Here is a 122,128-nt window from a genome sequence, read left to right on the forward strand (position 1 = left end):
GGCAAACCTCTCAGGAATTTAAAACGGCCAGGAAAGATTGTACCCTCTAGATAGCATGTAAAAATATATAGTAAAGTAATCCATGTACCCCCCTGAAATTTTGCAGAGCATGTATCACTGAGACCTGGTAGCACATTTTAAAACAGGGTCAGTAATAGTATTCAGCAGTGCTGCTAACACAGTCTGAAATATAATTATCCAGAGCTTTCAAACTTTTCCCTAACATTAGCTTCCTAATAGTTACAAAGCTATGTCAGGTATGGGAGCTAGAAAGCAGACTTAGCCCTCCTCCAGTTCCTTTGCATGTGTGCTCATATGGAAAAGATAAGGGATTTCCACATAAGCCCAGGTTCTGACACCAAGCCTGTTTGCCACTGCTCCATCATCTGTGGCTCTGTGGGTGGTGTTTTTGTGTAAGGCCTGGACTGTCAGCCCCCAAACATTAGACCTGAGGTCCATCTCTAGCTGAACTACTGCTCCTTGGGCTAGATGGGTGCACTGGAATGCACACATCATGCCAGGCCAAGATGACTGCATTGCTCTATGGTGGGCATGCATAGGCTTCCACTCCAGCTAGCGGCTGTGTATGTTGCAATGTACTTGACACAACATACACAAGGACAAGTGTAAGTTAAAGGATTTTAATGGTTACTGTGGAGATCCCCTCCCATGTACACCACAACATGAATAGGGGTGAAGGGATGAATTCAATTATACTTGTCATGGTTCTTTCATAAAACCCATACTTTGAATTCTAATTTGTCCCCTGAATTTTAATTTCTGGATGCTGCCTTATGTCAGGTCAGGCAATTGGTTCATCCAGATCATTGTTGGCTATATTGAGTAGGGGTCCAGAAGCATTCTGGGGGAAGGAAAGCAAAGTTGTTGGTGGATAGAGGAAAGCACCCGGCCACCCAAGGTAATCATAGAATCATAGAGTAGTAGAGTTGAAAGGGGCCTATAAAGCCATCGGAGTGCAGGAATCCAAATTAAAGCATACCCAACAGGTGGCTGTCCAGCTGCCTCCTGAATGCCTCCAGTGTTGGAGAACTCACCACTTCCTTAGATAATTGGTCCTATAATCGTACTGCTCTAACAGTTAGGAAGCTTCTCCTGATATTCAGTAGAAATCTGGCTTCCTGTAAGTTGAGCCCATTATTCAGTTTTCTGTACTCTGGGATGACTGAGAAGAGATCCTTACCCTCCTCTGTGTGGCAACCTTTCAAGTGCTGTCATATCTCCCCTCAGTCTTCTCTTCTCAAGGCTAAACATTCCCAATTCTTTCAGTCTCTGCTCATAGGGCTTTCTTTCTAGTCCCCCGATCATCCTTCTTGCCCTCCTGTGAACCTCTTCCAGTTTGTCTGCATCCTTCTTAAAGTTTAGTGTCGAGAACTGGATGCAGTACTCAAGATGAGGCCTAACCAGTGCCGAATAGAGAACTAGGACTTCACAAGATTTGGAAACTATACTTCTATTGATGCACCCTAAAATAGCATTTACCTTTTTTACAGGCGCATCATCATGTTGTCTCATATTCAGCTTGTGGTCAACAACAATCCCAAGATCCTTCTCACATGTGGCATTGCTGGACCAGATATCCTCCATCTTATAACTGTGCATTTGGTTTCTTTCTTCTAGGTGTAGAACTTTGCACTTATCCCTGTTAAATTTCATTCTGTTGTTTTCAGCCCAGTGATCCAGCCTATCAAGATCCCTTTGAATTTTGTTTCTGTCCTTCAGGGTATTAGCTATCTCTCCCAATTTTGTATCATCTGAAAATTTGATAAGCATTCCCTGCGCCTCCTCATCCAAGTCATTAATAAAAATGTTGAAGAGCACTGGGTCCAGGACCGAGCCCTGCAGTACGCTTCTTGTTACCTCCCCCCAGTCTGAGAACAAACCATTGATAAGCACTCTTTGAGTATGATTCTGTAGCCAACTGTGGATCCACCTGATAGTTGTTCCATGCAGCCCATATTTAGCTAGTTTGCTAATCAGAATATCATGGGGCACTTTGTAAACACTTTGCTGAAATCAAGATATATTATGTCCACAGCATTCCCACAGTCTACCAGGGAGGTTACCTGATGAAAAAATGAGATAAGATTAGTCTGGGAGGATTTGTTCTTGATAAAACCATGTTGGCTTCCCAGGTTCCTCTTTTTTGCCCTTTTTGAGGAAAGGGCAACGTTAGCCCTCCTCCAGTCATCTGGCACTTCACCCATCCTCCATGATTTTGCAAAGATAATAGACAATGGTTCAGAGAGTTCTTCAGCCAGTTCCTTCAATACTCTAGGATGCAGTTCATCAGGCCCTGCAGATCTGAACTCTGATCTGAAGTGATTAGGTATTCCTTAACCATGTGTTTATTAGCCTCAAGCTGCAATCCTGCCCCTTCAACTTCATGTTTGTCAGAAGGGTCATAGACCATCTTTTGGGAGAAGACTGAGCCAAAGTAGGAAATGAACACTTCTGCCTTTTCTTTGTCATGTGTTATCATTTTGCCATCCTCACTGAATAGCTGTACCACCATTTTTCTCTGATGTTTACTATGGATGCACCTGAAGAAATCTTTTTTGTTGCTTTTAGCATCTCTTGCTAACCTCAGCTCATTCTTAGTTTTAGCCTTCCTGATGCCATCCCTGCAATTCCGTGCTACCTGTCTGTACTCTTCCTTTCTGGCCTAACCTTCCTTCCACTTCCTGTATGTGTCCTTTTGTTGTTGTTGTTTTCAGGTAATCTCTAAGCTTTCTTGTGAAGCTGCATTAGTTTCTTCTGCTGTCTTCCCCCTTTTTTCATTGTTGGAATTGTTTGCCATTGTGTCTTTAGAATTTCTTTTTTTAGAAACTCCCACCCATCTTGGACTCCTTCTCTCATTAGGGTCACTTCCCATGGGACCTTACTTATCATTCTTCTGAGTTCATTAAAATGAACTTATTAATCGTTTTAATATAATTCTAAGACATTGGGAAGAGTGGGTGGCCTCATCAGGCACCAAGGGAGGTGTCTAAGGGTACAGTGGCACCCAAAGGTGCCATATTATTATTATTTATTAAATGTATATCCTGACCTTCCTCCCCAAAGGAGCCCAGGTCAGCAAACAACAAGTGATAAAACAACAAAAACTTAAAAGTAAAAGATATTTGGGGTCCCCAGGTCCATTATGTCCACCAATGCTTTCTGGGGTCTCAGACAGAGGTCTTTCATATCACCTACAAGCAGGGCCAGCTCCAGGCATGCAGGAGCCCTTAGGCATCAGCTTGCCCTGGCCCCCCGGTGTGTGGGTGGGTGGGTGTGCACGCGCTCCCTTGCACCCTCCCACGGCCCCCCTACCTGTCTAGTCTTTACCATTGCCCTTAATGAAGATGGCAGCCACAGTTTCCCTAAAGCAAAGCACGCACATCTCTGCCATCAACTAAGATGGTGGCAGTGGCTTCAGTACCTTAGGGAAGCTGCGGCCACCATCTTCATTAAGGGCAATGCTAAAAAGCCAGCTGACAGGTAAATGGGGGGCATGGGGGCACGGATCGCAGAAGGGGAGTGGAGGGCCCCTCAGTGCCCAATCTGGCCACCCTTTAGAACCGGCCCTGCCTACAAGTAAATCAAATAAGTAAATAATAACTACTACTTGATCACTTTTTAACTGGAAATGTCAGGATTTGAATTTGGGACCTTCTGCATGCAAAGCAGGAACAAGTTAGATAGGATCCTCATTGTCACCATTTCCATTACAACCATGAGCAGTACCTAGAGCCTTTAAAAAAAAAGTCTCCATGTTCACACATGGCTTGGAGGAGCGGAATCAGTCATCAAAATATATTGATGACTATTACTTTAAAATGCTTCTATTTTTTTAAGGTGATCATCTCTATGTGTTGCAAGAGAGAAGACAGTGTAGCATGTGGATCAGAACAGTGCAATCCCTTAGACTATGGCTGAGTATTTAACCCTAATGTCCTTTAATCTGAGATTAAGGCTGTTATCCAAAGAAACCCTTTGGTTGCGTGGCTGCATTTATGTTTTCCTAAACTTTTTCTCCAAGCTGCAGGTCATTGTGTGGTTTTAGAGTCCATTTCTCATGAGTTTTCGTTATGGGTTGTCTGGGAGCAAGAAGCCCCAAAAGATTTGAGAAGAATTTACCACATTGTTGTTTAGATTTGGAATAATCATGTTTTACTTTTGCAAATCAAACTGATATAAACAGAACAATTGCCTAGCTTGCATCCAGGAATTTATTTTGAGCTATTCCAGTTTTTTTTTCCTTCTTCTTCTAAAGCACAAAATGGTTTCATTCTAGCCACCAAGCAATTAGTATGTTCTACTAAACAAATCATTGCTAAAGAACCAAATTAACACCCTTCAAAAGTGATACATCAGTGCCTGATTTCACAAAATGTTTTATGACCCTTCAACCTATACTAATGGATAGATTTCAAACATAAAAGCCCCAACATGGCTTGAATTTGAATTCTTGGATTCTGTGTAAGTGTATGCTAAGCCTTTTTAAAGCAAATTGCTGTCTCCCCCCCCCCATAAATATTGTGTCTACCTTTTACAAAAGCTATTAGAATTTGGATTGTTAAACCATTTTTCAGTTTTTTTGGCCATTTCATTACAATCGTCCAGCCTCTCAAGGAATTATTTCAGGCGTTTAATGGCATCAGTTAGCATCACAAGTATTTCCTAAAACAACCACCACCAAAAAAAACCCTAACATAACCAGTGTTTGTTAAAACACTGCAAAAAAAGCAAGGACGTCCATAAAAACTAACCATTGTTTCTTATTTTATCATATAAACAACTTGAGAAATATACAACTGGGCTCAATTAAACCATGTAAAAGAAAGTTAAAGAATAGTGTGATGTAGTAGCTGAGAGTGTTTGAACTGAGATGTAGGAAAATGCAAGTTCAAATCATTTCTCAGCTTTGATGCTCACTGGGTAACATCAGGTAAGTCTCAGCCTTAACTACTATTGCTGGGAGAATAAAATAAGCTAAACATCTTTTATGCCAGTGTGAATACTGTGGAGGAAGAATAGGATATAAATGTGACAAGCCAAATAAGTTAAAGAAATCCAAATGAAGCCCTTTATAAAACAAATGCAGACTGTTCAATAGGAACCCAAATAAAAGCTGTATGGTTCATAATCTTCAGAATACTTTCAGAGTCTGTAGCAGCTGCAACATGTTAAGTTAAGCACATGGCATTTACAGTTACATGGCAAACTTAACCAGATGATGCATGTTTCAAATTTAGCAAGAGGTGATAAAAACTGTGGCAGCCACGGATTTAGGGGATCATTTGTAAATAGTCTCTCAGTCTAACCTGCTGAATGACGCTTCAGGTGTTTCAGTTCCAAGCGTCCTTACTGCAGGATTGTTCCGTCTCCCTAAGCCCAGATTGCTTCCTCATAATATCCTACAGGCCATCGGGATCACTTTATTATAGCTTAGCAAATGACCTGGCAGCAGAATGAAATTTATCCAGAACTGAACTCTGGAGTCAAATCATAACTGTCTCACAGCTTTGTGAAGAGGAAATGGATGTGGCCTAGTCAACATGACAGGATCAGCATGGCAATTTCCTCTACTCAATAAGCCATCTCCTTCTCAATTCAGATGAAAGTGCTGCCTTTCCACTTCTAGAGTGTTACAAGTGAATACGGGGAGGTGTCATTCTGGAGTTTGTGTCCATGATGTATTTTGCAGTCAGTATGAGTCAGCTTTTGCACCCCTGTTCCTACTAATCTGATGGAAAACAAAGAATATGACAGAATTTGCTACCACCCATATTAGGGGTAGATGAGAATTTCGATTCAGTTCGCATTTCAAGCCAAATTTATCAAATTTGCACATTCTGAAACAATATGAGAACCACAACACACGTATCCTCCAAAATTGCAGTTATTCAAATTTTGCCATGTAGTTCGCCAAACAAAGCTTACCAAAATGCATATATAGTAGGGGAAAGCATGCATAAAAATGAATATATGAGTGAAAACAGCATACAAACATGCAATGTATTAGGAGAAATTGCTTGCTAAAATGTGTGCCTTAGTCAAAACTGCATTAAAATGTGTTTATTATAATAAATTCACACTAAAATACTGGAGAATTTTCATGAAGATTTTTTATTTTAAAAAATGTGCAAATGGCTACAGACATGTGAAGAATGAATTTCAGATTGGAAAAATGAGGAACTGAGAGAAATGAAATTGATAGATCTTTCCATCCCTAATCCACATAGACAACAGAGATGTAAATCCAGAAACGATCAGACATACTGAGGGCAGTTGTCCTTTACCTATACATCTGTCCTGGTCTGAGAATTGCACATTCCAAAACATCCTGGTAAAATTTGTTATTTTTAAACAGCACAATTCCAGGAGGTCTTCCCGTTCATTTGAAATTCGAATCCCCTAAACTAGGAAAGAGGACAGACAAAAAATATTACAAATTCCATCAGGATCTTTGGTGTTGTATCATTTTAATTTGAAGAGTAAGAAAAATCTTGACAGTTTCTTTCCACACTACTAGATTTTTCTGCAACCTTGAGCTTAATGTCCATCTCATTCCTGCTGTCTTCCTTTTTCTGACCATGTGGATTTTCAATTTCCCCAAATCTCCCATGCTGAGAGACTGATGGATGAGAAAGTTGAGACAAAAATGTTCCACCAGTTCACCATCAACTTACTTATGTACACTCATTCTGTCAATGAACTTCAGCAGCTGTCACTGAGTATGTCTAGATGATTTGAGCATACTCACAAACAAAAGGTTTCAAAATCCATCATGAAGACACACAGCCTGAAGCTACACTAGTCTCCTACTTTTTCTTGACCTGTATCTACCTTTTCCTATCTGAATACCATGTGCTGCTGATCACAAGTAAAATGCTTTGCTCTGATGTCCTGCTTCCTATAGGCATCTGGTTGGTCACCGTAAGAAAAGAATGCTGGACTGGATATTGTATGCCTATAGTGTGATCCAGCATGGCTCTTCTTCTTATGTAATTATTTCCAGGAATCTTTTCAGTATCTCCTTTGACATAACACAGCAATCCCAGCACTCAGTTTTCTTTATGCATCACAGTCTTCCACAACAACCCATGAAAGAAACGGAACTTTTTCAGAGACCAGCTGTAACTTGTAATTTATACAGCAGTACTACATTAATAAATCTATTACCAATGTCATTTTACACTTTATAAGAGTTTCACAACCAGGGGGAAAATATCTAGATCACAACATTTTGTCACTCATAGGAAATGTGGAGATGAATGAGCACGATGTGATACAAATCTTTTCTAAGTCAAGATTTATATGGGGAGAAATTACTTTGTTAGCCAACTATGACTTGTTTTATTAGCATCATTTACTTCTAAGTAGACTGAAAAATGAAAAAAGAATGGGTTTTCAGTTTTAACATTTCCTTCCTCACTTAGTATCCATCATGAATGGGAATGATCAGTCACACTCGCACAACAACACACTATCTCTTCTTCAAAAGCCAGGGCACGTTTCTGAAATATGTCTCTTTTTTAGTGAAGGTTGTGATTCTAAACATGCTTGGCATTGTTTCCTAATATAACATTGGCATATGGCAATTATGCGCTTAGTCTTGTTGTTTTGTTTGTGTGTTTTTGTCGCTTATCTTCAGTCTTTTCTGTAGGCAATTACTGTCAAATGCATTTAATTTGTTCTGTTATGTATTATCGGGTTGCTAACATGCTTGTCTTTACATTACATGGAGCCTTTGTTCTCAGACTGGAGAAGTCTTACCAAGTTGTGTATTGCACAGACACATCCCTTTCGCATTCAAATAGGCTTCCATATCTCAAATTAATTGGGTCAACCATTAGGTAAGGATCCAAAAACTGAGTTGTTTTTCCTTCCCAAGTCTATAAAGCTATTTTGTTGCTTTTGTCCTTTATTCTGAATGTTTGCCTGTGATTCATTCTGTCACAACACTATCTAATGCATTTCTACTCAGAAGTAAGTCCCACTGAGTGAAACAGTAATTCCCAGGCATCCCCCTAGCCCAGCCTTTCCCAACTAGTGGGCCACCAGATGTTGTTGGACCACAATTCCCATCTTTCCTGACCATTGGCAATGCTGGCTGAGGCTGATGGGAGTTGTGGTCCAACAACATCTGGTGGCCCACTAGTTGGGAAAGGCTGCCCTAGGCAAAGCGAGTACAGGATGGAACCCTAAGAGCAGTAGAAAGTATGCACAAAACAATCCATTCCCTTAATCCTCATCCCAACTGTAATGAGGTCTAGATACATATAACTGCATTTGCTCACAATTACCCTTTACTATCCTTGTCTCTCCTTCCCGTTGTCTTCCCCGCTTTCCACATTTGCATTTGAAGCTCCTTGGGGGCAGGGACCTATCTTTATTGCTTACAAAACTCTGTAAATGGTGTTTTTACACGGATGACAGTAAATAAAACAGAGCAATCCACCATAAGCTTACACCAGTTTTAAGGTGAACATTTTCACCTTAATATTGAACAAATACCCAAAAGCTGTGTCGTGTAAAACATACGTGGCTAATCTTCTGTCTATAGTACAAAATCAAATTATCAGACATTTTGTGCCCAATTCTTAAACATTTACACCAAAGAATCTGACTGCAGTTGTCACCATTAACGTTATGCTTCACGGCATTGCATTGATAGATTAGTCGCATCACAAGCACTGATTTGGCACAAGAAGTACTACCACCTTCATCAGATAAATGTATAACAAACAAATAAACAAGCCTAGAGACCAGCGACAACCTGAGGAAAAATAATAGTATGAAGGGACAAAATGCATCCTAGGGGGAGCTTTGTTCTACACATTACATTTCTAAAAGAAAAACAACTGTGTATTTCATGTTACTGTTCCCATCTTACAAATATTTTCTCTGCACCTAGGAGCATAGGGGGCTGCCCTATACCAAGTCAGATCACTGGTCCATCTAGCTCTGTACTGTCAACACTGACTGGCAGCAGTTCTCCAGGGTTTTAGGCAGGAGCCTTTCCCTACCTAGAGACACCAGGTACTCCGATACACTTTCAAACAAAGGGACAGCCAACCAGCCATGGCTTACAGCAGAAACAAAACAACAGTTCAGTAGCATTTTAAAAGCTGGCAAATGTATTATTGCATAAGCTTTCATGAATTACCAAGAATGATGCATCTGATGAAGTGGACTCTAGCCCAAAACAGCTTATGTCATAATAAATTTATTAGTCTTGAAGCTGATAGTACTGTTGTTGTTGTTTGTTAAAATTGCAGTATAATCTACTTTAGAGGGTTGTATAATCTTCTTTAGAGGGTTGTTGTGAGGATAACAAGACTATAAAACAGTCGGGCAAACTCAAAGTACTACTACAAAAAGTAGGATAGGAAAGAGGATGGTTCAGATGAGAGTATGTAGAGCCTACATATAGTTCAGGAAGATGGATTGCACCTCCCCTGCCCACCCAATCAAGCCTGTCCCAGAAGACAGCCATTCACTGGATTTGCCAATGATCTACATGTAAAGTCTAATGTTTGTAGGCTTGAATATCCTTGTTGCATCTCAGGTTATTTCTTCTTTCATTTTAGGTTGGGATTTTTTTCTGATTCCAAACCTGGCCATACACACACAAACACATCTCCTCCAAATCAAAATCAGGGACAGGTGGGCTGGAGATAGATTTTTATTTTTATTATTCCTTATTTATCAGTATATCCATTTTGCCTTTCTTCCAAAGAGCTCAAGGTGGCATTCACGTGCTTCCTTTTCTTCATGTCACCCGCCTAACAATCACATGAGGTAGGTTAGGCTGAGACACAGTGATTGGCTCAAGGTCACACAGTTGCTTGTCTACCCATTCTGGCTCTCTCCCTGTCCTCCTCTTTTGCAAAGAAACAGTGGACACTTAAACACTGCAGTTTTATTAATACTTAGCACCTAAGTGTCTTACCTTGGTTCTGAAGGGGTGCCATGCCCTTGTGGTCATGCCCCCATGACCTCCTTGACCATACCTCCATGACTTCTGAGGAGCCCCACCAAGTCCAGTGAGCACCAGCCATTACTGGTCACAGGTTCCCCATTTATTAGATTCTTACCTGCCCTTCACCATGAGATCCCAGGGCAATTTGTCGTTGTTATATGCCTTCAAATTGATTATGACTTATGGCAACCCTATGTATCAGCGACCTCCAAGAGCATCTGTCATGAACCACCACCCTGTTCAGATCTTGTAAGTTCAGGTCTGTGGCTTCCTTTATGGAATGAATCCATCTCTTGTTTGGCCTTCCTCTTTTTCTACTTCCTTCTGTTTTTCCAAGCATTATTGTCTTTTTAAGCAAATCATGTCTTCTTGTTATGTGCAAAGTATGATAACCTCAGTTATCATCATTTTAGCTTCTAGTGATAGTTCTGGCTTAATTTATCAAATTCTTCCAAGCTACACAGGAAGTGGATTAGACTGTGGGATTTAATCCTGTACAATGATGCTGAGGATAGGTGAGACTGACCTGGGGGAGGGGCAGGGAGGGGAGGGGCAGGGAGGGGAGGAGGAGGGCAGGAAGGGGGAGGGGGAGGAGAGGAGATTGGGTGGGTGGGCACTGGGCAGAGGGGAGGCCCCTTTCCTTTCGAATGAAAACATTATGAACAGTATCATTTTTTTTTAGCGTTTCCCCCCCACCTTTTTATTCTACAGCAGGCACATATAGTCTCTCACCCAAATTTAAACCAAAACTGTCCCTGGCCACATCCACACCAGACCTTTATTTCACTTTAGACATGGCTTCTCCCAAAGAATCCTGGGAAGTGTAGCTAGTGAAGGGTGCTGAGAGTTGCTTGGAGATGCTCTATTCCCCTCACAAAGATACAATCAGAGCGGCTGCCTGTTAAATCACTCTGGCCACTGGAACTCTGTCAGGGGAATAGGAGTCTCCTCTCAGCACCCTTCACAAACTACACTTCCCAGGATTCTTTGGGGAAGCTATGACTATCTCAAGTGAAATCAAAGTCTGGTGTGGGTGTGGCCCCCGGATTAGCCAAGACAAGCAGCTGAGAGCCTGGCTTTTGGAACACTGACAGTTGGTCCTTACTAAGCATGCCCGACATTATCATTGAATTCAATGCAAAATTTCTTAAATTAATTAAAAATCAGCCAGGCATTTTTTTAACTTTTAAACTGCAGAAGATGAAGGTCAGAGTATGGGGCAAGGTCAGTAACAGGATTACAGGTACTCTGTGAACATGGCTAATTTTTAATTAATTTCAACAGATTATGAGCTGTGACAGAAAAAAGTACAAATGGGGTCTGTTTCCCCCCCTCTCTTTCTACACTTTGAACTCTCGATTCTCTTTGGCTGTTTTGTGTATCGCCATGAAAATTTAGAGGGTTGTTAAGCACACTGTCAATTCTACACCATTTATTCAACCAGCACATTTTATATATTATTCTACATTGACTACTATAAAATAAAATCTACTGCAATAAAATCAAAGTATTTTTAAACAAGATCCTATCACTCTTCCCCATCTCCCAATTTAGGAATTTGAGAAGGTTGCCTAGAGTCTAACATCGCAGTCTTCAGTTGAATGTCCTGATAATTGGGGTAGAAAGTGGAAAGACAAACCAGGTGTTAGGAGTGGAGAACATGGATTTTGGAGGAGTTGATACATGGAATCAGGAGGATAGTATGGCAAGGCAAAATTTGGCATAAGAGGAAGAACGCTTTGGGGATGTAGAAAAGGAGAACACATGGCAAACTCATCAAGCAGGCTGGATGGGATCTTGGTCTGCTATAATAGAGAAGAGTGGATGAAGACCAGAGGCCTTGGTGATGGCCTTGCAACTGTCGCTTAAGTTTCATCCTGCAATCCTGAAACCAAGTTTTAACCTGCTCTTCTGTGAGGTTCAGAGCAGCAGCCAAATGACCCCTTTCCCACTGCTCCAGATAGTTTTGCCCTCTGAGGCTTCTCTCCAACTTGCTCAGCTCGAGTTGTTAAGCAAGCGTTTCTGAGTTCAGGACTGTAAGTTTTATAAGGTTTTATTTTGAAATGAGCTTATGGGAAGCATCAGAATGGCATGGTGGTATTTTTGATTTAACATTGTGGAATGCAAAAATCCATGCTTACTATAGTATACAGCCACTCTCATGGCTGTATAATTAAATATAGGCAGAACAGGTACTTGCTCTCTCCCTCTGTCACCTCTCAAGGAAAACAGCTGGCATGCAGGGAAATCAAGCAGTTAGTTAGCCCAATTAGTATAATGATGCTCAGTCTTAAAAGGTGTTCGGTTTCTTTTTGTAAGACAACAGTGTCAGTTTGTTTTAAGCTTTTCTCTATAGTCCCCAAAAAATAGGTGGGGGAGAACATATTATTAATGCGACCAAAGTTCAAATATAATTTTTTTAAAAAATCTTACCCAGCAAAATAGAAATATCTTACCCAATAAAATATTGTTGTTGTTACTATCATCACCCCCTTGCCCTTCCTCTAAAAGAAGCCCAGGGCAGCTAGCAATGATCAAACAAATAAAAACAATATAAAACAGTGGTTAAAACCACTATACATAACAACAATACAGAAACAAAATACAAAACATCAGGCAGCCAGTGGCTGGACTGTAAAACTCCCCTCCAGTCTTGAGCATTGGATTAGTCTCAATATTGAGCATTGGTTAGGGCAATTCCCTGCAACAAGGTCTACAGGCTGGGATCCAAAACACAACAGCACCATTTAGGAACAAGGGGAATCTGAAAAGCAGAGCCTAGGTGAAGCCATGGTCAAAATGCAATAAAGCAGTCCAGAATCAGCCAATCAGCATAGAAGGGTAGCATGTTAGCCACTGAGAAGAATCTTCTCATTTGTCTAACAACATGTTTCCTTATCCTTTCATGCTGATTGGAGCCAGTCAGAGTAAAAGAAGGTGAGTCAATCACTGAGAAGACTCTTCTCAGTAGCTAACACACACCTCCCCTTTCATGCTGCCTAGTGAGACGTGAAATGGCAAAGTACCTTGGTCTCCCAAATCCCAAGCCTTAAAATCAAAAGGTTTCTGGCAATATTAACCCTCAAAGAGAGAGTTTAGGGGTGGGGAGCCTATGCACACAAGAGTTCAATTCTGCTTCTATACTTCTATAGCTGCAGAAGAGACAGTAAATCCTAGCAATATGGATGTCAGGGGACATGGTGTGACTACCATGAAGGGACTTTGCACTTCTGAATTTGCCACTGCACTCTGAGAGCTGAAAGGTGTGCATGTATACTTAGCTGGGAAACAAAAACATAAAAAGAGGACTAGGAAGAAAACCTACTGGGTGTGTTAAGAAAATATGAGCTTTAAATAATAAAGAGTCAAAAAGCATGTTGTGCACCTCATGAAAATGAACTGAGCCACTTCCTAAGCACCAGCTTGTTGGGGCACGTCCAGTTCAGCTTAGGAAAATCTTCTCTCCTCCACCCTTTTTTCAGATGCAGGCAATTTGTAAAGTGATTTTCAGATGATCATTTCAGGCAGCCCCTTTGTAAGAGCAATCAGACTAAAATAGTCCTGAAAATGGAAAAGACTGGTGAATTTCCTACAGTTTATTAGGCTGCATGTTAAAGTACAGCCAGTGCTGATGAGATCTCTGGTAAGGTCATGCTTCTCTAAAGCCGAGCCAATGGATAAAATTATCCCTGGAATCATATAGCCCCCCTCCTAAAGTGCAGAAAATGACCGAGTAGCTTGTGTGTGACCGCAAGAGACATGTCAAATCCAGTAGAGCGAGTCCAGGAGAGTTGTCCAGAGTAGGGATGTCAGGTCAGAAGCATCCCAAACCCTGAGATTTCAGGGGCGGGCCCTAGTGATGTCATTAAGCATGATACATTAAGCATCAACCACAGTTAATTGGAACACACCACTCAAACAAACAAAAACATTCTCTGACTGGAAAATAGGATAGTAGCTAAGTGAGCATGTTCCCAGGGCCAGCTGAAGTGATGGGATCGTTCCTTCTTACCTGCATAGGGAGCTTGGGTAGGGAAAATTTAATCTAGCCTACTTGCTTCTGGCAAGAAGGGTTTAAGTGTCCTCAGGCCAGGCCAGTCACCAGATGGCCATTGTAGGAAGAAGGCAGCCTAATGTTGCAGAGATGTTAGATGGGAGCACTCAGGAGTAAAGACTGCAATTCTAAACACACATACTGAGGGACTAGGCCCCATAGAACTCAACAGGACTTACTTCTGAGTAGATATGGTTAGGATTGTACTGTTGGTAAGGCTTGACTAGGGATGCTCTGCAAAGATATCCATATCAAAGCAGGGTTGGCAACCTTTTAGAGGCCGGGCCTGGCAACCAAGAGGTCTTCTGTATCTTTAAAAGTTGTACGGGGGAGGGAGAATTCCACCTTGTGGTTTTTCCCATTACTGTGTTGCAACACCTGCACTTGGCTGACTTTCTCTTCTCCTAAAGAAACAGAATCAGTCTCAGGCCCTGAACTGGCAACCCTAACACACACACACGCACATGCACACATTGTCATCTTTCACCTCCACAGTTCTTTATCTCCAATCTGCTGCTGCGTCCTTCTCCTCCTTTATCCAGGTTCGTGCCCTCCAGCTCCTTTTCCCCTCCACTCCATTCTTCACCACCACCATCCATTTTTTTAAACAATTGTTTTCTCCTGTCCACCTCCTCCCTCGTCGCCTCCTACCTACCCACCCACAGAGCAGGAGGGAAGAGCACAGAACTCCAGTTTGAGGTACATGATTTTCATCCACAAATCAGAGGAGCAGAAGACTTCCCCTGCTTCCCCCCACCCAAGTAATGCCCAAAAGTAATGCTGGAAACATTATAATTACTCCACAAAAGTAATAAAATTACTCCTAGTTTTATTACAATCAAAATGTAAGGGAATTACCCACTTGTTCCTCAAAAAAGTAATGAATTACAAGTAATCCGTTACTTGTAACGAATTACTTCCAAGCTCTGAGTATATAAATGTATATATATAAAATACATAAATAAATTTCAGTCACTGTGCCCCTTGGGTCACTTTCCTCATTTAGAAACAAAGGAATTTGCCTAATACTGACTCAGGCCATTTGGTACTATCTAGCTCAGTACTAATGATATGGACTAGAATTGGCTCTCCAGGATTCCAGGAAATAGTCTTTTCCAGAGATTGAATTTTGGACCTTTGCATGCAAAGCATATGCCCTACCACTGAGTTACAGCCCTTCCCCCTTTTTAAAAAAGTATACTTTAAAATTGTTCTTTTATTTATTTATTATTTGATTTATATCCCACCCTTGCTCCCAGTAGGAGCCCAGTGCAGCAATTCACTAATGAATGTACAGCATACCTAGGGCAGACCCACACCATGCATTTAAACCACATTCAACATACATTTGAAGCACATGAATCCCACCACAGAATCATGGGAACTGTAGTTAATTAAGGGCAGTTGGAACTGTAACTGTGAGGGGGAAACTACACTTACCGGAATTCTTTGGGGAAAGTCATGCTCTTTAAATATGAGTTGGATGTAAATGTATAGTGTGGATCTGCATTACTTCATAAACTTTGCTTGCATATAAATCATTTCAATTATTTTTTTAATGGAAATAAGCTACAAAGTTTAATTAGTGACCATGGGCTGCTCACAATCTTTCAGCCTAATCTGCCACTCGGTGAAAACAACAGAGGGGGACCATGATCACCCCAAGGAAGAAGGGTAGAGGAAATAATAATATACAACCATAGTGTGAAATCAGATACATATTGAGACATACTATGAAGAAATATTTATGTAAGCATGAATGTGAAAGATGTTTATTATTTACTCAACCTGTAAAGATATTTATAGTGCAATCCTATGCATCTTTACTCAGAAACAAGTCCCAATGTGTTCAGTGGGGCTTACTCAAACAGGGGAGCGTGCACAGGACTACAACCTCAAATGATAAGGAACTGCACTCACCCAATGCAAAATTTAGAATCATGACACTTTAAGCTATTTTGCAACTTTTTTCTTGTTTTATGGTTATTGGATTTTTAATGGATTTATTTCTTGTTGTGAGCTGCCTTGGTTTCCAACCCGACCTCACAGGGTTGTTGGAAAGATTCCATATACACACATGCTAGAGATATAAATATACATACACCCCATTTAATAGTTCTTGTCAAAACCAGTTGGTCATTGAAGAACTTTTTTAAAAAAATCAGTATTGTTTCCTATTAAATAAAACCAATGACACCTACGTAAGCCCTACCTAATTGCTTAAAAAAAGGATTGGAGGGGGAGAGAAAGATTTACAACATAATCCTTTGCTATGTTCACTCAAAAGTCGCATTGATTTACAGCACGATCCTAACCAGTCTACTCAAAAGTAAGTCCTATTGAATTCAATGGGGTTAACTCCCAGGTATATAGGATTAGCATTGCAGCTTTACTCCCAGAAAGGTTATAGGATTAAAGCTTCATATTGGGAAGGTTTTTAAAACAGCCTATGGTAAGACAAATAAACTGCTCTCTTCAATAGCCCAGGGAAATTTAAACTTGTTTGACTCTTTATAATTAGAAAAGTATAACACATTGTAATGGCATCATAAGCTGCAGCATGTACACTTTTCAAAATTTATGTTCAAAAATTATTTGAAAGATTAAACTTAAACTCGACAATGAGGACATTGAACTTGACAAGATTATCAATACCTCATTAACTAACATGGAGACAATAGTCAAGAAATGAGAAGAAGGCTAAGACTGGGAAGGGCAGCTATGAGAGAACTAGAAAAGGTCCTCAGATACAAAAATGCATTACTGAACACCAAAGTCAGGATCATTCAGACCATGGTATTCCTGATCTCTATGTATGGATGTGAAAGTTGGACAGTGAAAAAAGTGGATAAGAGAAAAATCAACTCATTTCAAATGTGGCGTTGGAGGAAAGCTTTGCGGATACCATGGACTGCGAAAAAGACAAATAATTGGGTGTTAGAACAATGAAACCAGAACTATCACTGGAAGCTAAAATGATGAAACTGAGGTTATCATACTTTGGACACATAATGAGAAGACATGATTCATTAGAAAAGATAATAATGCTGGGAAAAACAGAAGGGAGTAGAAAAAGAGGAAAGCCAAACAAGAGATGGATTGATTCCATAAAGGAAGCCACAGACTTGAACTTACAAGATCTGAACAGGATGGTTTATAACAAATATTATTAGAGGGTTGCCGTAAGGCATAATCGACTTGAAGGCACATAACACACACACACATGCTATTTTTGCAAGTAATTTAGAAAGCCTGTGTGTTCACTTTTATTATAATCACAACTGAAATTGTTTACTGTGCATGCCTACCAAGATCTTGCTGTGATATTCTGGTCTAGTGCAATCCTATGCATGTTTACTCAGAAGCAAGTCCCAATGTATTCAGATCTCCTGCATAGAGAAAAGTATTCTTGATGGTGCCGAAAGCTATAAATTTATTGAATTCCTGATGTGCAGACAAGCAGGAAAAGGAAACTGTTTTTAGAACTTGCAATAGGTTTTAGCTATTGCCTGGAGGTCAACAAATCCCTTGTCAATCACAACCCCAACTTCACTTATTGGCTAAAAACCTGGAAGGGCAGGGATTAGAGCAGCCGGTACTAACAGAAGATTGGGGTGGCTGACATTTGGGGGTATATCTCTTGAACCATTTTAAGAAATGGAACCATTTTAAGAATGGTTGGCCTGGCAACCAAGAGGTCTTCTGTATCTTTAAAAGTTGTGAAGGGGGAAGGGAGAATTTCACCTTGTGGTTTTTCCCATTACAATGTTGCAAGAAAACCTGCACTTGGCTGAGTTTTCTCTTCTCTTAAAGATACAGAATCATTCTCTGGCCCTGAGCCTGGCAACCCTACAAGGGAGGCTTCTGTTTAATACCATGGGAGCTTTCCTGTGGTGTCCCACAAAGTTCCATCTTGTCCCCCATGCTATTTCACATCTATATGAAGCTGCTGGGAGTGGTCATCAGGAGTTTTGGACTGAAGTGTCACCAGTATGCAGGTGACATTCAGTTCTACTCCTCTGTGCCATCTGAATCAGGAGAGGCAGCTGAGGGGCTAGACAGGGGTCTGAAGGCAGTGATGGGCTGGATGTAGACAACAAGCTGAAGATGAATCCTGAAAAGACAGACGTATTATGTGTTCCAACTTCTCATGTCCAGGAGATGGGAAGATGGCCTGGATGGGGTTACACTCCCCTGGAAAGAGCAGGTTTGTAGCTTGGGAGTACTTCTTGATCCAGCATTGTCACTGGAGGCTCAAGTGGCTATGAGTGCCTATTTCCAGCTCTGGTTGGTTCGCCAGCTATGGCGTCTTTGGGGCAGAGATGACTTGGCAACAGTACTCCACGCTCTGGTAACTTCCAGACTGGACTATTGTAATGTGGTCTATGTGGGGCTGCCCTTGAAGAAGACTTGGAAACTCCAGCTGGTGTAAAATGCAGCAGCCGGATTACTGGCTGGGTTTCCTTTTAGAACCCATATAACCCCTATTCTAAAACAGCTTCATTGGTTGCCAGTTCATTTCTGGGCCCCATTTAGGGTGCTCATGCTAGTGTTTAAAGCCCGAAACGACTTAGGCCCCAAATATTTATTTTCCCTACAGACCCTCTCGGGTGTTAAGATTAGCAGAGGGGGCGTTCTTGGTAGGTCACCACCCTCAGAAGTCGGGAGGATGGTGTCCCGGAAGACAGCTTTCTCTGTAGCAGCCCCTAAGTTGTGGAATTCCTTCCCTACAGAGGTGCATCTGGACTCTTCACTGTATAGTTTTCAGTGAATGTTAAAGACATACCTCTTTACCTTGGCCTTCTGCTCCTGAGATGTATGTTTTCAGAACCTACCCTATTCTTGTGATTGAAATGTGTTTTAATTCTTTTTAATATTGTATTTTAGATGTTGTAGCCTACTCTGAGACCTATCGGTGATGGGTGAGCAAATAATAATAATAAAATTAGTAGTAGTATTAGTAGATAATAATAATAATAAATTTCAGAAAATGGGACATTCTCACTTTCATCAAAGGTAATGACAAATGCAGGTTGTTGGGGGTTTGGGGTTGTAATCCAATTTCATTCATTCCCTTTTCAAAGTAATCAATGCAGAAGTTTGCACAGGATGCAAGACTTCTAAAGTTGAATCACACCATCAGTTTTGAACTGATGAGACATCAGATGGATTTCCTATTATATATCCAAAGGGTGAACATCTGTCTTACCAGAAAACTTGCTAAGCCTCAGCCAAAAGCTCTCATAGGCAGAGAGGGACACGTCATCATTTGAGGCTACTGAACTGAAGCTACGCAGAAGAAGAGACGTGCCACGAGGGAATACTTTAACACAGCAGAGATTTGTTTTACATAGAAAGGACACAGAGGGGCCAAGCCCCCTTTTAGCTACATTTCTGGTTTCCCATTATTATCTTTCTCTGCTTTTCAGGGACAAAAGTAGGGCACTTCCATTTTATTGTTTTATGTAAAGAGTTTTTTTAATCTGCTCTTCAGCTGAAGAAGGCTCCCAGAGTAGCTTGCAATGATAGTCTCTGCCCTCTTTTACAACCTAAAAGACACAACTGGAAAGGAAAACGGACCAGGAGGAAGGAGGAAAAAAGAAAATCCAGGCACTGTATCTTAGTTGCAAACTTCTAATAAGTGTTTCCTCTAGCAGGAACAGGCTAAGAAAGCCCCCTGCAGCAGATATCTCTGTGGCTGGTAGATGGGGCCAGGTTGGGCTTGATGTTCCTCCTGGGAATCCTAAAAATCTTTTATTTTATTCGAGTGTTGTTGTTTTTACGTTATAGTCCTTAACTAAAGATAGATTGAAAACAGGACTGTGATCTTTAACTGATTAATCAGTAAATTAATTACTCAGGGAAAGAGGGAGCTTTGGATCCTTTGATCCACCCTCAGCATACCCCTTTCTTCTCCTTAACGCCATTGCAGCACTAACAGGAGAGAGCAGAGCTTTCTGCAGCCACGATAAGGAGGCCTTCAACTGCAGATATCCCTCTCTACAGAAGGAGGGAAAGATCCTCTCTGTCCTTTGGCTCCTACATTGCCCTCTCAAGGGTTCTGCTTTTAATTGATTAATGAGTTAAAACTAATTTGATTAATTGACTTTTTTTTCTTTATTGTGGTGACAGCTCTAATTTGAAAGTGTATGAGCGATGCTTAACGGAAGGCATCTGGGAAAGGAGCTTTTGGGAGGATTCTGTATGATGTATTTGCATAATGTATACAGGTTGCAGAATTTGGTTTTTCTGACCACAGAATTTTGCTGTTTATTTGTTACAGCCTTGCCTCCCCTGTTGTGCACTATTGGCTCTGAGGGTAGGTAACTGTTTTAAAATGTTTTTAGATGTTCTTGTTTTTAAATGTTTTGATTTCATTTTTAATGGTATTATTTGGCTGCTTTGTTGTTTGCCAGTCTTGGGAAGAAGGGCAGAATAGAAACATATTTCAATAATAATAGTGCCTGCCCCTTATGCCTAAAACATGCCTCAGCATGCCCACCATCTCCTACTTTTACATGCCTCATTTCTCCCTTGATGTAGGGACCAGAGAGACAAAGCCTATCATTGTTGGGTTTATCTAGAATGTTCATGGCCTACCTGTCAAGGTCACTGTATTACTGAGATATAGATGGGAAAGCACTTTGCATGCACACACAAAAAAGGTATTGTAGATGTGAAATATACACAGGGAGAACTTGCATTTGCAAATGTGATTTGCAAATCACATCACATGGAAATTCACTAATGCATTGGGCATGCATTGGGATTCGTGATCATCAAAAGATGAAAAGGGTTAACTACTCGCCTGTGTAGGTTGGGTGCCATGAGTTCAGCTATGCTGAATAGATTTATCAATAGAGTTAGCTCTCTAAATTATGTAATGTGTTTTGCCTAATAAGGTTGCTCTTGCTGTAATTGCTGTTCGAGGATTAGGTGGTTAATCTTTTAAGTGAAGCCACTGAACTCACCTTCTGAGAGATGATCTAGAAGCACTCCAATAAATCATTCATGGTTTCATGCCCCTCATCGTGCACTTAAATCTATGTCAGCGGTTTCCAGAATCAAAGAATTCAGCCCCATGTTCCACTGTGATCAATTAGGCCTCATGGTTAGAGATCAGAGACTTCTGCTCAGTTGGATAAATGTATCTCTCTTTTTTTATTTCATGGGAGGTAGAATGGCAGATGGAATTCGCCTCTTTTATTCAAAGACTTTGTTTACAAGACTCATTTGGTTGAAGGAACATTCCTTCTGGGATTTTTTCCTCTTCTTCAAGGGAGGGAGTACTGCATTTTCCTAGAAAATTCATGCCAGAAAGTTCTTGTCTTCGTAGCATGTCCCAGTTCTCAAAACTGTTAGCTCAGGGTAGTCTGTCTTATTTCAAAAACAAAAAAGCCTTCTCCAACAATGGTATCAATATGGCTAGGATGAAACAAGTGGGAGAGTCACACAGCTTTAGCGAAGCAATAAATGGGGTGGCCACATGTCCTGTTTTACAGAGTAATCCATCTGAAGTGCTGTCCAGTCCAAGCCTGGTTTAAAGATATAGGTTATTACATGTTATTATCCCATCTTTCCTCCAGGGAGCTCAAGGTGGCATACAAACATAGTTCTCCCCCTCCCAATGTTATCCTCACAACAACTCTGTGAGGTAGGTTAGGCTGAGAGACAGTGACCGGCCCAACATCACCCAGTGACCTTCATGGTCTCCCAGGCCCTAGTCCAACCCCCTAAACCACGACACTACATTGGCTTTCTTATGATAAAAAAATAAGAGGGAAAGACAGGGGAGTGGAAGCTGTCCATTAACAGCACCTGGACATCATCGTCATCATCATCATCATTCATTCATTTGGAGAAGGGCTAGACCAATGTGGAAGAACACCGCAGTGCGTTACAGCCCTTCTAAAAGTATGTTCCTAAATCCTACAGCTTGTAATACATTTTATATGTACCAAAGTCAGTCAGTGAATGCATTTCATATATACAAGAATAAATGTGGCTCCATCACATAAAACATCAGAAAGCAGCAAAAAAAGTGAATAGCAGCCCTCTGTAAGGGCCCTCTCACATGCCCTGTCATGAAATAAAAACATCATTATGCTCTCTGAACATAAGACCTCATGAAAGTCAATGCCAGTGTCAGTAATTTCCTATTCAAGGTCTGACATATCAAATTCCTTCCTTTGCAGTGATAAAATAAACAAATCTTGTATTAAAGATCACTTTGCTCTTATTACAATGGCTCACTCTGTAGCGATGGCAATGTATTAGCCTGCCCATGTACATTTCACTTTTATAATGAAGACCAAAATGTCCAATTCCCCAACTATTTGTAGAACCAACCAATTCTGCTGAAAGCTGCAGTGTTTAGTCAATTCATGGGTGAGAATGAATTAAAAAATTGACCCAGTCAATCAGACATCAGTTGTTGGTTTTTAAATGGGAACTATTTTTAATTCAAGTACTTGCAAAATGCATCATCTTAGGAGAAATGTTCTCTCCACCCACCCTTCTTTTACAGGCACCGTCTTAGAGGTAACATTAACGTTTGGTCTGTGGTGTTACCTGTGATTATTCCTTCACAGAAGCATTTTAGAATCATAGAATAGTAGAGTTGGAAGGGGCCTCTAAGGCCATCAAGTCCAACCCCCTGCTCAATGCAGGAATCCAAATCAAAGCACTCCCGACAGATGGCTGTCCAGCCGCCTCTTGAATGCCTCCAGTGTCGGAGAGCCCACTACCTCTCTAGGTAATTGGTTCCATTGTCGTATGGCTCTAACAGTTAGGAAGTTTTTCCTGATGTCCAGTCGAAATCTGGCTTCCTGCAACTTGAGCCCATTATTCCGTGTCAAAACCTTTCTTGTAATGACCAGCAGAGCCATGACTGCATTCCATTCTTTACTCATAGTTGTATTTATACTTATTTCGATGATTTTTAAATATAAAAGTGGTTCTTTTGGCCTAACAGCAGTGGCTGCAAACCCCACTTTTTGCAATGATGTTCCTCTGCAGCCTGGCTAGAACACTTAGAGAGTGTGCTTCGAGTTCTTTCCTTTGAAGTTGGGTAACCTGATGTCATCATGGTGATGTAAGGAGTTTGACTGATGGGAGGCCCTGTCCACCTGTCAAAGTGGCCTGTGGGGGTGGGATAGCTCAGGAACTGGCTGACACTTCCCAACCGTTATGCAGCATAATTCTGTGCATCTTTACTTGCACCAACTGCAGTCCTCTACACACTTATGCAGGAGCAAGCCAAGGGATGCTCAAGGAATTTATTCAGTCCACGTTTTTAAGCAAATCAGCCTGATTCACACTTCCCAGACTAGAATGCGGAGCAGTTATCCTTCAGTTGTCACACTTTTCCAAATGTTGTGATACATTTGTGAAATGTTGTGATACATTCAGTTCAAAAATGTATTAAAAAGTAGATAAAAGTGGGTACCTTAAAATGCGTACAAAAATGTTTATTTTGTGAAAATGTTAAAAACACAAAGGTCTTGTACAGGTTTTTGTTTTAACCAAAGAATAATACAGGAACAGAAACAGGTCTTATGAATGAGCAAACACAAGTAAAACTAACATGGACCAGAAACAGACTGATTTCTGCATTCCTACCTAGGCTCCATTGAACTTACTTCAATGTAAACATGTATAGGATTGTACTATAAATCATGTTTTTCCAGGTTCAGTTCTTCTCTAGGCAGGGCTAGGGGAAAACTCCAGTCTGAAACCATGAAAGCTGCTGTACTCGGTGCAGACACTACAGAACTAGATGTACCACAGGTGGCTTCCTATGTTCCAAGCGAAGTTCTGCTTACACCACCGGATTTTCCTGTCTCCTCCTTCCTGGTGCAGTCCCTGCATTGCCCCAATGGCCACGGCACAAGGGGCTCCTTAAGTAGAGAATTGGGGGATTTGGGGGATTACCTGCATGAGTGGTTTTTCTGCTTACTCGTCACACCAAGGATAGCCAACGTGGTGTCCTCCAGACATTGTTGGATTACAACTCTCAGCATCCCTCACCATTGGTTATGTTGGCTGGGGCTGATGGGAGCTTTAGTTGTAGCCCAACAACATCTGGATAGTACCTCATTGGCTAACTCTGTTTTACACCATTGGATCCAAGCCATTCATGAAAGTAACTTTTCAGAAGTTTTCTCTGAACAGCAGGTCCCTCCCAATGCTAAAATAACAAACTACTTTTGAAAGATCTCTCTGTTTCAGAAGCAATGTCCTATGTGGCATGAGAGGCTGCTGTCTGAGAAACACAAGCCTAAAACCCTATTAGGCACATGGAACTAGTTGAAGAGATGAATAAAGGAAATTAAATATTCTGCAGATCAAATATTTCTTTTTCAGGCAAGGCTCATCAAGACAAGTATCATTAAATATTTACTAATCGCCCACTAGCATATTAATAATTTTCTCACCCACTACAGTTCATAATATAGAGCGTAGGAAGGAATGCATTGGGCTGTATTTTACTAGCAACATTCCATGAGCAAAGCTCATGAACAAAAACGTTGTTACTCATCTTTATTAGGAGCAGCTGAATATGCCCAAAATCAACTGGCTTCCTGAAAGAGCTACTCTTCTGCTTTTTGTTTTTCCAGGATTAAACATTTATATAGAGTCAGGATTGGTTTATAATTCACAAAATAAAGTTTGCAATGGACAAAATGTTTGCCTCAGCATGGGTGGGGAACTTTCTCATCATCTCTTTCCTGACAATTTAAATAGAAGTGCCAAGGATTAAACACGGAACCTTGTGCATGCAAAGCATGCGCTTTACCTCTGAGCAATGCTTCCTCCAACCATAACAGTGTAAGAAGGGCCTGTTGGATTAGACCAATGGCCCATCTAGTCCAGCATCCTGTTCTCACAGTGGCCAACCAGATGCCTATGGGAAGCCTGCGAGCAGGACCTGGCCACAAAAGCACTCTCCCCTCCTGAGGTTTTCAGCAACTGGTTTTCAGAAGCATCCTGCCTCTAACCATGGAGTGCAGAGCACAGTCCCAAAATTGGGGCATTCCCATGGGATGTCTTGATTGATTGATTGATTGATTGATTGACTGATTGATTGATTGATTGATTCATACCACATAGCTAGATAGGCCTTAAACGTTTTGAAATTTTTTATTCAGCTTAGTATACTGTTAGCCCAACATTCAAACTGGGTGATCAATTGCAGAAACATCTATCTATGTTTTTAGAGAGTGGAGCTTGGAGTTTAAAAAATCTTACACAGGCTGTTGCCATGTTCAAATAACTGTATACACACACTCTGTATATACACACACTCCACTGCTAGGAAACAGATTATTTATTCCTAAGGATCTTATATGGTCTTTGTTACCACAGGTATCATTTCCATGAAGGAAAACAAATATATAATAACCACACATGGTGAATATTTTGTCAAGCTTCAACCACTACAGATTGCACAGGCTGCCTGCACAGGTTCTTGCATATACTTGCATAGGATGCATACTTTTTCTTAAAAGTAGTGTAGGAAATCACCATGTGTGATGCTAGGGCATTGTGTAGCAAACATAAGAAAAAATGTCTGACTGCAAGCCCCCTTTCCTTTCCCCTTTGGCTGGGAATGGTTGTAACTCAATCTAGCCAAGGAGAGAAAATCTGCTAGTGAATTATGCCCGTTCATCCCAAAGGAATGAAAACAGGAAGTATATTACATTGCTAAATGATAGCATGATCCAAGAGGGATTTTTGTATTACAAACGTAGACCTATTGTTTTTGCTAATACCAATGTAGAGAAACAATATGATTTATTGTTGTTTTAAAAAAAGTGCTGTCCATTGGTAAAATTATGTTTTTAAGAGAAATTAATATATATGTCTCTGAAAAACAGACACAGCAAAAATGTGTAGAAGCAATTTTGAAGGATGCTGCCACCAGTTTATTTTGTATCTAAGGCATCTTCCTAGTCAATGAACCTCTGTGAAAGATTAATGTAGTTTGAACTTTTATTGAGGAATATCATTTGTGCACTGTCACATTTAGCACAAATGGTGCTTCAGTCACAGTTCAGTAATATTCCAGCATATTATTTCCAAGGCATTTGAGAGTTTAGAGAATTATTGAAGGGCATGCTGTACTCATTTGGTAATAAGGCAGAGTGCAGCTGCAGTCTCCATATGATTTCAACAAATGGAATCTCTCTTAATTCCGTTGCACATAGAGGATGGTTATGTGATAATCACCCAGGTGAAATAAACCTTGCCAGAGAATATAGATGGAATTGGGCATTTTACAAGGTCTTTACAAAGGCTTTTTAAAAAGGAAGGAAGAAACTTAACTCAGAGTAGTCAAAGGCTACTTGTAACAAGAGGTATTCTCCCTAAGGCTAAGAATGGCTAAGGGTATTTTGTCAACTGATGTGAGGTAAAATACCCTCCCCATCCCCACTGTTAATAGAGTGGACAGCATAACATTGATTTCCATCTGAGGTGGAGACTAGGAATGGGGGAGGAATTCAATTCATTTTGCATTTAAAGGCAAACTTATCAAACTCACACTTTCTGAAACAATATGCGAATCAAAACATAGGTATCCTTCAAAATTTGAACTTTTCCAAATTTTGCAGTGGGGTTCTCCAGCCAAGTAATTTTTACAAAAATAAATATATTAGGGTAAAGTCTGGATACAAATGCCTATATTAGTGAAAATAACATACATGCATCATATTAGGGAATACTGCTTTGAAATAATGTGTATATTAGGCAAAATTGCATACAGTGTGTATATTAGGAGAAATTCACACCAAAATGCTGAACTTTGAAGTAAATAAACCACAAACTGATGTGGAGAACTGAACTTAAGACTGGAAAAATAATTAACTGAAAGAAACCAAAATTGACATATTCACCCATCCCTATTCAAGCAAAATTGGTGCATCCATGGCACAAGACACACCATATAGAAAAGCTGTACTTAAGAATTGCCCACTGTGAGGCTTCCTTCCCTGGCTCTCCCTGTCAGGTTCCTACCTGCTCGTGGTTACTGCCTGTCTCTAGGCACCACCAGGGACTCCACCAGTCCGGACCGCACTCTCTTATGGTTTACCTATCCGCTCTAGCACAGATCTCAACAGATCCCCCTGCTAGGCAACCACCAGTAACGTCCCAATACTAGTATTCCCAGAGACTCTGAATACTGGTATTGTTATTCTCTTCACCGCTGCCACCATTTGTTACAGTTCCCCTTCACCCTTGGTCATTACCTTACCCTCCCTTCTGGTCTGTGAAACCCCAGCCAAGGATCAGGCCTTTGGTAAACCAAATTAAGTATTTATTAAAGATAACAAAGCTAACAAGATTAACAAGATTTCTTCTTAAGGCACATAAGCATATGGTTTTACTCAATACTAATCCGAACTCCACCTCCCTCCTTCTCCACTCTCTCCTGGCAAACAACTCTCTCAAACCCCACCAAGCAATCCACTCTTTCTTTTCTCCCCCCCGATTCCACTCTCACTCTTCCTTTTATACATTCAGCCATTTTAAACACTCAGCCAATCATCTCGCATTCTACTGCCCATTCACTCCCCCTCCTCTTTCACTCCACTTACCATGTATCTTCTAAAACAACAACACTTACCATATATACATTAATATAGGAACATCACACCCACAAACATTCAATGAATGCAGGATGGATCTGTGCCTACCAGTCCTTCCACTGACACAAATATATTCATTGGCTGTGCCTATTTGTCTGTTACGGGTCCTACATCTTTATACAATTGTATACAACTCTTCCTTGTGATTGAGACCCCTAACTGTGAGAAAGAACTGTGTGGCTGTAGGGCCCTTTCAGAGTACTTACTTATTGCAATCATATATGTCCCACCTTTCAAGATATTAATCCTAACTAACACTAGTGCACATTAAAACACACATACACTCCAAAATAAGCACATTAAACACACATACACACAAAAATAAGCAATCTTAACATATAGCTTTAGCAATTCATATGGATCCTTTCCACAGTGCAGTCCCTGTGGGGGGCAGTCCAACTAGGACAGGAGTAGGCCTCTGCTATCTTCTTCACCTGCCCTCCTCACTTTTCTGGGATCCTCCTCACAGGCCAGTTGCTAGCAGATGGCCTGAGGCAGGGGAGTAGGGGAAAAGTCCAGCTGGAGCAAGTGCTGGTGACTTCTTCTGCCCTTCTCACTCACCTTCCCTCAAGGCAGTTGGTGGTAGTTGACCCTTGAGAGCTACAGCAGGCTTGCCCTTCTTACTCCTAAATAGAGATGGAAGGATCTGTAAATTTAAATTCTCTCAGTTTCTCATTTTTCCAAACTTAATTTCAGTTCTCCACACACTTGCAACAATCTGCAATTAAAAAAAAAACCTTATGGAAATTCTTCAGCATTTTAATGAGAATTTCTCCTAACAAACACATGTTTTTGTATACAGTTTTGACTAATGTACACATTTTTGCAAGCAATTTCTTCTAACACAATTCATTTTATGTTATTTTTACTAATATATTCATTTTTAAGCCCCCATTGTTACCAGCTCCACACCAATCTGGTGTAATGGCTAGAATGTTGGATTAAGATTAGAAAGACCTGGATCAAATCCCCACTCAGCCATGAAGCCCATTGAGTGACCTTCGGCCAGCCACTCTTCCTCAGCCTAACCCACCTCCCAGGGTTGTTACAAGGATACAACGGGGTGGGAGAGAACCTTATACACCAGCTTGAGATCCTTGAGTATAATTTGTTGTAAGTCCATGGAAACAAAAGCAGTGACCATTCAAGAAGGACATGAATCACCAAGCATTTTTAGAGAGTACTAAGGGTGTCGCCGATTTTGTGAACTTTGAAAAAATCTTATTTTATTTATTTTTACAAGTTTAAACAATTCCTGTGAAGTGGAAAGCTCCCTGCAGAGACTCCTGCAACCATATTTAAAATAAAAGATTTTTAAGCTTTTTTTTTTAAAAAAATATGTTTTAAAAGATGTTTTGTTTTAATAAGTTTTAAGGATGTTTTGTAATATATTTTAAAGTCTGTTTTTATGATGTTTTACAGTGTTTTTAGTGCTTTTGTTTGCCACCCTGGGCTCCTGTTGGGATGAAGGGCGGGATATAAATCAAATAAATAAATAAAAATAAAAGACGAGGAGGAGACTGGCTATCTGAGAGACTACTCCCCTAGCCAGGACCAATCCTACTATTAGACAGTGTGAGGCAGCCACCTCAAGCAGCAAATGCAGAGGTATGGGGAGTGGACAGAGCTGTGTGCACCATATGTGACCTGTCCTGCACCTCCTAAGCTAGTCTACTGCCCCCAGCTGCAGTAGAGGATGCTGAACCATTGGCAGGGTCAAAATCAGATTCAATTGCCAGATGGTAAGTGTTAGTATATGGAATAGCGGGGAGTACCATTATGTCCTTGGTCGCAGACAGCAAGTGTCTTTGGCTGGCTCTTCCTGTAGCAGTATCTCACAAATTTCTGACCTCTCTCCTTCCTCCACCTTTAGGTTTTTACTTTGTTTTAATCTTGTGCAGTTTAGCTCTTTAGCACATCTCTCCCATTTTAATGCTTTTTGGTACAGGTTCTTTCTCCTCTTCCATTACATGGGACAGCATATCCTGCTGCTAAGCACTGGATCAAGAAGAGCTTGGTGTTTTGTTTTGTTTTTTAGCACTAATGAAGAACTTAAATTATCGAGGGAGGAGTTGTTGGCTTTGTTTGTCATCTGGAAAGACTCTAATATGTCTATTTAGCAGGTGTGCGTATGACTTTAATTTTCTCTCGAAGCAAACGGTACAGGCAATTTGAAACAGTTTTTCGTCTTCATCCAAGACCCAGATGGAAAACTGTGAAAGCTTAATTTTTGAGGGCATTCAGGCTGACAGCTCCTCAAACAGGAGGCTTAATCCAACTTGTGTGAAGATAGCATTTGTGCAGAGCCTTTTACTAAGAATCCCAAACCGCTTCCATCCATCTACGAGGCTCATTTCAACCTCTAAAAATAAAGAACATGACAGCCATTTAACAAGAGGCAGGGCAGGATGCTGTTGTCTCTTTGAAACTACAAAGGAAGCCTTACGGCATACAAGAATCAAGTCACCCAAACTGGATTGTTAACCAGGACATAAACACAAGTTATAGCTTTTCTTGTAAAAACGTACAGTGGGCATAGAGATTATGTGAAGAGCCACAGGTGCCTGGATGGTGGCTGCTCAGCGCTGCACCACCACTTTGGTGATGGGAGATAAGGAAGTTCCGAGGGAGAAGGCCAAGAAAGGTAGTAAGATGCTTGGAGGGGTCTTTGCAAATGACAGCCCTCTATGTGAAGTCCAAATCTGGTTTAAAGATAAAAAACCTTAGAAAGGGAAAGCAGAGGTGTTGAAACTGGCCATCAAGAGTTAGTATCTGGACAGCAGATTAATCAAGCATACAGGTTACCTAGTCATCCTTTCCCACTACTGTGAGACGTAGTGTCTTTCTATTTAAAGTACAGTGACTATGTTGAAATTTGCCGCTATAAATATAAATCAATATATGCAAATTTCATGCAAATCTGTGTCATGTGCCTGCCTGCCTGCGTGCATGTATGGGGTGTTGCATTCCTCTTTTTTGGCAATGTGTAAGTGGCTGCCCTTCAGGAGGGTGAGCCCAAGGGTGAGGAAACACGTAAGGAGACAGTGACTCCAGTCCAAGTAGCCAATAATGAGGGAAGTTCCTCTACCTGAAAAAAAGATCAGCTGCAGGGCAGAGGAAATCTCAGGTTGCTCTGATATCTAATGCCAAAGACCTAGGTGGTGTCTTTTGAGGCCTCTCTTGAAAACCTGCAGCACTGGCCCTGCTAGTAGTAGGAAGGGGTTTGGCCTGACCTATGAGAATTGTGATTAGCACATCTCTTTAATAATTTAAAAACATGTCCCACTCTACCATTTTGATCCTATTCAAGTTAAAACATAAAATAGGATTATTAGAAAACATCCAATAAGAAATGCAAGAAATATATTTTGAACAACAGTGAAAGAACGTATAAATATTGGTGTGAGATGGCAGATATACCACCAAAAACTTGAATGAACAGAAGAGATTCACCCTGCCACCAAAAAGATAATGACAGTGAAGCAACTATGCTTGGGGAAGGAGTTCCATAACTAGAGCATGACCACAGAAAAGGCCTGATCCCCAGTGGCTTCCCACCTACCCAAGTATGTGGAGTTCACCAAGAATGCATCAAAGCTCCAGCTTCACTGCAGTTACTGGATCACCTGGAAGTAAACACTATTCCAATACATGGAATACTGCCAAACAAATATGTTTTACAGTCAGTGAGTAAATCCATTAAGTGTGTGTGATGAAAAACTGTGCCACTATTTGCCTTGTAAAATCTGAACAAATCAGCTCTTGGACATATGACAGTCTGGTGGTGTATTTTGGGGTCACAAGGGAGAAAGTAATTGAAAGCAAGTCACTTTAGGCACAGTCTGCAGGGAAGGATTTCAAGAAATCATCATAACTTAGCAAATGATCAACGCAGAACAAACAATTTAAAGATCACAGAGACGGTTATTTTGCTAGGCAAAAAACAACAACAATGCAATGAGTTTTCAGAATTGATGGACAAAGGCTGATGGTTCAATTGCCCTAATGTTTTGCCCATCGGTCCTTTGCATATGTTACGGTAACATGCAGTCAAAAGCTGTATGCTAAAACAATTATTTAAGTCAGGGAAAAAGTGTGATAACCACACACACAAAAATCCTAGAATCCAGGTTTCTGGTGATATGGTGAGATTCTAAAAAGATGCAGTTCTGCTCAATGATAACATCTTAGAAGACCTCACAGCCTGTGTATTCAGATTTAACAAGACCTGTTCAAATTGTCAAACAATTTGCAGTAAATACTGGCAAAGCACTGCAGTGGAAGAGGAAGGCAGAGAAACAAAGGAGAATTCCTATTAGGGATGGAGGAGAAATTCAATTCAGTTTGCATTTAAAGCCGAATCTATCAAATTCGCAGTTTCCAAAACAATATGAGAACCAAAACACACCTATCCTTTGAAATTACCCACTTACCCAGGTTTTGTGATGCAGTTCTCCAACCAATGTTTACAAAAAGGCATATATATTAGAGGAAAGTGTGTATAAAAATGGATATATTAGTGAAAATACAAAAATGCATGATAAATGAAATGTGCAGAAATGTGTACAGGATACAAATGTGTGTTTATTAGAAGAAAGTCACTCTAAAAAGCTGAAGGATTTTCATGGGGATTTTTAAAACAATAATTCACAAATCACTGCAGAAATGTGGAGAACTGAATGTAAGACTGGAAAAATGAGAAACGGAGAAACCCAAAACTGACAGATGTTTCCATCCCTACTTCTGATGCTTTTCTGCCTTGTGAAGCATTCTCGTCCCACCCCAAATATTTCCCAAGGAGGAATCAGCCAGAAATAACAGCCTTGGTTTTCTCTTCTGCCCTGGCTCTTATTCTCCTCTCTCTTAATAAGTGAGGCAGAGGAAGGAAATGTTATTTGGAGGTAGCATGATGTTGGGAAAAGAAGCCTCCATCCCTGATCTGAAGCTAAATCCAATCCATCGGCATATCAGCACTGGGCAAAACACTGCTTTTCAAAGAACACTGATCAAACTTTCCCATGTCCTTTTTACTAACTGCACAATATTGAAAAGCACTGGCAAAATTGGGAATTGGTTTCTTACATTTCCTGCAAGAGCAAGGGACCTCTGTCATTGGTAAAAAAAATCTTTCTCTGTCCTGTCTAACCACAACGATAACATACTTCACCCAGTTTCCTTGTTATGAACTCAGATATAGGATATAGATTCAAAACCTCTTGTTGAGTCATCTCAAAGTGCAGATACTTTTAGTGCGGATAACCTGCTCACCGCTTGTCACACACTATAGCCTGGATCACAGTTGTCATTTGTAAGCTAAAAGCATGGACAATATAGGTAGGGTCTGGGTCAAGAAAGCTCTGCGAAAGTGGGCTCAGAGTGGTATAAAAGCTAGTTTCAGTCTCAAGATAGGACCAGGACCAGGACTGATACAAAGGATTAGGAAAATATTTAGAGTCAATGGACAATGAAGCAGATAACACTAATCTCTCAGAAGTTACCTAAGGATTGCACCTTCTGGAAAAGTTATACACAGCAGTCAGAAAGTCTTCATACAAATTGTTGTTGTTGTTATGTGCCTTCAAGTCGATTACGACTTATGGTGACCCTATGAATCAGCGACCTCCAAGAGCATATCTCATGAACCACCCTGTTCAGATCTTGTAAGTTCAGGTCTGTGGCTTCCTTTAAGGAATCAATCCGTCTCTTGTTTGGCCTTCCTCTTTTTCTACTCCCTGCTGTTTTTCCCAGCATTTTTGTCTTTTCTAGTGAATCATGTCTTCTCATGATGTGTCCAAAGTGTGATAACCACAGTTTCATCATTTTAGCTTCTAGTGACAGTTCTGGTTTAATTTGTTCTAACACCCAATTATTTGACTTTTTCGCAGTCCATGGTATGTGCAAAGCTCTCCTCCAGCACCACATTTCAAATGAGTTGATTTTTCTCGTATCCGCCTTTTTCACTGTCCAACTTTCACATCTATACATAGAGATCGGGAATACCATGGTCTGAATGATCCTGACTTTGGTGTTCAGTGATACATCATTGCATTTGAGGACCTTTTCTAGTTCTCTCACAGCTACCCTACCCAGTCCTATCCTTCTTCTGGTTTCTTGACTATTGTCTCCATTTTGGTTAATGACTGTGCCAAGGTATTGATAATCCTTGACAAGTTCAATGTCCTCATTGTCAACTGTAAAGTTACATAAATCTTCTGTTGTCATTACTTTAGTCTTCTTGACGTTCAGCTGTAGTCCTGCTTTTGTGCTTTCCTCTTTAACTTTCATCAGCATTTGTTTCAAATCATTACTGGTTTCTGCTAAGAGTATGGTATCGTCTGCATATCTTAAATTATTGATGTTTCTCCCTTCAATTTTCACACCACCTTCATCTTGGTCCAAACCCGCTTTCTGTATGATATGTTCTGCATATAGATTAAACAAATAGGGTGATAAAATGCACCCCTGTCTCACATGCTTTCCGATGGGGAACCAATTGGTTTCTCCATATTCTGTCCTTACATGTCATGGCCCCGTCAGAGGACTCATCAGACGAGGATGACTCGGGAGTAACAGCAGCAGACCCAGAAGGAGAAATGGAGGAAACTCCTGAGAACCCAGCTCCTTCTCCTCCTCAGCTGCAGAGCACCCCAGACACAGCTGAAGCCCTTCAGCCAGACGCAAACAGTGAACAGGATACTCCCCCCTCACCTGCAGAACGTAGACAGCAGAAGGTCAGGCAGAAGAGGGGCAGGCCTGTCCACTTAAGGCCAAAATGCTGAGGGCTCACACCTGCTGACAAACCTGCTCCTTAAAAGTCAAACCTTGGCTTCAGCTTGTTGCTGACTACAACGTCAGGCATGGCTTCGTGTGTTTCTAGTTTCCCTGAATCTTATCTTGGACTGATCCCTTGGCAATTGAACCCGGACCTCTACTGACCTCGCTTCTGGACTTCTGGCTTGGCACGTAAGCTTAGGACGGGCCTTGCCCTTATCATGCTTCATCCTCGTTAGCCTGGCAGATTTATGACCAGACTGCCAGCTAAGGAATTTCCCGCCCTGGTAAATACCCAGGAATTTCCAGCCCCCACCAGCACTGCTGTCTCAGTGCAGAGCTGACATTACAGTAGCCTCTTGTCCAGAGTATAGGTTGCACATCAGGACAATCAGATGCTGTGGCACCCCCATTTCATTTAAAGCGTTCCATAGTTTTTCATGATCTACACAATCAAAGGCCTTCATACAAGAGACCCATTCTATTACTTCAGAGATGGGGATACCTGTGGCTCTCCAGATGTTGCTGAGCTATAAATCCCCATCAGCCTTGACCACTGGCCACAGTGCCAGGGGCTGATGGGAGTTGGAGTCTAAAAACATCTGGAGGGCCATAGGTTCCCCATCCTGATATATTATGGGGAACAGGGCAAGATAGTAGGAGATCTCTTTAGAATATTTTTGTTTTAATCACTCATTCCTACTCCTCCACATGCAAGACATAAGCCATTACCATCTACATAAAATGCAGTGTTGTGCCTGGCCTCTCTGAATCATATTCTGCTATACGTAAGCGTCTGCTGTTATACATCTGTTGTGGTGCAAGAGATTTTCCGCACTTTTACAATCTGACTCAGTATTTGTACTTCTGTCTCATAACTGTGCTGAAAACATCCCTAGCTGTACCACTCTGTAATTGGTATCAAAATATTTGGTAACAGAATCAACAACACCCACAACTTTCCTCTGTGCCTTCTGCCAGTATAGAACATTAATGCCTCCTTGCATTTTTGGGGGGGATGCAGGGAGTGCCACTGGCTTACTTTATTTTGAAGAACAATCAGCCCAGTCTCTGGGCAGTTTTGTAAAGCTTGCATATACTAGAAGCTTTCCTCGGATAAAGTTATGCAGAAAGGGCATTGTGGGCTATAGTTCCCAGAAAAAGGTAACTGCAGCAGACTGAGCATTAAATATAAAAATATGCAATGAGGACGTCATTTTAAGAGGTGAAATATCTGTGTGAGGGTGTGCATGGGTTTCCAACAACTTGATAAAATTAAAGTCAGGTTGGGGAGCTGCATAATAAGTTAAAATAGCTCATCACTGGCAGACTTTCCCAATGACCAAGTACCTCAGGTTCACCTGAAGAGCCCAACTTCGTTATTGAAGTAGCAATACATCAGGTCCTTTTAGAAGAGAAATGGGGAACCTGTGGCCTTTTAGATGTTGTTGAACTCCAACACCCATCTTCCCTAATAATTGCCCCTGCTGGTGGGACTGATGGAAGTTGGAGTCCAACAATATCTGGAGAACCACAGCTTCCCCATCCCTGTTTTAAACACATGGATTTATGGCACTATGCTTCCATACCTCTCCTCTGTTCTCCACAAGCAGTCCAGTATGTCCACAGCTGCTCATATACAGGTGGAGACACATTCAGCTGCAGAATTATCTCACCTTGACAGAGGGACCAACCAAACCCTGAAATGCAATCCTCATACGTGGAGATGGTGTCCACATCTTTAAAATGCTTGGAGCCACTGAGAAAGGCTACATCTGCCGGGTTCCCACTGGCCCTCTCCTATCTGCTACACAAGACTCTTATTCCCCACCCCCAACTCCCAATCAGACAGCTGAGGAGGGTGGGAAAGAGCAGAAGGTCAGTGTACCTCCCTCAGTGCCTCTGAGTATGTAAAGACTAGGCACTGTTTCAGGGGGAGGCACAGATGAGAATTGTGGGGACCACCTAATGTGGGACATATTGTAGTTTACTGGGGGTCCCACATTGTGTGGAAGCCTTTGCATGCACAGCTGCAAATGTGAAAGATTCCTCCCTTCAGAGATACCTCTGCACACTGTAGGGATGGGGTTTGGTAGCTGGTTCCTATCCATCTGAATTCCAACAATCTGGCTTTCAGTACCAATCTGCCATTTTTTTGGTCCCAATTGTGCACAATTGCTGATTCACCTTTTTTCACAGTAAAAAATATAACATAATTGCTAACAAAAATGCTTATGAAAATGGTTATGCTGTTGGCACTGGTTCCACTGAGTTGGTAAAAATGCATCAGCTTAGAGGAAAGCCGATTACGAAGACAATACCATAAAATTCAGAGGGTTTTTTTTTTTTTAACAAGTGCCGATGACAGCAGCAACCCACCACAAGAAATGGATGCCAGTCTGAAAACAATGCAGATTTCAGATTATGTCAAACTCTGGTAATAAATCCAATTTAGCAAATATTCTCCCCCATTCTTAGCACACTGTATATGCAGATGCTATGGGTGGGGCTAGTTGGGGGGGCAACTTAGGGTACATCTAGCCAACGTAACCCAGCTCTCTTTTTGTGTGTTCATCCAGTGCCATGAGTTGAAGATTTGAAAAGGGCTAACATAACCACCTTATTTATTTATTTATTGTACTTATATACCACCCCATAGCCGAAGCTCTCTGGGCGGTTTACGGTAACTAAAAACATTAAAACAAATATACAAATTTAAAAACACATCTTTTAAAAACAATTTAAAACACTATTTAAAAATTTAAAACAATTTAAAACTTTCTGCAGAGCATGCCTCTTAAGCCCTGATGTGTTCTTTACCCTCTTATATAAACATTCATCTCTACAGGAGGTTAAACAGTGCCTCTTAAAATCCTTTGCAAGCCTTTCTACAGAACCCGTTTGGTCTGTCACTTGAGTATATCTTATTTTTACCATTCAACTCTGCTTTTTGGTGAACTGCCAAAGCTTATTAAAACATCTTATGGAGTTGGTATGGAGTACCAATACACAGAGTCTGGGGAAGGAAATTAGATTTTTTGACTACCTTTCCATTCAGGAGCCCACTATCCCAGAGTACCAGAACAAAGCTGGTTAGTTGTTTTTTCTCCTCTCAGTTTTTGATCACTGAGCACCCACTAGTAAAATTCTAAGCTTTACAATATTCTAAGCACAAATCTTGAAAGCCTTGAGAAACGGGCAAGAACCAAGTCTTATTACAATCTTTTTAATCATAGGATTATATGCTGGATGTATACATCTTCTGGTGTATCATCTACCAATTCTCTTTCCAGAATTTTTCATAAAATGGTGGGATTCTACACTGCTGCACTGTTGTCTTGTAAACAACCTCCACATTGTACCCAAGCAAGAATGAAAATGGACAGAATATACTTTGATACACGGGAAAATAATCCTAACAACCTGCTGTAAACAGGAAAGAAGAGATCTTGGCAGTCAAAGTCGACTGATCCACCTTGACAGATAGTTGATGATAAGAAGGATTTGCTAGCCTACAGCAGTGTAGGAACATATAAAGATTAGAATGGTTAGAAAGGGGATCAGAAATAAAATAATAAATAGTCTATATTGCATTCCCACTTGTAATATTTGGCAGTTAGCTCTGTCACTAATGAGGCCTTGTTCCAGGTTCCAGTCTTAGGAAGGCAAAATTACCATCTACTTAGAGCAGGGCCTTTTTTGTGGGAGCCCTACAGTTATGAACTACACAGTAACGGGAGTTCTATGTGTTTTCTTCACTACTTTTTCAGAGGCAAGTGAAGAAATCATTTGTTCTTCAAGCATTTAGAAATTATTTGAAATTTGACAATTTTATGTTGTTTTTTGTCATTATTCTTTTATACAGCTTTAATTTAATTTATTTTATGATTGTATCTTTTATGTTTTGTAAAGCACCTTTGTAGACATTTGTCAAAAATGTTGTCCATCGAAAGACAGATACGAATGGAACTTCCATGGTCAGGGACACTATACCCTTGTCAGATATTAAGGGAGGCAAGAAGATGGCAATATCCACCATGCTCTGTTTGGGAGCTTGCCAAGGACATCTGGTTGAAAACAGGATGATTGTTTAGACAGACCCTGACCCCTGCTGTGAGCCAACAAGGACAGACATTTTTGATATTGTGCACAATTCTGGTTGCTATATCCCCAAGGTGATCTAATTGAGGTGAAATGGCATGTAGAAAAGGGAGGAAAATTAAAGGGTTCCACAGGATCACCTTCCTTTTGAAGAAATATAGAACAATTGTGTTTGAAGCAAGAGAATGTATGGATCATGCAGATAAATATGATCATAGAAGTGGAAAGGACTTCAAAAAGTTATGTAATCCAACTTCCCGCTGATGAAGAAAATTAACTACCAAATAAGTGTCCATCCAGCTGTTCTTAAGACTTGTACCTTCTGGGCAATCTGTTCCACTGTCTAAAAGTTCATGGTGCCAGGTAATTTTTCCTAATGGTTAGTTGAAATCCTCTTTCTGGTAAATTGAGCCTATCAGTTTGGGTTCTACCCTCTGGAGCAAGAGAAAACATCATCTGATAGCCCTTCAAATATTTGAAAATGGGTATCATATCACATCTTAACTGTCCCTTCTCCAAAAGGGTATGATGAAAGAGTAAGACAAAAATGTAAGAAACTCCTGTGTCATCCATCAAAACTGACAGGCAGCAGATCCTAAGATAAACAAACAGTAGTATTTCATACAGAGCACAAACTAAGCTGTGGAATTTATTGCATAAATGACTTGAAGGACTTAAAGATTCAGGAAATCATGTCTACTAGTCATGAAAACCAAACATGCAGCCTTCACCTTCAGATGCTGGGGACCAACAGGTGGTAGATATTACCATCATATGCTATGGCAATTGTCTGGGTACAGAAAGGAGGCAGGATGCTGGACTAGACAGTTGGACCAAATTGACATGGGAGTTGTTTAACCGTGCCAGGCAGGCCCAATAGAGTCTGCCTTGGCCAGTTGAGAGGCTATAGTCCTAACTCAGTATTTCATAACCAGAACCCTTTCTAGAAGTCACAAGAAGTTGCCTTACCAAGCAAGACAAGTTATACAAATCAAACATTATACCGCTAACCCTGAAGTTTCACAAATCATCATAAAATTAGCACTATCGGTACATAAAAATTAAATACAACAATATCTAGTCTCCATACCTCTTGAGGCTGAGTCAAATCTGAGTCAGTTATTAGATACGTTACACTGGAGCAATATTAGGAGGGGGTAGGGCGAGCTGTCAAGAGCAGCAGATGGAACTGGATTTTAGTACAATATGCATTTCAGTCTGGCTTCCTCCTGCTGCATAGAAGACAACTGTATTAGCATTGCTGTTCTCTTGTAAAACATGTTCCTCAACTTTTTGCAAACACAGTGATTCAAAATTATATGAAACGGTCCACAGGAAACACCCTTTTCCTGCATCCTGTGTCACTGAAAACTAAGCTCCAGTCAAAAGCATTGCAGTGTCATTTTAAACTCGCACGTTAGTATCTCACCAGTCTTTCAAAGGAGCTCCACAATGCCATTGCGAATGAGTTTGTTGACAAGTAATCACAAGCCCGGTCTGCTTTTGTCCCTTTAATAGCATCTGATCTGTAGAAGTCACCAGGTAAAAAACTTTTCACCATTTGAAGATGAGCATGTCAAAACCTACTACTATTGGCAGACTGAGCTGCTATTAAAGGCATAGTAAATGTTGACAACCTCAACCATGTCAGAGATTTGCCAGGGCTGAGTGGAGAGGAGGAGATCACAACAGAGCAAGATTCAACAGAGTACACAGGCTCTTTCCAGCATACTTCAGAGTTAAGAGGAGTATATTTTAAGAGTATTGGGGTAATTATGTTATTCTGATATTTCATATTAGGTACAACATAGGTATAAAATAGCTGTCAAGAGATTACAAACACACCCACACCTCTCATCCTTTTAACAAAGCTATGTCTTTAACAACATACCCAGCACATAGGCCATTTAATTCTTTACAGGAGTAGCTGCACAGCATATAGTGAACCGGACTTAAGTGCTCCTTAGCAATAACCTCATGTGGTCTGAAGCAGCATGGCATTGCCCTCCCCCAGAGCGGAGCCCAAAAGGGATGAGGCCATCCAGTAAGACTCATAGCCAAAGAGAACGTGGAGGTCCATTTTCCTCAGCTGAAGTCCAGTAGTCTATCTGCCACACCATACAGGCTAATGTCTAGGAGTGCAATCTAATATCTACCACCTTCTGCAGATGGCTCCACTGGAAGCAATCAGAGTTCTACTCAACTTTCTGTTCATTCAAAGGGAAACCATGCCGGAAAAGGTACTGATAGATTGTACCCATTATAGTTTTTTTTTTTAATCTCCATTGTAAACTCACTGCCGTATAACTCAGTACACAGCGCATAAATTTTTGAATATTCATGTATTTTGCATGCTCTCCAAGTTACTTGGATAAGTGGATCGGCATTACGTTTTGAAATTAATGATTTTGTTAAAGACATTGGCTTTTGTTAAAGACATATTTAGGAAAGGTAGGTCCACCCTTGATCATTGCTTCCTGTTGCACTTTCTCGTGGAAAAATACAAGAGTAACAGAGGAAACGGCCTCTACGTTGCATTTGTGGATTTAAAATCCGCATTTGACACGATCCCAAGAGATATCCTCTGGACAAAACTAACAAATCTATCGATCGATAAAAGACTACTTTTCCTAATACATAACCTGCACCAGCATACTTCCCTTAGAGTCCGTTGTGGTCGAGACGGAGGTTTAACCAACTCAATTCCCACCAGTAAAGGGGTCAGACAGGGTTGCATACTTGCTCCCCTTCTGTTTAACTTCTATCTTAATGATCTCAATCCCATTTGTATGTCTAATGATTTTCATTCTCCCAAAACTGGGATCCATGCTTGTCCCCTACTCCTTTACGCTGATGATGCGGCCCTGCTTTCCCTTTCTAAGGTTGGACTTAAGCGTCTTCTACGCGCCTTTATGTCCTACTGTAAGCATAATCAATTAATTATCAACTACAACAAAACTAAAATATTAGTATTTTCGAGACATAAATCTTCTGGCTCCTGGACAGTAAATACCCAACAAATTGCACTTGTCCCACATTATAAATATCTCGGAATTATTTTTCATTCTACGCTCAAATGGAACACCCACATAAGGGCCGCTATACTAACCGCACGCACAACTGTTAAAAACATCTTACATTTCTTCTTCCGTAAGGGAGGAAGATATGTCCCTGCAGCTACCCAGGTTTTTCAGTCAAAAATCATTCCCCAACTTCTGTTTGGAGCGCCCATTTGGATACATGCACTGGCCTCTTCCATCGAGGCAGTCCTTTCCTATTTTCTACGACGACTGCTGGGCGTACCAAGATGTGTTCCGACATCGGCCCTTAGATTAGAACTCGGCCTTCCTTCTATTCAATGCCAGGCTTGGAGGCTAACTTCCGACTACTGGGCCAAATTATCCTATGAGCAGTCCACGGGCTTCCTAAAATACCTTTGGAACTATTCTTTTTCCTCCTCCTGGAGCAATAAACTTTTGGTAAAACTTTCTTCTATTGGTCTATCTCATGAATATTTATCAACTTTAACGTCAACTTCGGCTAAAGCCTCTATTCGTACTCGTCTTTATGACATAGACTTCCAAACTACCCTCACAAATGCTACAAAAACCTGCTCCCCTCTATATTTTAAACTAAATCCAGAACCTTTTAAATATGCCCCATATCTGGACTTTCTTACAGATCCAAATCTTCGGTTGGCTTTTACCAGGGCTAGGTTCAATGCCATACAATCTGCACTACTTACAGGAAGATTCCAAAAGATTCTACTGGACCAACGTCTATGCCCCTGTGGCAATGCCGTTATCGAAACGCTTTCACATGTTGTATTTGACTGTCCACTATACCACACTATACACTGTTATTCATTACTAAATATATTTCAACACATTACTCTAATGGCTCCCATTAATAAGATTGGCTATCTCTTATCAGGGCGCAACAAAGAAATCACTATAAGAGTTGCTAAATTCATCCATCTTGCGCAACGGATACGTTTAGAACTTTTAGCCTAATTTGGACTCTTCTTTAAATATTAATTTGTATAACTTCCCAGTTTATTTGTTATGTATATATGCTTAATTTAAAAATTCCTTTTAACTGTTTTTATTCTGTATTCCGTAACTGCCTATAACAGGACGGGTCTTTGACCACAAATAAAGACTTACTTACTTACTAAAGACATTGTATTCAATTGTAAGAATTTTGCCAACTCTTTCCACCTTAGCCACACTCATTATTCATGTCAAAAAAGAAAAATCATATAAAAATGCACATTTACTGTAACGGCTCATCACCTCAGGAGTAGAGAAAATCAAATTCTAACAAGACTTAAAGAAACTGAGGAGTCTATTACATTATATTGAAAAAAGAAGTGGTCTGCCAGTTCATAGGCCCATTCTGCTGCTAATCTACATATTGCAAAATGCCAGGATAAATCATCATTCTTCCAAGAATTAAACCTAAGTGCAATTCAAAAGCTTGCAATCTAGTGCCTCTCTCTCTCTGGTATTGAGTTTTTCCACAATAATATTTCTATGCTGCCATCTAGTGCAGAGTTGACAGAAAAGGTATGGTATTTGAAGGTGGGTAAAAAAGAAAAATAAATGAACCCCCAAATGGTGACATTTAATAAAAAGGTGACTCTCAGAATTCCCCAACTTACTATATAGAAGGCCATTCTGGAACTTATAAGAAATCTGTGTCTACATTGTAACAGGCGATGATATAACACAAAAGATTTTCACTGCACATTCACTAGGTGTACACATTTGTTTACTATTGTTTAAAGACTTACACTTGGCTGTGACAACACTATAACGATTCACTAATAGGCAAAAAACCTTGCAGTTTGAGAACGTACCTATAGCCAACAGATATTTCTATCAAACTTTAAAAAGCAGGGAAATTGGGCAGCTATAGTGAATGCACCAGGGGAGCAGGAGACCTGACCTCCTCTCAGAGATATTGGACTGCCCTATAAATTTGTGAAAATGCAAACACAATTTGGGTTGTTCTTTCACAGTCCAATCCACTTGCTGTGTAGCTTGGAAGAATCTGGTAACATGTGCCTCTGAGCATATGGTGAGTGGTGGCAACATTTGCCATCTCTAAAGATGGAGAATTTTATTTTTGTATGTTTGTTGGTGTTCTTCCTACTTTCTTCTTTCCTGTGTTCTTACTGTTTCTACAGAGAATCTAACCTAGAAAATTATATTTCTCTCATTATTCATCCTAGAAATCTGTGTCAATTTTTTTATTAATTTCATAGCCTTTTGATTGGTCAATGTCATATGATAGTAAAGACAGCCTTTTGTGCTTCAAACTGGATGTTATGCTCTATTTCTATTTTAGGTGCATTAACAGTTGAATCTGAAACTGCAGTTTGATGTAAAATCAGACTGATTATAATATGTTGCTACTTCAGCAATGACTCTAGCTGTTAGAAAAAACAAACTTGGCCTGCCCAAAATGCATGATTTCAGCCTGCTATGCTTTAACTACTTCACTTAAGGAAAGGTGGGCATGGTCAATTAAAAACATACAGCACAACTAAACTTTTGCTAGAATATATTTCACCTCCCACTGCTTTATCTTGTGCAAACAGAGACACTCGTTACGTCCATTGGAAACTATTCGGCAGAGTAGTCAGTGCCATTATTCTACAATTGTTTTGGGAGTTATTTTAGTGTTGCAAAGTGTTGCTGTACTTCACATATTCACAGAAACAGACGCAAAGGAAAATGATTTACTATAGGAAACGTCACTAAAATTGCAAAGTAAATCAAACATATTTAAAATGACTATCTGAGGTATATCAGCTGTCTTAATATAGTAGGGCCCTGCTCATACGGCAGGTCCCATTACAGACCGCTGCTGTAAAGTGAAATCTGCTATAAAGTGGAACACATTGACTAACATTGACAAAAATGGCACCCGACGCCCAAAGAACGCCGTAAAACCGGAACAAGCGCCGTAGGAGCGGGGCCTTTCTGCAATTGACAACCGCTGTATCAGTGGAACGCTGTAAACCAGAGCGCCGCAAAGCTGGGCCCTACTGTAGTGTTGCTTCCTCCCTGCTAAAACAAGATCAGCACAGCATATATCTTGTTTCGGTTATTTGGGCTGATTGTAGGTGTTGCCACCACTTACCATATGCTCAGAGACACGTTACCAAATTCTTCCAAGCTACAGAGGAAGTGGATTGGACTGTGAAAGCTGCCCAATTTCCCTGCTTTTTAAAGTTTGATAGAAATATCTGTTGGCTATAGGTATGTTCTTAAACCACAAGGTTTTTTCCTATTAGTGAATTTCTCTGCTTTTTAATCTGGGAGGTAAGAAATGGGATCCAGTGCAAAATTGCTGAGAATGGATTGATCATTTACATGCTTACTGAGTTCAGTGGGATTTACTTCCCTACAATCATGCTTAGGATAGATGAAACTGACCACAGGGGATGGGGAGGGGGGGAGGATGAAGAGCAGAGGGGAGGAGGGGGATGGGGATGGGAGCAGGCAGGAGGGGGAGGGGAGGAGGAGGGCAGGTTTGATCATTTGTATGTTTATTGAGTTCAGTTGGATTTACTTCCATGCAATCATGCTTATGATATGTAAAACTGACCATGGGGAGGGAGGGGAGAGGGCTGAAGTGGGCAGGGGAGGAGGAAGAAGGAAGAGGGGAGGGGAGGAAGAAGGGAAGAGGAAGGGAGAGCAGGGGGAAGGCAGGTGCGATCATTTGCATGCTTATTGAGTTCAATGGGATTTACTCCCATGCAATCATGGTTAGGATAGGAAAAACTGACCATGGGGGACCAGGAGGGGGAGGATGGAGGGGATTGGAAGGTAATGAGGAGGGGAAAGGAGGGACAAAGGATGGGGGAGGAAAGGGGCAAAAGGGAGGTGGTGGGGAGGAGGAGGGGAGGGAAGGTTTGATCATCTGCATGCTTATTGAGTTAAATGGGATTTACTCCCGTGCAATCATGCTGAAGATAGGTAAAACTGACCATGTGGGGGAAGGAGGAAGAGGAGGAGGTGGAAGGAAGGGATTGGAAGGGGAGGGGAGGGGGAAGGAGAAGCAAAAGAAGGGGGAGGGAAGTGGCAAGAGGAAGGGGGTAGGAGAAGGGAGGGAGGGAGGGCAGGTTTGATCATTTGCATGCCTTTTGAGTTCAGTGGAATTTACTCCTGTGCAATCATGCTTAGAATTGGTAAAACAGTCCCGGAAGAGGAGCAGTGAGAGGAGGAGGAGGGCAGGAAGGGGGAGGGGAGGAGATTGGGGGGGCGCTGGGCAGAGGGGAAGCCCCTTTCCTTTCCTAAAAGAAAACATTGTGAACAGTATCATTCTTCTTCAGGGTTTCCCCCACCTTTTTATTCTACAGCAGGCACATGTAGTATCCCACCCAAATTAAACCAAAGCTGTCATTGGCCACATCCACACCTGACCTTTATTATTATTATTATTATTATTATTATTATTATTATTATTATTATTATTATTATTATTATTTATAGACCGCTTACTATCTAAAAGATCTCAAAGCGGTTTACAATAGAAAACACAAGGTACAATTAAAAAATCAAATTAATTTACAAAGCAAAATACATAAACAATATCCATACACGTAAACATATACATAAACACAGTATAAAAGTCAGAATTCACCAATGGAAGCCTGTAAGCCGCCCGCCCCGCTCTATGAAGTGTCAGAAAACTGAAATTATGTTGACCATGGAGGAGGGCGACAAACAGATAAAAGGTTAATGCTCCCCTGGTGTGGCTTGCAGCAATTTCTCTTGCCTCTCCTTCCTCCCGGGGTGGGGGGAGCACCAGCCAACTGCGAGGCTCCAGGACTCAAGCCTTGGCAGGCCTGTGTGTCCATTGTTCTGAAGGCAGAGCATCTCTCTGGGAGGCAGGTTGTGATCAGAGAGCAGAACGGGCTTTAGAGGGTGGCCTTCATGTTGATGTTGATGGGGGACTGCATGTGACCCCCACAATAGGGAAAATCAGAGGCGCACTCTGCCTTGTCTGCATAGCTCCAGTGACTGGTCCCGTGGCCAGGAGGACCTGCCTCTGGGGGGCCCCCTCCTAATCTTCCTCGCCCGTGTCTCCATCTGCACAGGCTAGTTGGGTGGCCAGCAGCAGCAGCAAGAGGAGGAGGTGACTTTAGACAGTCATAGCTTCCCCCGAAGAATCCTGGTACATGTAGTTAGTAAAGGGTGCTGAGAGTTGCTAGGAGATGCCCTGTTCCCCTCACAGATCTTCAATCAGAGTGGCTGACTGTTAAACCACTCTGGTCACTGGAGCTCTGTCAGGGGAATAGGAGTCTCCCCTCAGCACCACAAACTACACTTCCCAGGATTCTTTGGGGGAAGCCATGATTGTCTAAAGTGAAACCAAGGTCTGGTGTGGGTGTGGCCCCCTGATTAGGCAAGCCAAGCAGCTGTGAGTCTGGCTTTTAGAACACTGACAGTTGGTTCTTACTGAGCATGCCCGGCCTTATCAGCGAGTCCAATGCAAAATTTCTTAAATTAATTAAAAATCAGCTAGGCATTTTGTTAACTTTTGAACTGCAGAAGATGAAGGTTAGAGTATGGGGCAAGGTCAGTAATTGGATTACAGGTACTCTGTGAACATGGCTGGTTTTTAGTTAATTTCAGCAAATTATGAGAACTGACAGAAAAAAGTATTTTTATACTTTGAACTCTCAGTTCTCTAAGACTGTTTTGTGTATCGCCATGAAAGTTTAGAGGGTTGTTAAGCAAGCGTTTCTGAGTTCAGGACTATAAGTTTTGTAAGGTTTTGTTTTAAAATGAGCTTATGAGAAGCATCAGAATGGCATGGGGAGGTATTTTCAATTTAACATTGCGGAATGCAAAAAATCCATGCTGGCTATAGTATACAGCCACTCTTGTGGCTGTATACAGTAATCTATTTCTTTTCAACCCAACATTTATAATATGCAGAGAAGACACATCTCACTTATGTCCCACTTTGAGAAGACAATTTCATATTAGTATCTTATTGCACCACCTAGCCAACAAATGTTCCAATTTCCCTATCTCAAACTTAACAACAAAGTTGCCCTTTTACACCAGTCCTTCAGTGACTGCTTCTGCACTTTCTTTCAGGCTAATCACATTTCCCATGGGGTGTTTGTGGTGTTTATTTTATGTTGTATGAAAAATTCATTTACACTTTGTGCCTTTTACAGGGTTGTACTGCTCCCTAAGGTAAGGAAAGAGACCTTCAGCTCCTGAGGTAAATTTTTGCATCTCTAGATGAGTCCATCTATTCAGCCTAGCCATGGGCCTGCCTCTGGAACTCCCTCCCGTTCGATCTCCGCCATGCCCCTTCCCTGGATACATTTCGCCGAGCCTTAAAAACCTGGCTCTTTGGACAGGCCTTCGGGATTCCCGGGGTGGGCTAATTTTTCTATGATTGTTTTAAATTGTTTATTGATTGCCCTACATTGTTCTATACTGCTGCTATTTAAAATGGTTATGGTTGACTGCATTGTATTTTATTCTGTATTTATATTGTATTTTATCAATTTCAATGTGTACGTGGCCTAGAGTGGCTTTGGCCAGATAGGCGACACAAAAATTAAATTTTACTTTACTTTACTTACTTCTTGACATCTGAGGGGAAGCTGGTAGCAGCTTCTACATCCTTCAAGGTATTGGGTGACAGGTCTAGCAGAGAAATATAAAGTCTATACTTTTCTAAATCACACCCAGCTTGAAGTTACTGATAATTAACCTAAAAATTTATCTAATTACTAAATATACTAGCATAATTATTTTTCTTCCAAGGTTAACAATGTATGCCTACCCTCCCCTTGTCTAAGTTGTCTTTCAGACTGTGAGCTGCTTGACAGATGCATGTCTATTTTTGTAAACCTCTAAAAGATGCCCTGCATTGAATGTACAATACAAATAGGCCTAATAATTATTAAATTCTCAGGGAAGGAATTATGACAGGCCTAAAAGGGGATTTGAATGACCTGCACGATGACATATTTATGCTATGCAATTTGCACATTGTGATGTTTTGTTGATTACAAAAAACTGGTGCATGTAAACCACATTTCAGGTGATACCTCATCGCATCTTTAAAATGGTAACAAAGAGATAAAAGTTAATGGTTAGAGATTTTTTCATTTGTTGAGGTGGGGACAATGTAACACACTCGCCTTCCTGATGCATACTGAGTACAACACAATTTCTGGGGTATATTTGTGGTATGGAAATTGATTAGGGATGGATGGATGGGTGGGTGGGTGGAGATACTCAGTGGTCTGAGCTGCATGTGTGCCAGTGTGTGTATTTACATTAGAAGCAGGCTTTTACCTGCATTTAGATCACTGAGACTTAAGACTTAGTAAAATAAGAAAAGCTACTTTATTTATAGAAATACATAGTAGATAGAACTAGATATGCCTTTCCTAACTAAATAACTAAGTTGGAGGTGCAATGCCTAGAACTGGGTATTCCCCTCATGGCTCAAGAGAAAGAGCAAAGGCAAAGATGTCTCCTCTCTTGCAAAGATGTCTCCTCTCTCCTTGGACAGTCGAAGAAGACAACAAAGGAAGGAGGGGCAGGTCAGCTTTCCCGAGCATATCAGTTTACAAAAAAGGAAGTTAGGTAGAGAAGAGCACAGGTAAAGGTATGCAAGCCTAGCCAGCTGGAGGGCCCTAACTCTATCTTCCTTCTGGAATACAAACAAAAGAACCAAAACAGGAGTTGCTTTTGCCTCACTGCCAACAATTTGGACCCCAGTGGCATTTTGTTTTCAGAAGGAAAATGGTAGGTGGTAACTGGCTGAAATTCGGGGATATTGCAAGGGTTACAGTTTGTGACAATGTCGTAGATAGAAGGACAACATTGTACATCTACTCATATGGAAATTAAATGAAAAGTGCATCTTGGGTTACAATGTACTCCAGAGGTCTGCATGAAGGCTACAAGATTAGGGGGAAAATAAATTCTGAGTCATCTTACCTGGTTCTGCTTGTTTTACTCATGTGTAAAATGCCATTTAAAAAAAACTCTTGCAAGATAATTATCTTTAAAGTGATATAGAACATGTTAACTATATATGAAAATAAAAAATGTATCTGTAGGCTGACATTTTCATAGAATTAGCCTTCCATCCTAATCAGCCCACTGTGTTTTCCAGCACCTTGTGTGTCGTTGCTTTTGGATGAGCATTATTCAATGTACAATGCATTCTAATGCCAAGGTTTTATCACAATTGGTGCCAATTGTTACTACTGTTGCCCAATAACATTTTTAAAATTATGTTTTGTTGAATTTCTTTGGAACAGGTTTTTTTTACAGATATATACTGTATATATAAAGCATACAAAGCTTTTTAAAAAATAAATATATTATCCAATCTCCCCACCATGTCAAACCTTGGAAAGGGATGAAAGGGAATTTCAAACTCTGTAAGAGACATCTTCAGCTATACACCAAAGGAGATGCACAAAGTACACATGATAGTACTAGTGAGTATCAGAATACTATGTTCTAGGCATCTTTACATTTAATGTAGACATTAAAAATGCAAAGCAGCCACTGGATGCATGTGTGAGATCATTATCAGGACTGCAGCAGGTGTGAAATTTAACCCTTTCCTCCCCATTACAATCCTGATTACTATCACTCCTCCAAAGCTGCTATCTGCATTGGGAGGAAATCTTCCATTAGCAGGATGAGGTAGCACCATGGGAGAGGAAACCATTGCAGTAGCTGAGGTGAGAGATGACTAGAGTGTGACTCTGGCCATTTGTTAAAAGGGGTGGAGAGGAAAGGATGCATTTCTGCAGTGTATGAAAAGCAACGAGTTGATTATAGGCTAAACTCTTGGAAAAATAAGACAACAGATGGCATTTGAAGCCAAGCATGATATATTCTTATAGGTGGCCAAAGGCAAGGGGGTATGACCTAGAACTATGGGGTAACTGTAGCAGAGCTGAATCGTCTCATCCACTATAACTTTCCCAACCTTTAGGTCCACAGATGTTGTTGGACTACAATTCCCATCAGCCCCAGCCAGCATGGTCAATGGACAGGAATGATGAGAATTGTAGTCCAGCAACATGTGGATGACCACAGGTCCTCCATCCCTACTTTAGAGACAAATACTCTTTAAAAAAAATCCTTACAGAAGTAGAGGAATGCAAGTCCATTATATACATTTTTATTTTACAATATTTCAAAAGCTCTTTTACAGATGCTTTGAGAAGCTGCAATTCTGACCCCCCAAAAAGCATACCTACAAATTGAACACACAAGTTTTAATATCTATTTGTACTGAACCATTAATATGCAAAGGGGAGTTTTATGTAGTGTAGTGGGTGTGCGGCAATGCAAAATGCAGAGAGAGATGTTGAAACAAAAAGTAAACATTGATCCATGGCTATACAACAGAGGGTTTTGCAAACACATTTGGTACTGTAACATTCTAGACAGCAATATGCTTAGTAATACATACTTTAATACAATACATGCCTTAGAAAGCTTGTATTCTGTGCATGTAAACTTCAACCAAATAAACTAGAAAAGTTAAATAGAAAGAATAATTTAATCTGAAAGTAAGCTCTTTACCTCTAAAGAAAACTGAATTTATGTGAACTTTTATTTATTGTTTGTATGTTTCACTTTGCCCCTGCAATGTTGTTTTGGCTAATACGAGTTTCATGATGCTACTTAATTGCTGCTGCTGCTGCTGCTGCTGTAATACACAGAAATAAGACCTTCAAAGGGGCAAAAGCTCTCCCCCAGTACATTTAAAGTCACCGATTTAAGTCAAAATATGTATGGTATGGTTCACACCACAAAAAGCACTGCAGAATTGGCTTTAGAGAAGCATTAGTTTCACAGCTGTATTCCTGTGGTGCAGATGAACAGCGCTGGAGTTTTTCCTAACACACTGAGAAAAATGGCAGATTAGATTTCAGTGATTTAATTGCTATGCTTAATAGTTTGCCTACTGAATATTTACCTGTATGTCCTTTCTGGAAGCTAGGCAGAGACAAGATGTGATGATCCTAGCACCTTTGGACTTCTAAATTGTTTGCACCACAACAACTGTTCAGGTATGGGTGTGTTTGTTGTCCAGACTAGGTTAGTACTCTTTCAGGGACTGTTTCATCTTTTCTAAGATGCCCACACCTCTGGACATCAGGCACAAGCTGACCTTTGCCCTGCTCCTAACTCTACAACCAACTTTCAGACTGCTCCATATTTCATGCCTGTTCACATAGGACATAAAAGTAGAATACAGAAGCACAAAAGGCAACAGGGGTTTTATATAAATTTTCACTATGCAACAGAAGTTTAAAGTGTAGGGCAGTGGCACTATGGTATAATAGGCATTTAACTCCCATCCGCACCCACTGGCCACAATGTTACATTTTTAGCTCTCACTGAATCAACTGAAAACAATATTTGAATAAGGCCAACATCACACTTTTTACCACAGACAAAATCTGCAATCAAGATACCTTTGGAGCAGATTGCAACTTTTGAAACCAGAGCTTCTTTATCCAATTCTTTAAATTGCAATCAGTGGTTTCTGGTCATGTTTACAAAACAACCATCATTGTAAGCATTATTTTTACAGATTATTTACTGTATAGCTGCACACACGCGTTTCCATCTTAATTCATTAACTAAAGTTCAAATTACAAGTGGTCAAGGGCTGACAATTAAAAAAAACAGCACATCAAAGCCTATGAAGTTCAAGTCTGAAGCATTCCTGTTGCAATACAAGAAGAAGTTGCAATACAAGACATACCAACTCTGAACAGAGCTTTTTGGGAGGGGGTTGAGGATATAAATGGTAAACAATTCAGATTTTCCCCCATTACGGTGACCTTCCAGAGGAAATATATAATCCGAAATAAGGCCAAAAAAAAAAAGAAAAAAGGCATTTTAATCCATGCAGAATTAAGATCTAGCCATTTTCTTTTACAGGTGTCCTGAGATTTGAGCTGAATGGGTTCTGTGTGGGTTTATCATGAATATTAACTTAAAGCTCTATACACTCAACAATGTTTGGTTAATCATGGACCCATATTTAAAAAGTGAGGCAATAAAACATAACAGAGGTGAGGGCAAGGGCATTATCAAGCCTTGATTTGAGGCCTCCATCCTTCTCACTGGCCTGAAAGGCCAAATGTCCAATAAAATGTAACACACAGCATATGTTTTGTGTAGTCTAAAAATTTGTTGTGATAACTTATTGCAAATTGCACTTGGCAGTTCACCACACCAATGGAAAACCGGTCCCACATTGGTTCACACAGTCCTTTAGCCTTGATTCAAAGTCACCAATAGAAGGATCTGGAGAGAAAGTTTGCAGCTGTGCTCAGCCAGCTGGCTGCACCTTCTGGGTGCGACCCAACTCGGGACACTGCTTTGTCTTGCTCCTTTGAAGGGCTTTCGTCTTCTGGCAAATACTCAGGGAGGTCAGTATTGTGTTCTACTTCTACAGGCGTATCTTGGAATGGAACCAGCATCTGTTTAATGGGGACATGGGAAAACAATGTATCATGAGGGTTTAAGAAGTCATTTTATCAAGTTGACCTTGCTGCCAAGTTGAGCATAACTCATTCATGCATCTGTTATTTTAGACATAGTTCAGAATGTAACATGCAAGATAAAACAACTTTATAGGAGCTTAAAAAAACCCCATTGTTATTTTGCCATTCAACTCCTGATGAGAACTCCGTTCAGTCAACTGGAAGAAGAGAAACCAATTTACCTATGCTGCAGGCAGCTTTGGACCAAGTTCTCAGAGACCTGTGTAACTGGACAGATTCCCCAAAGTTTCTGCTCAATATAATCAGTGTAATTCAGAAGATTGCACACACTCTTACCAATAAAACATTGATACATTGGGCTATGTTGTACCTCTTATAATATGAAATCAATATTCTGCAATGCTGAACCTATGATAGGCTTTCAACTTCTACCAGGCTTTCCATGCACCGTTGGCATGAAAACTCAACACAGGCAGAAGCTGTTATTTATGGAAGCGAGATGCACCACATTGAAAACACTGCTGCTTGCACTGTGTAGATATTACATGGGCTGGATTCACTGTAAAAATGAGAGCATCCCGCATCTGCATAGAATTTCATGTAAACAGCCACTGGATTATTATGGTACCCAATGAATGGACCAATTTCATTTTTTTTATTGCCAATTACAAACAGCTTGCTTTGTAAATTCTGAACACTTCTCTCACCTCTTCTCCATTTTCACTTTTCACAACTTGCTGGGCTTTCATAACTTTGGTTGATGCTATTGCCGTTGCCAGTGCCTGCACATACACAAGAAAAGGAAAAGTAGAAAAGAAGAGCAGGTGAATTAATCTTTTACCCAATAAAGAAAAACATGAAAGCAACCCATTATAAATCCTTACCTCTGCTTTCAAATCAGATCTGATTCGGACTACACATCTTTGAACTGCCATTTGAAATGTAAAGCTGATGACCCCCTTAATTTTCAGCAAGGCCTCTTCGCACAGGTTTCTACGAGACTAAAAATTAAAGACACTGGTTATGTGCAAACACTGAGTAAATAATTGTAGATATTAAACACAAACTAATTAAGAAACCACCACACATAAAATGAAGCAGAATGACACTTTTTTAAAAAAATGGAGAGGGGGACTGGCTCTGAATTTAGCCATAACACAATTTAAAAACATTCCTGCTTATGTTTTGACGGCAAATCAGGACGGAATCAACTGTGAAAAATGAGGGGCAAGTACTGAAAAGCAAAGCAAGCTTTTCTCCAATATGATCAGCTAAACCGTCCTTTGCGGTTAAGTTCTGACTGACTGAAATGCACACCGATGAGCAGTTAGTGGTTAAGTTGCTATTTATCAGACACCTTGTATCCATACTGACTGAATGCATCAAAGCAGCTGTTGTATCCTTCAGCTACCTCATCTGTGGCAGCTCATGGACATCACTGCACTGCATAACCTGAACTCTGATTTCAAAGTGATTACGGGCAGAGGGAGATATAGCCATGGGGAGATGGTGAATTATACCATAGAAGGTGAAGGCAAGGCTATCTGTGCTTTGTTCCTTGCTGCCACTCCTCTCATGGATTGGTTCCTCGTTGCTCATCTGCTGTGCCCACTGGCCTGTGTGTGTTGTTGTTTAATGCCAGATCAGTACATAATTAAGACCACTCTCATCCATTGAATTGAATTGAAACTTTATTTTTACCCCGCCCTTTTTCCAAACTGGAACTCAGGGCGGCTTACAAATACAACTACATGTAGTTAAAAACATAGAAAAACATACAATTAAAATATAATTAAACTATGCACAACCGTAAAACCATGAAAGGCACTTAAAAATCTAAAAACAATTTAAAATAATATAAATAATAATATAAAACAATAAAACAAGCCTTGTAAAGCCCAATCCTAAACACCTTCTATCCCAAAAGCCTGTCGGAATAAAAAAGTCTTTACTTGCTGACGGAAGGATGGCAAGGAGGGGGCCATTCGTGCCTCCCTAGGAAGGGAGTTCCAGAACCTAGGAGCAGCCACAGAGAAGGCCCTATCTCGTGTCCCCACCAATCACACTTGCGAGGGTGCTGGGACTGAGAGAAGGGCCTCTCCTGAAGATCTCAGGGCCCGGGCAGGCTCATACAGGGAGATACGGTCTGACAAATAGCCTGGACCTGGGCTGTATAGGGCTTTATAGGTCAAAACCAGCACTTTGAATTGTGACCGGAAACAAACTGGCAGCCAGTGGAGCTGTTGTAACAAGGGAGTTGTATGGTCCCTGTAACCAGCCCGTTAATACTCTGGCTGCAGCTCTTTGTACCAGTTTAAGTTTCCAAACAGTCTTCAAAGGCAGCCCCACATAGAGCGCGTTACAGTAGTCTAAACGGGATGTAACTAAGGAATGCATCACCATAGTCAAATCAGGCATTTCCAGGAACGGGCACAGCTGGCGCACTAGTCTTAACTGAACAAAGGCACTCCTGGCCACGGCTGAGACCTGAGCCTCCAAGTTCAGAGCTGAGTCCAGGAGCACACCCAAACTGCAACCCTGTGTCTTCAAGGGGAGTGTAACCCCATCCAGCACAGGCTGAATCCCTATTCCCTGATCTGCCCTTCGACTGACCAGGAGCACCTCTGCCTTGTCTGGATTTAGTTTCAATTTGTTCGCCCTCATCCAGTCCATCACTGATGCCAGGCACTGGTTCAGGACCAGGACAGCTTCCTTGGCTTTAGGTGGAAAGGAGAAATAGAGTTGGATGTCATCCGCATACTGATGGCACCGAACCACAAACCCCCAGAAAACCTCTCCCAGCGGTTTCATATAGATGTTAAATAACATGGGGGACAAAACTGAACCCTGAGGGACCCCATAGGTCAACAGCCAAGGAGTCAAACAGGAACAAGTAGATCCATGACTTGATTGTGGATGAAGTGCTGATTTGGTGTGCATTACTGAGACCTGGGTGGGTGAGCTGGGAGGAGTTGATCTGACCCAGCTTTGCCCACCTGGATACTCACCGCAGCACCAGCACAGGCTGCAAGGATGGGGGGGGGGTGAGGAGTTGCTGTGGTCTACAGAACTTCCATCTCTGTCACCAGGAAACCACTCTGTCTTGGAGCTGGCTGTGAGGGCCTACACCTGGTGTTGGGCCGAGGACATAGTAAACTAGGGTTGCTGCTGGTGTACCATCCACCCTGCTGCCCGGCAGCTTCTCTGACTGAGCTGGTGGTCATCTCGGCTGTGGCGCTGGAGGAGCCCAGAATGATAGTGCTGGGTGTTTGCAATGTCCCTGCTGAGGCTGCCTCTAGTGTTCCAGCTCGGGACTTCATGGCCTCCATGATGACCATGGGGATGTCTCAACTTGTTACTGGCCCAACACATAGGGCAGGGCACGCCCTCGACTTGGTTTTTGCTCCAGATGGAGGAAGGGGTGGTCTGGAGATAGTGGGGGTGGATGTCACCCCATTGTCATGGTCAGATCACTTCCTGGTGTTTACTTATGGCTCGATCCTTCCCTGCAGGGGTGGTGGACAGATTAAGATTGTCCGCTCCCAGAGCCTAATGGAATCCACTGGATTCCTGAATGCCCTAGGGGAGTTCCCAGTAGATAGAGCAGGTAACCCTGTTGAAACCCTTGTCACGCTGTGGAACAGCGAGGTGCGTTGGGCTCTTGACACGGTTGCCCCTGAGCACCCTCTCTGGCACTGTGGAGCCCGGTTTGCACCTTGGTACACCAGTGAGCTAAGGGCAATGGAACAGGCTGGACGACGGCTAGAGTGCAAGTGGTGAAAGGCGTGCTGTGAGGCTGATTGGGCATGAGTAAAACATCATAACCGTGCCTACTGTGTGTCAGTGAGCATGGCGAAGAAGGCCCACTTCTCTGCCTCCATCACATCCTCAAGTAGCCATCCGGTGAAGCTTTTCCATATTGTCAGGGGTCTGTTGACATCAACTCTAGGAAATGGAGTCTTAGACCCTTCGGAGGCCCACTGTGAATTGTTTGCAAGGCACTTTGAGGGTAAAGTTGCTTGCCTCCATAGCAGTCTTGATGCCCCCTCCACATCTACTGTAGTCCCCAATGAGGTGTCTGCTGCAACTTCTTGGGAATGGTTTCAGTTGATACGACCTGATGACGTGGACAAGGTGCTTGCAATGATGCAGCCAGCAACGTGTCCTCTTGACCCTTGCCCTTCTTGGCTTATTAAAGTTTGCCGAGGGGGTCTGACCGAGTGGATCCAGGGTGTGGTCAATGCATCATTGTGAGAGGGAGTGGTTCCAGCCGCCTTGAAAGAGGCGACGATTCGACCACTCCTGAAGAAGCCCACCCTGGACCCATTGGTTTGTGACAACTACCAACCGGTTGCAAATACCCCCTTCTTAGGGAAGGTGATTGAGAGAGTTGTGGCACAGCAACTGCAAGTACTCTTGGATGAAACAGATTATCCTGACCCATCCCAGTCTGGGTTCAGGCCTGGTTATGGGACTGAATCGGCCTTGGTCGCCCTGATGGATGACCTTTATCAGTAGGACAGGGGGAGTGCGACCCTCTTGTTCTTACTTGATCTCTCAGCGGCTTTTGATACCACTAACCATGGTATCCTTCTGGGCAGACTTGGTGAGATGGGTATTGGAGGCACTGTTTTACAGTGGTTCCAATCCTATCTCCAGGGTCGTTCTCAGAGCATAGCATTGGGTGACTGTCTTTTGGCCCCCTGGCAGTTGTGCTATGGGGTGCCGCAGGGTACCATCTTGTCCTGATGCTATTTAACATCTATATGAAGCCCTTGGAAGCAGTCATCAGGAGCTTTCGGGCGAGGTGTCAGCAGTATGCTGATGATACCCAGCTCTATTTCTCCATAACATCTGACTTGGGAGAGGCCGTGCAAGCCCTGGACCACTGCCTGGACTTGGTGGCGGGCTAGATGAGGGCCAATAAACTGAGTCTGAATCCTAGCAAGATAGAGGTGCTGTGGGTTGGTGATTCCCGAGTTCGGAAAATTGGTCAGTTGCCTGCTCTGGACGGAGTTGTACTCCCTCTGAAAGAGCAGGACCGTAGCCTGGGGGTGCTCCTGGATCCATCTTTGTCGCTAGAGGCCCAGGTGACCTCAGTGGCTAGGAGTGCCTTTTACCAGCTTTGGCTGGTGAGACAGCTGCGGCCATTTCTGGACCAGGATAGCCTGACCACTGTTGTCCACGCACTGGTAACCTCCAGGCTGGATTACTGTAATGCGCTCTATGTGGGGCTGCCCTTGAGGTTGTTCCGGAAGCTGCAGCTGGTGCAAAATGCAGCAGCAAGACTGCTCACTGGAGCAGGGTATTGCCAACATGTCACCCTGCTGCTGAAAGAATTGCACTGGCTGCCCATTTGCTACTGGGCCAAGTTCAAGGTTCTAGTTTTGGTGTACAAAGCCCTATACAGCTCGGGACCAGGATACCTGAAAGACAGTCTTACCCCTTATATGCCCAGTCGATCACTGTGCTCTGCAGGTGAGGGCCTCCTGCAGATACCATCTTATCAGGAGGTTTGTTCTGCATAATATAGGAAATGGACCTTTAGTGTGGTGGCAACTACCCTGTGGAATTCCCTCCCCTTGAATATTAGGCGGGCACCATCTTTGCTATCTTTTTGGCGCCTTTTGAAGACTTTCCTCTTTCAACAAGCCTTTTAAGTTGAGACCTATCCCAGTCTGCATCTGTGTCAGAACTGTTTAATATGTTTTTTTAATAATGTTTTAACCCTTTTTTAAAGTTGTTTTTTAAAAAAATGTTTTTAATGTTGTTTTGTTTTAATGTATTTTAAGATCTGTTTTTATGATGTTTTAAAGTGTTTCAGTGCTTTGTTTGCTGCCCTGGGCTCCTGCTGGGAGGAAGGGTGGGATACAAATTAAATAAATAAATAATAAATGAAGGAAGGAAAAGGTCTGCTTACAAAACAGAAGAGAACGGTTATATTTAAAGCAAGTGACAGTGTCTACTGTGCAAAAACACTACAATGACCTGTTTTGCCTTATCCCAGCATGCTTTTGCGCATTTATATAGTGTATCAAAGACAACATCGTAGAAATAAGTGAGCTCTTAGAGCTATCACAAATACAGTGTTAATTTTGACCAGGCTTTAAGAGCTTGACACAGTGTCAATATGCTCCAACAACTAAACACTGCCTCAGTACAGCTAAGCTTATTTTGTATACAAGCAACAGATCCTATTGGATTTGAAACACACCTGCTTGCATGGTGTTTTAAGTCATTCACAGGTTTCCCTTGACCTGCTCTGAATTCGTAACACTATACTCTCACACAGCTCTACATATCCAGGTTAGTGACCAAGACCGTGGGCTGGCTCAGATATAACAGGAGGTGTTCCGCTACAGGAACCAGCCTGCACAAGCCTCAGGCTCACATGCCCCCCTGCATGGCCACCCTCCTGCACAGCCAAAAGAGGATCAGAGGCTTTCACTTCTCTTTTCAAGAAAAATACAGTTCACCATTGTATCCAAGCTCATGAACTATAGTTTCTTAGACCAAGAGAGGATCAAACCATGCTTTCAGCTTTACCAAACTACAGTTCCAAGTTCAGATGTCATGGGAAACGTGCGTTTAAAAGCGAACATGAAACCTTCCAATCTCCTCCTCGCAGCCACAGAAGATGTGGGGAGCGTGCAAACTTGAGACTCATTCATGGCTTGATTCACAAGTAACAATCAATGGTTTGACATTATATGAGTGACCTTCAGGTTAATTTATTCTCTCCATTAATCTCCAATTCTGCTCTATACATTCCGGCTCTCAGCAAACTATAGTTTGCCAGTATATCGAAATGAGACAAGCTAAGATTTGTGAAAACCATTATCAGTCTGCAAAACCAGAACTGGAAACCACAGTTGAGCACAGAGAGGTGCCTTATACCAAGTCAGACTATTGACCCATCTAGCTCAGTATTATCAGCACTGACTGGCAGCAGCTTTCCAAGATTTCAGGCAAACCTACCTGGGAATGCCTGTGATGTTCTACATGCTAAGCAGACGCTCTACCACTGAACCAGAAAACAATGCACCCATTAAAACAAGCACAACATGTAATACATCAGCAAATACATCATAAAAACAGCAGAACTCTGAATATAAGGTAGTTTGATTTTTTTTAAAAAAAAAATGTTCACCACCTGTCAAAATATAGAAAGGGGGTGGCATGGCAAATCTCTACCAGGAGGGAGATCCGCAATCATGATCATCACCACCAATAAGGCTCCATCTCTTTCATTTATGACAGCAGGTGGCTTTGGAGGTAACCTAGTGCTAAATGGTTCAGGGCTGTAGAAGGACAATACCAGAACTTTATAATAAGTATGGAAACAAATGGATAGCCAATAGAGATGGAATAAGATTAGAATATATGTGCTCTGATCTTTGATTACCAGGCAATGGTCTGATGCCACATATTGCACCAACTGAAGCTTCTGGGTTGCTGTTTCATTTTAAAGGCGGCCCATACAGAAAATATTGTTACAGTGATCTAGCCTGGAAGTAAGTGGGTTGTGGATAAGCAATACTAAGTTCATCTTCTAGGGGAAGGTTTTTATTAAATATTCAGAAAAGCTGGAAGAAAAATGAACTAAAATCCAACAAGTTTGTGTTTGGCAAACATAAGTCATACTGCCTGAATTATGAGGACTCCTTCCCCAAGAGTAACACACATATACACATGAATATGCACTGGAAGTCAGCAATTATACGAAAGAACTGTTAACTTTTCCAAAAATGGAGAATGGTTTATAGATGACAGAGCAAACAGAAGTGATGACAAAATGTTTTCTATGTTCATTAAAGTATATTGCTGGGTATGCAGAGGGTTTTAGTAATTACTTAAGATTTCACAAGAAACGCCAATTAGTATAATTCCTGTGAAATACATCTGTTAAGTTATTATAGTTCTTTAAATTTGCATTTGCTTGTTTATTTCCCTATATTAGCGTATTTCGTTTCCCCTCCCCAACTATTTGAAATCATAAGGAAGAAAAGTAAGGAGCAGAACATGATTATCCTTCTTTAAAAAAACGTGTCAAAACCAAGATATTTTAAATTTCATGGATGAATGTAGGTGCCATGTTAGAAACATCTCTCTGAAACTCAGAATTGCTGCAAATGCTTTCTATTGTTTAAGATAGCACTGGCACTTGGAAGTAAAAATGATCTACAAACAGTGTTTTTCATTCACCTTTGTAGATTATGATAACATGCCATCAAAACCTGTGCCCAAACTGCAAGGCAAGTGTAGATCACTCATCCCCAAGAACAGAGAAGGTTTTGAGGACAAACCATTTTTAAACCTTTAATATACATTTCCTCCTTTTCATTCTTGAAGTAGTGTGCTGGCGTGCTATCAGCTGTTAAGGAAGCCCTCCAAATTAAGTGCATCTACGTTTCTCACTCTACATTGACTACTAGAAACAAACATCTTTACCTCAACATAGAGGTGAAATTGCAAGGATCTGCATTAACACTGTTTTAGGAGAGTGTACAGGCAACTTTGAGATATGCTGACCTCAGACCATTTACAGTGGTAACGCATACTTAACTTGGCATGCAAAAGAGAAACAGGTAGCTTTTTCCTAGCTTTTAGAGAAGCTTTGGAGACAGAGATGGGTAAACAAATGAGCTACCAAGTCAGTAAACATAACAGGGACAAAACTATTGGAACTGATTGGACCTGGCTTAAGGAAAGGGGGGGGAGGGGAAAGAGTAAAATGACAAGAACAAAAGGAGAGGAGGGGAAGAGGCAACTCAGGGAGAGGAGGGGTCTGCATATGCTCATTATTCATCAGATTAACAGCCATTGACTTTATTAAAGGAGATAGGACATATACAGACCTGGTTCTCTTAACAGACATACATAGCAAACATGTAAGCCAGTGCAGCAGAAGGTCAGGTTTGATCATTTAAAGGGTACAAAACTGAAACACAGAGACCTAAGGGCATTTGTGGATAACATGCTCAAACAGCTTTGCATGCTGTTTGGCAGCCATAAAAAAGCAAACATGGCCCTGGGGTGTTACCTACAAGGGGAACAGAGAATACATTTATAGAAGTTCCTGCTGGGAGGAAAGGCGGGATATAAATCAAATAATAAATAAATAAATAAATAAATTTCTGACATTCCATGAAGACTCCACTGAGACCTCATTATCACAGCGGTTATCAAATAGCCAGATGAAATCTCAGAGAATGAGGAAAGATGTTAGGAAAAGTCGGCTAAGAAAACTCTATGTTTTCTTATGCCTTAGCTGTAGGAAGATGATCAACTGTTATGAGTATCTCATGATTACAAGAAAAATAATGAGAAAAAAGTACTCTGTGCCTGATGGTTTAGTTGATCAACCTTTTCCAGTATAAAGTATCATCTGTTGCCAAGCTCAGAGGTGAACAAAACAGGCAACAAAAGTTGCCAAACACAGTTGGCGGAAGGGCTATAGCTTAGTGGTAGAGAACATGATATTCTTGTAAAAGATCCCAGGTTCAATCCCCAGCATTTCCAGGTAGGGCTAGGAAAGACCCCAGCCTGAAACCCTGGTGAGATGCTGCCAGTTAGGGTAGATAATACTGAGCTAAAGGGACCAATGGTCTGACTCAGAGTAAGACAGCTGCCAGAGTTCTGATGTTCAGACATAATGTCAAATACATGCCTGGACCATAAGACCTTTCTGCAGTCAGCTTCCTGGGAGAAATTTATATTATGCATCAATATTTGCTAAGAGCAACTCCTACACATTACTGACATCTGAGAGACTTGTACAGACTTACTAAATGTTATTACATTTATGGCATTTAGTACATAGTACTCTAAGTTGTAAATTTAAGGAATGCTTACAAAAAATAAAATAGTTGTCCCTTCACACACCTTCATATATCAGCTTGGGACTTAGACCAAAAAACAAAACCTTCCTTACCGAATCATCAAGGCCATCTATGTGTAACACTACTGTTTTAGCACGTTTATTTGTACTTCCCAGGAAAAACTGAGCTTTCCTACGCCGAGAATTCATCTCATTCACATTGTCAACGTCGGACATGCTGGAAGACTGAAGAATATCGTAGATTTCAGAAGCCAACAACTTTGTCTCTCCTGGTGTTGTGGTCCTAAGGCAAAGCAAACTGAAGTTTATATGGATTTCTCATTACAATCCTTTTTCCAAATAGAGGCTCCCAAAATGAGGCTAAGTGAAGTATTAACTCCCTCTGATGCTGTCTGGTTATCCTTAGCTGAATTAGGAACCCAAGCCAAATCTTGTCTGCATGCCCCTTCTAATGCCCTAGTATAAACAGTTATCATTAAACAATCAAAACAGTATCCGTTAATTTACTCCCATTGCAGATTTCTTCTCCACACCACAGAGAGCCCCAACTGACTGGGAGTTATGCACTGAACTGGGCTTTATATTATGGCTGCCATGAGGCTTGTGCTGCATCATATACAGAAGGAGAACTTCCAAATCCTTATCCCTTTAACCCATCTTTCTCCACTCCAGCTCTCCTCCCTGCGAAGATTCCTCTGGATCCTTCTAATATTGCTCTCCTCCCCCTCGCCCCCCACAGCATCCTTCTGTCATTCTTATTCTCCCCTCTCGAACCATGGCTCTGTTTTTCCTTCTCTCCCTATAGATACTTTACATTTCACCATAAGAATGAATGGCAGCCACTCAGTTATGAAAGAACTGCAAACGAAGAGCAAATTAGAGTGGAGGCTAAGCTCACTCTCACCCACTATGAAACAAAGTGAACTGACTAGCCTCATCCTTAGTTATATTTGTTGGTCACAGAAATGGGATGACTCTTCATTTAATGAGTTTTTCACTGTAACCTATTCGAATTATGAGAAATTGGAATGAATTGGAATTTGGAGAAAATATTACATGACACAAGCAACTTAATCTGCATCAGTTGATAACGGAGATATCAAGGGATCAAACAACACTGCTGTCCTTTCGATAACTGCGAAAACACCTTCCAGCACAAAGAAATAAAGGAAAAGAAGGGAGTTCATTGCCAATCCAGCTATTTTCTTCCCATATGTACTAACCTTAATCTGCAATACTGTCAGTCCGGCATCTTTCACATACACTAACATCAAATTAAAATATACTGCCCTTTTTAAAAATAGCATCTTGAGCAATCTTTGTTTTTATTCCAGCAAGCTGTCACAAAGGGACTGCATATCACACAAGTGCCTGTTTCAGATTTTTTCCTTCATAGCTCTTCAGTTTGCACAGAAGACTATTCCAATTCTAACATTTCAGAATTTAGAGAACACCCAACTGTCAAGTTTAACAGATGCTTGAAGATACCACTTGTTCCACCATCACTACTTTGCCATTCTATGCAAGTTCACTTTTTATTTCCACAGTTCCTACTGCACAAATACCAAGACATGCACAACTTGTTCTTTCAAATCCCACAACTCCAGTTGCTTTCAGCAAAATGATAGCCAACTTCGTTCAAGACATTAGCAAGGTTTTTTTAAGAAGAATAATTGGTAAGAAACAAATTCCTATATCAATGTGAAATTGAGGTTTTTTGCTCCTTGATCTCATGGCCCCTTTATCTACCCAACTTCAAGCCTGTCCCTTTTGACCAAAGGATTCCCCCCAGTCCTTCCTATTTCGTGCTACTTCTTTCATCCCCATCACTTCCATACCTCCTTCTCATTGCAGCCAACCTGATACTACCATCACACAGATTATTTTGGCCCTGAGCCTTGTAGAGTGATAGAATCCAGGCACAGGCATCTGCAGAAATTTTCTGAGATGAGGGAAGAGTAAATGCTCCAAATAAACAAATATACTTAACTAGCATCAGAAAACAAGTTTACCATTTCTGGTAATCTGGTGACGAGTGGTGGCAAGGCCTGGATAGAGCTGACCTTTGAGAAGGTCTACCCCTACTTCCACTTCTTCCACTCTGCTGGTTATTAAAGGGTAGATCTGCTATCCTCCCAAGGGTTGACCTGGAATCTAAGCAATATCTTTCCACTCTCTGCTGAAACCCTCAGTTCTTTCCCTGCCTCCCTTCACTTCCTCCAGCTCTTAATTCATGGGACTGCTACTTCAGTCAATTTCACTACCACAACCCCCAAACTTCAAGCTTGGACTACACCTCAGGATTGCTCCCATCTCCCTTCTCTCCAACATCAGATACTTGGAGCTTATTTCCAGTGATTCAGTGGCGAGAGAGACAGGATGCAGGAATTTATAGAAACTCTTCCAATTTGAACACCCACAATTGAAAAGAGATACTGCAGCTTGGAACTGGCCAAAATGAAGTCCTATTTACCCTTGTGATACCTTTCACACATCCAGACCAACATTTAATATGTTCTTGGACTCCAACTTCCACCAGCCCCAGCCAGCATGTCCTATGGTCAAGGATGATGGAAACTGTAGTCCAACAACTTCTGGAGAGCCACACACTCCCCATCCCTGCTTATAGAGCATGGTCTTCAACTGATGAATCAGTACCCTTTACCAGACCGTGGTCTGATCCAAGATGAATCAGAACAGCACTACTACCACCATACAAATATTTGGTTAAAAAAATAGCTCCCTAAAGACATATTTGGGTTAAAGGTGGGTCCCAAGTCTGAAAACATTGAAGACTACTGCTTCAGATCTCCTGCCCTCATTCATCAGTTTGAGAAGCAAAAGAAAACTTCAGTCAAAACCTAATAACTGATAAAGGCAGCACACTAACTCCATCAAGGATTAAAAACTAATGAAAAGGTCTGGGAGAATAAAGAGGCTTTTGCCTAGAGTGAGAAACATAATGAAGCAGACACCAGACAAACCTCACTGGGCAGAAAATTTGACAACTTGGTGCCCCCATCAAAAAGTCCCCCTCCTCACTGCCACCACCTAAGAAAGGGGGCACCTGGAGGAGTGCATCCAATCTTAATATATGGACAGGCCAATGTGGAAGCAAGTGATCCTCTGGGTACCTCACTCTTAACCCACACAGGAATATTAGCAGTTTTAAACTGTGTGTAGAAATGGACCATAAACCAGTACAGATTTTAAGATTTAAGCAACTGTATTTTTGGACTAACTGCAGTTTCTGGACAATCTTCAAAAGCAGTTCCACATACAATGTATTATAGTACTGTAGCCTTGAGGTTACTAGAGCTTGAATAACTGTAGCAAGGCTGTTTCTGCCCTGAAGGGAATGCAACTGCCATACCAGGCTCAGTTGGTGGAAAGCGTTCTGCACCATGGAGGTCATATGGGCCTCTACTGACAGAGCTGGATTAGTGAGTATCCCTCAAGCTGTGAACTTTCAAGAGGAGTGCAACCCCATCTAGAAAAGGCTAAACAGCACCTTTCCAGACAAACTACCAACTAACAGCACCTCCATCTTTTCAGGACTGTGTTTATTAGCTCTCACCCAGTCCAGATATCAGTTCAGCACTTCCACTGTATCACCCGAATCAGATGGGAGAGAGATAAAACTGGGTGTCATCAGCATATTTTTGGCACCCAATTCCCAAGATTATTTCACTCAGTGGTTTCATGTAGATCAGATGTAGCCAATGTGGGGCCATCCAGATGTTGCTAGACTACAACTCCCATTAGCCTGTCCAGCAGATCATTGGTCAGGGATGATGGGAGTTGTAGTCCAACATCTGGAGGAAACCGTATGGGCTACTCCTGATATAGATGTTAAAGGGCATGGGAAACAAGACAGAATCCAGCAGGTCTCCCTAGCATAAATATCAGGGAGCCAAGCACCAATTCCCCAGCACTTTCTGGGGTCAATTGTCCAGGTAGATATACAACTGCTGCAAAGTATCACCCTCAATCTCCTATCTAGACCACCTATTTTAAAAATAACATAACTGATGGTATTGAAAGCTGCTAAGAGATCTAGGAGAATTAACAGGATTGCACCATGAGGGAGACCAGGGCAGTTTCTATGCTGAAACTCAGCCTAAAGACAAATAGAAATGGATTTAGATAATAATTTAGTTATTATTTCATTTATATTCTGCCTTTCTGCACATAGCAGAAAGATATCTGACAGATATCAGTAACAACAAGAGATTATCCAAGAGATCCTGGACTTGTCTCTTAATAACAGGAACAAAACCAGTTATGTGTTATTGTGCATTACAGTGAATAGTTACAGTACTAGTCACCAGAGCACAAGACTGAATACAGTGCTTTAAAAGCATTCAAGAATTGATTCCCAAAGCTGATATAAAGTACCAAGTTCTTTTTAAAAGCCATATTCCATTCTGTCCACACCAATGGAATACAATAAAGCTTGAAGTCCTAAGTCAAATTAAAGCTGCAATCTAGTACATGTCTACTCAAAAGTAATCTCCACTGGGTTCAATGGGACTTACTCCCAGGTAAATGTGTATTAGATTGCAGCCTTTGTTGTCTGCTATATAGTAGCTGGATAAAAAGACTGCTTGGTCAGGATAAATACATAATCCAATGTATTGGGATAACTCAATAGCAAGAATGGTGGTAACAATGTTTGCATTCTGAGTAAGAAATATCAGTATTTCAGATGAGTAGTGGGACAAGGTTCATCCAAACTTGTAATGGCCACCAACTTAGACATCTTTAAAAAGGTATTAGATAAATTCACGCAGGATAAGGCTAGTCTATCAATGGCTGCTAGTCATGATGGATAATGTATTCCTTTCCAGTATCATAAGCAATATGCCTCTGAGTACTAGTTGGTAGGAATCACGAACTGGAGAAGGCTACTGAATTCGTATTTTGCTTATGGGCTTCCTACAGGCATCTAGTTAACCACTCTGAGAACAGAATACTGGACCTAATTGGCCTTTGGTCTGATCTAGAAGTGCAGAATTTAAGCCCCTTAATAGGGGGGATGAATTTGCTATAATTTAAGGGGTACATTAAACACTGCCAGGGAGCATCCATCTTAAGTGGCAGCGAAAGCTTAAAAAACCCTCTTCATTTTACCACTATCTATGCCAGGAGCAACAGCAAAGGAGCCCTACTCTCACCAGATATCTTCATAAGCCCAAACTTACTCAGATGGTACATCATTCCAAGGCATTGTGGGTGGACAGAATAAGGGGTACCTCTACAAAATCCTGGGGGTGTCATCACTGCTTAAAGTAAAGGGTGAATTTCAGCACATACGCTCTTTTCAAAGTGGAGAAATGGCATCCAGATTTGCAGGCTGTAAATGGGACTGTGATATTTGGAGGCTGTTTCAGCATAGCCATAGTTGTGCCCCTAACCAGTTTGGGGGATGTAATGATTAACAACTTTTCATTATTCTATAACAGAATCACTGTATATTCACTAAAAGACAAAAAAACTTGGAGTTTAAGAAAGTACCTATAGCCCACAGATATTTCTATCAAAGCAGGGAAATTGAGCAGCTATAGTGAATGCACCAGGGGAGCAGGAGACCTGACCTCCTCTCTGAGATATTGGACTGCCCTACAAATTTGTCAAAATGCAAACACAATTTGGGTTGTTCTTTCACAGTCCAATCCACTTCCTGTGTAGCTTGGAAGAATTTGGTAACATGTGCCTCTGAGCAAGGGAGAAGAGAGGGGAAGGAGGGGAAAGGCAGATCTGATCACTTGCATGCTTATTGAGTTCAATGGTATTTACTCCCGTGCAATCATGCTTAAGACAGGTAAAACTGATCATGGGGAGGAGGAAGGGGAGAGGAGGAGGGGGAAGAAGAGATTGGAAGGGGATGGGGAGGGAGGGGCAAAGGAAACGGGAGAGAAGGGGCAAGAGGGAGAGAATAGGAGGGAGAAGGGAGGTTGGGTTTGACCATTTGCATACTTTCTGCGTTCAATGGGATTTAATTCTGTGCAATCATGTTTGAAAATGGAAATGGACTGCCTTCAAGTCGATCCCAACCAACAGCGACCCTATGAACAGGGTTTTCATGGCAAACAGTATTCAGAGGTGGTTTTACCATTGCCTTCCTCTGAGGCTGAGAGGCAGTGACTGGCCCAAGGTCACCCAGTGAGCTTCATGGCTCTGTGGAAAGTCCAACACTAACCCAGGAGAGGGGCAGGGAGGGGAGGAGGGGCAGGGAGGGGAGGAGGGGCAGGGAGGGGAGGAGGGGCAGGGAGGGGAGGAGATTGGGTGGCTGGGTACTGGGAAGAGGGAAACCCCCTTTCCTTTTCAAAAGGAAAATATTGTGAACAGTATCATTGCTTTTTAGCATTTCCCCCACCTTTTTATTCTACAGCAGGCACATATAGCCTCCCACCAAAATTTAAACCAAAGCTGTCCCTGGCCACATCCACACCAGGCCTTTATTTCACTTTGGATAGTCATGGCTTCTCTCAAAGAATCCTGGGAAGTGTAGTTAGTGAAGGGTGCTGAGAGTTGCTAGGAGACGCCCTGTTCCCCTCACAGACCTTCAATCAGAGCAGCTGACTGTTAAACCAGTCTGGCCACTGAAGCACTCTCAGTGGAACCGGAGTCTCCTCTCAGCACCCTTCACAAACTACACATCCAGGATTCTTTGGGGGAAGCCATGACTGTCTCAAGTGAAATCAAAGTCTGGTGTGGGTGTGGCCCAGCAGCTATGAGTCTGGCTTTTAGAACACTGACAGTTGGTTCTTACTGAGCATGCCCGACATTATTATTCAGTTCAATGCAAAATTTCTTAAATTAATTAAAAATCAGCCAAGCATCTTTTAAACATTTAAACTGCATAAGATGAAGTTCAGAGTATGGGCCAAGGTCAGTAATAGGATTACAGGTACTCTGTGAACATGGCTGATTTTTAATGAATTTCAACAGAATCTGAGAACTCTGACAGAAAGAAGTCCAAAAGGGCTCTGGGTTTTTTTCTCCCTTTTTACACTTTGAACTCTCGATTCTCTCTGACTGTTTTGTGTATTGCCATGAAAATTGAGAGGGTTGTTATAAGCAAGCGTTTCTGAGTTCAGAACTATAAGGTTTGTAAGGTTTTGTTTTGAAATGAGCTTATGGGAAGCATTAGAATGGCATGAGGGTTTTTTTCAATTTAACATTGCAGAATGTGAAAAATCTATGCTGGCTATACTATACAGCCACTCTTGTGGCTGTATAATAAGATCATACAACAAAATGACACTTTGCTACTTAAGTTGTTTTTGAAAATGCATATTGAATTCCTGGATGTTATCAAACTTGGAAATTTTTATTGTTTTATGCATTTCCTTCCTACTAATAACTTTAATTTCTGACAATCAAGGAATTTTGTGAGTAAGCAGGTAATTCTTAATTGCATCAATAGTTTCTCCTTCTTTATATGCAATCTTGATTATGTAACAAAACTTGAGCTATAATCTTCTTATCAAGTCAATTATGTGGGTCTGATCTAATTAGACACTAGATGGCGTTGTTACCTGTTCTTAATAAATCTTGCAATTAATCAGATATTGTATTCCAATATCTGTTATATTGTTTAGTGTATATGAATGATTTCTTTCTGCTAAATGTATAAGCCAATTTAAAATCACACCATATAATTGTGTCCATAGTGCATCTGTTTCTTCAAATATCCTTTTATTGGGAAATGACATGTCATATAAAAAGGGCACAATTTTAGAAGTCTAGCCATGTTTTCAGTACTGTATGCAAAGTTGAAAAGACAACAACCCTGTAGTTTACTCTAAGAATCTAATATGTTTTTATTAGAAACATGTGGCAAAAAGATTTATCACTTTTTGCCTATATTTCTTCCCAGTTTTATTTTTCAGATTTTAAAGAACAAAATCACTACCTGTTACTCCAAAACCTTCACAAACAACTTCTAGATATTGACTTTTTTTGTTTGTTTAAAAAATTATGTTTGACCTCACTTTAGTTAGGGGCGTATTTTTACAACCTAAATATGTTCCCTGTAACACATACTTTCCTTCATGATCAATGAGCTTACAATCCAATTGGCAAGAGAAGGAATTTTAAACACACACATTCTATCTTTCTACTTTTAGAGGTACTGTGCTATCCACCTAATTTGTCCTCAATTTATGAAAACACCACTTGATGAGGACTTTTTCAATTGTTCAGTCTTCTTGTATTTGATACCATTTGGTAAAGCCAAAGATAAGAAATCTGCAGCCCTCACGTTATTACATACAACTCCCACCATTCCTGACTACTGGCCATACTGGCTGCAGCTGATGAGAAATGAAGTCCAACGACATCAAGAAAGCCACAGGTTCCCATCCGTGCTGTAAACCTTTTAAAACTAAAAGCAATAAATCTGATTATCACTCATAGCTGTCTTGTTGGTAAGTTCTATATCTCTTATGAGAGTTGTTTTTTAAAAAAGGGCAGTATTTTCTTAACCCAATTAAAATTAGCAGTGCTTGGTTCCCTCCTTCATAATCCTATTCCTTCCTTTCCTCTTAAACCATAAACACCCAAAACAATTGCCTAGTCTCCTGATGGAGCCATCCCAAATGGGCACTAATTCTATAGAACAACAGTGTGTAACTGTGTGAAATCCTCAGGACCTTACCAGTCAGGAACAAGCTATTAATTTAATAGACCTAACAATAACAACTACTTCACCAATTGCAAAATAAAGCGCCAGTTTGTAAGAAGCTGCCCCACAATACTGAAAACATGAACAGAGTGCTGTGCAGTGTCTCGAGTTCCTCACATACCTTTATAAAATTTGTCTGAAATGCGATGTTGCCTAGTTATAAAATGCTACCTTAGTACCCCTTCCCCCCCCCCCAACCTGGCACTGTTCTTTTGGTCCAATTGTTTGCTATTCCAAATCAAACTTTTTGGTTGGTTCAAGATACTGAAATATATCCAGTATCTCACGTTTTGTTTCAAGGGTAGACTTATTATTAGATTTTTATCCCAACCTTCCTTCCAAAGGAGCACAGGATGGCATGGTCCAGAAAGGGGACTTAAATTTATTTTTGTTAAAAAATCCATTTTTATCAGCAGCAGACATTCATTATTTGAGCTGTATATGTTGTTCCCTCAAGAGTAACCAATAATCTATTTCTTCTCAAAGTTTCAGAAGATCATGATGCATTGTGTGTTATATTTTACTACCTCTGCTCCCCCCGCTTTTTTAAAAAACATGAGGTTACAGCCTTGATTTTGAAACAAAACTATATCAAGACTTCCTCTTCAAAATCCCTTGTGAAATCACAACTCTGAAGTCTTTCAATCCATCATGTTATTTTCAAGAGTTGTAGCTCATTATAATTGCTGCTATATTATTTTCTTCAAGCCTCTAAAATGCAAGTTGCAATGGAATCTGGAGGTTTTTGTTATCATGCAGTTTATCTTATCCTTAGTAAATAGAAGCAAGAACATCACCTGGACTAATTTCAAAATTGTGGATTGTTTGTCAAGTTTCCAGGACTATCAGATCACCTCGTATGGCCATTCTTAACAGTGAAACTAGAGATTTGAATATTGACTTAAATCGGCACTAAAATGAGGGATATGATAAAAAGAACTGGTCTCAAATTCTCCTTCAGTTAGTGGAGCTACCCATTTCCTAATACTTCTCTGTATTCTTGCCACCATCTTAAAAAGGAGACTGAGCCTCTGCGTCATCAAGCTCAATGTTCCAAAAAATAATCTTTGGTCCAAAATAGTTGTAGAGATTCCAGGTGGGTTCCTCTGCTTCATTGTCCACCAACTTCAGGAAGAAAAGCTTAGCTATGGTATGCATGGAAAGGGATTCAGCTCTGTAACCAGCTAGGAACTCTGGATTTGGGCTATCATAGGGTGACATCACTTGCCCCTCACTTGGAATCAATATAAACTTTTGTTTTAGCTCTGGAAGTTTAATTATTCATGGGAACTGAAAATGGAAATGGACTGCCTTCAAGTCAATCCTGACTTATGGCGACCCTACGAATAGGGTTTTCATGGTAAGTGGTATACAGAGGTGGCTTACCATTGCCTTCCTCTGAGGCTAAGGGGCAGTGACTGGCCCAAGGTCACCCAGTGAGCTTCATGGCTATGTGGGGATTTGAACCCTGGTCTCCCAGGTCGTAGTCCAACACTCTAACCACTACACCACACTGGCTTTACAAGCAATTAAAAGCCTCTTGAAATTAAAACTGATGTGGTGGTTGGGTTTACTGGACTGTATACATCTTACCATACTTGCAAGGGACTCCTGTGCAATTAAAAATGTATTTGAGGTGATCATTTTTATTTTACAAGATTAAGATACTGCTTGAATGTAAAGACCTCTACGCGGTTCACACATAAAATTTAAATTATCAATGAAATAGTTTTAAAAAGTAATTAAAAACATATTTGAAACAATTAAAACAGCTAGAAATAAAAAAAATTAAAACAGATTTGTGTGTCTGGATAGACTTGCCTAAACAAAAATCTTTTAAGCAGGCACCATAAGGAGCAAAGGCGCCTGCCTGATGTCAATAGGCAGGGAGTTCCAAAGAGTTGGAAGTGCCACATTAAAAGAACGATTTCTTACAAGAGAAGAATGAGTATTATGTGGCACCTGTAACAATGCCTGTTCTGCAGATCAAAGGGCTCAAGCAGGCACATATGGGGTAAGGCGATTGTGCAAGTAAACTGGTCCCAAGCTGTTAAGGGCTTTATATACCAGTAGCAACACCTTGAACTTGGCTTGGTAACAAATTAGCAACCCGTGAAGAGTTCTGAGCAGAGGTGTTATATGCTGACAGGGTCTCACTCCTGTCAGCAATCTGGCTGCAGAATTCTGCACTAACGGCAGTTTCCAGGTCAAGTCCAAGGGAAGCCACATGTAAGAGTGCACTGCAATAATCCGGTCTTGAAGGCACCAATGCTTGAACTACTGTGGCCAAGCTCTCCCAGTCCAGGAATGGACATACTTGTCTCACTAGGTTCAGCTGATAAAAGGCACTTCTAGCCATAGAGACTACCTGGGCCTTTCCAGTGACACAGCTGGATCCAGAAGCACCCCCAAAATGCATACTTGCTCCTTTGGGGAGTACAACCCCATCATGGGCAGGCAACTGACCAATTTCTCAGACATGGGAATCACTCACCCAGGATTCAATATCAGCTTATTTTCTTTCATCCATCCCACCACTGCATCCAGGCACTGGTGTGGGGGTCATACAGCCTCTCCTGAACCAGATGTTATGGAGAAGTAGGGCTGAGTGGCATCAGTATACTGATGACACCTTGACCCAAAACTCCTAATGACCACTCCCACGGCTTCATATAGGTATTAAACAGCATTGGGGATAAGATGGTACCCTGTACCATTGATGGTGCCAGTCACCTAAGACTACTCTCTGGACTCAGTTCTGTAGGTAGGACTAGATCCACCGTAACATGGTGCCCCCAATTTCAATTCCATGGAGCTGGTCCAGGAGGATATCATGGTCAATGGCATTGAAAGCCAAGATCAAGAAGCAAGAGCAAGGTCACACTCCCCATGTCCCACTCTCTATCATCTTAGGCAAGTAATAAATTGGGGGGAAAGCTGTGCTCACTTTAGTTCAGTGCAAGACTCTGGCAGACAGACCTTCTTGGAAGAGAGGGCTTCTAGCTAAGTAATTAGAATGTTGCTTTCATTAATTAGCCATTTAGTATCAAGAGCTACTGAGTATATCAATATTTCAGCACTATTTTCAATATTACATACAAAGATAGGAATCACAACACTGACAATTATGAAAGGGGCTATACACTAGATCTGTTCATGAGTTCAAAGAATATACAACAGTATTAAGTGGTAGGGAATGCATGCACTAGCTCTGTCCCCAACATTCCTGCCGACTTCACCTCTGACCTTCTTGACTAAGCAAAAAGGTCTGAAGTGGGTTTCTAAGAGCAATCAGTTGATGTTTAGAAGCCTCCCCACACCCAGGTACCCCAAGTTATCAGCACAATACACTTGCAAGCCCCCTTCAGATCTTATTTATTTTTTATTTATTTTATTTATTTAATTTAATTTATATACCGCCCTAAGCCAAAAAGGCTCTCTGGGCGGTGTACATCTTCCCACTCAAAGCCAAAAGGCCAGGGGTGGAGCAGGTGGGGGCACTGAGGGAGGGGATGGTGCATATACCCCTGAGTCCCTTACACATTTATGCCCTCATATATTCTTCAAATGGCTGAACAGGGCTACTTTGACATTTTCTAACTATAAGTAGCTATCCTGATGAACACAGACTATAGCTTCTTACTTACAGACTAAAAGCCAGTCTTTGCCAACATGATGCTCCCCATATGTTGTGAACTGCTCCTCCCACTAGTCCGAACAATATGACCATGCTGGCTGAGGCTGATGGGACTTGTAGTCCAAAACATCTGGAGGGCAGCAGGTTGGGGAAAGCTGCTACAAGATAAAACTTAGTAAAGTGGCACATTAAGTATTTTACAACATTAAGTCAACTGCTTGTTCAATTACATCGAAATTATAATCAGATGTATACTTACCTGAGCACTTAGTCCCACTGAACAGAGCAGTACTAATTCCAAGTAAACAGCATAGTTAGGATCTTTATGGTGCCCCATGCAGCAAAATTCTGACATGTTACACCAAAGCATTATTTTACTCTCACTGCAAACACACAATGCATCTGTGCACAGCTTAACAGAATTGGACCTCATCTGTGACTGGGACCATAAGTCATCAGAACAAGAAAATTAACATCCTTTTCAAAGATTTTAGAACTGCAATTTTGCTTAGTTGACTCTGGCAAACAGTTTTCTTCATGGCAACTAGAATTTTTATCAAAATGTTTGTGTTTGGATAAACTTGTTCATCTCTCCTCCTCCTTGGAAACTTACTTCAATAAACAAACATTAAGTAGTTTGTAACTTCAAAGCGATAGTTTTCCTTCATCTTTGTTTTCTACTGTAATTTCCTATTGGTCAAATCGGGTTTTTTGTCTCTGTTAAAAAAAATTATGGAGGAGTGTTGCTGAGTTGTAGTTTCAAGTTTAAAAACGTTTTTATTGTTTCTGATTGTCAGGTGCTTAAGACAAACACTTGCCTAGAAATACTTTAAATAAATAAAATACTACTATCAGCTACATGGTACCACTCTTGCTTTAAAACATTGCTCCAACTTTAAGTGTTCATTTGCACACTTAACATTCACCCACTTGAACTTACACAAGGAAGGATCACCGTCATGATCTAACTGATTCCTAGGAACATTACACTTAAAACAACTTTTAAAACAAAAATAACGTACAGTTACTATGAACACCATGCTATACTTACTTTTGTATGACAGTTTGTAAGCTCAGCATCATACCTAGTTCACTTTTCATCTTGTCTCTGTTGACACGACATTCTGCCAAATAGCGGAGAGCCTGTAAGAAAAGGTGAGTCATAGATATTTACATGCATTTCCATTATTCTATTAATTCTTCTTTCACATCTCTTAAAAGGAAACCATATCATTTTATAGGCTCTGAAAGGAATTTATGCAATGGCTAGATGAAACATATGCACTTTTAGTTTACTGAGCTGCATCCCAAAATATATTTGATGAATACTTTCCAGGAAAAAAATCCAGTAGTAGTAGTAGTAGTAGTAGTAATTTGGACTCAATATTGAATTCAGAGAATTGGTCATTTCAAGTGGCTTTCTATTAGGAGTATATTAACACATCATCTACAGATGCAGTCTGGGATAAGGTCTCTACTTAAAAGACTTGTTGAAAGAGGTGTGATGTTCCTGTATATATAATACTGTGGCTGGATACCATGAAGAACACCACCACCATGTTTCAGAGATGGTTGTGGGCGCTGCAAGAGTATCAAGTGTTTATCAAAGGACAACATGCTGGTGGACGGACTTTCTAGACATGTTCCAGAGACTGCAGTCACCTGACCAGGAAGTGTGACTATATGGACACTCAATCCCTGAGAGACATGAATTTTAGTATAACGCGGCATATTATTCCTGGGTACAGGAAATAATACTATGCTTTTATTAAAAGGGGGGAATTGTGACATTCCTGTACATATAATACTGTAAATATGGTAAGTGTGGGTTTATTAGAGTATATGTGGTAAGCAGACTGAGTGAGAGGGGGGAGTACATGGGTTGGAATGTTGGAGAATGCTGTATGAAGTTTGGCTGAACGTTTGAGTGTCTGAAGGTATAAATGAGAGGATGACAGTTGGTTCGGTCGGTTCTGTGGGTTGGTTTTGGATAGGGTGGATTGGATTAGGCGAGTAGTGAGGCAGGTTATTGATGACTAAGAAACATAAAGAATAACACATCTTATGAAACCACACGCTTGTTGACTAAACCTTTAAGTAATCTTGTTATTCCCTGTGTATATAAAAAATAATAATTCTTGGTTTACCAAAACGCCTGATCCTTGGCTGGGTTTACACAGACCAGAAGGGTGGGCAGGACATATACCAAGGTTGGGAAACAGTATCAATGGTGGCAGCGGTGAAGAGATACTGTAACATTATTAGGTATCCAGAGCAACCCAGGGCTGTAATCTTTATAGGCACAAAGATACAGGGGAATTGAGGCCTGTAAGTGCACCCAGACACAAAGTAGCAATAAGCCAGGAGGAGGCGAAGGCATCGTCTCAAAGCAATATTGTTTACAGGGAGTGTCTGGTGGTAATGCCCAGCAGTGGGATCTTGAGAGATCTGTGCTAGAGCTGGTGATAGAAGCGTTAAGAGACCAGGACCCTGAAGTGGGACCGTGCCAAGGCAGTAACCACAGGAAGGGGCCTGACAGAAGGCCTTCAGTAGGTGCCAGAAAGACAACAGGGATGGTGCCTGTCTAATATTTAAGGGGAGACACTTCCAAAAGTTAGGTACCACAATACTAAAGGTCTGCTTCCTATGTTGTGTGGAACAGACTTCCTGGCAAGATGGTATCTGCAGAAGGTCCTCACGTGAGCAGCATAGTATTTATTATTTATTTATTTATTTATTTAATTACATTTTTAGACCGCCCTATAGCAATAAGCTCCCAGGGCGGTGTACAGCATAATAAAACAGGTTAAAATACAAAAACACAATAAAACAATTAAAAATTTTCAATTTTAAATTCAAATTTTTAAATTTTTAAAATGCCTGGGCGAAGAGGTAGGTCTTTACCTGGCGCCGAAAAGATAGCAAAGAAGGCGCCATAGTGATCGACTGGGTGTATAAGGGGTGAGATTATCTTTCAGGTGTCCTGGTCCCAGGCTGTATAGGGCATTATACACCAAAACCTTGAACTTGGCCCAGTAGCTAATGGGCAGCCAGTGCAATTCTTTCAGCAGCAGGGTAATATGTTGGCGATACCCTGTCCCAGTTTGCAGTTGTTCTGCCACATTCAGCACCAGCTGCAGCTTTCAAACCAACCTCAAGGGCAGGCACACAGAGTGCTTTCCAGTAATCCAAATTGGAGGTTACCAGTGCATGGACAACACTGGTCAGGCTATCTTGGTCCAGAAACGGCCACAGCTGCCTTATCAGCCAAAATTGAGGTCACTTGGGCCTCTAGTGACATTGGATCCAGGAACACCCCCAGACTACGAACCTGCTCCTTCAGAAGGAGTATGCTGCCATCCAAAGCAGGCAATTGACCAATTATCTGAACCCAGGAACCACCAACCCACAGCACCTCTGTCTTGCTAGGATTCAGACTCAGTTTACTGGCCCTCATTCAGCCCACCACTGAGTCCAGGCAGTGGTCCAGGGCTTGCACAGCCTCTGATTCAGATGTTACAGAGAAATACAGATGGGTATCATCAGTGTACTGCTAACACCTCGCCCCAAATCTCCTGATGACCGCTCCCAAGGGTTTCATATAGATGTTAAACAGCATTGGGGACAAGAGGTTGCCTGCAGCAACCCAAAGCACAACTGCCAGTGCAGTGAAAGAATCTCCTAGTGCTATTCTCTGAAAACAGCCCTGTAGGAAAGATTGGAACCACACACTTACTCAGGAGTAAATCCCACTGAACTCCACAGGACTTACTTATGAGTAGACATGCATAAGATTGTGCTGAGAATCTTACTGGAATTCCACTAATACACTCCCAAGTTATCTATATTCTGTAGTGAGCAGAAAATATCCAGCAGGTTGCATGTATATATTGGCATAAAACTCAATGTATGATTTTTAAATGTGCTACTGTCCATAGCATTGTATTTCCATTTTTGTTGCTGAAGGAGTAATTTTGTGTTTATACATAGTAAATTAATCTGAATTCTTTTCAAAGTGGGTATTTTTACACCATAAAAGGTATGATTGCTCTAAAGAAAACACAAATTATAAACTGTGTTCTATTTAGTATTACATTCCACCTCAGCTCTAAGATCACATGTGCAGCATTTATGTAACAGTCAGATAGCAAAGAACCTTGCGCCAGTACTCACTTAATTGTTTGTGCTAACTTTAATGTTTGCTCAGTTCCTAACTGCAGATACAACATGCACATTGCCCTAAAGCTGATGAATATTATTTCTCTTATGTTTTCATTATTAATGAATTTAGGCTGCCATCCTACACACAATAACCTGGGAGTAAGTCCCATTGGATTCAATGGGACTTCTGAATAAACATGTATAAGACTGCACTGCATGTCATATAAAAAAATTACACCCATTTGTAACACTTGAAATATATTTGTGCTATTTACCTATATAAATATGATTTTAATATGGTTTTATGTTGGATAGGAGAGCCAGTGTGGTGTAGTGATTAAGGTGTTGGACTATGACCTGGGAGACCAGGGTTCGAATCCCCATACAGCTATGAAGCTCACTGGGTGACCTTGGGCCAGTCACTGCCTCTCAGCCTCAGAGGAAGGCAATGGTAAACCCCCTCTGAATCCCGCTTACCGTGAAATCCCTATTCATAGGGTCACCCATAAGTCGGAATCAACTTGAAAGCAGTCCATTTCATTTTCATGTTGGATATTATATGGTTCATTCCAGCTAACATGTTGGACTGCTGCATAAATTTAGACCATTTTCCTTTCTAAATACCAATTACTCATTAGAAACATTAATTGGAATTTGAACATATTTAAAAAACTTAGACTAGCTCCTAATAATTCTGGACTGCCAATCAATCTGTTCATACTAGTTTCTACATTGGATCACTATTTCTCATAAAGAATATTTATAACATGACCAAGCATAATTTCTAACAAATTACTATCATTTGCTTCCGCTTCAGAAAATATTCAAGGCTTATACAGATGTTCAGATCAGAAATTTACAAGTTAAGGAATGGATTGCCAATACAACTGAGCCAGTGTTGGATAGCGGTTAAGTGTCAGACTGGGACCTGGGAGACTCAGGTTCAATTCCCTGCTTGGCCATGAAACTCACTGGTAACCTTGGCCCAATCGCTGCCTCTCAGCCTAACCTAACTCACAGGTTTGTTGTGAGGATAACATCGGGAGGGAGAGAACCATGTTTGCATGCCACCTTGAGTTCTTTGGGGGAAAGGTGGGATATAAATGCAATCATAAAACAAATAAACTGTCAGAGAATTAAGGAGACAGCCTGTACTGGACAGAGTAACACTTCCTCAAAAGAAACAACTGCACAGCTTGGGGTATTTCGATTCCAAGCTATCACTGGAAGCCCAGGTGGCTTCAGTGGGAAAGAATAAATCTATGCCTGGCTATGACCGATTCGCAAGCTATAGCCCAGAGCAGGATAGCCTGGCATCAATAACCTATGCACAAATAACCTCTTCATTGGACTATTGCAATGCACTCCATCTGGGACTATTTTTGAAGATAGTTTGGAAGCTGCAGCTGGTGTAGAAAGGTTATGCAAAGCAGCAAGATTGGAGTCACATGACACAAGTACTTGAACACTACACTGGCTGCCTGTGAGCTATCTGGCATCAAAGTCCTAAACTGCATGGGGCTCAAGTACTTTAAAAAAGCGCTAGTAATTAGCCACCTTGGGCTCCCCAAGAAGGAAGAGCAGGACAGAAAAATAAATATTATTAACAACAACAACAGGAATCATCTAAATTTGTGTGACCGCACCATTTGAGTAAATTGGTTTTAAACTAGGTAAGCCTATATATTATGATGCTTTCCCTACAACAGCCAATCAGAAAAAAACTCTCCTTGATCTTCTCCCTACAGATGATGGCCCATAATGCATTTCTATCCCACCTCTGGCCACCAAACATTTGTGGGTGTTAATGTCTATAATTTGTTTCTTGCAAACACATTTTTGAGCAACCGAAAAGACGACTATACACATGGACATCACCAAATGGTCAATATAGGAATCAAATTGATTATATAATTGGTAGCAGAAGATGGAGAACTTCCATACTTTCTATGAAAATAAAACCAGGAGCAGACTGTGGTACAGATCATGAACTGGTCATGTCGAAAATCAGAGTAAAGCTAAAGAAGAACAAAGCAATCATAATGCCGGAATACAATTTAAATAACATCCCAGAAGAATATAAAGATCAAATAAGGAACAGATTTGAGGCTTTAAACTTAGTTGACTGAGAACCAGAAGAACTATGGACTGAAGGCAGAGACAGGAAGAATGCAAAAAGACAATAACTCTAGAAAGACCTCAATGGATGACTGAAGAAACTCTTAAAATGGTTAAAGAGAGAAGGAAAGCAAAAGCAAAGGGAGAAAGATACACGGTCAGAATCCTAAATGCAACAATACAGTGACTAGTACATAAGGGACAAAGAGAACTATTACAATAGTTATTGTCTAGAAATAGAAGAGGACAACAAAAAGGGTAGAACAAGAGCCCTGTTCTAAAAGATTAGAGAAATTAAAGGGAAATTTAAACCACGAGTAGGGATGTTGAATAATCAACAGGGGAACACACTGACTGACCGAGATGAAATAAAAGAAAGATGGAAGCAATACACTGAAGAATTCTATAAAAGAATTGGTGCTGCTGGACCTCTCAGCGGCCTTCGATACAATTGACCATGGTATCCTTCTGGACCGTCTAGCTGGGATGGGATTGGGAGGCACTGTTTTAGGGTGGCTCTGGTCCTACCTGACAGACAGGACCCAGAAAGTGGTGCTGGGAGACTATTGCTCAACCCCCTGGCTGTTGGCCTGTGGAGTACCGCAAGGTTCCATTCTGTCTCCCATGCTCTTTAACATTTATATGAAACCGCTGGGAAAGGTCATCAGGAGATTTGGAGTACAATGTCATCAATATGCTGATGATGTTCAGCTCTATCTCTCCCTACCACCTGATTGCAGGGAGGGAGTGCTCATCCTAAACCGGTGCCTGGAGTCTGTGAAGGGCTGGATGTGGACTAAGAAACTGAAACTTAATCTAGACAAGACGGAAGTACTGCTTGTCAAGGGAAAAACTGCATCAGGAATGGGGTTGCAACCTGTTCTGGATGGGTTTGGGAGTCCTCCTGGATCCTGCCCTGCCGCTTGAATATCAGGTAGCTGCGGTAGCCAGGAGTGCTTTTGTCCAATTCAAACTGGTCTACCAGCTGCGTCCATTCCTGGAGGCAGTTGACTTGGCCAGTGACACATGCATTGGTGACATCAAGGCTTGATTACTGTAACGCACTCTATGTGGGACTGCCTTTGAAAAAGGTTCGGAAATTGCAGTTGGTTCAAAATGTAGCAGCCAGAATGTTAACTGGAGCACGGCGCAGGGAGCATATTACCCCTGTGCTTTATCGACTCCACTGGCTCCCAATTTGTTTCTGGGCTCAATTCAAAGTGCTGGTTCTGACCTTTAAAGCTCTAAACGGCCTTGGACCAATGTACCTGAGCGACCGCTTATGCCCATATGTACCTGCCCAGGACTTAAGATCATCTGCCTCTGGTCTCCTCTGCGTGCCTGGAGTGAAAGATGTTAAATTGACAGGCACGCGGGAGAGAGCTTTTTCAGCTGTGGCCCCCAAGCTTTGGAATATTCTACCCCAAGAAGTTCGCTCTGCTCCCTCCCTGTTGGTTTTCCAGAGACTTCTGAAAACGATCTTCTTCCGGAGAGCCTTTGGGAGGGACTGAAGGTAGAGCTTGACACTGATTTTATGCCTTCTGCATTAAATTTTACCTTTGTAGTCCCTTTAGTATATATGTGTGTATATATATGTATATATGTGTGTGTGTGTATATATATATATTGTATTTTAAATTTATTTTAATGTTTCTGTGATTTTACTGTTTACAATTTTATTATGTACATGTTTGATTTTATTTTTGTAAGCTGCCCTGAGTGCCCTATTACAGGGTAGAAGGGTGGGATAGAAATATTTTAAATAAATAAATAAATAAATAAGAGATGCCAGGATGACAGATTCATTCACAGAGGAACCATACGATGAAGAACCAGAAATTTTAGAATGTGAGGTGAAAGCTGCTCTTAAAATACTTGGAAAAAATAAATCACCAGGAACAGATGGCATGCCAACAGAGTTGCTACAAGCTACTGAGACTGAATCTGCAAATTTTGACAAAAATGTGTCAGCAAATATGGAAAACTAAACAATGGCCCACAGACTGGAAGCATTCAATATACATCCCAATTCCAAAGAAAGGGGATCCCAGGGAATGCAGTCATTATCGAACTATTGCCTTAATATCCCATGCAAATAAAATAATGCTCAAGATTCTACGACAGAGACTCTTACCATACATGGAGCAAGATATGCCAGACATCCAAGCTGGATTTAGAAAGGGAAGAGGCACCAGAGATCATATTGCAAACATATGCTGGATAATGGAATGGACCAAGGCATTTCAGAAGGAAATCACCCTGTGCTTTATAGAATACAGCAAAGCTTTTGATTGTGTAGACCTTGAAAAACTATGGAATGCTTTAAAAGAAATGGGGGTGCCACACCATCTGGTTGTCCTGATGCACAACCTATACTCTGCACAAGAGGCTACTGTAAGGACAGAATATGGAGAAACCGATTGGTTCCCCATCGGAAAGCGTGTGGGACAGGGGTGTAGTTTATCACCCTATTTGTTTAATATATATGCAGAACATATCATACGGAAAGCAGGACTGGACCAAGATGAAGGAGGTGTGAAAATTGGAGGGAGAAACATCAATAATTTAAGATATGCAGATGATACCATAATCTTAGCAGAAACCAGTAATGATTTGAAATGAATGCTGATAAAAGTTAAAGAGGAAAGCACAAAAGCAGGACTACAACTGAACCTCAAGAAGACTAAAGTAATAACAGAAGATTTATGTAACTTTAAAGTTGACAACGAGGACATTGAACGTATCAATACCTCGGCACAGTCATTAACCAAAATGGAGACAATAGTCAAGAAATCAGAAGAAGGCTAGGACTGGGGAGGGCAGCTATGAGAGAACTAGAAAAGGTCCTCAAATGCAAAGATGTATCACTGAACATTAAAGTCAAGATCATTCAGATCATGGTATTCGCAATCTCTATGTACGGATGTGAAAGTTGGACAGTGAAAAAAGCAGATAAGTGGAAAATCAACTCATTTGAAATGTAGTTTTGGAGGAGAGCTTTGCACCTACCATGGACGGCGAAAGAGAGAAATAATTGGCTGTTTGAACAAATTAAACCAGAACTAGAGCCAGTGTGGTGTAGTGCTGGACTACGACCTGGGAGACCAGGGTTCAAATCCCCACATAGCCATGAAACTCACTGGATGACCTTGGGCCAGTCACTGCCTCTCAGCCTCAGAGGAAGGCAATGTTAAACCACCTCTGAATACTGTTTACCATGAAAACCCTATTCATAGGGTCGCCATAAGTCAGGATCGACTTGAAGGCAGTCCATTTCCATTTTCCGTCACTAGAAGCTAAAATGATGAAATTGAGGTTATCATACTTTGGACACATAATGAGAAGACACGATTCACTAGAAAAGACAGTAATGCTGGGAAAAACAGGAGTAGAAAAAGAGGAAGGCCAGACAAGAGATGGATTGATTCAATAAAGGAAACCACAGACCTGAACTTGCAAGATCTGAACAGGGTCTATTGGAGGTTGCTGATTCATAGGGTCACCGTAAGTCGTAATCAACTTGAAGGCACATAACAACAACAACGTCTATATAGGGTTTACTGATGTAAAATCCAAATGCACATAGATCTGACCAGTGTAATCAACATCCAACTTATAATGAAGAAATAAGCTGTTATTTGGACCCACTTCTGTTGGATGTAATGCCTATTTACTCAATTTAAATACAGGTGGATATCTTGAAGTACAACAGATGCATCTGGTGGGCTGGATATGAAAGCATGATCTTTCTGCTGCCCACCTCACAGTATGTATAGGAAAAAGATCAGAAAAAGCATCTTCCAAACCAGGGCACAGAAAGCACTTCCATATGCAAACAAGCTCAATTTGTAGATCATCATGTGACTATTTTGCTAAAGTCACATACACTGGGAAGCAGAGACTACTAGGCTTTTCTCATCAAAAGACATACAAACATGATCACATTACGAACAATGAACATAGAGCTAATTCAAAATATAATTGAGCAGGTTTGTGAATCGTGGACTAGTGCTTGCATAATATGGAGTTACTCATGCATATGCAAGATCTAGTCTGCAGATAGGTCTGAAAATATTGCATTTGCAAGAGAACACAAGCAAGGTGGAGGAAGGCTTAAAGGAGAAAAATGCTCTTTTTCCCCATTCCCATTTCTGTTACTGAACCATCAAATCGTTGTTGGATGATTGGGATGAAAAACTAGACATGACAGGAGGTCTCTCTTCTGTCCTGCAGCCCCCCCCCTCAAAGTCAAAGTAGTCAAGTGCCTGTATTTCCCCTGTAAGAAAATAGCAGCTGAGAGGTGAGATTCAAATCAGAAAACTGGCATGGGGGTGGGGGGCTAAATGCCTCCTCCTAAAGTACTGCCTCACTTTTCTGATTTGAAGAGCAGGAAGATGGACAAATCCTCCACTTCACATTCATGGTTTCTCAGAATGTGTCTGACATGAGCATAAATTGCATTTTAGTTTTGTTTCATCTAGAGTTTTCACATTCAGGTGAGCATCTCTTGCTAAGAATCTGTGCAGTTACAGTACAACTTTTCTTTCTGGACAAAGTTTTCTGACTTTGTCTGTTTAAAGATATTTTTTGGAGACACATTGATCATTAATGTACAGTATGATTTCAATAGCCAGTGAGTGTTTAATATTAAAATCCTAAAATTTAAGGTGCCACTCACATAGTCAAGCTATAGAAGGCATACAAAAAAAACCTTGCAAGATGAGAAAACAGATGATACTTACCAGCAGGGCTGAATGGACAACTGGGGGATTGGGATGGTCCAAAAATAAAATAAGGCCTGGTAGACATCCCTGATCCTGGACAATTGCTCTTCTATTTAGGGGGTCAGCTGCCAGGTCCCTCAGCTGGTTAACTACAGCTAATGCATCAGGCTCCTCGCTCATGGTGGCGTTCATTTTTCCTTGTCATACATAAAATTCTGCTAAAGAAGAATTTTTTATTAGTAATACATAGAGTTGCCAATATAGAATGCGATTATCTTGGAATTGTTCACATTAGATTTCCTCAAGTAAGGAGTCTTACTAGTCTGCAAATGCTGTTCAGATCATCCTGAAAAATAAGGAGTTTCAGAAGATACAGAACTTGCTATATTTGTTCAAAATTAAACAAAAAAATTAAGTAGCATGTTTGTAAATATATTCATAAACAGAGTTGAAAAAACAAATTCAAAGATTATATGCATTTTTTTTTAAAAAGCACACATTTATTTTAGTGTATTTTTTAAAATAAAATCCCCCAAAATGGAGAGCAAGTCAAACAATACAAGAAAATACATTGCATGTCTTATTAAGATTTGTGCTACCAACTTCAGAAGTTATCTATTTTATCTATCTGTTTTACATTAACATAAGGGCTTACATGCACTCAGAGAGATTTTAACTTTCAAAAGTGCCTAAAAAAACTTGCCATGGGGCATGAGGACTCATACAGTAAAAAGAACAGAAGTTCTCTTGGGTAAGCAGATGTAGCCATATGGTTCTTTCGGTTTTGACTTGTGCCTAAAGAGCTCCCCACAACATCAAACTCTAATAATGTTTCTGCTGGATGGAATACGAAGGTAGACATCCTGCAAAATTATTCTAGTTTCCAAAACTGAACACTGGATTTATCATCTGAACAGAAGCAGTATGTCTCAAGTAGCAAAAAGACAACATTCTCAAATTCTGCATACTATTACTGGCAAAACAAAAATACTGCCAAAACAGAATTTTCCACAAACACCAGTAGACTAAAAACACAGTTAACAAGACTTCAGTGTATACATAAATATATCCTAAAACACTGTAAAGTTCAATATGCACATATAAAAATGCAAAGATCCCATTTTTATACAATTTAAAAATTATTATTCTATAACAGAGATCAGGATCTCTTAACCCATTCGCAATTTTGAGAAACTACATTCAATAACTAGCGAGTTAAAATAGTAATTTCAAAATTGTGTTTCAGAGACTCCTTGGACGTTTACCACAAGTTCCTCAATGCAAAGCCCCTTAATGGCAGTTTTAGGGGGTTGGATCCAACTAAGTTAATATGTACTTTGATTTGAATGGGTGTACTCTGAAGTATGGCTAATGTTGGATGCAACTCAAGTTTCCCATAAAGACAGCTAATTAATTAATTTTCCCCTTGGTGGGTGTAATCCAGGATTCACTGACTCCTCACACAGGTCAACAATGAGGACCAATTTGTCAGTGTTCCCTATCAAGTTCCCTATGCACCTTAGCCAACATGATCCAGAATCTTCTCAATGCACACGTTTCTGTGTCATATACCTTCAAATTCCACAACAGACAAGGTAATGTGGAAAAGGTTCCCTGAAGTTGAAGAGTTTGAAAGCTAATGAACTAAAACTACGAGTTAACTCCACCCTGATAGACTAGAAGACTCTACTGGGAAACAGAATTACACTTTAACATTTTGGAAGTCTGTTTGTGTGGAATCCTACTACTCTTTGAACAGGTTATAATGAACAGCCACCACACCAAGTTGATCTGAAAATCGGAACATTTGTTTCCATGACACTCACTTCAAAAGGTGAGCTTAGAATCAACCCTAAATATTGTATGGAACTTTTACTGAAGCTGATGGGATTTAGCACCATATAAAAACATTTGTGCAATTTGTGGATTTAGAACTACACAAATATCACAGGAGTAATTCAAAAATCTTCTGACCACGTGAGCCAGAGATAGACAACATGCTCATTCATATATTAAGAATTATATGCAATTGATTAAAACAAATATGCCCTATCTACTTCATTATGTTTTAAGACTTACTTCAGTGCTCAGCACAATCCTTTCTACGCTTATTCAGAAGTCCCATTTTGTTCAGTGGGGCTTACTCCCACATAAGCAAACACATGACCATAGTCAAGTTTTGCCAGAACCATGCAAGTTTTCTTAGAAATCCTACTTATTTCAATGGGACTTACTCACAAGCATATGTGCAGTCTGCAAATAAACTATCAAGACCCCTGAGAATCACTTTTGCTCCTCCTTTGAAAAACAAAAGCAACTCACCATATAGCACTGTGGCTATACCCCAGCACCAAGTCTTAGAAGCAACAGCAGCTGCAATTCTTTCCTAAAATGACAGCACTATTACCCAGGCAACCAGAAATAAATCCTGCTCCCTACAGTGGGAATTATTCCCAGGGTGCATATCCCCATTGTGGTGTTGGTCTTTTCTACTTTTCACATACTTGTTCACCTTGTAAAAACATTGTAGCTCAGTACACATCGAATTGTAATTTTAGGCACCAATGCTAAAGCAAAACAAAACAGCAACCACTAATCCTCAGTTCTGTGAACAAGAGCAGATAACTGAAAGAGTGTTCAGCTGTAAACTGAAATAAACTTCAGCTACAATCTTATACCTTACTACACTGAACTCATTAGGCTGACTTCTGAGTAGACATGCACAGGACTGCACTTTAGGCTACAAGCCTAAACACATCTAGCAGGGACTGAGCCCCGACGAACTCAACAGGGCTTTAATTCAGAGTAAACATGCATATGTTAGCACTGTAAGTGAAGGACAGCCATTACAACCTGAGAAAAGAGTTTTGGTGAGGGAAAAAACAGGTAAGAGCTTGAGACTGGGGCGGAAGAGGTCAAAGGGCTCCCTATTACCCGCCCCCCGGTTACTCTCTGGCCTCTCTTCGCCCGCCTTCAGTAACCCAGTAACACCAAACCCCCAATTCCTCCTCAGTCTTCTCCCTACCGACCCATCCACCGCAGTCCAAGGATCCCCATTGCCCGCCCTCACTTTCAGAGGAGACAGAAGGGGAGGCGCTTTCTTACTCCCGCCCCGACAGAAGAAGAAACCGTCCAGGTCACGTCTCTGCTACTGCTATGACCGCCCTCATGCAAAAGGATGCTGTGAGAAAGCGCGCTGCACCCCTGAGCGCCCGAGCAGAGGTCAGCTGAATTAGACTCTTCTACCCTAGCAGACAACATTCACTCAACAAGGCGGGCAGTCATGGATCTCCAGCACCTCTGAGTTCCCCGGGTCCCCATTGGCAGCAATCAAGAGCACCTTCTCGCCATTCACAGCTCGCCTTATTACGCCAGTCTCTAATTGGCTAACTTCTGCTAGCCGGAGTTCAGCGGCATTGTGGGTTAGAGACGAAGTAGCCTTGAAGGTGGATATAGGGAACTACAACTACCAGGAAGACCTACTTGACGCTACGAGCTTCCGGTATTATGCTAGAGTGTTGCACGATGGGGTTTGTAGGCGAAGAGGTTTATTATCGTAATTCTATGCTCGCTTGCTTGGAAGCGAGTCCACTATATTCAATGGGATTTACTCCCATGTAAGTATCCATGTGTTCAGTTAGGGGTTCACCGCTCCAGGTAAGTGTGTGTAGGACTTGCAGCCTTTATCTTAAAAATGAAGTACTACAGTGCAGCCCTTGATGTTTATTTGGAAAGAAGTTCCTCTGTTGGATGGGTCTTAATCCCTAGTTACGTGTGTTTAGGATTGCAGCCTTGCAGTGCAAGCCTAACCAGGTCTATTCAGAAAGTAAGTCCTATTAAATTTAATGGGGCTTTCTCTCGGGTAACTGGAGTAGGATTGCCACTGTAATCTCCTGTTTCATGGGCCTACCCTACTGTGTGGTGAAAAAGATAGGAATTGTCCTAGCTAAAATGGAGGAAGGGGGAATCTAGTAAAAATATACAAGGATAAAATGGGAGGGGAGAGAGACCATGTACACTACTTTGAGCACATTGGAGGAAAGGCAGGAGATAAATTCAATACTTTAAAAACAAAGATAGTACAAAGCCTTAAAAACTATAGCCGATTAAAACCCTAGAGAACAGAGGCGAGGAGCCTCAGGCCTAGGGGTCAAATATGACCCTCCAGATTTCTCTGTCCAGCCTTTGGGACTTTTCCCCAGGCAACATCTGCCCTGGGCTCCTGCTGGAGGAAGGGTGGGCTATAAATAAATTAATAAACATCCCCATTCCCAAGGCCATATCCCTGAACATGTCCTTGAACTGGGATAAGCCCTCTTGTTTGCCTGGATAGAAGCTGGAGAGAGATGTGTGTGTATAAACCTCTTGACTTTTGCGTGGCTGGAAAGTAGCCTATTGTACAAAGGCAGGATGTTACGTCTTTTGCCCTGCCCACTTTTGCACCTGGCCCTGCCTCTCATCAATGTGCACTCCCACTCCCAGGTTGCCCATGAGGAAATGTAGGCCCTACCTATGCTATATGACCACAACATCTTTTATGAAAAAACCATCTTATAGGGAGGAGTCTTTAATGCCTGCTTAAAGACCTGCACAGAATGAGCCATCGATACCCCACTTGAAAGGGAGTTTCAAAGGTGTGGGGCCACTACTGAAAAGGCTCCGTCACCATTGGGTGATGGTTTCCTAAACGCACCTCTGTCTGTAACTTGCAATCCTAGAGAAAGAGAAATCTGGTAACTTTGGTGAATCACAACTAAGGTAGTATCCAGGCCTTACACTCTTTTAATTAATTTATTTTTAAGTCATTTCTATACTGCTTTATATTATTTGGGAAACAAATCTCAAAGCGGTTTACAACCTAGATTAAAACACTGAATAAAAGATCACAAAATATTAAAAGATTACAAATTCAGGCCAAATATAAAAGACACATTCAAAACATCATATTTAACAGAAAAATAAAAATAGTCTTAAACATAAACATTATGAGTTAAGAATCTAATACAAAATACAAACTCGCAAAACAGCATTATTAGTTAATTAATTAATTAAAACAACTATACTAGGAGCTGTACACACACCCCAATAACCCCTCCCAAATATGTCCTTAACAGTCCTCCATGTTTAAATGCCACCCTGGGCTCCTGCCGGGAGGAAGGGCAGGATATAAATTAAATAATAAATAAATCCCACTCTGATTCATTCCCACAAACCATACAGATAGCTTATCTCCAGCCAAACCACCCTAAGGAACAAATGCTTAGCCTACAAAAATACATAACAGCCAACGCAATCACTCCTCGTCTCACCCAGGTAGGGCCATACTCAATACCAGCTCAGTTTCTCATACTGAGTGGTATTGGGCATCTTTGAAGCATACAAAAAAGTGACAACCCAGACTCTCACTCTGGGCAGCACATGCACAATTCAACTATAACCCAATAATACAACATCACTCACTCACTCTCTCTACTGGATAATACATTCAATGGTACAGTATTAAAGGGGGTGATGCCCTCATGGAGACTCCAGACATTCTGCATTGCAGCAACCTTCATAGCTAACCTGTGGGCTGGGTGCAGTCAATTAGCTCCAGGTGTTTCCACATGTTTTTAAGTGCCTATTTATCTGATAGTACAGTCCTATATATGTCTATCCTGAAGTTCCATTTATTTTAATGGTTCTTACTCCCAGATAAGAATGCTGAGGTTGCAGCTTACAATACATAAAATACAAAGCAATCCTAACAATATATATAATAAAAATCTAAGCAGCTATTTAAAACACAAACAGGTGACAAGCATACAAACCACACCATTATTGCACAGGACTACTGTAGTTCTAAAATAACTTTTTTATTTGCAAACGACAGTACCGATACCGCCACAGGATAGGGGCGTTGAGAAATATAGCACAGTATCGATAACAATCATTGGCCGTTGTACCGAGGGGTCCATGCCAGCAGATGGCGCTCTAACGCGATCGTTCAGTACTGTTTGCTTGAAGAGCAAGTCTCCTCCAGCCTTCGTCACAACCTTGGTCCTATTCAAACCCTAGATCTAGAAACGAGACCATAGACTTGTACGACAAACTCAGCTAGCTCCTTTCCCGTGTCAATGGAAGACCAACGTCGTGTCAGCAGGATAGGGAGGGAGTTTAAGCCTCGCCTCCCCCAACGGCAAAAGACGATTGGCCAAGAGTTGTAGCCGGTGCAACTGGAGGGTTGGTTATTCAAGGAGACAGACGATGTGGGAGGAGATGAGCTGGAGGACTTGGCAGCTTCTGAGGTAATTGAGGAGGGAGCGCTACCGGCAGGGCGAGGGGTGAGTCAGGGCAGCGAGGCTCTCTCGTTTTATGGCTCCAACGCTCGGTCTCACGTTTTAAACCGCAAGCCCCAGGGTAAGGAGGGATTTTTGAGTGGTATCTGCGGCCGGCTTCAGTGCAAGGGGCTGAGGGAGAAGTTGGCAGTCCGGGATCAAGGATACACGCACTCGGGGCCTGAGGGGCTCGTGTGGCGGCGCCCTAATGGGGGGGGGGAGGAAGAGGGAGTTGTTTGATGGCGGCGGCTGCTATAGACTCTTCCACGCGCCTTCTGCAAAGGGAGCCCATTTAGCCCCTTTGCAAGCATCGTTGCTTCCACCACCACCCCTTTTTTTAATAACCGCCCTTGATCCGAGGCAGATCCCAAACTAGGACCATGTTGTAGTAGTAGTAGCGAAAGGGGAAGGGTGCCTGTAAGCCTTCGTAAGCCGCCATCGTGTATCCAGGAATAAGGCCACACCGTAGCGTAGGTAGAAAGGCCTGATTTCCAGGTAGGCCTAAACCTGGGTGCTTCTCAGGTTACAAATTATGCACTTCTATTTAGTAGCAGTCAAGTGAAAGGTCAAAACTTTCCGTTGCCTGAATTCTCTCTGTATCTGGCGTGAGGACGTTGGTCTTAACCTCTGATTAGGCAGTGGCTAACCTTGAGAAATTCTGTTCCTAACTGCTTGTTACCTACTCCTCCTGCTGTGCACTAGTAAACATTTTTGGGCCCAGCGTGCTATTTCTTACTAGCACTTTGAAATTTGTCTGCCTATGCTAGCTCAGTGGCGAATGTTGTAAAGAAAAAGCAGAGGTAAGGGAAGCAAGGAATTTTGATCGAATTTTTCGTTAGTACTGAGAGCTAGAACTGCCACATTTGATTGGCTCTGCATTAAAACACACAGACTAGAAGTTGTATCTAAGCTGGCTAGGCCTTGTTCAGTCTTGCTTCAACTTGAAAGAAACTTAATATAACCCCTTCTGTAGATCCTTGAAGTGTAAGAGCAGGTTTAGGAAATAATTATTTTGCTTTTCCTCCTCTTGTTAAAATCTCATCTGATGCTCCTTAAAATGCTGGGTATATAAAAACAAGTTTTGCAGAGAATAATGCTGCTGTTGTAGAAAACGTATAGTTGTGTATAGGTTGAAGTACTTTACTTCAGAAATTGCAAGTTACTGTTTTATAATATTGACATTTTGAGGCAAGTATTTTTAAGGAGGCATATAAAAATAAGGCTTAATTTTGCTTTTCAAGATTATGTGGCTTGTATGTTCTTTTAAAGTTCAGACATCGCTTTGTAGAAAGAACCATAGATCAGTGGCAGAACACATGCTTTGTATCTCAAGTTAAAATGTTCAAGTGGCAAATGATGGTAATGCCTGGGGCCCTGGAGAGCTGCTGTGAGTCAGGGTAGACAGCACTGGGCTAGATAGAAATTTTCTATGTAAAGTAGGAAGGCATCATTTGTTTAACTCCCCTGGGGTCCCACTGGGAGGAAGGGCAGGATATAAATATAATAATAATATTGTGTATATTGTGACAACCGTTGTTTGTTTGTGCCACAAATTGTGCTCTGCATATTATTACACCTCTACATTAGGCAGATTATCATTTATATCTATCTCAGGAATATTTAAAAGCCTTGCATTTCTGTTTCATCATCACAGGCATTTACAGAACTTTAAATATGAACATTTGTTTAATTAGACTATCTAGGTGAAAGTGAGGCTTGCCAGAATAGATGGCACATCAAGAAAAAGTATGGAAAAACATGTCCGTGTACCTGCATATTGTAGAGTTGCAACTAGGCAACATTTTCAAAACTGGTAATTTTGAGTAGCTAACCCTCACCTCTAGCTAGGTCTTTAGCTTGATTCATCCATAATTAGTGACCTCAAAGACAAGTGGAAACTGAAAAGCGATTGGTTCCTCCCCCCCCCCCCATATAACACATAAATTGTGTTCTTGGGTATACTTACAAAATAATAAATAGTATTATAAAGCATATCGAGGATCTAGGTGCTGCAGACTTACAACCTGGTAGAAAAAAGAGGTGGGGGGAAGGAATGAAGACACAGAAAGGAGGTCTCTGTATATCATGAAGGTTAAATGTTCGTATCCCCTATTGTCAAACCAGCTGTTTGTATTTTGAGAAACATAAACTGCTTTTTGCATTAGTGTTGGTGTGACATTGCACTGGTCTGGTTCACACACAATTTGTCTTAGACAGTTTAATTCTGAATATGCAGGTCCCCATGTGGTGTCTCACCCCACCCCCAATATGCAACACCCACACAGCTCAAACAAGCCATAACATAGTTGGTTTTTGTTCCAGACAGCCCACAAGTTGCCTTACCGTTCAAGGTTTGTTCAAAATAAACAAACTGCAGCTCAGGTTTAAGCAGCATGACAAGCTATAGTGTGGGGCTTCTTGTTACATGCAAGCCATCCCACTGTTTTGGTTCTACTACTGGTACTCTACATTTTATTATTGTTTTAATCCCTAGGTTCTAGGTACATTTAGAAATGGGCTGGTCCCTTTGTTTTTATCTTCATAGTAATTCCACTGTGAAATCCTTATTCTTACCCCAAAACAACCTTGCAAGTAGGATATTATACAACCATTGTACTGAATGGAAACTTGCCCAAGATCACATAGCTGAGCTATAGTTTTAACCAAGGTTCAGTCCCACTCAGGGCAGGCAAACTATTTCAAATTCCTAAAAGTAACCATCAGTGTTTGAAGATAACCTGTGCAGTGCTGGGCAACTTTTTTAAAATTGGTGATCAGCTTTCTATCTGTGTTTATAAGTTATTGTCCAATAAGTTATTGTCCAACTGTCCAATTATGTATCCAACTCCAATGTCCAGATACACCACATTCTAAACTCTCCCAGCCAGCTTATTTTCCCACCACCAAACATAAGTAGCTTATTTACTTATTCCGGCTACTGGAAAGCCTTGCTGGTGAAAATTACATCGGGGAAAAAGGATGTGCCAGTGGGAGAGAGTGCATATTGGGGGGGGGGCATGGAGAGGGTTAAACAAAGTTTTGCTGCATCCTGACTCCTTTTGTTCAATGGCACAGCCCACAGAGTTTGGTGAACTTAATCAAAAATGCACATGTAACTATGTCCAACCCATAGGAGTCAATGAAAGGGTAGGAAATGAAGGTTTACACTGCCCCCATCCCCTGCAACACATCCCTGGCCAGAACAGTTAGGATGCAGCTTAACTTATTTAGGAGATAGTCTGGTTTATCTGCCTGGTTAGGAATGCTCTGTTAGTGCAACATCTGCTTAAATTACTTGCCTTAGGACTATTAGGTATTCTGGATATTCTTTCTCCTTTTAAGCTGCTGTTATTTTGCATGATGGTTTCTGCTGGTGTTCTGTTTTTGTTAATGTGCGCTGTATTTATATTGTTTGCTACCCTGGTATCTTTTGAATGTTTTAGGGACAGGAATTGCAAACAGCACAGGTTGACCTTTTATTATTTGAAATCTGGGCTTCTGACATCCATTCTCTCCCGCATGTCTGTTTGTCTCCTTTCCTGCCACCCATAATCCAGTTCTGGCCAGCCCTAGGTGTTTCTCCTTTCTGGCCAGAGGGATTTTGTGGCTAGGTTGAAAAGTACATAAAAGTATTATTTTTCTCAGCGATACAGGGCATCTCAAACATTTTGGCATCACAATGTCACAGCATGAGACTACGGGAGAAGTCAATAAAAAAGACTTTTTTAAAAAGGGAGGGTTAAAATGGAAACATGGGGGGTCTTAAGCATGCACAGAAAACCTTTCAGCATCATGATATCACAGTCGGAGACCCAGTGCAGTGAACTGATTTTTTAATTTTTTGTTTTAAAAGTTTAAAATAATTCACTGGAGGGCAGTCTTTGGCGACAGGCTATAACTAATTTGCCATCCCTGTACTAGGTACTTGAACTGAATGCTCTTGAAAATATCAGCTTTTAAGGAACTTTTCTTTTAATTATCACTGTTCTTTTGCAGTTATATTCCATATACCACCAACAAAGAAGTAATCCCATAATCTCATGTGAGCAGAACAATCATATAAATTTGAGGTTTTAAAGAATTTTGCACAGCATAGTTTGGGGTTTTAACATTTATTTTTATTTAAAATATTTTAGTCCATTTTTATGGGCAAATACCCTTCCAAAGCAACTTTCAAGCAAAAGAAAATATGAAAAACAGTGCAAAATTTAAAACGTAACACTACAATTCAACACATGACATAAAAATTACAGATCTAGAGAGCACATAAGTGAGTTAAGTCATCACCCAGTTAACAAGCATCATGCCTGAAGGCTAGCTGAAAAAAGATAAGCCTTCATGAAAAGATGTCTTCAGGGCCTTCTGAAAAGTTTGCAGCTTAGAGACGTGGAGTAGATCCAATGGGAGGAAATTCCATAATCATGAGGACATCATAGAGAAGGGCCTCTCCCTTGTGGCCATTCACCTTACCAACCAAGGGAGGAAACCCTCCAAAGCAGATCTTAAGGTACAGGCAGGTAGTATGGTTGCAGATGGTCCAAATAATAGCTTGGGCCCAAACCATTTAGGGCTTGAAAGGTCAAAACCAACACTTTGAAATGGGCTCAGAAACACACCAATAATCAGTGCAGTTGATATAATAAAGTGTTACAGATAATGACTGCCTCACCCTGCACCCCCAGTAGGACCCCAGCAGCCACATTCTGAAGCAGTTAAAGTTTCTGAACAGTCTTCTAAGGCAGCCCCACATAGAGTATTACAGTAATCTAGTCTGGATGTGACCAGAGTATGGATGACTGTGGCAATGTTATTCCTCTCCTGATAAGAGGGTAGTTGGCATACCAGTCAGCACTAGTAGAAAAGCATTCCTGGGATTGCCCAGTCAGTGCCAAATCCAGGAGTACTCACAAAATGTGTACTTGATCTTTCAGGGGAAGCACCACTATATCCAAAACCAGTTGTAAACTGCCTTTTGGAGCTGAGGATCTCCCCACCCACAGCACCTCCATCTTGCTCCAATTGAGCCTTAGCTTGTTTGCCTTCATCAGCCTCCAGTGGAGACTGAAGTTGGAAAGGAAAGGTAGAGCTGAGTGTCATCAACATACTGCAGCCCAAACCTTCTTGTCCATCAAAACTCTTCTCCCCACATACACACTGAGAATAATTTACAGAGATACTGCTTGACAGTTTTTAATGAACTAAAATGGGTTTACAAATGACAGTCAATAAATACTGGTAGTTTACTTGCAGTGAAAATATGTTTCTTCTAGGCCAACCTTTGGGTCCCAGATGTTGGAGTACATCTCCTGTCAGCCCTAGCCAGCAGGGCCAATGGCCAGGAATGATGGGAATTGTAGTCCAGCAACATCTGAGGCCCCAAAGGTTGGGAAAGGCTGTGACAAGTTTTCATAATTCGAGAGAGTTTCATACAGATACTGATTGTTGTACCATTTGTTTTTTCCCCCAGTGTGACTATGGAACATCTGCATTACAGCAAACTGAGATGGTTAGGTAATAAGTTATGGCAACTCTCCAGTGTTCCAGATGATCTTCTGGATTAAGAACCTACTTAGAGTAATGTTTGAACAAGCAGCATTGACTATGGAATCAGTAAGTATTACAGTGAAGTACAGACCTGTCTGTTCAGAGCAATAGGGTCTGGCTGCATATGCACCCTGCATGTAAAGCACATTTAAAACACATGACTTCCTTCCAAAAGAATCCTGGGAACTAAAGTGTACCTCTCAATTCCCAGCATCCTTAACAAACTACAGTTCCCAGGATTCTTTGGAGGCAGTAATGTGCTTTAGAAGTATGGTGTATACGCATCTCTATTGACAGTGTCACCACCCTCTAAGGTTCATAGGGTGATAGCATTTGAGAAGGGTTTTTTCTGGTGTGGCCACTGGTTATAGAACTCCCTCTCCTATAAAATTAATTTGTCCTTGTTGTTGTACACTTTTCATTGATGGGTCAAGATACACCTTTATGCCCAGACCTTTGGTGGTAGATGAATGCTACAGCTTCCCATCTAATGTACTGCAAACACCTTTATTTTATTTTTACTTATTTAGACTTATGTCCACCCTAAGGACCTATAGCGATTTACATATAATTGGAAAGACAGATTAAAACAGTAAAAACATTAATTAAAATATCATTTAAAAACAAAGTGAAACTTGAAGTCATCACCAGTAAGCTAATTGGCAGTGTCTTTAAGCCCTGCTTGGCTGGGCTTAGGTTTTCCTGTTTAGCATGGCTTACTGTGCTACAAAGGAAAAATGTCACCTGACACCATGATAACTTCAAATGACTGACAGGTGGGGGGGCTGTGCTCACCTGTCAAAATGGCCCACTGAATGTGGAGAAACCCAGGATCTTGCCCACCAGCCAGATTCATTTCCCCACCCATGATCTAGACTCCTTTCTGCATATGAATTGCAGCATATCCCACATCATCCTTATTCAAGCATAATGCATGAAATCCAATGGTGTCTCTTGTGCCAGCGACCATACTCTACGTTTCACAGCCCTCCAGATCAGGAGGGGGGGGGGAAGGAAGGGAAAGACCCATTGCACAAGTGGAGTCTGCTTGTGTGATTCTGCTTAGTTTGTTCTTCTTTGTACACAGCCCTTGCAATGCAAGTCTATGCATATTTTATCATTTTTTTCATTTATTATCCTCCGTCCACCCTGAGGTCCTAGGACACGTTACAACAGTTTAAAATACATCCTTAAACAATTTAAAACTCAAGAGCACAAACATCACAAAAATAGGGTGGATCTTAAAAATATACATCTCAGGTGTCAAAGGCTAAGGTAAAGAGGTGCATCTTCAGCATTCGCTGAAAATTGTGTGGTGAAGTTGCCAAATACATCTCTGTGAATTCTCCCAGGTCACCACCCCCAAACTGTTGAGGGCAGTGCAACTACCAAAAGGGCCCTCTGCTGATCCTAACACCTGAGAGGGTCTGTAGTAAGTCCCAGTACTTTCATTGGGGCTTACTCCCAGGTAAATGTACATAGCATTGTAGCTATTGCATTGTATCCTACTCATTTCTACTTGAAGTAGATCCACTGAAAGTAATAATCCTAAATTAGTTGTGCCCATTCACTTTAATGGGTTTACTCAAAGTAGGACTAGCATTAGATACAACCTTTAATCTGGCTGTGCATTGAAACTTAAAGACACAAATTGTTTTCATAATAGACACATCACGTCGACATTTATAACATTACTTTTTTATCCTTTCAGTTGCTTTGGTCAAGCAAGCCTTATGGTCCCAACAGAAGTCTTGTAAGGAAAATTGGCACCAACCTCTCTCTGATACAATGTCCAAGAGTTCAGTTTCAGGTGAGATTTTTAATCTTCATTTTAATTTCCAGAGGGATATTAAAACAATCTTTGTAGGCAGAGCAGTCTAATGGGATCTCAGGGTCTAGGTTATGGGTACACTTTTGTGAATTTAAAGGCTGCCAAATGTGTCATGACCAGCATAATTTTTCTGTCTTTCATAGCAAATGAGGAGGAGTTGGCCTGTTCAAGCCCCTAAAACTGTATAACAAATATCCAGGGGGGGGTACATGTGTCATCAGCTTAAAATACACTCCTCTCTGAGCCATACAAGGCCTGTAAAAGGCTCCTGTTACAGGCTGTTTGGGCCCAGAGCAAGAGATGTGCTACATCATTTTGTTGCAGGTCCCACATAGTAGTTAAAATTTACCTTTATCATTAGATTCTAGGTTCTCTGTCTTCTGAGCACGTTTTACATGCTTGATAACTTCCTAAAAACTGCTCTTCCGTTGGCTGCTGTTAAAATTGTTGAACATCATGAGAAAACATCTTAAATACTGTCATTTGGAAGCTTAGTAGTATTTAGGGAGGAGTAGAGTGTGATGTCATTAAACATCTGCTTACAAGTGCACATGAACTCTTCCAATGAATATGACATATTTTGACATTGTCTAGAGATTCTTAGCATTCATTTTGAGAAGATAAGCTACCTGGCATATTCTGTATGATAAACCTATGCTTTAAAAAGTTTGGTTCTTATGAAGACAAAGTTGGCCAGTTTTAAATTGTTGATGCTATGTGTCATTTTCCAAGAAGGATTTTGTCTGTGTTCTTGTTGTTGTAGAGTGGCTACGCATATTGTACTAACTTGCTTCAGAATAACTGCTGTGGAGCAGCAGGGCCTCTTATTACAAATGTTGGTGTGAGTGATTGCCTCTAATGCAGCTATAAGTTGGTTTGGAACCTGGGGAATTATTATCATTGAAACACGGCTCCTTTTGTCGGCAGCCCCAGGAGTCACGTCCATGACATTTTGAATCTTGCATACCCAGATTCTGATTTTATATTGCTGTCATGAAGCTTTGGAAATGGGGTTCAGAAGTGGCTTGATGAGGTGCCAGTCTTGAACAAAGGCTTGCTGTATGCTCAGAAGAGAGAACTGACTACATCTACTCAACCCACACTTCGCTGCCTACAAACTGTGTGATTCATCTCTGTTAAAGGTCAAACAAAATATAAGAGGATTAATAACAGAATCCTGAGGGACCTTAAAGACGGATTTCTTGCAGCATAAGCTTTCAAGGACTACAGTCCATTTTGTCAGATGAGGTGGATGGTAGTCCACAAAAGCTTATGCTGTAATAAATGTGTCTTTTCTAGTTCCACAAAACTTTGTTTTTATGGCAAGAGACTTAACATTGTTACCCACTTGGAGGATTAATACAGACTTTCGTAATCATTCCTTCTAAGCATTAGCCTAGAGCTGTATAAATGCATTTCTGAGTTGTTGAAACACAATTAAATGGGATGGGATGGACTAAGCGAAGAGTCTTAATGATATAAAGAATAGCAGACAGATTGTAAATAAAAGTGAAAATCAGAGATGGGGCAAAATGGTGATACACAGGGAGAGATGCACAGAAACCATAAAAAGCAAACAAATGTGTTTGAAATGTAATCTATTCCAATAGAAACAGCATTATTTTGATTTTTAGAGTTTGTGGTTTTTTAATATAAAAAAGTAACCTTTTTGGAATCTTAATTCTTTAATAAAACAAGTCATTTTGTTATTAATGTGTCATATACCAGACAAGTATTTGCAAGCTAAGAGTGTCATTTATTTATAAAAGTATTTATATAGCATCCTCTTGCAAAACATCAAGGCAGTGTACAGCAATATAAAAACATTTTTAAAAATACAAAACAATCATTAAAATGACTGGCTACTCAAAAACATTTAAAACCTGAAGGCACAAAAAAGTCTCAGGAGACACCTGAAAGTCAAAAGCAAGATTGCTGCTGTTTTCATTAAAATCTCTGCTGTTTTCATTAAATGTGATTTACAATAACATTCATTCTTCAAATTTGAAAGTGGGAGGACATATTTTTTTCTGGAAAGATTACATTAGTCATGAATTCTGTGCTTTTATTGTAGTCTTATGACAGTAGCACTTAATTTTACTGAAATCTTGTGAGCTCCAACTATTGTTTTTGAGGAGAAAATACACTGAAGAATGGATGTGATTTTAAGTTTAAACTTATAATGAATACATTTAAATGAGCAGCTTGAAAGTGTGTTGTACGATACATGAAAATGAGCATAGTTTTCTAGCTTTTTTATAAGGTAAAAAATGGGTCTTTCCTGATTTTGTTGGCCCACCTGCATTCATACTTACTTGTTACATACTGGTCTGTCACCAACACAATTTTAATGGCCTGTTAGATTGATGTTCTTATTAATATGGGGAAGGGCTGGCTCAGCAGGGCTTTTTTGGGAAAGAATAGAATGGGAAGTGAGGAATAGCATCCCATCTCTTGTATTTTCAAAGCCCCGTTCTCTCATTGGCATGCATCCATAAAATTCCTCACCAGGGTAAGGGCTTTATGATAAACTCTCGACTCAAGTGAAATCTGTTACTTCATACTGAACCTTTGAGCAGGTTTCTGTTTAAAAGCTCAGTGGGACATGAGACCTCTCCTCTACCTTGCAGAGGCAGGGTGAGGGTGGTTCTGTGCTGCTGACCTTTGAAAGATGCAGAAGTAGCACAAAAGATTTGCTTCAGTCTGCTTCAAAACACCACAGAAACAAACACACCTCCCTCTGTCCTTTGGCATGTGTGTGCAGGAGGATCAATGATGAGCACAAATGATGGCTCTCTATAGAATCAAGCCAAAAATTTGTGAACCCCCTATAGATACAGTGCGCCTTGAAAGTAATCAGACCGCTGACCGATGCACTCATATTACTGAATTACAAGTGGTACATTGTAATTTCGTTCAGTTGCCAGAAGCCTCAGAAGGGGAGAGTGTTCTTGCACTCGGGTCCTGCTTGCGGGCTTCCCCCAGGCACCTGGTTGGCCACTGTGAGAACAGGATGCTGGACTAGATGGGCCACTGGCCTGATCCAGCAGGCTCTTCTTATGCTCTGTATGATACTCTTTTGAAACACTGAAACTCAAAATCAATTATTATAAAGTAACATGGGTTTTATGTTGGGAAATAAAATATACAGAACAAAATTACAACATACCATTTGTGATTCAATAATATGAGAGCATTGGTCAGGGATCTGATTATTTTTGGAAGGCACTGTATTTCTTACAAAAGTGGGAAGGGGCTAGAGGTAAGAGTATGCAAGCAGATTCTTTGGGAACAGCTTGCTTGTTCGTCTAAAATAACGTGGTTTCTAGTTCAAAAAGGATCTTCTATTCTTTCCATAAATTGAGCAAATTTATGTTATTCAGTACAATGATTTGATGTGCCATACAGAAGCAGAATCAACAAGCTGGCTTTATCAGAAGGTATGCCATGGTGTTGCCCTTATGCTTTCTTCTAGATTGTTGCTACAAACTGTTCTATAGCATTCTCTTTCCTTTCTTTCTTTCTTGCTTTAGCTGTTCTGTCACAGGATCATGCACTGACCAGCAGTAAGTCAGTTTTCTCCTTTTTCTTCAACTTGAATGCATGCTTGTAATTAGACCTCTTAAGAACCATAAATTATACTAATTCTAGAACCTTAATTCTCAACTGTGAGAGAACTGTGGGATTGTATTGATATACAACCCTATGTATTATTTATTTATTAAATTTATATCCCGTCCTTCCTCCCAGCAGGAGCCCAGGGCAGCATTTACTCAGAAGCAAGGCCCGCTATATTCAGTGGGACTTGCTTCCAGGCAAGTGGGCAAAGCATTGTGGCCTTAATAAGGTTTTGTAACTCAAAAAGTTATAGTATAGTTGAACAAATTAAAAGTGTGGGGTGATTTGGATGCTTGCCACAGATCGTGATAGAGAACTCTTGCTCTCCCATCAGCCCCAGCCAGTATGGCCAAGAGTAAAGGATAACTGGAGTTGTAGTCTAACAACATCTGGAGGTTGCCTTATTGGCTACCCCTGAACTAGAGACTGAAGAGCTAAGCAGACAAGTAGCTCTAAACCATGGTGTGCCTGTACATCTGGATGCTCAAAGTTTGGGTTCTAAACAGGGTTGGTAAAAATCATGGTTTGTTTTTTTAAAAATCAAAACTTCTGTTTTTTTATTTAAATCAGATTTCAAAAATTTCTTAACAATTAGTGTAAATAAAAAGAGCCTGGGTCAAAGATATCATCATGCATACTAATTTTACAACTTCTAATTATATTCTATCAATAGGTTAACAGCAGTTTATGGAGATGGGAGATAACCTGGTCAGTCATATTCTGCAGCTGGTGTGCTTGCCTTCTTTCGCTCTCTCTCAAGGCCTTGTCTCTAAGTGCAAAGATAGAGAAGGTCAATGAACAGAGAAGTTGGAGAGATAGAGTAGATCTAAACAAGAGGATACCACTGAAGTGGTAATCCAGCTCTTAACAGCAGTAACCTCTTCTGCAGGTGTAGAGAGATTTTTTTCTTCCTTTGCACTAATTCTTTCTAAATTGAGAAATAAGTTGGGAACTGAAAAAGCAGGAAAGCTTATATTTCTTTTCCAGACACTGAACAAGGAAGGCAAAGGTAAAGAAGAAGACTGTTTAACCATATCACCCAGTATTTTAAGTTTCTCATGTTGACTTGGTTGAAATTGCTTAAATTTTATTTTTTAAATAACTTTACATTTATCTAAAACCTGAAATAGTTAACTATTCAAAAATCATGTTCATGTTTTGTTAACGCTATTTGCTGAAGAAGAAATCAAATCCTTTATTTGCATTAGCTACGAGCCATTGCAATTGCAATTGAAATGTATACAATAAAAGCAATAAAAAGCAAATATACAGCTTAATCAGATGTCCTGCTAGGATTCTAACATTTCTATAAGATACCAATCAGTAAAATTGATAAATCCACAATCCAACATAAGAGGTGGATAAGTAGAACTACCAACTAATAAAAAAGGAGTTGTAACGGATTAAAACTCAAGGTCCCATTGTAGATCTGGTTCTAATGGCACTTGCTAAAACTTTTGCAGACATTTCTGTCACCCTCTGCTCTTGGTCTGCAAGAAGAAAAACCACATAGAATTTGGTTAGATGCCCAGTGGGATAATTAGCTCATTCCTCAAATCTCTATAGAAAGAGCAGAATAGCAGTACATGGGCTACTGTTTCAGCACTGCCGTCTCCGCATGGGCATAGACGGTTTTGCAATGGAATTCTTTTAAAACGCCTTTCTAATACAGCTGATGGTAGTATGTTCAATCTTGCTTTAGTAAAAGCTCTTCTGTATTTAGAGATTGTTACATTTTGTAAATAAGGGGCGGGGGTGTTAACATAGCTGAGTGGGAAACTTGTACCACAGATAGAATTTTCTTACTGCGGCCAAATTGCTTTGTTGTTCGATATCGTAAAGGCGCTGTTTAATAAGAGCTCTTGCATTACTAACCCCTAAAGTAAGTAATTGGTGTGGGGATAAGCCATAGGAGCAAAGTCTTGACCTGACGGCCTTCACCACCTGCTCTCATAAGAGTCAGACAGAACTCGAGAGATTGGACCGATAGGAAATAGACTTAACTGCAGACAGTAATTAAATGTCCTCAGCCAAGCCTCAAAGTAACAGAAGGAAGGCCTGCTTCCATTCACAGTAAAGCATTAAGAGCACGAGGAGCAGAGAAATTTTGTTTAAGAAATTTGATTGAAAGACTGTGCCCAAGTATTTAAAAACTCTTAACTTGTTCAATTGACTGCTTGTCCAGGAGCCATCTATGGGGCCTATGACATTTAGAGAATAGTTGTATAGCTCCACTGTGTGTTATTGGTCCTAACAAATGGAAGCAGCACTATCAATCACTATTCTTTGACCATAGAATTAAGGAGAACCAAACACTGGATGTCCCAGAAAATTTACCAGACTGGCCGCCAGTTTCTGTAATCGAAGTTAAGAACCTTATCTCACAGTTAAAGAATAACAAAGCACCAGGCATCGATTTTCTACCTCCCAAACTTTTAAAATCTAATTGTGATTGGTGGTCCCCTCTGCTGGCACCTGTATTCTCATTTATTAATTCTACAGGGCTATTGCCCGAGGATTGGGGTATTGCCATAATTATTCCTATTTTTAAAAAAGGATCCAAATCCAACCCAGCTATCTATCGTCCAATCAGCTTGTTATGTGTAATTAGTAAACTTTACGCAAAAAATCTTTATAATAAATTAACTGACTGGATAACTGAGGAAGGTATCCTGGCTGACGAACAAGCGGGTGTAGACCACTGTTTTGTCCTTAATCATTTAATCAATAAATATGCAAAAATGAAACCAGGTGGCACATTATATGAAGCATTTATTGACTTGAAGGCAGCGTTCAACTCAATCTCCTGTACAAGACTCTGGGAAAAATTAGCCCTCTCATCTATAGATAAAAGACTCCTCTTCCTGATCAAGTGTTTATATAATAACACTTGGCTGAAGGTGCAATGTACCACAGACGGACATCTTACAGATTCTGTCTCAGTGACAAAAGGGGTCAAACAAGGCTGCATTTTGGCCCCTGTATTGTTCAATTTGTATATTAATGACATAGTTGAGCATTTAACATCCCCAGCCTTTCATGCCCACAAACTGTCTTCTAAAGCTATCTCTGTCCTATCATATGTAGACGATGCCATGCTTCTTTCTCAAACAAGAGTGGGCTTGAAAAGACTGTTGGGGGCATTTTCTCGTTATTGCCAAAAGAAATACTTAGTGGTCAATTATAACAAAACTAAGGTTATGGTATTCTCTAAGAAACCTGATATTGTGTACCAAAAGAAGCAAGTGTCCCTATCATTAGAAGCCTTTATTAGGGTTTGCCAGGCATGTTTTTCAAATTGCTGTTTTTTCCCTTTTATCAATAGTTTGTACTTTTGCCTGTATGAAACATACTCAGTAAGCAAGGGGGCGGAGTTAGTGTTCCTATATTCACGATACATCCTCCTCAGCTGGCTTTTAGCCTGTTTGCATTCACCGTTGAACCAGCTGGATGTTACTGGGGATTTTCTAAGGGCAGTATTTGTAGTTTTATTGATTAAATGGTCCTGTAATTTACCCATTAGAGTTTTAAATAAGTCCATAACCTCAGGTAGCTGATTTGGCTGACAGAATAATAGCATGCATGGCTAGAAAATCCTTGAAATGTAAAAGATAAGTCAGGGCTAAATCAACTTCTGGTGACCACCAGAAACCAGAAATGGCACAGATACCCTGGAAAGGAAAGTCCCACTTATACAGGAATACCCCGCTATACAGACCTTCAATTTACGGACACTCGAGTACGGACATATTTACAGTAGCATCATTCCCCTGTTTACGTACGCTCGCTTCCGAAGAAGTGACACTTAACTGTTTTAATTTTACTAGTGTAGCGTTATAGCTAAGTTTTATGAGTGATTGAGTGTGTGGGACTGAACCCATTATTCCCTTTTCCTCGTTCCCTCCCCTCTCTCATGGTTTTGTTTTGTCTGGGGCGTTTGTTGGGGGATTTTTTTACCTCTCCCCTCCTCAGCCCTGTTGAGGGCTCCGGCGGCTGCCGTTCCCCCGAGACGAGCCTGGGCTGGGAGCCTTCTCGCCTTTTGCCGCCAGCTTCATTTCTTTCCAGGCGGCGGTGGGGTTTTTTTACTTTCCTTCCCTCCTCCTTAGGAGGGCTCCGGCAGCTGCCGTTTCCCCATTCAAACACATTTGGCTTTGCAATTTAATGGCAGATAAAAAGAAAAGGTAGTGCTTCACTGTAAGTACATTTTCGATTTACGTACTCGCTCTGGACCCATTGTGTACGTTAATGCGGGGTATTCCTGTAAAGAACGGATGTGGGGTTTTTTAGACAAGACAGGATCTCTGAGCAAGGTGGAGGCCGAACCTCAAATAATTTTGGATTAAAATTGCTGTCATGGAATATAGCAGGATGGCGTTCAAAACAGCACGACAAACCATTTTTGGACTTTTTAACCTTTTGATGTTATACTTTTACAGGAAACATGGCTGAAGAAGAAAACTATCCAGAAGAATAAACATTCTTATTAGTACAATTTAAAAGCCTATTTGGTAGTGGTGATTCTGGCACATCATGAGAAAAATATCATAATTAATTGGACAGTTTGACCTGGTTCATCTCCTGAATGACTTCACAAATTCGTTCTGCTGTAGTACTACAATGACCAAATTATCATCCCATTTTTTGAAAAAAATTAATCTGAAAACCATTTAGAATAATTGGTTAGTATGTACCTACATTCTAATGAAACCCACATCTCTGAATACATATTAATGTTAATAGCCTTATTAACAGCAAATTTGGGCTTAGCTATCAAGAGGCTTATGAATTTGACTCCAAGGCTTGAAGAGAAGAAAGATATTTCATATGTTTGTAGTTGGCCTAGAAATATTTCCACAATTCCTAGGCAGCTGAATCAACCCTTTATTTTTCCTGACTCTTTCTTTGCAAATCTGGAAATAGAAACAGACTGTTTGACATTAGAACCTTGCACACAAATCTTTTAGCCGCAAAAGTTAAGTTGAGACCTGTTCCAGTCTGCGTCTGTGTTAGAATTGCTTGTTAATATGTTTTTTTAACTATATTTTAACCCTTTTTTAAAGATGTTTTTAAATCTTTTCTTAATGTTTTTAACGTCGTTTTGTTTTAATGTATTTTAAGGTCTGTTTTTATGATGTTTTAAAGTGTTTTTAGCGCTTCTGTTTGCCGCCCTGGGCTCCTGCTGGGAGGAAGGGCGGGATATAAATCAAATAATAAAGAAATAAATAAATAAAATTATTTGAATCTTTAAATCTGAACCTTATGTTGCATGGAAACATTTTGAAATAATGGCAGTGCTGGATGCTTATGAATTGTTCATAGATGGCAGTAAGTACCTTTATTGGCGTAGGTAACTTTCCTAATTGCAACTAATGATTCTCTGTGCAGCTTAGAGGGAAATTTGGGTATAATGCCAGATGTCAGAAAATATCTGTGTATATGGTGATTCTTCATTGTGCTGCATTAGGTCATATTTTGTATTTCATAGATTAATTGTGCTGATACTAAAACTCAATAGTTCACATGCAGTATCCTTTGTGGAACTTAACCCTGGTGCAAACAAACACATCCTTCTATCTTGTCTCTCATTCATAAGAGGAGGATCTGTTTCATCCTCCCATTACCGTCAAGGAAACAAGACTTTATGTGAACATAAGTCGATGTAATACTACTTCAAGCCTAATATATAATGTTGTCCGCTCAATCTAGCTTACTTCTCAGTCTGCAGAAGGCAGTCATTCTAACCATTTGAGAGAAGATGGAGTAGCTTCCCTTGCAGATGTAGGGTGGGTTGCTGAAGAAGGTGGCGAAGTCTCTACACGGCTCAGGTATGTTTCTTGACACTTTCCCTCTGTAGTTGTTTCTTTACATCAGGCTGTGACAAGGGAAGCAGCAGCATGTTGAACTGAATTAGATAGTCTTTTCACTTGAATTGTTGCTGAAGGGAGAAAAATATGAGAGTTACATGGACGGTCGCAAGTTTCAGCCCCTATGGCACTTGGGTAGGGAATGAACCGTGCAAAGGCAGGTGCTTGCAATATTTAAATTATTGGGTGTAGACTAGAACTCTGTAATTTGACATAAACCCCAAAGGACTGCATCTGGGATGAACCCAGTTCATTTGGTAGTATTATGAGAAGTAGGGAGATTACATGCTGGGGTTCGGGGACATTGGTTTCATTTTGCACAATTGAATTATTGTTAATCTTCTAGTCCATAAAGCAAACGATAGCTGCAGAGAATGCCAGTGATCCCTTCCATCCCTGCCAAAACCAGGATGCTGCTATTAAGTGCTTCACACTAGGCCTGACTGGATTGATGTGTGTGCCTGCATTGATGGTGATGCTTAAAAGTATTTTGGTTGCCATAGTGCGTTAAATTTACAGAAAGATGGAAAAAGTGATGGTAGTGTCTTAAGGTCAAAATCAGATTTTGGGGATTCAAATTGAAGTGGGAACTGCCTAAATATGGCAGTCCTATGCACATCCCTGTACAAAGGAGTAGTCAAAAATGTCCTAACGTCTGGGTTGTATCTGACACTGCCCTCAGGGAGTTCCACTCGCACAATGGGACTTCCTCTATGGTACCACCTTCAGACAAGAGGGAGGTATTGTCAGGCTTGGGGGAACCCCAGGGTTTGCAGAAGTACAAAAAATCTTGAGGGGGAAGGAATCCCAAGCAGCCCAATGAGAATTGAGCATGCTCAGTAACCACAGACTGCTTGCATGCTAACTGATTATTGGAGGGGAGGAACACAAAACATTGGTCAGGAGTGTTGGAATATTTGGAACTCTGAACAGCAACACTCCACACTGCAACGGTTTGTTGCAGGTCCCATTTATATTTTTATTTAGCTACGTTTTCATGAAAGGAATTTGAATGGCACGTTTAAATACCATTCTTACTAAATATCTTTGTAAGATAAATAACAACACTTGTTCAGATTTATAGCCTGACAGTGTCAAAGACTAAGGACAAGTAACAGAAGTGCAAACCAAAATGCTTTTTAAAAAAGCACCGTTCAACAATTGTCAGGCACATTTTTTCTTTGGCTAATGAAGATCTGCAAAATGAAACTCACCATTGCTTCCTTTATCATGTTAGATATTGGGGATTATGTTAGTAAGCACTACTGTATATGGTTTTGTGGTTACAGATCAGAAGTCTGTTCAAAATCCCAACCACACTCTAGAGGTGAAGGCTGCTCAAGAAGAGATCTAGATACTCAAGTACCTGTGCCAAAGCAGTTGCAAGAAGAAGATGACTCCAAGACTGCTGTGGCCACAAATAATGAAGCTTTGCAGAAAATAAATGCATTAGAAAATGAACTTGCCAGTTTAAGAGCACAAATAGCCAAAATTGTAAGCTTCCAAGAACAGCAGAATATGACAGCAGGTATTGATTTTTTTTACTTTAATAACAAAACTAGTTGTGTGTCTTTTCTCCTGAAATGGCTTTCCTTTCATGTAAGTCCCCTTCCAAGGGGTACTCAACATGGGTGTGAGTACTCTTAGAAGTGGTGACCTGAAGAAACTGTGTTGTACTAGCTCACTTCTTAACTCACCTTGAAGAGAGTGGAAAAGTCACGGTTTGCTGTTCCATCCACTGGACTATTCATATCTTCTTAAAGTGTTTCAAAAATTTCAGATTCAAGGTGATCTTGAGTCACTGCTATGTTATCTGACTTCTGTTGACTTTAAAGGTACTGAATGGTAGCTGTTGAAAAAACTTACCTGTTTACTATTCTGATGTCTGGAAACAACTTAATGAAAGCTTCAGTTAATACACTTGTGTTGCTGAATTATTACTTAACCTATATTGAATTGGAAGACTGCCAATACTTCTTGGAAGAAATATACAAATCACATTAGCCACTTGATCACTTTGAACAAGTAGATTATTAAAGGGGGGGGATAAATGAAACAAAGAAAAGTGAATGCAAAGCAATCTGCACATGACAGTGGAGGGTATTGGAAGGACAACAGGAAAGAAAAACCTTGTTTACCCAGCTAGCAAGGGTTTTACTGCTTGATATTAAATTTTCTGTGAGCCCTGCCCATATCAACCCAGTGCCTGCAGTTGTAGGCTCTAATGTAGGGATGGAATCTGCAGCCGCAACGGATTTACTGCCAATCTGCATCCTATCACCCAACACCAAGGAAGAGGACGAAGGAGCAAGGAATGGACCCGACCCCCCCCCCCCCGGCCAAACAATACAGTGGAGACTTGGCAACAGCCTCCCAAACAGGGCCAGGCTGCAGAGGAGGAACTGGAAGAGGAGGTGCCACACCACCGGGGGGGGTCAGAATTAAGCTGATATTTCACCCATCCCAGCCTGCAGCGTGGTTCTTCTTCCTCTGTGGTCTGGCCCTGCTCGGGGAGACTGTTGCCAAAGCCTTTGCTGTATTGTTTGGTGGGGGGGGTCCTCTCCTGCCGCCTCCTTTTCTGTGCTGGTTGAGTGGTGGAGGGAGGCAAATCCTCAGTAGGCATATTGCATCCCTTTTGGCATCTTCTCCCAGAGTTTTTTTCTCTTCTAAATGAACGATAGGACATGGTGCTGAGATAACAACTTGTAGGAGGGGTGCCTTCTTAAGGGTTGTATCTGTATTGCCACAAATTCATGAGTGTTCAAATCAGGGAATAGGATTCGTAATGTTGATCAACATGATTACCACACTGGGACAAGTGGTGCCAGCATACTCATCTAAGGCACCTTTTTCCATATTTTACAAGGAGGGATATCCATCCTTTCTTCTACTGCTTCTCGCACAAGAGTGGAAGCAGTGAAAGATGGAGCATAGGATTAAGCTTGGCAGCATCTTGCTAGATGTCTGTACCAGCTGAAAAATGCTGCATTGCTTTGCTGGGCTTGGTTTTTGAAATGGTAACTTATTTACTAAAGAAGGATATTCTTGCATATTTAAATGGATAATTTTGTTACAGCTGGAATACATTCTGCAGCATCAATGTCTGTCCCAGCAGGAGTACCAACAGCACCACCTCCACCACCCCTTCCACCTCCACCACCCCTTCCACCTCCACCACCACTTCAGCAGAGCACTTCAGCCATTGACCTTATTAAGGAGCGCAAAGGAAAAAGAATAAACTCTGGACAGACTTTGACAGATAATGATCCAAAGAAACCTGAAATACCAAATATGCTAGATATTCTCAAAGATATGAACAGTGTAAAGCTGCGATCAGTGAAAAGGTGAATGCACTAGAATTTTTTTTTCTCTGTCTCTGGTCAGGAAGGGGGGAAGAGGTGTTAAAATGAAGAAGCCTAACAATCAGATTGTTGCTTAGTTAACATACAGAAGAAAATTCATCTGCTTGATCAAGGTAAGTAATACTGGTCCTATTGAAGAACCAACTTGCACCATGGTGCACTCTTTCGCAGTAGGAGGAGCATCACATCTCTTTCCTATCCCTTTAAACCAGGAAGAGTACTGTGGCACTATCTTAGGTAAAGATAGCTGCTCAAGGCCAGGATATGTGCTGTCTCAGATAAGGTTGGAAGAAGTGTTGTAGCAATTGTAACTAATTGTTCCAGCTCTACAGGGTGCGGGTAGGTGGATTTCTTTGCAAGCATTTGAACTGTCTGTGTTAACAGTTTCACTTTATTCTTTTGAAGACCAGATGAAAGCACCAAAAGAAAAGTAACTGACCCAACAGATCCTGCTGCCCTAATAGCTGAAGCTCTTAAAAAGAAATTTGCTTATCGATATCGAATTGACAGCCCAAGTGAAACTGAAAAGCAGACCACAGCATCTGAAACAAGGCTGGTAAGTTCTGTGTACAAATTATGATTTGCTAGTGACTAGAGACAACATGTCAAAATGGTGGGTGAATTTTAACCCTCCCAATTCTCCCTTTGCCTTTTAAACTATAGCTGTAGCCAGCTGCATGTCTTAAGGGTCATGGGCTGGAAGTTGTTCTGGCTAGACACCGTATTGTGTAGAAGTCTTTCTCCCCACACACACTATTTTTTAAGGAAGAGAGCCTCATTGACATGCAGACACTGTAAAAATGGCATCAATGAAGCAAATGCTGTTTGCCTACATTTCATTAAAATCTGCCACATTGTTATGTAGAGTCCAGTTTTCTTAGTTTTCAGAAAGTATTTATTAAATTTATATCCCGCCCTTCCTTTCAGAAGGAGCCCAAGGGGGAAAACACACTAAAAGCATTCTATAACATCTTAAACAAAAGACTTTAAAACAAAACAAAACAAAAATCTTTAAAAAATATTTTTAAAAAATCAACTTTAAAAACATCTTAAAAAGCAATCCCAACACAGACAGAGACTGGGATAAGGTTTCTATTTAAAAGGCTTGTTGAAAGAGGAAGATCTTCAAGTAGGTGCCAAAAAGATAGAGACATTGCCTGTCTAATATTTAAGGGGAGAGAAGCAATCTGCATACATACATCACATTTTTTGCAAAAGCAGCTGGATAAGAAATATACCATTTTGTTCCATGTACAATGGAGGGGAAGGGCAGGGCTCCTCTTTATCTTATCATGGCAAGCAGAATATTGGACCGCTGATCATTCTTTCTTGTGTGGTCTTATGCCTGTCAGTTTGGGAGTGAAATGGTTTAATCCAAAAAATAAGGTGGAGGTTTCTGTATACTTATGGGACTCATATATACTCCATCATACTGAGGTGTCAAAGAGCAGAGAGCAATGGATTCCATTTGTGGTAGATTTCCATCCAGCATCTCCTAACTATCACCGAGCAATCAAGGAAAGCTACCCATTGCTGGCAAACTCTGAACATCTTAGCAGAGCCATCAGCAGGCCTCCTGTTACAGCATTTTGCCAACCTCCTAATTTGCACAGACTGTTGGTGAGAGCTGTGCTTAAGCCACCTATCACCAATCCAAGGTCTCATCCTTGTCACTCCAAATGCTGTATCACCTGTGTGTACCTCAGGGAGACAGCCACTTTTACAAGCACTAGGACAGGCAGGACATATTACATCAAACAGAACATCACCTGCAGGTCCTGCAATATAGTTTACATCATCGAGTGCAAAAGACCAGGATGTCATATCCAATACGTAGGAAAGACCACAACTGACCTACGCACGCACTTCAGGAACCACAAGTCGGCAATTTTGATTAAAAAAGTGGAGCAACCAGTTGCAAAGCATTTTAACATTGAAGGTCACAGCCTGTTGGACTTTTCCATTACAGCGATAGAGATGCCAGCAGATCCAGCAGCATTGACCAAAAGGGAGAACTTTTGGATATACTCTCTGGACACATTGGCACCACATGGCCTGAACCTGGAGGACAGTACCACCACTACTTAGCTTCTGCAAATGAAGCCCCTCTGAGCATTCCATCCTCAAAGCTCTATAACTGCCACGTTGGTAACAGAATTTACATGTTAACAGCTGATGAAGGCGGAAGCTGAAACATTTTGTTAATATAATAAAAACCTCTGTTTGGTTAATCACAATTACGTTTATTTATATATATATAATCAGACCCCTGATCAGTGCTCTCATATTACTGAATTACAAATGGTACATTGTAATTTCATTCTGTATGATATTTTATTTTGAAACACTGAAACTCAAAATCAATTATTATAAAGTAGCATGGGTTTTATGTTGGAAAAGGTTTGTAAGAAACATAAAAATCTGAAACATGTTGCTTGCGTAAGTATTCAACCCCTGTGCTGTGGAAGCTCCCAATTTACACAGATGAAAAAAATTGCCCTATTGAGGACAGAGTTACCTTACCATTGGTCTCCATCTGTGAACCATTCAAGATGCCATCACATTCTCAGGATCAAAACCCTACTGTTGAAGGATCACTGGTCAGGCTGTAGATCTGAAGGCACATGAAGACCAAAGAGTATTGTACAGAAGTGAGAGATAATGTAATACAAATGCATAGATTAGGGAAAGGGTACAAAATAATATCCAAGTGTTTGGATATCCCAGTGAGCATAGCTGGATCAATAATCAGGAAGTGGAAGCTGCATTACACCACTGGCACTGCAAAGAAAAAGCCGTCTCTCAACACTCAGCGCTCAAACAAGAAGGAGACTTGTGAGAGAAGCCACAGAGAGGCCAACAATCACTTTGAAGGAGCTACAGAGTTCAGTGGCTGGGAGTGGAGTAATGGTGCACCAATCAACCATATCAACCGCTCTGCATAACACTGACCTGTATGGAAGGGTGGCAAGAAAGAAGCCATTTCTCAAAAAGTACCATCTGAAAGCACATTTGGAGTTTGCCAGAAAGCATGAGAGTGCCCCAGCTGCGATGTGAGAAAAGGTTTTGTGGTCAGATGAGATCAAGATAGAGCTTTTTGGCCAAAACTCAAAGCGCTATGTATGGCACAAATGTAACACTGCCCATGCCTCAAGACACACCATCCCTACAATGAAGTATGATGGTGGCAGCATCACGCTGTGGGGATTCTTCTCATCAGCAGAGACTGGGCATCATGTTAAAATGGAAGGAAGAATGGATGGAGGAAAATACAGGGAAATACTGCAAGAGAACATGCTTCAGTCCACTAAAAAAATGAAGCTTGGGAGGAAATTCACTTTTCAGCAGGACGATGATCCCAAGCACAAGGCCAAAGCAACATTGGAGCAGGTCAGGAACAAAAAGGTGAATGTCCTACAGTGGCCCAGTCAAAATCCTGATCTCAATCCCATTGAGAATCTGTGGCGCTCTTTGAAAATTGGGGTCTACAAGTGACATCCAACCAACCTGAATTGGGTCCAATTCACCCTGGAGTGAATCTGCGAAGAAGAATGGGCCAAAATCCCTCCGACACTGTGTGCAAAGCTGACTTAAGGCTGTTATTGCAGCGAAAGGTGGCTGTACCAAATATTAATATGTGTGGGTTGAATACTTATGCAAGCTACGTGTTTCAGTTTTTTATGTTTCTTACAAACCTAAAACCAATGCCACCTTACAATAATTTGATTTTGAGTTTTAAGTGTTTCAAAATAAAATATACAGAACAAAATTACAATGCACCTTTTGTAATTCAGTAATATGAGAGCATTGGTCATGGAACTGATTACCTTTGCAAGGCGCTCTCTCTCTCTGTGTGTGTGTGTGGGGGGGGGTAAATGTATACACACACAGACAAGTATCTAATTTGTAAATTAAAGAATTGTTAAATAGTCTAACAAGGAGCTGTAGTATATAGAGCCTGTCCGTTAAGGGAGGTGAATTGAAAGGCAAGGGACTTGGCTTTGAGCCCCGAACATATTACAGTATCCTGAAGGTGGAGGGATTGTGGCTCAAATTTTCTTAATTCTGCTTTCCTGAGATTTAAAAACTGACACTATATGGAAAGATGTATGGATTGGGGGCAGGGAGGGGAAAAATATTCTACATATTCTCATAGCCAGCCCCAAATCTGAGCCCTTTAGTGCGATACAGCCTTTCGGGGCAAGGTTTCAGGTAGGTGAGAAAAGAAAAATAGGTCTGTTATTCTTTCCCCATTCCTGAAACTCCACCCTTCCCTTGAGAAGCTGGAATAGCACTACAGCTCTTATTCCAGGCTTTCTGGAGCCCAAGAGTGCTGCTCTTAGGGTATAGGGATACATTGTAACTTTAGAAGGGGATTCAAATAACTCCGTCCACATTTTAAAAGACCATGTGAGGGCAGGTGTGGGGCTGTGTGAGCTAGCCTGACTCACTGCACAGTTGGAGTGTGGTGTACCAATGTGTATACAGCTCCTACATGTTGGAGGGATCCAGATTGGGCCAGGATGCCCCATGGCATGGAGGAGTTCTATGTACATTTGTGTGCAGCGGGACTCCTCCTGACATGTTCATGACAGGGCTAGCCTTTGTGGTTCCACAGCCCCTGTCATGTGTCGGGGTATAGGGCTGTAAGTCCATCCACAGTTAAGGTAATAGGGCAAGGGTGGTGGGAGCAGCATGAAGATGCAGGCCACTAGTCTGTTGTGCCTTGAACCAAGTAGGCTGGTGGAGTGAGGATGGAGTGATCTGTCTGTCCCTCCATGAGCCCACTCACTCACCCGCATATAATTCCTTGTTGCCTATGAACTAGGCAAGTAGTTAAATACTATAGGGTGGGCTTACTGCTAAGCCCATAAAACTTACTAGCCTGCCACAAAAAAAGTCCTCACCACCTTTATACCCATAAGAGGGGGCCCTCTTTTAACAGGTGGCTATAACCCCTTCAGGCTATAGAAGAACTGTAGGCTGGTAAAGGGGGAAACAAAGCACTCTTCTCCTTTCTTATCATGCTACCTGCAGAAAGAGGGGCTTAATTTCTACCACATCCTACACAGAAGCTGAGTGCCGTGTCTCTGCTTTGCCAGCCTGCTCAGTCACCTTGAGTGAATTCCATATATTCACCTGTGTGGAATTTGTGATCCCAAAGCCAACCAGGGAAGTAGTTGAATACAGTCGACTACAGGGCAGTTGCAATTGCTAGACTGGTGAGCAGGAAATTTCTTATCTAGTCTGAGCTTAGCATTTTTTCATAGGGTAGGGGGAGATTTCCCAACTATTTATCTTCTCTCCCCACCTCCCCTTAACTCTGTGGGGCCCCTAATGTATCATATTGTAATCGTCATCAACCACCAAAAATGTAATTAACATGTACAGTTGGTCTCTAGAGCATCAGAGGGTATGTTGCAGATATTGTTCACTACTTCAGTTTGCAGTTAATCAGGGGCTGATTGACTAATAATGAACTAAGTGATCCTTTGTACCAGAGGTACATCTGGAAGGCTAAATAGGCATTATGCTGAAGGTTTCCAACTCGTAAGTGAAGAGCTCCTTTCTAGAAATGTCACAGGTTTTAATCCAACAAAGACATATTTGTGCTTCAAGAGTGAATACAGGGTTGAATCCCTTTGGTGTTCTTATCCCAAGAGAAGGGTTTTTCATCCGGCAGATGCCTGTGCTAACAGAAGGGGAAACTATTTTTTGCTAATTCCCTCTTCTCCCAGCCCTCCCTCCTGAAAATTGGCTCCGAAGTGTTGAGGGAACTTCTGGAACAGCATGGAAGGTGAACGAAGAAGCAGGATTTGGAAAAAATCACCTATTACCCTCTTCTGTTCAGGGATGTAGATATCTGGGGTCATAAACCCCTTAATTTTGGGGGATCAGTGTTCCAGGCAGGTCCCTATGTATGAGCCAATCAGTATGAAAGGTGAACAAGGTAGCTACTGAGAAGAGTCCTTGCCGTTTCATGCTGATGGGAGCCAATCAAAGTGAAAGGAGGTGTCAGCCACTGAAAATACACTTCTTAGTAGCTAACACACAGCCTTTCCTTTCATGCTGATTGGCTATTAGGGACATCTGTTGTAGTGGCGTGTGGACTCTGAAATTTCACAGAAAGCAAGAGAAAGGAGGGAAAGTGGGAAAGGAGGCATAGCTATGAGGGGACATATTGTGGCTATCATGAAGGGACCCTGCACTTTTGAATTTGCCACTACAGTACTGCTTGTCAGCAGAGACATTTGCTGCTTTAAAAACCCTTACACAAGGGCAAGACCATTCACTGGATTCCATTCTTATTTGACAGGATTTGTATACCACTTAATCAACAACCTCGAAATAGTTTACAGAATATAAAACATTAAATACTGAAAATCAAATGTTAAATTCACAAAATTTATCAAAATTTATTATTATAAATCAGGAAAGGCAGTACATAGAAGAAACTTGCAAGAATGAATTCGGAGTACATATTGCTATAGTCCACAGGCTTGGGAGACTATGTGCTTTATTCCCAGTTTGCACAAATGCTTCTGCTTACCCTCCTTCTCTTTTTCACAGTTTGGGCCACACATGCTGAAGTCTACAGGAAAAATGAAGACTCTCATTGAGAACTCTTAAGCAGAAAAAAATCTACGTCACAATGGGACTTTTCCAACTGCTTTTACTTTGTTGGGAAACTTTTTTTAAAAAAATCCAGAGGTCTGAGTTGAAATGTACCTCTTAGTTCCACTAGTAATTGGTTTTTAAGAAAAAAAAATCTGTACTGTGGCAACACAGCTGTTCAGTACAGAAGTGTCCATACTGCCGTAGGTTATTAATATACAAATATAAGAATGACTGACACTCTTAACTTGTGTGAACACAATGATAGTAATTAGCTTAAGTTATTATAGTTCCAGTGTAATAGCTGGAGTAATGTAAGGGGAATTTTTAAATATGTCTTTTTTAGCTAGTTGAACATCTAATTTTGAGCTACTCTTGCATTCAGAAATCTCATGCTGTGTTCTCAGCTTCTTTAAATGAAACACTCAGACTTCACTGAAGCTACTCTACCTCTTATCATACACTATAATGGAGACAGCTTCAAAACCTTATTTATTACTCAGCAATATAGACTTCAAAACATATATGCCTTACTTAATGAGCTTTCAATGAAGCATCTCCTGTTTTTGCATTGCAGCATCTTTACAGACAATAAATTAGCCAAAGTTTAGACTATATTTTTATACAGGACTAAACACTAATTGTGATTTCCAAGGAAATGGAAGTAATGCTGTTACAGAAGAATTGGAATGCTACATGTTCTGTATTAGGAAATTTGAGCAAATTATACATTACACTTTGATAAACTGTATATTAAGCTTTGCAGGGGTCTTTAATCTCAGACTTTAAAAAGCAAGGTTACAGCACCTAGGTTACATTTTCTTCTTCTTGGTTGTGCTGTATGATCCTGCCTGTCATTTTCAGTATTTGTACCAGCAACTTGACTAATACTGAGCCTAGTCAGTTCAGTAGGAATTTGCACATTTACAGGGAGCAAACAACTGAACAAGTACAGTATCACCCATCCTGCTTTTTGAAAAAAATAACTGAAAAGTTGACTTTGGAAGAGGGTAAAGTGCAGCTCTGGTTTTGTGCTGTGTAAGATCTCATTTCTGGAAATGGAAAATGATTATTTTCTAAATTGAACCCATCCTGAGGTCTTCTAATTTGAACATCTTAGCAATTGTCAGTACTGGTTTTAGGAACTTGTTACTTGACTCAAACTATAATGGGCAAGATCCAATGTTGTGCCAACAGACATGACAGGATTTCCTCTCTTCGCTCTGCAGTCCCCCAGTCGGCTCTCCAACCCTCAAGAGCAGATTTTGGGGATGCAGAGGGGAAGAAAAGAAGGGGGAGTTGTTTTCACAAGCAGAAGTCTATTGCATAAGTGGGCTAACATTGTTGAATGTCACCCCATAAGGTAAAACAATTCACTTTTACTGTTCAGAGCTAGTTTAATCTGGGTGGCAAAGTGCTACATAGTATCCCTGAAATGTTTAAAAGCTGTCATTTAAATTTATACTTTATTTTATGAATTATTTTTAATCTGACCATGTAAAAATGCCACAATATACTTTAAAGTCAACTGTTGGCCTTTAAACTCATTTGTATTTTGGCCTGTACCAGTGTACAATATTAAAATCAATAAGATACTTACTGGCTCTTGGTTTCATTTTTAGTTCATCACACATGCCATACTCCAACACTGATGAATACAGACATTCATGGTTAATTCATAATTCAATGTTGAGGTGGCTGTTGCAACTAATAGCATCTGAAAAGATCCAATTCGTTAAGGCTCTATCACTAAATGGTAAAGGGAAGCCCATTGAATAAGGTCAGAGTAAATAACATACTAAGGCAGAAAGCCATAATATAATTTGATAAGTTATTATAAAGCTGCTATTTTCAGGCAGTGCTGGAAAATTTCCTAGAACCTAATTGCCCATTAGTGTAAGGGTTTTTTTCCTGAGCCCTGTGCAGGGCTGAAAGTAAGTAAAAATACATTTATATAGTGCTATTGGGTGTTCAAAGTGTTCCACATTCATTATCCAATTATAATCCTTACAACATACCTGAAAGCTAATTCTTATTCCCTATACAAGGAAGATGAGACAGGGCGACTTGCCTAAATCCAACTCATTGTTCATAGCAAATGTGAGATTCAAACCAGGAATTTCATGATTTTTAGCTCTGCCTGTAGAACAAGAATGGGAAACTTGTGGCCTTCTACGTGTCGCTGGTATACACCTCCCATCCTTGGTGGCTGAATCTGGTGGGAGCTGGGAATCCATCAGGAAGGTCACAGGTTCTACACCACTGTTGTAGATGTAATACAGTGCATGAAACTGGCATTCCATGACTGGTGGCTGCTAAATTTGAGAACCCTGAGGAAGGGCTATAGCTCTGGTATTTTTTATGAAGAAGGTCCCAGATTCAGTCCCCAGCAGCTCTAGGTAGGGTTGGGAGAGATTCCGTCTGAAACCCTGAAGAGCCACTACCAGTCAGTTGTAAACAATGCTGAGCTAGATGGGCCAATGACCTACTTGGTATAAGAAAACTTTCCTTCCTATTGTATAGATATTTGTGGGATACATTTTGAAGTCAAACAGAGAAGGCTACAGTCCTGTATATATTTCTAGGTGAACTGAGTGTAGAACCAGGCTGTACAGCTTTTAAATTTCTCAACACTGAGTATGTTAACTAAGGTGAAACACTTTTAAAATCATCCCACCATGTTTCTCAGACAA

General features: G+C 40.9%; 2 protein-coding genes across 14 annotated transcripts; one reads left to right on the forward strand and one right to left on the reverse strand.

Moving 5' to 3' along the window:
* Nucleotides 1–50,752: 50,752 nt before the first annotated feature.
* ARMC1 (armadillo repeat containing 1) lies at nucleotides 50,753–89,710 on the reverse strand. Of its 9 annotated transcripts, none has more exons than XM_061600194.1 (7): nucleotides 89,625–89,710; nucleotides 86,303–86,499; nucleotides 76,333–76,424; nucleotides 63,046–63,235; nucleotides 53,996–54,112; nucleotides 53,819–53,893; nucleotides 50,753–53,087 (listed from the first exon to the last, which is right to left on the reverse strand). In XM_061600194.1, the coding sequence occupies exons 2-7, from the start codon at nucleotides 86,474–86,476 to the stop codon at nucleotides 52,896–52,898; spliced, it is 840 nt and encodes a 279-aa protein (XP_061456178.1). In that variant the 5' UTR covers nucleotides 86,477–86,499; nucleotides 89,625–89,710; the 3' UTR covers nucleotides 50,753–52,895. The 9 variants fall into 9 exon arrangements, with proteins under 9 accessions (XP_061456178.1, XP_061456139.1, XP_061456149.1 ...); XM_061600155.1 differs by having other exon boundaries at nucleotides 89,583–89,679; XM_061600165.1 differs by having other exon boundaries at nucleotides 86,303–86,502; nucleotides 89,583–89,667.
* A 96-nt stretch (nucleotides 89,711–89,806) lies between these two features.
* MTFR1 (mitochondrial fission regulator 1) lies at nucleotides 89,807–121,034 on the forward strand. 5 transcript variants are annotated; one of them, XM_061600104.1, is made up of 8 exons: nucleotides 89,807–89,941; nucleotides 98,069–98,211; nucleotides 99,857–99,955; nucleotides 109,301–109,419; nucleotides 110,748–110,986; nucleotides 112,535–112,802; nucleotides 113,226–113,376; nucleotides 119,391–121,034. In XM_061600104.1, the coding sequence occupies exons 2-8, from the start codon at nucleotides 98,146–98,148 to the stop codon at nucleotides 119,448–119,450; spliced, it is 1,002 nt and encodes a 333-aa protein (XP_061456088.1). In that variant the 5' UTR covers nucleotides 89,807–89,941; nucleotides 98,069–98,145; the 3' UTR covers nucleotides 119,451–121,034. The 5 variants fall into 5 exon arrangements, with proteins under 5 accessions (XP_061456088.1, XP_061456098.1, XP_061456081.1 ...); XM_061600114.1 differs by lacking the exon at nucleotides 89,807–89,941 and adding an exon at nucleotides 92,388–92,607; XM_061600097.1 differs by lacking the exon at nucleotides 89,807–89,941 and adding an exon at nucleotides 92,389–92,571.
* Nucleotides 121,035–122,128: the final 1,094 nt, after the last annotated feature.

The sequence above is a fragment of the Rhineura floridana genome, chromosome 1, assembly GCF_030035675.1.
Source record: "Rhineura floridana isolate rRhiFlo1 chromosome 1, rRhiFlo1.hap2, whole genome shotgun sequence".
Lineage (NCBI taxonomy): Eukaryota > Metazoa > Chordata > Lepidosauria > Squamata > Rhineuridae > Rhineura > Rhineura floridana.

Bases quoted from the DNA above. Each gene is read 5' to 3' on its own strand.
- ARMC1 (XM_061600194.1), bottom strand. From the start codon at position 86,476: ATGAACGCCACCATGAGCGAGGAGCCTGATGCATTAGCTGTAGTTAAC. The intron at 53,894-53,995 runs GTAAGGATTTAT...GTGTATGTGCAG, and splicing joins GATCTGATTTGAAAGCAGAG to GCACTGGCAACGGCAATAGC. The intron at 53,088-53,818 runs GTGAGAGAAGTG...CCCATTAAACAG, and splicing joins AAAGTGAAAATGGAGAAGAG to ATGCTGGTTCCATTCCAAGA.
- MTFR1 (XM_061600104.1), top strand. From the start codon at position 98,146: ATGATCTTCTGGATTAAGAACCTACTTAGAGTAATGTTTGAACAAGCA. The intron at 98,212-99,856 runs GTAAGTATTACA...TTATCCTTTCAG, and splicing joins CAGCATTGACTATGGAATCA to TTGCTTTGGTCAAGCAAGCC. The intron at 110,987-112,534 runs GTATTGATTTTT...ATTTTGTTACAG, and splicing joins ACAGCAGAATATGACAGCAG to CTGGAATACATTCTGCAGCA.